The sequence below is a fragment of the Salvelinus alpinus genome, chromosome 22 (genome assembly GCF_045679555.1).
Source record: "Salvelinus alpinus chromosome 22, SLU_Salpinus.1, whole genome shotgun sequence".
NCBI classification, from domain to species: domain Eukaryota; kingdom Metazoa; phylum Chordata; class Actinopteri; order Salmoniformes; family Salmonidae; genus Salvelinus; species Salvelinus alpinus.
Genome location: NC_092107.1, coordinates 28,940,589 through 29,084,767, shown reverse-complemented (window position 1 = coordinate 29,084,767; position 144,179 = coordinate 28,940,589). Strand labels below are relative to the sequence as shown.

Genomic DNA, 144,179 nt, shown 5'->3' with positions numbered 1-144,179 from the left:
CTGACACTCTTGTGCTGATAGCTTATTTTGTACAATGTTTTGCTCTACATATCCCATACAAGTAGAAGAACATAATCAACAAATAAATCAATATCCCTGCAGATGACGTTCGTAAGCAGTGGATTTGACACGTGGGGTCTCGTGCCCTGCGATGTGTGTCAGTGCCATCCCACTGTAGCTCCTAGGGTCTAGAGAGCACTGACTTGGCTACTGACTCTCCTTGTTGAAATACTGTGCTACTCAAATCAAATAAAAGTTTATTTGTCACGTGCGCCGAATACAACAGGTGTAGGTAGACCTTACAGTGAAATGCTTACTTACAGGCTCTAACCAATAGTGTATAAAAGGTGTTAGGTGAACAATAGGTAAGTAAAGAAATAAAACAACAGTAAAAAGACATGCTATATACAGTAGCGAGGCTATAAAAGTAGCGAGGCTACATACAGACACAGGTTAGTCAGGCTGACTGCGGTAGTATGTACATGTAGATATGGTTAAAGTGACTATGCATATAGGATGAACAGAGAGTAGCGGTAGCATAAAAGAGGGGTTGGCGGGTGGCGGGACACATTGCAGATAGCCCGGTTAGCCAATGTGCGGGAGCACTGGTTGTTCGGCCCAATAGAGGTAGTATGTACATGAATGTATAGTTAAAGTGACTATGCATATATGATAAACAGAGAGTAGCAGCAGCGGAAAAAGAGGGGTTGGGGGGGGCCCACAATCCAAATAGTCCGGGTAGCCATTTGATTACCTGTTCAGGAGTCTTATGGCTTGGGGGTAAAAACTGTTGAGAAGCCTTTTTGTCCTAGACTTGGCACTCCGGTACCGCTTGCCATGTGGTAGTAGAGAGAACAGTCTATGACTGGGGTGGCTGGGGTCTTTGACAATTTTTAGAGCCTTCCTCTGACAGCGCCTGGTGTAGAGGTCCTGGATGGCTGGCAGCTTAGCCCCAGTGATGTACTGGGCCGTACGCACTACCCTCTGTAGTGCCTTGAGGTCAGAGGCCGAGCAATTGCCGTACCAGGCAGTGATGCAACCGGTCAGGATGCTCTCGATGTTGCAGCTGTAGAACCTTTTGAGGACCTCAGGACCCATGCCAAATTGTTTTAGTTTCCTGAGGGGGAATAGGCTTTGTCGTGCCCTCTTCACGACTGTCTTGGTGTGTTTAGACCATTCCAGTTTGTTGTTGATGTGGACACCAAGGAACTTGAAGCTCTCAACCTGCTCCACTACAGCCCCGTTGATGAGAATGGGGGCATGCTCAGTCCTCCTTTTCCTGTTGTCCATAATCATCTCCTTAGTCTTGGTTATGTTGAGGGATAGGTTGTTATTCTGGCACCACCCGGCCCGGCCAGGTCTTTGACCTTCTACCTATAGGCTGTCTCTTCGTTGTCTGTGATCAGGCCTACCACTGTTGTGTCGTCTGCAAACTTAATGATGGTGTTGGAGTCGTGCCTGGCCACGCAGTCGTGGGTGAACAGGGAGTACGGGAGGGGACTGAGCACGCACCCCTGTGGAGCTCCAGGGTTGAGGATCAGCGTGGCAGATGTGTTGCTACCTACCCTCACCACCTGGGGGTGGCCCGTCAGGAAGTCCAGGATCCAGTTGCAGAGTGTTTAGTCCCAGGATCCTTAGCTTAGTGATGAGCTTTGAAGGTACTATGGTGTTGAACGCTGAGCTGTAGTCAATGAATAGCATTCTCACATAAGTGTTCCTTTTGTCCAGGTGGGAAAGGGCAGTGTGGAGTGCAATAGAGATTGCATCATCTGTGGATCTGTTTGGGCGGTATGCAAATTGGAGTGGGTCTAGGGTTTCTGGGATAATGGTGCTGATGTGAGCCATTACCAACCTTTCAAAGCACTTCATGGCTACAAACGTGAGTGCTACGGTCTGTAGTCATTTAGGCACGTTGCCTTTGTGTTCTTGGGCACAGGGACTATGGTGGTCTGCTTGAAACATGTTGGTATTACAGACTCAATCAGGGACATGTTGAAAATGTCAGTGAAGACACCTGCCAGTTGGTCAGCACATGACCGGAGCACAGGTCTTGGTAATCCGTCTGGCCCCGCAGCCTTGTGTATGTTGACCTGTTTAAAGGTCTTACTCACGACGGCTACGGAGAGCGTGATCACACAGTCGTCCGGAACAGCTGATGCTCTCATGCATGCCTCAGTGTTGCTTGCCTCAAAGCGAGCATATAAGTGATATAGCTCGTCTGGTAGGCTCGTGTCACTGGGCAGCTGTGCTTCCCTTTGTAGTCTGTAATAGTTTGCAAGCCCTGCCACATAAGACGATTGTCGGAGCCGGTGTAGTATGATTCAATCTTAGCCCTGTATTGACGCTTTGCCTGTTTCATGGTCGTCGCAGGGCATAGCAGGATTTCTTGTAAGCTTCCGGGTTCGAGTCCCACACCTTGAAAGCGGCAGCTCTACTCTTTAGCTCAGTGCGAATGTTGCCTGTAATCCATGGCTTCTGGTTGGAGTATGTACGTACAGTCACTGTGGGGACGACGTCCCCGATGCACTTATTGATAAAGCCAGTGACTGATGTGGTGTACTCCTCAATGCCATCGGAAGAATCCCGGAACATGTTCCAGTCTTTGATAGCAAAACAGTCCCGTAGTTTAGCATCTGCTTCATCTGACCACTTTTTTATAGACTGAGTCACTGGTGCCTCCTGCTTTCATTTTTGCTTGTAAGCAGGAATCAGGAGGATAGAGTTGTGGTCGGATTTACCAAATGGAGGGCGAGGGAGGGCGAGGGAGAGCTTTGTACGCGTCTCTGTGTGTGGAGTACAGGTGATCTAGAATTTTTTTCCCTCTGGTTGCACATTTAACATGTTGATAGAGATTTGGTAGAACTGATTTAAGTTTCCCTGCATTAAAGTCTCCGGCCACTAGGAGCGCCGCATCTGGGTGAGTGGTTTCCTTATACAGCTGACTGAGTGTGGTCTTAGTGCCAGCATCTGTCTGTGGTGGTAAATAAACAGCCACAAAAAGTATAGCTGAAAACTCTCTAGGCAAGTAGTCTGGCCTGCAATTTATCACAACATACTCTATATCAGGCAAGCAAAATCCATCTTACCGGAGTGTGCTGTTCTATCTTGCCGGTGCAGCATATATCCCGCTAGCTGAATATCCATACTGCTACTAACTGTGTTGTATGGCTGTTACTGTATGTACTGTATATGTGTCATACCTCTAATTTACTGCGGCATGTACAGCATAGGCACATAATTGACCCATACATGTAGAAGCAACACATGGCCATATCAGTCTCCATTCCTGGAGGAAGGAGTAACCGGAATTTCTTTACATCTTATGATGATACCGCATGAGAAACAGATCACAAGACAAACCTCAAGCAATACACATACCTATAACATGAAACATACCCATTACAATGTTTGTTTTTTAGGTTCAAACGCACTAGCGAATGATATATATCTCCCCTAAAAGAACATTGACCTTCTATTTCTTTAACTTCCAAGGCACTGACACTGCTTGAGTGCATGCTTTCAAAAACATTTTTTTTAAATGTAGATTTACAACGTCACTTGTTCTCTAAGGCTCTGTAGCTTCACCTGTCAGACTGGACTCTGCTGATCATATCAGCCCAAATGCTGCTGGGGGTCATCACTCTTATCACACACTCATTGAGAGGTCATTGAAGACATTGTTTCCTTCCTGCCTGGGTTTATAGCACGCTGCTTAAAAAGTAATTTAGGCCTACGAGGTACAAGGTGCTTGTTTTGAGCCTTCCCAACAGTTAGCTGCTTTGGCTTACGTGGTGTAAATGGCTATGCACACTACAGGAGGTTGGTGGTACCTTAATTGTGGAGGACGGCCTCGTAGTAATGGCTGGAGTGGAATGGTATCAAATTGAATTTTATCCAATCCAGACATTATTATGAGCCGTCCTCCACTCAGCAGCTGATGCACTCATTTAGCGATAGCATTTCCAACGTTTAACCTTTAAGCTGCTGTCATAGGCGTAGCTTGACTTTTCAGTTTGGGGGTGCTAATTTGGAGCGATTTTGTAGAGGCCTACAATGTAGAATGCCTTGTTGGTCAAATAATCAATTTGAACGAGAAATGTCCATGTCCAGGTTTGTGTCATGCAAAGGTGTTTTTACGTTTGTTTCCTGCACTGACATGGTGAAAGCGATGTGTTTTCCCCATTGCAACGCTAAAGTAAAAGGCAGAGAGTTATTGTTGGTGGAAAAAAAGTTGTTTAGGAGAGAATTACAACATTGCCCTTTTCTTGTTCTGCAATTAGGACGTAATTTCTAGGTTTCTTAAACACAGGTCTGCACACTCTGACATGGTGTTCTCTCTATAATTTGAAATTAGTTGTAAAAGCCATAACCTTTCCATGCTAATCATAGGTTGGGTTTTGGAAAAGGTGGGTGGGTCACAACCAGACAATTCCAGTCAGAGCTTTCCCTAAAGAACTGTGAAGAGTAACTGTTTTGCCCATGTCTTCATATCTTATCAATTCATCCTCATGACAATATGACCTTCTGAGTCACCATGACTTCAATGTTAGACTATACCCTCTCACATGTCTTTCCCTTGGTTTGATTGCAGACACGGCTCCTCTCAAGATGGTCCTCTAAGATCTGAGGGGAGGGATAAAAACATATGAAACGTTCAAAAATCATCCTTGTAAATTAAACTATATATCTGCTGCATATATGCCATATTTGCATTTTTTATCAACATAATTTTCATCCATAATTTCTCCCTAACTTTTAATGTCATCAGCCATCACTAGTTTGATGTCCTTTTAGCAGAATGATCCCAGGAGAATCTGAAGCATCTACTTGGTTAGCCACATCCTGGACTGACTGAGAGTCCGTTGGATGAGAGGAAATAAGAGGGAGGATGTACGACCTGTACAGGTAGAGTGTCTGATGAACAAGTCGGAGATAATGCAATACTAGCTGAGGACTGATCCTGGGAACTGAAGCTCAGTGTTTTGGCAGGACTGGCTCTCTGGAGTCTGAGAGAACACAGTGGGAACTCTTGCAGTAGCCTAACCTTGTGAAGTTGTGGTGCCATTTGAAGCTTGTCTAATTATACTAATTCTACATTCTACATCTCTTGTCTCTTCTTAGTGTACAACAACAACTGTTTATAAAAAATAAAAATAAACGTGAAGCTTGTGTAGCCATAGTGCCCTTGGCTTTGACCAAAGCTTGCCTTTTGACCGTTAAAAAGAGGTATGCAAGACACTTCACCTTGATTGTTCCACCTAAAATCATGGCATTATATATGCCCTCTAAACCAATTGAGATTGCCAATTCAAGTGGACTCCAATCAAACGATGGTCAATCAAGTGTTTTATTTTTCACAAGGGGTTAGAATGAGCATTGTCAGCATAGTTACCGGAGCTGCTGCCCCAAGCCATCTTAAATTCTAAGCAAACTAGCAGACAGAGCCAGTGTTTAATGCTCTGCACCAACGTCTCCATTCCCTCCTCCACCTGTGGGGTGTTCATTTGCTCCGTCAGAAATTGGAAGCATCTAATTCCTCCGTCAGCACGTCACACCCTTCATCTGTAATTACAGCACCAGGTAGTCCAGCACTGTCTTTGATTAATTTGTAGCGGAAAGGATTTGGGGCTAGCACAGCACAGTGTGCTGAGTCATAGCCTATTGTCCTACAGGTGTAGGATCTTAATTTGAGCCAGTTTGCTACAGCAGGAAAATAATCCTGCGTCAATAGGACATTTTATTTTTTATGTGGATTATAATTAATGGAAAAAAAATTCGGGGTTGATACATTTTTCGTAAGGAGAAATCAAGTCGGAAATGTCAAAGTGGAAATTACAATTTTCAGAAGCCTTTTTAAACCTCAAATACACTACATGTTTTAAATGTCCTGCTTTGCAGAAACGTTATCCTCCAACAGGGTGATCAATTTAAGATCCTACATCTGTATAGTGCACAAACAGGCTTCCTCAGAGGCCTGAGATTTACAGCAGAGCTTGACAGATTTATGGTCCGAACACAAAAAGCTTTGACTGTAGTTTGGAACATCCCTTGGCCCAGTGTTTCTGACAGATGACAAGACACCAGCAATTATCTGTCGCCATGAATAAATCAAGAACTTTACTTCACACCCATCCACATAACCATTTTGAAAGGCAGGCCGGCATGAGCAACCTGCTCAAGATTTCTTTCTGCTCTGAGATTTGTAAATTACAGATACATACACTATTTCTTCTTGGGTAATTTGAGATAATAAGTAAGCAGAGTGACTTGGGGTCCAGTTTTCTGACTGGGGAGTTGCAAGGGAGGTTGTTGAATCTTCACACTCCTATGAGAAGGTTTAGACTAATATTTGTAATCTAGCAATGATATAAAAACAGTTTTCAATGAAGACATTTAGTACTGCTACTATTGTTTTAATTAAAGTGTCAAATCAATGAAAACATAATTGTGCCCTTTAAAACGGAGTGCGACAGCAACGCTTATAACATATTTATACTCTTGTCATTGAGAATATGGACATAATGTATCTGGAAAGTGAGATGTTATTTTTACTCTTTGTTATTCCATGGGCTTCACTTAAGATGTTGTTAAATAGGGGGAGTCCAACTGGGTGTGATGGAAATAAAGTCAGCATAGCAGCCAGGTAGTCTGGGGCCCCCTGGCCCTTTGTCCCTGCAGCTGTCAACCTGTAGAGGTGGAGGACCCTGTTGGTACACGCTCTCCCCCATCCAGCTCCAACCCTCTGCCTTCATACACTGGCAGAGCTGCTTGGCCTTTAGGAGGTCAGTGATGTCATATTTGGACAGGATCTTTACCCTGTGGAGGTAGCTGGTGGAGGTGGATCCCCTCTTCTAACCTCCCCTCCCTCCCTGTTCCGCCTCCTCAACCAGACTGACTCACCCACCAGGGGCTGTCTGTCTGCATGCAGGACTCTACCTGTGGGAAGAGAGAGTAAGTCGATGGCACAGGGCTGAGTCACACACACACACAGATGCACACACACACCAATAAAGGTCTCTGTGCTCCATAAAAAATAAAGTTATTCTATGCAATACTATACATGAAATGATTGATGGTCCCAAAGGACTGAGTTTAGAACCTACTACTGTAAATGCAGTATCTACAGCACTTCAGCATCAATCCCCTGTCATCGTCAGTCATTCATTCATGTCAATGGGAGATTTGTGCGAACATTTGTAACGCTCGAAGATCTGAAGTTAGGATTCGGTCGTCAGTGAGTGCCCGTTAAAACTGTCTGTCTGACTATCATCAGGTTAGATGACACATCAGTCTGTGTACATACAGAGCCAAGTCGTCATCACTGTGAGCTGTATTGTTGTCTTTCTGTTGAATCTGTTTCCATGGTGAGAACATGCAGCAAACATTCCCATCTGCCAAGAAAAGAATGCAAACAAAGATAAAGATCTGAGAGATATTAGATAAATAAGAGTATTGCTTCATTTCAAAGATGACAGGACCTTCTAATTACATGCAACAGACAAAAAAGTGATATCTGGCTGGCCAAAGCCTTAACATTGAACAAATGACTTACCTTTACAGTGTACTGTTTTAGAGGTGGCCTCCTGTGCCAGGGCTTTCAAAGAGACAGCCATGCATTCCAGCAGAGTGGAATATGAGCTGTTAATAACACAAACCTTCCACTGACATGAGAGTCTGTCATCAATACACAAGGAGAGTTAAATCACTAGTGTCCCACTGGTATTGTTATGAGTGAAGCACTACGCTCAAGGCAAACTGGCCTACAGTAGCTACAGTGAGGGAAAAAAGTATTTGATCCCCTGCTGATTTTGTACGTTTGCCCACTGACAAAGAAATGATCAGTCTATAATTTTAATGGTAGGTTTATTTGAACAGTGAGAGACAGAATAACAAAAAAAAAATCCAGAAAAAAGCATGTAAAAAATGTTATAAATTGATTTGCATTTTAATGAGGGAAATAAGTATTTGACTCCTCTGCAAAACATGACTTAGTACTTGGTGGCAAAACCCTTGTTGGCAATCAAAGAGGTCAGACGTTTCTTGTCGTTGGCCACCAAGTTTGCACACATCTCAGGAGGGATTTTGTCCCACTCCTCTTTGCAGATCTTCTCCAAGTCATTAAGGTTTCGAGGCTGACGTTTGGCAACTCGAACCTTCAGCTCCCTCCACAGATTTTCTATGGGATTAAGGTCTGGAGACTGGCTAGGCCACTCCAGGACCTTAATGTGCTTCTTCTTGAGCCACTCCTTTGTTGCCTTGGCCGTGTGTTTTGGGTCATTGTCATGCTGGAATACCCATCCACGACCCATTTTCAATGCCCTGGCTGAAGGCAGGAGGTTCTCACCCAAGATTTGACGGTACATGGCCCCGTCCATTGTCCCTTTGATGCGGTGAAGTTGTCCTGTCCCCCCAGCAGAAAAACACCCCCAAAGCATAATGTTTCCACCTCCATGTTTGACGGTGGGGATGGTGTTCTTGGTGTCATAGGCAGCATTCCTCCTCCTCCAAACACGGCGAGTTGAGTTGATGCCAAAGAGCTCCATTTTGGTCTCATCTGACCACAACACTTTCACCCAGTTGTCCTCTGAATCATTCAGATGTTCATTGGCAAACTTCAGACGGGCATGTATATGTGCTTTCTTGAGCAGGGGGACCTTGCGGGCGCTGCAGGATTTCAGTCCTTCACGGCGTAGTGTGTTACCAATTGTTTTCTTGGTGACTATGGTCCCAGCTGCCTTGAGTTCATTGACAAGATCCTCCTGTGTAGTTCTGGGCTGATTCCTCACTGTTCTCATGATCATTGCAACTCCACGAAGTGAGATCTTGCATGGAGCCACAGGGCGAGGGAGATTGACAGTTCTTTTGTGTTTCTTCCATTTGCGAATAATCGCACCAACTGTTGTCACCTTCTCACCAAGCTGCTTGGTGATGGTCTTGTAGCCCATTCCAGCCTTGTGTAGGTCTACAATCTTGTCCCTGACATCCTTGGAGAGCTCTTTGGTCTTGGCCATGGTGGAGTTTGGAATCTGATTGATTGATTGCTTCTGTGGACAGGTGTCTTTTATACAGGTAACAAGCTGAGATTAGGAGCACTCCCTTAAAGAGTGTGCTCCTAATCTCAGCTCGTTACCTGTATAAAGGACACCTGGGAGCCAGAAATCTTTCTGATTGAGAGGGGGTCAAATACTTATTTCCCTCATTAAAATGCAAATCAATTTATAAAATTTTTGACATGCGTCTTTCTGGATTTTTTGTTGTTATTCTGTCTCTCACTGTTCAAATAAACCTACCATTAAAATGATAGACTGATCATTTCTTTGTCAGTGGGTGTCACGCCCTGTGATTTGGGTGGGCATTCTATGTTCATTTTCTATGTTTTGCATTTCTTTGTGTTTAGCCGGGTGTGGTTCTCAATCAGAGGCAGCTGTCTATCGTTGTCTCTGATTGAGAACCATACTTAGGTAGCTTTTCCCCACCGATGCTTTGTGGGTAGATGTTTTGTGTTTCTGCACCTGACAGAACTGTTTCGGTTTTGTTCATTCTCTTTGTTGTTTTGTATTTTAGTGTTCAGTTTTATTAATAAATCATGAACACTTACCACGCTGCGCTTTGGTCCACTCATTCTTCAACAGACGATCGTGACAGTGGGCAAATGTACAAAATCAGCAGGGGATCAAGTACTTTTTTCCCTCACTGTATGTTCCAGCATTGCACATCCCTCATCTAGCATTATCCATTCAAGCGCTCTACAATTAAAACCCTGCAGCTTTTCACTGAAGAACACTATAAGAACCCTGATGTGATTTATGTGATTTATGCTTTCACTGATACCATGACAAAAGCTTGTCTTTGTCGGAACTACAGCAAGATCCTCTGACGACATGACATGCCCTGTAGTTTACCCCTGTAGTGGGTCAGGAATGTTGGCCCTGTCTGCCCCATCTACAGTGCTGTGAAAAAGTATTTGCCCCCTTTCTGATTTTCTCTATTTTTCATACTGAATGTTATCAGATCTTCAACCAAACCTAAAATTAGATAAAGGGAACCTGAGGTTACAAATAACAACAACAAAAAAGTTAATTATTTTATTTAGTTAACAAAGTTTTGCAACACCCAATTCCCCTGTGTGAAAAAGTAATTGCTCCCTTAAACTCAATAACTGGTTGTGCCACCTTTAGCTGCAATGACTCCAACCAAATGCTTCCTGTAGTTGTTGATCAGTCTCCCACATCACTGTGGAGGAATTTTGGCCCACTCTGCATACAGAAATGCTTTCAGTCAGCAATATTTGTTGGTTTATTGGTTGCACAGTCAACTTAGTGTATGTAAACTTCTGACCCACTGGAACTGTGATACAGTGAAATTATAAGTGAAATTATCTGTTTGTAAACAATTGTTGAAAAAATTACTTGTGTCATGCACAAAGTAAATGTCCTAACCGACCTGCCAAAACTATAGTTTGTTAACAAGATATTTGTGGAGTGGTTGAAAAACGAGTTTTAAACTTCTTACGGCCCTCGACAACATCCGCTGAAAAGGCAGAGCGCGAAATTCAAAAATATTTTTGGGAAATATTTAACTTTCATACATTCACAAGTGCAATACACCAAATTAAAGCTTAACTTCTTGTTAATCTACCCATCGTGTCCGATTTCAAGAAGGCTTTACAGCGAAAGCACACCATATGATTATGTTAGGTCAGAGCTTAGTCACAAAAAAACATACAGCCATTTTCCAGCCAAAGATAGGAGTCACAAAAAGCAGAAATAGAGATAAAATGTATCACTAACCTTTGATGATCTTCATCAGATGGCACTCATAGGACTTCATTTTACACAATACATGTATGTTTTGTTCAATAAAGTTCATATTTATATCCAAAAATCTCAGTTTACATTGGCGCGTTACGTTCAGTAATGTTGTGCCTCGAAAACATCCGTCGAATTTGCAGAGAGCCACATCAATTTACAGAAATACTCACCCCCCCCAAAAAAATAAAAATAAATAAAAAATAAAATAAAAAAATAATAATAATAATAAAATACTCATCATACACTTTGATAAAAGATACAAGTGTTATGCACAGAATTAAAAATATACTTCTCCTTAATGCAACCGCTGTGTCAGATTTCAAAAAAGCTTTACGGAAAAAGCACACCATGCAATAATCTGAGTACAGCGCTCAGACAAAAAAACAAGCCATACAGATACCCGCCATGTTGTGGAGTCAGTAAAAGTCAGAAATAGCGTTATAAATATTCACTTACCTTTGATGGCCCCGTCCATTGTCCCTTTGATGCGGTGAAGTTGTCCTGTCCCCCCAGCAGGGGGGGGTACTGTCACGCCCTGGCCTTAGTATTCTTTGTTTTCTGTTTTTTAGTTAGGTCAGGGTGTGACATGGGGAATGTATGTGTTTTTGTAGTGTCTAGTGTAGTTGTCTAGTTATGTCTATGGCTGCCTAGATTGGTTCTCAATTAGAGGCAGCTGTGGTTCATTGTCTCTGATTGAGAGCCATATTTAAGGCAGTCATAGGCATTGGGGTTTTGTGGGTAATTGTCTATGTTGCATGTTTGCACTTAGTCTTTGATAGCTTCACGTTCGTCTGTTTGTTGTTTTGTTTCGTTGTCCTTCTTCTAATAAAGAGAAGATGTATTTTCCACACGCTGCGCCTTGGTCCTCTCTCTCTCCCATTGACGATCGTGACAGAATTACCCACCAGAATCGGACCAAGCGGCGTGTCAAGCGGCAACAGGACCCACCTACACAGGATTTCTGGACATGGGAGGACGAATTGGATGGTAAGGGACCTTGGGCCCAACCAGGAGAATATCGCCGCCCCAAAGCTGAGCTGGAGGCAGCGAAAGCAGAGAGGCGGCGATATGAGGAGGCAGCACGGAAGCAAGGCTGGAAGCCCGCGAGTACAACCCAAAATTTTCTTGGGGGGGGGCTAAAAGGGAGTGTGGCGAAGTCAGGTAGGAGACCTGCGCATACTCCCTGTACTTACGTGGAGAGCGAGAGTACGGGCAGACACCGTGTTACGCAGTAGAGCGCATGGTGTCTCCTGTACGCGTGCATAGCCCGGTTCGGTACATTCCAGCTCCACGTATCGGGCCGGGCTAGATTGAGCGTTGAGCCGGATGTCATGAAGCCGGCCCAACGCATCTGGCCACCAGTGCGTCTCCTCGGGCCGGCTTACATGGCACCAGCCTTACGCATGGTGTCCCCGGTTCGCCTACATAGCCCGGTGCGGGTTATTCCACCTCCCCGCACTGGTCGGGCGACGGGGAGCATACAACCAGGTAAGGTTGGGCAGGCTCAGTGCTCAAGGGAGCCAGTACGCCTGCACGGTCCGGTATTTCCGGCGCCACCTCCCCGCCCCAGCCCAGTACCACCAGTGCCTACACCACGCATCAGGCTTCCAGTGCGTCTCCAGAGCCCTGTTCCTCCTCCACGCACTCTCCCTGTGGTGCGTGTCTCCAGTCCAGTGCCTCCAGTTCCGGTACCACGCACCAGGCCTATAGTACGCCTTGAGAGTCCAGTGTGCCCTGTTGCTGCTCCCCGCACTAGCCTGAAGGTGCGTGTCCTTAGCCCGGTACCTCCAGTTCCGGCACCACGCACCAGGCCTATAGTGCGTCTCAGCCGGCCAGAGTCTGCCGTCTGCCCAGCGGTGCCTGAACTGCCCGTCTGCCCAGCGGCGCCTGAACTGCCCGTCTGCCCAACGCCGTCTGAACTGTCCGTCTGCCAAGCGCCGCATGAACTGCCCGTCTGGACTGAGCCTTCAAAGCCGCCCGTCTGCCATGAGCCTGCAAAGCCGCCCGTCTGCCATGAGCCTTCAGAGCCGCCCGCCAAACAGGAGCCGCTTGAGCCTTCCGCCAGACAGGAGCCGCTAGAGCCTTCCGCCAGACAGGAGCCGCCAAAGCCTTCCGCCAGACAGGATCAGCCAGAGCCTTCCGCCAGACAGGATCAGCCAGAGCCTTCCGCCAGACAGGATCAGCCCGAGCCTTCCGCCAGACAGGATCAGCCAGAGCCTTCCGCCAGACAGGATCAGCCAGAGCCGTCCGTCAGCCATGACCAGCCAGAGCCGTCAGCCAGCCATGACCAGCCAGAGCCGTCAGCCAGCCATGACCAGCCAGAGCCGTCAGCCAGCCATGACCAGCCAGAGCCGTCAGCCAGCCATGACCAGCCAGAGCCGTCAGCCAGCCATGACCAGCCAGACCGTCAGCCAGCCATGACCAGCCAGAGCCGTCAGCCAGCCATGACCAGCCAGAGCCGTCAGCCAGTCCGGAGCTGCCGTCCCTCAGTCCGGAGCTGCCGTCCCTCAGTCCGGAGCTGCCGTCCCTCAGTCCGGAGCTGCCGCCCCTCAGTCCGGAGCTGCCCCTCATTCCGGTGTTGCCCCTCAGTCCGGTGCTGCCCCCTAATCCAGTGGGGTTAATTTGGAGGGTGGCCATTTGGAGGAGGCTACCAAAGCGGGTATTGACAATGGTGGAGTGGGGGCCACGTCCCGCACCCGAGCCGCCGCCATGATGGGGCCCACCCCGGACCCTCCCCTTTCTATGTCAGTTTGTGCGGTCGGAGTCCGCACCTTTGGGGGGGGGGTACTGTCACGCCCTGGCCTTAGTATTCTTTGTTTTCTTTATGTTTTTTAGTTAGGTCAGGGTGTGACATGGGGAATGTATGTGTTTTTGTAGTGTCTAGTGTAGTTGTCTAGTTATGTCTATGGCTGCCTAGATTGGTTCTCAATTAGAGGCAGCTGTGGTTCATTGTCTCTGATTGAGAGCCATATTTAAGGCAGTCATAGGCATTGGGGTTTTGTGGGTAATTGTCTGTGTCTATGTTGCATGTTTGCACTTAGTCTTTGATAGCTTCACGTTCGTCTGTTTGTTGTTTTGTTTCGTTGTCCTTCTTCTAATAAAGAGAAGATGTATTTTCCACACGCTGCGCCTTGGTCCTCTCTCTCTCCCATTGACGATCGTGACAGTCACATGATCTGTCACATGATCTCAGTATATATACACCTGTTCTAAAAGGCCCCAGAGTCTAAGCAAGGGGTGCCACCAAGCACTATGAAGACCAAGGAGCTCGCCAAACAGGTCAGGGACAAAGTTGTGGAGAAGTACAGATCAGGGTTGGGTTACAAAAACATCCGAAACTTTGAACATCCCACAGAGCACCATTAAATTAATTATTTAAAAAATTGAAAGAATATGGCACCACAACAAACCTGCCAAGAGAGGGCCACTCACCAAAACTCACGGACCAGGTAAGGAGGGCGTTAATCAGAGAGGCAACAAAGAGACCAAAGATAACCCTGAAGGAGCTGCAAGAGATTGGAGTATCTGTCCATAGGACCACTTTAAGCCATACACTCCACAGAGCTGGGCTTTACGGAAGAGTGTCCAGAAAAAAAGCCATTGCTTCAAGAAAAAAATAAGCAAACATGTTTGGTGTTCACCAAAAGGCATATGGGAGACTCCCCAAACATATGGAAGAAGGTACTCTGGTCAGATGAGACTAAAATTTAGCTTTTTGGCCATCAAGGAAAACACAATGTCTGGTGCAAACCCAACACCTCTCATCACCCCGTGAACATCATCCCCACAGTGAAGCATGGGGGTGGCAGCAACATGTTGTGGGAATGTTTTTCATCGGCAGAGACTGGGAAACTGGTCAAAATTGAAGGAATGATGGATTGCGCTAAATACAGGGAAATTCTTGAGGCAAACCTGTTTCAGTCTTCCAGAGATTTGAGACTGTGACGGAGGTTCATCTCCAAGCAGGACAATGACCCTAAGCATACTGCTAAAGCAACACTCGATTGGTTTAAGGGGAAACATGTAAATGTCTTGGAATGGCTCAATCCAATTGAGAATCTGTGGTATGACTTAAAGATTGCTGTACACCAGCGGAACCCATCCAACTTGAAGGAGCGGGAGCAGATTTGCCTTGAAGAATGGGAAAAAATCCCAGTGGCTAGATGTGCCAAGTTTATAGAGACATACCCCAAGAGACTTGTAGCTGTAAAAGGTGACTCTACAAAGTATTGACTTTGGGGGGGTGAATAGTTAAGCACGCTCAAGTTCTTTTTTTTGGTCTTATTTCTTGTTTGTTTCACATGAAAAATATTTTGCATCTTCAAAGTGGTAGGCATGTTGTATAAATCAAATGATACAACCCCCCCCAAAAATATATTTTAATTCCAGGTTGTAAGGCAACAAAATAGGAAAAATACCAAGTAGGTGAATACTTTCGCAAGCCACTATAGTTGTGCTTTATGTCCTTCCAAATTCACTGGAAAAATGTGCCTCTACATGCAGACCCGCCCATTGGAAAAAAGACAACATAAATAATAAAGAAATGTTAAAGAAATATTTTCACAATTTCTCCACCCTCAACATGACAAGAATAGGGCCACAGAGTAGGGCGACGCTTTGAAGTCACATTCCAGCCTGCCTCACACCATAATTACACACAGTAGTCATTATGGCCTCAAACACTTACATGGCGGTCAAGGTTAAGGGGCCAGGGGCTCCTTGTTCTCTTCTCACACAGAAACTTAGGAGACTTGTCCCTCTGAAGGGGGTTCTATGTACAGTAGACAATGGGACAACCCTGAGACAATATGCAGTTGACATCCTGCAATTAAAACTACAAAAACATGTGACCTCTGAATAAACTAATCTCTAATCAAATTGCTAGAATTGCATGTAGCAAAAATACAATTTGCTCTAGAGAAATAAAGAGTTTATTTTTGAGATATTCCTTTACAGATGATTTCATCCTAGCGATGCTCCTGTCCCCCATTATGTGAATATTTTGGTGTTTGCTATCATGGCATAAGATCACTTGAAATTACAGATGACTTGAAATAATAAGTGTTGGAATTAATGTGGTTCTTGTACACACAAAAAGTACACAAATCGTGTAAATCATTCCTTGTAAGGGAAGTGTGTCTTCAAGTACAAGCTCTGCAAAACCTTGACTGCCCTCCAGTGGTTACCTTGGAAAAAAACAAATCTACCACTAATAGAGTTTAAAAGGTAGTCACAATGATTGAAGCAAGAAACATTAAACTATCAATTTGTTTGCTATGATAATACTATATTATGCACAGACCTTTGTGGTATCTGTGTATTTCAAACACACAGTAGTTGCAAAGTTCCTTTCCTCATACACATGTAATACACAGAATGCAGGAAGTCTTTTGACAGGAAATAACACACAGCACAACACTGTAACAGTTTGCTCTCGCTGCAACCTCTGTTTATTTGCCTGTTCTGTTCAACTAAGGGCAAAGTACATGACACAGGAGCTATATTGCTTGTTAATATCAACATTTCATAGCGGTTACTGGAGGAGATGAGGACATCCTTTAGTTTATAGTATTTTGTAGCTGCTACAAAACAGGGGTGAGTCTTTAAAAGTGAAAGTAAACTGCTTCCTTAAGGCATTACAAAAGAGGGAGAGAAGTGTGACAGAGAGAAAATGGCCTCCAGATTGTCTCTCCCAGAAGAGGATCTTTCCTGTCCTGTATGCTTAAACACCTTCAGTGATCCTGTCATCTTATTATGTAGCCACAGCTTCTGTAAAGCCTGTCTGCAGTAGTGCTGTAGACAGAGACTATTGCAGGAATGTCCAGTTTGTAGGGAAGTATTTTCAATGGGTAATCCTTCCTGTAACCGGGCTCTAAAGTACCTGTGTGAGGCTGTCTTAAAGGAAATAAGTCAGAGAGCTTCAGGAGGGTCTGGGGTTCTCTGCAGTCTGCATAGTGAGAAATTCAAGCTCTTCTGTTTGGAGGATAAAGAGCTCATCTGTTTGGTGTGTCGTGATTCAAGGAAGCATAAAAAGCATGCCTGCATCCCCATACAGAAAGCTGTACAGGAACATAAGGTTGGATAGATTGTTTTTCCGGGTAAGTTTGTGGAAACAAACTATTGCAGTAGCTGTTTCTATGTGGATAATTTTGAACATTTAGCAACAGTGTGGTACTTTACAATAGTTGTTGTTCCCTTAGATTAGAACAGAGTTGACAATAAAGAACACAAACTAGCCAAAATGCATACATTGTTGTTGCATCAAATCTTAAATGTCATACCTTAATATGTTTTGCTGTATTATCACAAGTGAGTTTGACTCCCTTAAAGAGCCTCAGTTTATCCTTAAGAGGGTTCAATGCAGTCTTGAGTTTAACCTGAAAAGAAAGCAACATGGTATTCACAAACTTGACCTGTATGTTACTGTATGGGATTGCTGTGTAGGAAAGATTTGTTTATGAGTAAAAAAAGAAAAAGATTAGACAAGCCCTAGAAGATCATGCCCTACAGGAAGACTGAGGTGAAGCAATTTTGATTGGATGCCACAAGGGAGGAAATAGTATGAATAATGACAGAAAGAACCAGCAAGTTAAATTGGTAACAGAGAGAATTATAACAGGAGAGATACAGTATGTCTGAGATATTCCTTGCACTCTCTCCAGATCCAAGCCCAGGATACAGAGAGGCAGATTAAGGGGCAGTTTAAAAAGCTGTACCTGTTTTTGCAAGAGGAAGATAGATAGATAGATGCATTGAGAATGGAAGAGGTGCGGAAGAGTCAGGTGATGAAACAAGATAACAGAGATGAGCAGAGAGATATCATCACTTTCATACACAATCAAAGCCACCGAACAACAGCTGAGCATTGAAGACATCTCATTCTTGCAGGTACAGTAAACAGCTGATCGTATGAGTAGATATTGTATATAGTGATTATTATTTACTGATTATTTTATTGGTAAGACTGATTTTCACCTGCTTTATTGTTCCTCTTCAGAACTACAATGCCACAGAGACCAGGTAAATGGTCTTCCTCCTTTCTCCCTCCTCTCTGTGGTTCTATACCAAAACCACAGCAGTACTAACTCCTGAATGTTCTTCCAGAGCCAAGCAAACACTGCCAGATCCAAAGAGGGTTTCAGGAGCGCTGATAGACGTGGCCAAACACCTGGGAAACCTGCAGTTAAGAGTCAGGGAGAAGATGAAAGGGATGGTCCAATACTGTAAATACTGTAACGACCCTGGGTTTATAAACGCGGAAATCGATTGCGCAATTGTTGATAGAATAACCATCATGTCGAGGTAAATGTGCGGTCACGCGATGCTATGTTGTGTGGTCCTTCCAGTGCGACTTGGAAAAGCATGCACAGTTTAGGCTACGGGATGATGAAAGTACACAGTGATGACCTTGATGCTGCTTTCCAATAAAAATGTAGGGTATTATTTGTATGCTAGTGACATAATGATCTTGCTTTCATCCATCTCATCATATAGCCTATATGTCCAGTGTACGCTTTATCAGCGAACTGTTGTCTAAAGAGCATGTGCGAAAACCAGATTGGGCAAGTTTGCCATTTATCGCGACAGTTTGTGGCAAAACTATCGGTAGAGTGGAAAATACAATGGTAACACATTAAACTCGTGTTTTTTATTCAGTATATGACGTAAGCACAAAAGTGTTTTTGATGTGCAGGTCATAACGCACAGCCTTTGAACCGCAACAAAGTCAGGGGGCGTTCCTCTGCCCAGGTGTTGTTGATGGATGCCAAATCTTACAACAGCTGGATAGGTATTGTAAGTATCAGCTAACCATATCATATGTTATAGCAATCTGTAAGCCGATAAAATGGTCCATGACGTAGTTCGCAACCATAGGTTAATGCATGAAACATCTGAACGCGGGACGCGACCTCGGTCTGGTGCAGAATATGTGAGAGGAGCGGAGCAAGGAGTGATTTTGTAATTTTTTATAATTATAATATTCGCATGAAAATCTGTCGCAAATTGAATGGAAAAGTAATGTTTTGCAGCAAAAAACAACAGTAGGTTTCGTCTGCGCCTTGTTCTTAGTCCAAGGACTGTATCAGTCAAATTCATATTAAATCTAGTAGTGACCCCCATACTGTTAAATTGCATTCTCTATTGCAAAACAATGCTCATATGAATTTAGATATGAGTATCAATGAAACTTGTAGTGAATTTACAGAGTAAATGGTAAAGTTAAATTATCTCTCCTTAGCTCGTGTAATCCTGGATCCCAACACTGCAGACACAGGTCTCATCCTGTCCGAGGATTTGACGAGCATGAGACACTGTGATAAAGCACTACAGCTCCCTGACAACCCAGAGAGGCTTCATGGATGTGTCCTAGGTTCTGGGGGTTATAACTCAGGAACACACAGCTGGGACGTAGAGAATTCTGATGGTTCCTATTGGGCTGTAGGTGTGGCCACAAATAATCCCAAAAGATCTAGTTGGTCTAGATCTAGCAGTATGCCATATAAATCCTATTTGGACTACCTGTGTTAGTCACTTCCTGGAATTTCATCTTGAAGTGAATCACTTTCCCCGAATAATGAGAGTGTATCTGGACTAGGACAAGGGAAAGCTGTCTTTCTTTGACCTTGATGAAAACACAGATACACACAATCACACACACTTTCACACAGACAGTCTTCCCTATACTTCGTCATGATAACACTTTGAGGATCTTTCCAGTGAAGACCACTGTGACAGTGGGAAAACCAGTGGCGACCCGTCCTTCACAGTGTTTTGAGCCCCACCTGTTATTTTTGCATTAATACGTGTAACATATCAGTTTGCAAACAATGTAAAAAAAAAAATGTATTGAGTTAATGGGTCTCTACAAACAGGGTCTCCTTTTTGCTTTCTTGAGTAAGGCAGCTCCAAAATGAAGGTGTTTCAGCCTAGCTCAGTGCTTTCTGTGGTGGAGGAGCAGCCAGCAGAAAATACAGAGCGTAGTGGTTGGTAATCTTGTCTAGTTGCGCCGTGATTGGCTCAGTATTCTGTCACTCATGGGGATACTACGTCACCACAAAATCTACAGGGAGAGCTAGAAAGTTCAAGCCCCCTTAAGTGCTGCCATAGATTTACATTAGAAGTGCCCATCCAAGAAGGCTCAAGGTCACTGGCCACAGATAAAATGATGTCAAATCACGTTATATCTGCCGTAGCTTTGGTTGGACTGATCATGTCAACATCATACCTTCAAAATCAAGCTAGACAAGCAGTCATCATCATGAATCACGTCGACAATCTATTGGCAAATCCTTTTCAATGCTTGTCATATGAAAATAAATTATAGATAAAACGTATCGATGCTCATTGGCCATTGGAAATAAACATTACACAACAAGTTGGAAATCGCAAATTCAACAATGAGTGTTTTGAAGGAATCAGTGGCTAACCGCAAGTGTTGCAAAGCAATCACTATTTTGCTTCCCCTGCTATTCGTTGGAGAGGGTGTGTGGTCCAAGTCTGGGTTTAAGGGTCTCTTTTCCAAGCTTAAAAGGATAAACATTCACACGCAACACAGTAGGCCAGAATATATTGAATACATTGGCCATGTTGTCAATCCAGCATGACTTCTGCCATGTTCAAAACAACTGGAAACTCGGAACTGGGAAATCTCAGACTTCAGTGAGTTCAAGACAACTGGGAACTCAGAAAAAAAACTGGCTCCGACTTGATTTTGTTCACTTACACCAGAAGCGATCAGGACACGCAGGTTGAAATATCAAAACAAACTCTGAAACAATTATATTAATTTGGGGACATGTCAAAAAGTATTAAACATTTATGGCAATTTAGCTAGCTAGCTTACTGTTGCTAGCTAATTTGTCCTGGTATATAAACATTGGGTTGTTATTTTACCAGAAATTCCCCTTGTCCTCAACTCCAACAATTAATCCACAGATAAAACGGTAAACCGAATTTGTTTCTTGTCATCTCTCCTTCTTCCTTAAAAACCTCTTAAGGCTTATTTTTCTTCTTTCGACTTCAACTTTACAGCATTACTACAACCTACTGGAGTGTGGACCTAAGTTCATCTTTCAATCACCAACATGGGTATATGCTCCTAAAAACCAATGAGGAGATGGGAGAGGCCGGACTTGCAGCGCGTTGAGCGTCACAAATAGAACCAATTTCTATTTTAGCGTCTGGCCACGCAGACGCTCGCCCGCGAGCAGTGTGGGTGCAATGATTGAATAACATGTATGTGTAAATTGCAAGCGGTGTGGTCAGCATGTTACACATTATTTTGTGTCCACACAATTGCTCTCAAAATGCTTTTGGCTTTAAGACACAGTTTCCTTCTCTTTTACATAGATATTCACCCCCGTTTGTCAGCCTGTTAGTTTGGTCGGTAGTTGATAAATGAGAATCTAGTCATTCTATTTCTATGCCATGGAGGTCCAGACAATATTTGTATAATATATATTTTTTCATTATTAACCCATCATCTTCGGAGGACACATATTTTGTTTTTTTTACAGCGTTTCTGCTACATATACATACATTTTACATATACATTTTGCAAACACATTTTACATACATGGTACTTTTATATACAGCAATCACATAACAATAATACATTACTGAACATAAATTCCTTAATCCCACCTATCACCATAGATCACCCTTGTTTGGTTTCCATGTGCCATATATTTTTCAGTTGTGCTGTAATGTTTTACATGAATTTTGAACATTTCTAATCATATACAGTTGAAGTCAGAAGTTTACATACACCTTAGCCAAATACATTCAAACTCAGTTTTTCACAATTCCTGACATTTAATCCTAGTAAAAATTCCCTGTTTTAGGTCAGTTAGGATCACCACTTTATTTTAAGAATGTGAAATGTCAGAATAATAGTAGCTTTTATTTCTTTCATCACATTCCCAGTGGGTCAGAAGTGGGTCAGAAGTTTACATACACTCAATTAGTATTTGGTAGCATTGCCTTGAAATTGTTTAACTTGGGTCAAACGTTTTGGGGAGCCTTCCACAAGCTTCCCACAATAAGTTGGGTGAATTTTGGCCCATTCCTCCTGACAGAGCTGGTGTAAGCGAGTCAGGTTTGTAGGCTTCCTTGCTCGCACACGCTTTTTCAGTTCTGCCCACAAATTTTCTATAGGATTGAGGTCAGGGCTTTGTGATGGCCACTCCAATACCTTGGCTTTGTTGTCCTTAAGCCATTTTACCACAACTTTGGAAGTATGCTTGGGGTCATTGTCCATTTCGAAGACCCATTTGCGACCAAGCTTTAACTTCATGACTGATATCTTGAGATGTTGCTTCAATATATCCACATAATTTTCCTTCCACATGAGCCATCTATTTTGTGAAGTGCACCAGGCCCTCCTGCAGCAAAGCACCCCCACAACATGATGCTGCCACCCTCGTGCTTCACGGTTGGGATGGTGTTCTTCGGCTTGCATGCCTCCCCCTTTTTCCTCCAAACATAACGATGGTCATTATGGCCAAACAGTTCTATTTTTGTTTCATCAGACCAGAGGACATTTCTCCAAAAAGTGCGATCTTTGTCCCATGTGCAGTTGCAAACCGTAGTCTGGCTTTTTTAATAGCGGTTTTGGAGCAGTGGCTTCTTCCTTGCTGAGCGGCCTTTCAGGTTATGCCGATATAGGACTCGTTTTACTGTGGATATAGATACTTTTAAATTAACTTCCACTTATTTAAGTTTATCTAAGTCTTAAGGAACTATATTGAGCCATTACATCACTTCCTGTTTCACTAGGGTATAAAAATGAGGTAACACGCATGCAATATCCCTTTGTCATCCAACACCATGAAGAAAACAAAAGAACTGGCAGTTCAAAAGAGACAGATGGTTGTAGACCTTCTTAAATCTGGTAATGGCTACAAGAAGATCCACAAACAATTGAATGCACCACTGAGCACTGTCAGGACAATTGTTTAAAAATTCAAAAGATATGGAACAGTTGAAAACCTCACGGGTAGAGGACGCAAATGCATTTTGCCCCCCAGGATAGGGAGGAGGATCGTGAGAGAAGCAACAAAATCCCCAAGAATCACTGTGAAAGAAGTGGAGGCCTTGGTGGCGTCTTGGGATCACCAGGTTTCAAAAAGCACCATCAGACGCCACCTCCACAACCACAGGCTCTTTGGAAGGGTTCCCAGAAGAAAACATCCTAAAGATTCATTCTATACATCGTTTGAAATGTTTCTACGGTCTGTAACAGAACTATTGGACTTTGTCTGGACGTAGTGCTCGCGCCTCATGAAGATGGATTACTGGGCTGAACGCGCTAACAACAAGGAGGAATTTTGACATAAATTATGAACTTTATCGAACAAATCAAACATTTATTATGGAACTGGGATTCCTGGGAGTGCATTCTGATGAAGATCATCAAAGTTAAGTGAATATTTATAATGCTATTTCTGACTAATGTTGACTCCAACATGGCGGATATTTCTTTGGCTGATTTTGTCGTCTGAGCTCTGTACTCAGATTATTGCATGGTGTGCTTTTTCCGTAAAGTTTTTTTGAAATCTGACACAGCGGTTGCATTAACCTCTACTTCATCACCATCCCTGATCCGGGAGCATCCTCATCAGTAAAAAGCTGACTAGCATAGCCTAGCATAGCACCACAAGTAAATACTAGCATATAAATATCATGAAATCACAAGTCCAATACAGCAAATGAAAGATACACATCTTGTGAATCCAGCCATAATTTCCGATTTTTAAAATGTTTTACAGCGAAAACACAATATGTATTTCTATTAGCTAACCACAATAGCAAAAGACTCAACCGCATATTTTCACCATTTTTTTACCGCATAGGTAGCTATCACAAAACCGACCAAATAGAGATATAATTAGTCACTAACCAAGAAACAACTTCATCAGATGACAGTCTTATAACATGTTATACAATAAATCTATGTTTTGTTCGAAAATGTGCATATTTGAGGTATAAATCATAGTTTTACATAGCCGCTACAATCACAAATAGCACTGAAGCAGCCAGAATAATTACAGAGAGCAACGTGAAATACCTAAATACTCATCATAAAACATTTATGAAAAATACATGGTGTACAGCAAATTAAAGATAAACATCTTGTGAATCCATCCAATATTTCAGATTTTTTAAGTGTTTTACAGCGAAAACACAATATAGCATTATATTAGCTTACCACAATAGTCAAACACACAACCACATTTATTCACCGCATAGATAGCATTTGCAAAAACCAGCAAAAGATATAAAATTAATCACTAACCTTGACCAACTTCATCAGATGACAGTCTTATAACATCATGTTACACAATACACTTATGTTTTCTTCGAAAATGTGCATATTTTGAGCTGCAAACCGTGGTTATACGTTGTGAATATGTAGCATCGATTCACCAAATTATCCGGAGATATTTTGGACAGTCACCTAATCTGACCAAAGAACTCATCTTAAACTTTACTAAAAAATACATGTTGGACAGCAAATGAAAGATACACTAGTTCTTAATGCAATCGCCGTGTTAGATTTAAAAAAATAACTTTACCATAACAAACAGCTTACGTTATAGCGAGACAGCGCCCGCAAAATGGGCGGAAAATAGGACTAAACATTTTCCACAGAAATACGAAATAACATCATAAATGGTTCCTACTTTTGCTGAGCTTCCATCAGAATCTTGTACAAGGAGTCCTTTATCCAGAATAAATCGTTGTTTGGTTTTAAAATGTCCTCTTCTCCTGTCGAATTAGCAACCTTAGCTAGCCAAGTGGCGCGAAGATGTCCATCTTCACCTAACGCAGAGAACGGAAAACTCCAAAACTCCCGATAAACGTTGAATAATCTGATAAAACTATATTGAAAAAACATACTTTACGATGATATTATCACATGTATCAAATAAAATCAAAGCCGGAGATATTAGCCGTCTATACCGAACGCTTTTCAGAAGCCAATGCTGATGTCCTTCCCGCGCCTTGGTAGACAAAGGAAATTGTGGTCACGTCATTCCAAGAGCTCTTGTTCGACCTCAGATCAAGCTAGACACCCCATTCCACCTCCCACTGCCTGTTGACATCTAGTGGAAGGCGTATGAAGTGCATGTATATCCATAGATTTCAAGCAATTGAATAGGAAGGCCCTGGAACAGAGCCTCGAATTCAGATTTTTCACTTCCTGTCAGGAAGTTTGCTGCAAAATGAGTTCTGTTTTACTCACAGATATAATTCAAACGGTTTTAGAAACTTGAGAGTGTTTTCTATCCAATAGTAATAATAATATGCATATTGTACGATCTAGAATAGAGTACGAGGCAGTTTAATTTGGGCACGATTTTTTACAAAGTGGAAACAGCGCCCCCATATTGACAAGAAGTTTTTAAGGAGAAGTCTATCTTTAATTCTGTGAATAACACTTGTATCTTTTATCAATGTTTATTATGAGTATTCCTGTGAATTGATGTGGCTCTCTGAAAAATCACCGGATGTTTTGGAAGCAAAACATTACTGAACGTAACGCGCCAATGTAAACTGAGATTTTTGGATATAAATATGCACTTTATCGAACAAAACATACATGTATTGTGTAACATGATGTCCTATGAGTGTCATCTGATGAAGATCATCAAAGGTTAGTGATAAATTTGATCTATATTTCTGCTTTTTGTGACTCCTATCTTTGGCTGTAAAAATGGCGGTGTGTGTTTTTGTGACTTGGCTCTGACCTAACATAATCATATGTTGTGCTTTCGCTGTAAAGCCTTTTTGAAATTGGACACGATGGGTAGATTAACAAGAAGTTTATTTCATTTGGTGTATTGCACTTGTTAATGTGTGAAAGTTACATATTTCTAAAAAATATTTTTGAATTTCCCGCGCTGCCTTTTCAGCGGAATGTTGTCGAGGGGTTCCGCTAGCGGAACTGGCAATAAGAAGTTACAGTATTTCTCACGTTGGTATTTTGAGCTTATTTCTATAATTATATTGTTTATATTTTTTTAAGTATTGTTTGTGCATTACCAGTCAGGGGTGCCAGTAATTTTGCAGCCCAATGTAAATGGCAGACAAACAAGTTCCCTACCTTCTCCCGCTTCCACTTGCCTCCTCCATTTTTGTGGTAATGCTGCAATCAGTTGGTTATAAGTTTGGATTGAGCAGACATTCCTTTTATAACTGGATATGTGACATAACTCTACCGTTTCTATTCATAATATTATTAATAAATATAATACCATTGGGGGGAAAAAATCCATAAAGAAGTTGTTTTAATTAATCAGTATATTTGAGTTAAACCATAATATTTCTTGTAATATTTGTTCTATCTTTTCTGGAGGATAAAACTGAAATTCTAACCAGCTTTGTATGGCTTGTTTAAGAAAGGGAAATGCTTTAAACAAAATTTCATTTTCAATAAGTCGTGTAAAGGCAAGAAGGCAATTTTTTAACAAAGGATGAACCTTTCTTAATAATCTACTAGAGAACCATTTTGGGTTTAAGTATAATTTAGGTATGACTGAAGCTTTTAGTGAGAGGTTTAAGCTTTAATATTTAATAATTTCAGCCCCCCAAACTCATTTTCATTATATAAATAGGCACGTTTAATTTTGTATTGCTAAGCATTCCAAATAAAATGAAATATTTGCTCATATGATTTAAAAAACGAGTTGTCTGGAGTAGGCAGCGCCATTAGTAAGTAAGTAAACTGTGATAGGACCAAAGAGTTAGTCAATGTGATTTGTCCAGAAATAGACAAGTATTTACCTCTCCGTGGTTGCAGAATATTATCTATTTTTGCAAACGTTCTATTGAAATTGATTGCGGTACGTTCATTTATATTTTTTGAGTTATGAATACCAACTATGTCTACTTCAATATCCGCCCATTTTATTGGTAAACTACAAGGTAGTGTAAACACTGTGTCTTTTAACGAGCCAATACGTAATTTGGTATACTTGTTATAATTAGGTTTTAGTCCAGAGAGCCTAGAAAAGTGATCAAGATCTTCAATGAGACTGAGCAGGGATCCAGATTGCGGACTTATGAAGAAACTTGAGTCATCAGCATACATTAACACTTTTGATTTGATCCCCTGGATTTCTAACCCCTTGATGTTCTTTTGGATCTAATTTGAATAGCTAGCATTTCAATTGCCATAATAAGTAGATATGGAGACAATGGACAGCCTTGTTTTACTCTTCTTAAAAGCTCAATACTGTCACGCCATAGAGAGGCTTTTATTCTCTATTTTGGTTAGGCCAGGGCGTGACTAGGGTGGGCATTCTAGTTTCTTTATTTCTATGTTTGTGTGGTTCGCAATAAGAGGCAGCTGTCTATCGTTGTCTCTGATTGGGGATCATATATAAGTTGTCCTTTTCCGTTGGGTTTTGTGGGTAGTTAGTTTCTATTAAGTGTGTGCACCTGACATAACTGTTTATTTTATTTTTTTTCACTTTGTTCGAGTGTTTTTTGAGAAATAAAATATCATGAACACTTACCACGCTGCGCTTTGATCCATGCCTTCCGACGAGAGACGTTACAAATACTTTCTGAGAAGTGACTATTATTTACTCTTTTACACCTGGGGTTGCTGTACATAACTTTAACCCATTGTATAAGAGATTCACCGAAATTAATGTAATCCAGGCATTTATATATAAATTCCAGTCGTACTTTATCAAACGCCTTTTAAAAATCTGCTATGAAGACCAGGCCTGGTATCTTTGATGTTTCATAATGTTCAATTGGTTCAAGTAATTGCCCTATATTATCTCCAATATATCGTACATGTAAAAAACCTGTCTGATCAGGATGAACAATATCTGATAAAACCTTTTTAATCTATATGCTAGGCATTTCGGCAGGATTTTTGCATCACAACATTGAAGTGTAAGAGGCCTTCAGTTTTTTAAATGGACTGGATCTTTATACTCACCATCTGGGTCCTGTTTCAGTAGTAATATAATCAGACCTTCTTGTTGAGCACCTGAAAGTCTACCATTTTTATAGGAGTAATAAAAACATGCTAATAATGGATCTTTGAGTACAAAAAAAGGTCTGATATACCTCTACTGGCATACCATCCAGCCCTGTTTTAAGCCCAGACTGAAAATATTTAATTGTCTCAAAAAGTTCCTCCACTGTAAATTGGCCTTCACACAGGTCTTTCTGTAAATGTGTTAATTTTACTTTATTATTATTAGGAAAGAAATCCTTACAGTTAACATCATTCAGTGGAAATGGAGGGGATTGATATGAAAATATATGCTTACATTTTTTTGCTTCCTTTTTCAAAATATCATTTGTTGAGTCATGGATAACTCCATTTGTAACTAGTTTCTGTAAATTATTTTTGGTAGTATTTCTATGTTGAAGATTCAAGAAAAATGTAGTGCATTTTTAACAATTTTCCATCCAATTCGCTTTATTCTTGTAATAAATTACACTTGACCGTTCTTGAGTAAGTACTTCCAATTATTTAAGTTTTTCCTCTAACCTATTTTGTCCCTCTATAGTAAAGTACCATTACCATCTACCTGTGCTGTTATTTCCTCTATTTACTTTATTAGTCTCATCTCTTTTGACCTAAACTGATTTTGTTTTAATGATGAGTGTTGTATTGAATGTCCTCTAAAAGTGCATTTAAAAGTGCCTCATACAATAAGGTGATCTGCTGTACCGACACTACCGGTCAAAAGTTTTAGAACACCTACTCATTCAAGGGTTTTTCTTTATTTTTCCTATTTTCTACATTGTAGAATAATAGTGAAGACATCAAAACTATGAAATAACACATATGGAATCATGTAGTAACCAAAACAGTGTTAAACAAATCAAAATATATTTTACATTTGAGATTGTTTAAATATCCACCCTTTGCCTTGATGACAGCTTTGCACACTCTTGGCAGTCTCTCAACCAGCTTCATGAGGTAGTCACCTGGAATGCATTTCAATTAACAGGTGTGCCTTGTTAAAAATTAATTTGTGGAATTTCCTTCCTTAATGCGTTTGAGCCAATCAGTTGTGTTGTGACAAGGTAAGGGGGTATACAGAAGATAGCCCTATTTGGTAAAAGACCAAGTCCATATTATGGCAAGAACAGCTCAAATAAGCAACGAGAAACAACAGTCCATCATTTCTTTAACTTCTTAGGTATAGGCCCCTTTTTTCTCTATTTACTGTCTGAATGACGTGCCCAAAGTAAACTGCCTGTAGCTCAGGCCCTGAAGCCAGGATATGCATATAATTGATACCATTGGAAAGAAAACACTTTGAAGTTTGTAGAAATGTTAAAATAATGTAGGAGAATATAACACAATTGATATGGTAGGAGAAAATCCAAAGAAAACCAACCGGAGTCTTTTTTTGGAGAGAGACCATCCTCTTACAAATGCAAGAGAAAGGTCATATTGTAAATTAGCTCCCTGAATGCAGTTCCTATGGCTTCCACAGGGTGTCAGTAGTCTGTGTTCAAGGTGTCAGGCTTGTAACTTCAAAAACGAATAAGAAATAACAGTTTAAGTAGGAGGACACAGTCTTGGAAATTTGTGTTTGAGCGTGCCTTGAAGAAATTATGCACCTGCTAAAATCGAGAAAAAAATATATATATACACTGCTCAAAAAAATTAAGGGAACACTTAAACAACACAATGTAACTCCAAGTCAATCACACTTCTGTGAAATCAAACTGTCCACTTAGGAAGCAACACTGATTGACAATAAATTTCACATGCTGTTGTGCAAATGGAATAGACAAAAGGTGGAAATTATAGGCAATTAGCAAGACACCCCCAATAAAGGAGTGGTTCTGCAGGTGGAGACCACAGACCACTTCTCAGTTCCTATGCTTCCTGGCTGATGTTTTGGTCACTTTTGAATGCTGGCGGTGCTTTCACTCTAGTGGTAGCATGAGACGGAGTCTACAACCCACACAAGTGGCTCAGGTAGTGCAGCTCATCCAGGATGGCACATCAATGCGAGCTGTGGCAAGAAGGTTTGCTGTGTCTGTCAGCGTAGTGTCCAGAGCATGGAGGCGCTACCAGGAGACAGGCCAGTACATCAGGAGACGTGGAGGAGGCCGTAGGAGGGCAGCAACCCAGCAGCAGGACCACTACCTCTGCCTTTGTGCAAAGAGGAGCACTGCCAGAGCCCTGCAAAATGACCTCCAGCAGGCCACAAATGTGCAGACACAATGTGCCATGTGTCTGCTCAAACGGTCAGAAACAGACTCCATGACGGTGGTATGAGGGCCCGACGTCCACAGGTGGGGGTTGTGCTTACAGCCCAACACCGTGCAGGACGTTTGGCATTTGCCAGAGAACACCAAGATTGGCAAATTCGCCACTGGCGCCCTGTGCTCTTCACAGATGAAAGCAGGTTCACACTGAGCACATGAGCACATGTGACAGACGTGACAGAGTCTGGAGACGCCATGGAGAATGTTCTGCTGCCTGCAACATCCTCCAGCATGACCGGTTTGGCGGTGGGTCAGTCATGGTGTGGGGTGGCATTTCTTTGTGGGGCCGCACAGCCCTCCATGTGCTCGCCAGAGGTAGCCTGACTGCCATTAGGTACCGAGATGAGATCCTCAGACCCCTTGTGAGACCATATGCTGACACATGCACATTTGTGGCCTGCTGGAGGTCATTTTGCAGGGCTCTGGCAGTGCTCCACCTTGCACTGGAGGTCTGTGGTCACCACCTGCAGAACCACTCCTTTATTGGGGGTGTCTTGCTAATTGCCTATAATTTCCACCTTTTGTCTATTCCATTTGCACAACAGCATGTGAAATTTATTGTCAATCAGTGTTGCTTCCTAAGTGGACAGTTTGATTTCACAGAAGTGTGATTGACTTGGAGTTACATTGTGTTGTTTAAGTGTTCCCTTTATTTTTTTGAGCAGTGTATTATAGTTTGATTACATTTTAGGGTATCTGAGGAGTAAATAGAAACATTTTATGACTTGTTGAAACATAGTTTAGGGGTATATTTTTGGATTCCTTTCTCTGCAAGTTGAACAAGTGGATTACTCAAATCACGCTAACTAAACTGACTTTTTGGGATATAAAGAAGGATTTATCTAACAAAATGACACTACATGTTATAGCTGGGACCCTTTGAATGACAAATCAGAGGAAGATTTTCAAAAAGTGAATATTTCATCATTATATGTGAATGTATGAAACCTGTGCCGGTGGAAAAATATTTTGATGTGGGGCACCATCCTCAAACAATCGCATGGCATGTTTTCGCTGTAATACCTACTGTAAATCAGACAGTGCAGTTAGATTAACAAGAATAAAAGCTTTCAGCCGATAAAAGACAGTTTTCTGTTATTGATCGACCAGTAAAAAAGCATTTTGAATGCTGTAGATATATTTTTCCATTGTCAGATATGTAATGCTGTGTATTGCATAATAAAATCGGTCTATTTTTGTCTGGTCATTGTCGCATCTCTGATGTTGATCTGCTATTTCACTTCCTTACCAAAAGAATGTCTGACTGCATACAAATAATTTCCACAAGGTTTTATTAATACAAATGTGGAACATTATTTCCCTTATTTTCATCTCCTGTTAAGTTCTACAATTTCCAGCATGTTAGTCTCCAGGAGACACCGACAGCAAGAGGAAACAATAGAAAATAAAGCATCACATTTTGCATTAAAGTGACAGATTACAGAGGTAGTACCTCATCTCTATATTCAGTCAACATTCTGCACACATCTTTCTCTTCAGACATCTGTCCTCTTTCTGCTCACTGATACACTCATTATATTGGTAAAGGGGGGTGTTGAGCAATGCCTCAAAACACACATACCACCTCCTTGTCTAGCAACTGTAGGTGCACGCTCACAGCATGTGTAGAATCTATTAGGTCCACTAGTATTATTCTATACATTTCTGGCTGTGTAGGTCTCTTGATCCATTCAAACCTCAGATTTGCCAAACAACCACTAATATGGAAATTAATGATTCGGACTGATTTCATTTAAGGGACAGTTATAAAGATTTAATTGAGTGTGCTGCTGTAAGTCATTTAAATAACAAGAATACAGGTACTTTCAGCAAATGAGCTGTAATTTTTAATAGATTGTTAAAATTCTTACCATAACTACAGCAGGAAAAGAAAAGTGAGGAACAAACTAACATAACTTAATACAAGACAGCATGAACAGTCGAGACATGGCACAACTTGCCGGCGGAGACATACTTGACTAAGCAGATGCAATTCCAATGTTGTTGTTATAAAAAGCACCCTGTATTTTGTGTTGACCCTTGACCATGTTTGTGAAGATACACATCATGCATGCGCACACACACACACACACACAGGCTACTTGTCTGTCATAACAGAAGACAGCAGTCCTTGAACTGGGTTTTTCAGTATGTTCTAATACATTGGTCGCTGATGTCTTCTAAATACACTGTAGTATTATTTTAATACCCAATGCAATTGTCAGAGATTAATGATTGTTTTCCAATATGTTCATTGCAATTAAAAGGGACAAAAAAAAGGAATTAAGGTGCCATAAATTAGCCATTATCAAAATAAAAATATTTATTTTCACATTAACCCTGACAAACAGAATGTTCAAAAGATGTCCCCTGGCTTACTTTGGCCACATTAATGATCAACATTGCCAAACTACTTTTGGCAATAACTATATATTAGGTCATAAACAGGCTGTCCTATTTAAAAATTGCAGTGATTGTTAGGAGCCAAAGAGTTAGCTGGGATAAATAGACATTTCAATTGAGTTATTTAATACATTTTATGCTTTAATTCTATAGATTTAAAGTGCTGATCAGTCAATGTAAGCTAATTAAATTCACGTATGGGTACTCGGGAGAGAGAAATCTTCTAACAGTCTCAGAAAGGAGCAGCTTAACCTGGTCAAAGAGGCCAAGAATTCCTTTCCTTATGAATTTAACAATTCTCCTCTGGAGGTGAAACAGACTTGAGATGTCAGTCCTAAGTTTGAGCTAAATCCTGCATTGATGTCAATAGGAGACTTGTAACATGAACATTTGCATATTTCTGGTTAAAATACTGCCCTGCATGAATCTCATTCTAAAGCATTACTACAGTAAAAAAGTGAACACTGCCTAAGCGCCTATTCTGTGCAAAAACCAAAAATAAAATAAAAGACTGCCCAGAACTTTTAAACAAAATCTTTAAATAAAAGGTATGCAAATATGGGGCATTCATTTGAGCATTGAGATGGTAAGTAGAGGTAGCATGTAAAGCATAAACTGTAATTATAAGCTGGCTGATTAACAGAAAATGAAAAGATAAGAAAAAAAAGTATAGCCTCTGCGCAGTGTTGGTAATCACCACATCATGAGGACCCCCCCCCCCAAAAAAAATAGAGTCCAGTATGAACAGAGCCCAAAGACTTGACACCGTACCTTGAGACACAACAAAACACCAAACAGACTAGGCCTCGATGGGAGAGGGATACATGATTTGAGCCTTGAACACAAATAAGTTCCATCCATCTATCCACCCAATGACCTGGGATTTCTAATTAGTGTAATTCAGTTAACATGGGAACCAACCCCTCCATAATCCAAAATTAAAACATTTGCTTTACATGGGCTTACAAAAGCCTACCAATGATATTTGGTTTCATCTAAACTAGAATTCGAGCAGAAAACCCCATCTTCCCACATCTAGAAGGCAACCATTCTAAAAGGTTCCAAGTCTTTCCCATTTGTTTCAGTCTGAATACAAAATTAGGCATCTGTGATACCTTACAGTTCAAATGTGAACATTTTGAATTCCTGTCTTCCATGACAGGCTAAGAGAGGAGGGGCCATCTCTCTCCAGTATCCTGTGATTCCAAAGATGGGGCGGGAATGCAGAGGTGGTGACTGATTATCACCACATGATGTCCTCTACAAGCCTGTCTCTGAACATGGAAATTGAGGGAGAAATGTAGCAGTCACTCTTGTGGACACATTTCCCGTCAAAAAGCTTGTTCCCCCATTGTTCAACCATCCTGTAATCTCCCGAATGACAGCATCCCTGTAAGAGGCTCAGTGTGGTCTGTCTGTGGTGCTGCTGTACTGTGTCCCCTCTACGGCACAAGCTGCTCACATCAAAGGAGTCCTGCAACGTGAATCTAAGATAGGAGAGGGAGCAGTTCCTCCAGGGCACCGTTTCATGAGGCAGCAGCCAGGAGAGGGTGTAGCGCTCAGTCATGACTTAACTGAACAGGCCCATCCTTGGACTGATCATAGAACACAACTCCTTTTGAATCTAGAAGGAGGGAAGTAGGACAAGTCACATTTGCTTAGCCAAGACATACTATACCAATATAAAAGATGAGGCTTTTTGGGTTCTCTACAATTATACGGCAGGAATTACTAACTTACCTTGTTTTTGTAAATTCTGAATATATTCAATTTCTGTAAAGATATAAAAACAACGCATTTAGTAGTGTGAGAGATTCCTAATACAGTAGTATTACATGCACCATTCTCTTTCTGTTCTAAGGACCAGCCATAGCAGGTCAATTATTTAACTTTGTGAATGAACGTTGAATGGAACAGTTAGCTACCTTTAGTGTGATAAATAACAGCAGCTTTTAGATCGAACGCCCCCCAGCAAGATCCTGGGTCGCAACCCTTGGGGTGGCTGGGCTCCTTGGCCAGAACAGACACAGGTTGAGCAGGGGAGGCAAGAGGCAGCTCAGTACCAGGGTGCTTAAAAGCGGAGGACATTATGGCACCTCTACTCCCAGCCTCACCCCTCAGAGGGTATGGGCCAGGGGCTTGGCCTCCCAGCCCAGCATCAGGGCCTGATTTCCCAACACTGCTAGGGGCTTGGGAGATAGTAAGTCTGTCCTGCTCGTACGCCTTTGGGAAGAGGGGTTTATCGGGTCTCAGAGTGGAGGTAGCAGAGACTTGTAGAGGCAAAGCTGCAGGGCCGCCTCCCTGAAAGGTGATCTCCACGATCTGGCCTTTCCGGGCTGGCTGCCCCACTACTGGCTGCCCCACCCCAGGCCCTCCACTGGGCTCGTTGATGAACGACAGTCCCCACTGGTTCTGGAAAATGTCCACCAGAGTTTTGGGATTTGTCTTAGCGGCAGGTGAGTCCACTTGGCAGGCGCTGAAGAGGGCCGGTTGCATATTTGAAGTGCCCAGGGGATGAACAAGGAGACTGGCCTTTCTCAGTTCTCTAGTAGTCATGGAGGGGGTGCCTGACATATCAGTACCGTTGCTGGACAAGGATGCTTCGTTTTCCCACTTACAGGCAGAGGAGACAGGCATTGGGGCAGTGCAAACAGTAGAGGTAAAAAGGGGCACAGGGAGAGGGCAGCTATCCCCCTCTCCAGATAGGGGTCCATTGGTGAAGCTAGGGGAGGTGATGGTTTTGACAGCAGACATGGGGACTTGGGAGAGTCTGGTGGGCACCTGGGATTGGGGAGGTAAGGAGTCACCTGTAGCTTGGACTGCTGCTTTGTTTAGATTCTCTTTCACTTTACTTGCATAACTAATCTTGGGCACCGTCTTGGCACTACTATTGTCCACAGGAAAGACAGGGGGTGGTTTAAAGAGGGTCCATGAATCCTCTTTTTTGGAGGTAAGCTTGGCTTTGCCCAGCCTGTCTTCGAGCTTTTTAACAGAGCCTGCTGCAGCCTTTTCCTCAGAAGTCCTACACTGTAGTTCACCAGCCTGATCCACAGGTGGGACACCTTTGATGGAGGTGGGAGACAGAGAGCCTGCAGCTGTTTTTGCAGCCTCTGGAGTGTGAGGCTCCATCTCGTGTTTGTTAGGGACCATAACTGCCTGTAGAACAGCCTTCTCCTGCCCAGCAGTCACACTCTCCTCAGCCATTGCACTCCGCTGAGCCCAGCGTTTCTTGGGAGTGATGTATCCACTCTCAGAACCCCTGCCACCACTGTCTGGTCCAGGCTTGCTGGGGTAGCCGTTAGCATACAGACCAGGGTTGAGGAGCACAACGCCATTTGGTAAAGCAATGGACTTGCTCTTGCTATCACATGTTTTCAACTCTGAAGGCGTGTCATTTTTGCAGTTCATACTGTTCTTAAAATGGCTATTGCTACTGCCTTTTGTGTGAATGGCGAGGAGCTTCCCAGGAGGTTTTGGTTTCAAGTTAGAAGTTTCAAGTTGCCTGCTGCTCGAGTAATGAAGGGCAGCCACAGGAATAGGGGTAGAAGGGGTGTCCTCTCGCTCCACTGGGGTTCCATTTATTTTTCCATTACCTGATGACATGACAAGAAAACAACTACAATCACACACACTGTAATTGCATAGACTATGCCTAGATTTGTTTAACTAGCTTCACCCAACTGAATACACGCCTGTTTTTTTTGCCCTCTCACATGACAAGATACATGTCATTGCCAATGCTAGCCAGCAGATCCGACCCACTTGCTTACAGCTGTACTAGGGTCGGACAACATTTCGGTGTATAATTAGACACCAAGGAGTCGGCACAAGATATGGCTCAGAAAACGTACCCCAATTCAGGATGAAAAACGCCTTGTACTCTGAATTGTCCCATTATCCCAACTCTTACGCCAACAAGATTAAATGACTGCAAAAAACGAACAGCTGTTCAACCTTCTCTGTGTAATAGTTGGGATAATGGGACAACTAAGTAAAACGCATTTCTCATCCCTGGATTGAGGTACGTTTTCTGAGCCCTATCTTGTGCCGGCTCCTTGGTGTCTTAATATACAGAGGAATACTTTCGGACCCTAGTACAGCTGTAAGCAGGTGGGTCAAATCTGCTGGCTATGCCAATGCCAGAGTAGACTCGAGTTAGTGACACGCGCAACAGGCCCAAAAATAACGATAGCTTTTCGCTAGCTAACGATTACTATTTATATGTTAACACTCAGACCATAACTATTACAATTACAGAAATAAACCATTTCTGTCGGACCGGGACAAAAAGTATACGCTGTGTACCGTAACTAGTTAATAGTTAACTAGCAAACGTTTAGCGGAACATTCCAGAGAAGCCGGTTCGTGTTGAGATAGTTACATTCACAAAGGATAACGTTTGCAAAAGTGCCACTCAGCTGATTAACGTTAGTTTCACGTAATTACATCGGACTTGTTGGCTGGTACGTTTCTTAAAATAATTTATGGCTGGCACTGCTGCTAACTGACTAGCTAGTTAACTAAATGGCTGGTTATTAGCCAGTGAACAAGGTCAATGTCCCGCGAATCATGTCGCGTTAGCTAGCTAACGGCTAGCCAACGTTCACTAACCGTACCAATCTTTAGCTACTGTTAGCTAACTAACCACGAACAAGACACTCCCTAACAACGTTCTCTAAAAAGCCCCTAATTAGCCAACGAGCTAGCTCATGTTTGATATAATAGCTAGCTAGTCACCTAGCAGTAAGCTGGCTAGTGAATGCTCAAAAGTTTGTTGCTAATAGATTATGGAGGGACATTCGGACCCGTTTTCTCCGTCTGCGCTTCCTCGTACTGGTGTTGATCATCTTCTACCCATGCGTTCCGTGGACCGGGGCGACTCTCGTCTACATGCTTCAAACATCCCTCAGACACCCGTCCATCGTGCCGGTCATCCATTGAAGTGTAATGCAAATCGACGAAGGCTGCCTCCCCTAGTAAGCTAACTAGCTAGCCAGTGGCATAGAGGAAACATTCGGCCTGCCCAATCAACGCCCATGACTTCATTTCGTGAATGCCGTTGGGCTTGTTCGAGTCGATCAATTTTCTCAAGTCAGTCACCATCATAGGTCACCGTCTTTCAGTGTGTTGCATTAGGTTTAACAATTATATGACTTGCGCCTACATGTTTTTACAAAATTCATGTGATCAAATGTCATGACGTTTTGGCTGCGTTTTAAACACATAAAATACATACCCTCCCCACTTACCCTTGCCTTATGCCCTTGGGGGAATCCCCACGGCCATCTTTGTCGTTGGTCCAAATGATTAGCCAAGAAAGGGAGACGTAAGCCCCACAGCCCTCGTTTTTGGTAGAGTTTGAGAGTGTTCGATTATGTTCACTCCAGGGCCTGAAACGCCCAATTTTTATTTAAGTAGGCAAGTCAGTTAAGAACAAATTAATATTTATAAATGGCGGCCTACACCAGCCTAACCCAGACGACGCTGGGCCAATTGTGTGCCACCCTATGGGACTCCCAATCACAGCTGGAAACGAACCAGGGTCTGTAGGGATGCCTCTAGCACTGAGATGCAGTGCCTTAGACCGCTGCGCCACAATTCAATTCGCAATGATTGTACATCCACTAAGAAAAGTCCACAAAAACATAAAGTAAACATTGATATGGAGAAGTCAACATACAAGTATAAGTAAATAAGTAAAAACAATGGTGCTACTAATGCACATGACGGCTCAAACACGTCTCGTAAAAGTAATTATGTTTTTGTTTGGTTTGCCTTTGAAAATATTAGCTTGCGCTTACAACTTTCCCTGACACCACACTTATACATTGTAATTTTCGATTTACCTGATATGGTCGGATAGCTAATATCCGATGTGTTGTCTTCTAGCCAAGATATGAAATGCAATCATAATTGACTGTAGCACACACAACAACTACCGGTGGTTCCATTATAACTGAAAACACAACCATGGGACGGACAAGTGACACATTTCCGGGCAAGAGCGGCCCATTTTAAAAATAATTAATTCTTCCCTCGCCCTGCAAGTGTCAACTTGTCAGTCGTCATCAGAAGTGTCCACTTAATTTGAGGGGAGAGGGTGTGTCTTTTGACATTTTTTGGAAGCCCTTGACTGCAAGTTTCTCTTTCCCAACTTCATCTTATCATAAGGATGTTTTTGTTTGACCCACGCGAACGTGACCAAAGACATGACAAACAGGAACCAACTTTTTCCTGCGATTCATTTATACGGTGGATACATACAAATGCATGTGATATTTGATGCTCTCTTTCACTGATTGATTGTACAATCTACACAATTATGATTTCAGTTTGTGAGTGTGTGTTATGGGGTTTGGAACACGTTTATTTCAACATTATAAAGAACAACTTTTTTAAACAATGGCAAAACTGCCATATTGATCTAGCCTTGCTGTTGGAAAACCATATACTGTAAATGTCCGACTGTCGGGTGTGCTAGATGCACCTCCTTCGATTACACTCGACTTTCGTCTAGTTGTTGCTTTGCAGCACGAGCTGCCCAAGTGAGGTTGCAAGTTGTGGTTTGAAGCATAGAAGAAAACAAATGATCTATGTAAAAACCAATCATTATTCACATAACATTACTGGAAGTGCCTGCCCCAATGTGTAGCAACTCAATATTAGGAAGGTGTTCCTGATGTTTGGTATGCTATTGCAATATATCTGATTGGTAATCTGTTAACTTTCCCCTGAGCTACATCATATTATTTTTTTACCATCATTAAAGTCAAAGATGGTTTGAAAATTATGTGGGGAAGTCTTCGCCTCTTCCTCTTTGGTGAAGTGAATGGAGCTAGAGGACGACAGTAAATATATGTCAAATATAGGGGTTGCTGTTGAGACTATAGTAGTAGACCATTGCAAACTGTCCGGGTATACTTCAAAATATTTCAGAGCCCTTCACTTGTTCCACATTTTGTTACCTTACAGCCTTATTCTAAAATTGATTTAATAAAAATACCCCATAATGACAAAGCAAAACAGGTTTTTAGAAATGTTTGCAAATGTACAGTACCAGTCAAAAGTTTGGACACCTACTCATTCAAGGGTTTTTCTTTATTTTTACTATTTTCTACACATACGGAATCATGTAGTAACCCAAAAAGTGTTAAACAAATCAAAATAGATTCTTCAAAGTAGCCACCCTTTGCCTTGATGACAGCTTTGCACACTCTTGGCATTCTCTCTACCAGCTTCACCTGGAATGCTTTCCCAACAGTCTTGAAGGAGTTCCCAGTACTTCTTGGCTGCTTTTCCTTCACTCTGCGGTCCAACTCATCCTAAACCATCTCAATTGGGTTGAGGTCGGTTGATTGTTGAGGCCAGGTCATCTGATGCAGCACTCCATCAATGTCCTTCTTGGTCAAATAGCCCTTACACAGACTGGAGGTGTGTTGGGTCATTGTCCAGTTGAAAAACAAATGATAGTCCCACTAAATGCAAACCAGATGGGATGGCGTATCACTGCAGAATGCTGTGGTAGCCATGCTGGTTAAGTGTGCCTTGAATTCTAAATAAATCATTGACAGTGTCAGCAGCAAAGCACCATCACACTTCCTCCTTCATGCTTCACGGTGGGAACCACAGTTGCGGAGATCATCCATTCACCTACTCTGCATCTCATAAAGACACGTCGGTTGGAACCAAAAATCTCACATTTGGACTCATCAGACCAAAGGACAGATTGGTGTCCTTTCGTAGTGATTTATTTGCAGCAATTCCACCACGAAGGCCTGATTCACACAGTCTCCGTTGATGTGTCTGTTACTTGAACTCTGTCAAGCATTTATTTGGGCTGCAATTTCTGAGGCTGGTAACTCTAATGAACTTATCCTCTGCAGCAGAGGTAACTCTGGGTCTTCCTTTCCTGTGGCGGTCCTCATGAGAGCCAGTTTCATCATGGCGCTTGATGGTTTTCCGGATTGATTGGCCTTCATTGACTGGCCTTCATGGACTGTCATTTCTCTTTGCTAATTTGAGCTGTTCTTGCCATAATATGGACTTGGTCTTTTACCAAATAGGGTTATCTTCTCTATACCACCCCTACCTTGTCACAACACAACTGATTGCCTAAAACATTAAGAAGGAAAGAAATTCTACAAATTAAATTAACAAGACACACATGTTAATTGAAATGCATTCCAGATGACTACCTAATAAAGCTGGTTGAGAGAATGCCAAGAGTGTGCAGATTTGTCATCAATGCAAAGGTTGGCTACTTTGAAGAATCTCAAATATAAAATATATTTAGATTTACTTGACACTTTCGGTTACTACATGATTTCATATGTGTTATTTCATATTGTTGATGTCTTCACTATTATTCTACAATGAAGAAAATAGTAAAACGAAAGAAAAACCCTTGAAGGAGTAGGTGTGTCCAAACTTTTGACTGGTACTGTACATAAAAAAACAAAAACAGAAATACCTTATTTACATAACTTTTCAGATACTTTGCTATGAGACTTGAAATTGAGCTCAGGTGCATCCTGTTTCCATTTATCATCCTTGAGATGTTTCTACAACTTTATTGTAGCCCACCTGTGGTAACTTTTGATTGAACATGATTTGGAAAGGCACATACCTGTCTATATAAGGTCCCACTGTTGACAGTGCATGTCAGAGCAAAAACCAAGCCATGAGATAGGAATTGTCCAGAGAGGTCTGAGACAGGATTCTGTCGAGGCACAGATCTGGGGAAGGGTACAAAAAAATGTCTGCAGCGTTGAAGGTCCAAGAACCCAATGGTCACTCTGACAGCTTCGGAGTTCCTCTGTGGAGATGGGAGAACCTTCCAGAAGGAAAACCATCACTGCAGCACTCCATCAATCAGGCCTTTATGGTAGAGTGGCCAGACTGAAGCCACCCCAGTAAAAGGCACATGACAGCCTGCTTGGAGTTTGCCAAAAGGCACCTAAAGGACTCTCAGACCGTGAAACAAGATTCTCTGGACTGATGAAACCAAGATTGAACTCTTTGACCTGAATGCCAAGCATCACGTCTGAAGAAAACCAGGCACCGCTCATCACCTGGCCAATACCATCCCTACGGTGAAGCATGGTGGTGGCAGCATCATGCTGTGGGGATGTTTTTCAGCGGCAGGGACTGGGAGACTAGTCAGGATCGAGGGAAAGATGAACGGAGCAAAGTACAGAGAGATCCTTGATGAAAACCTGCTCCAGGACACTCATCTTCCAACAGGACAATGACCCTAAGCACACTGCCAAGACAACGCAGGAGTGGCTTTGGGACAAGTTTTTAAATGTCCTTGAGTTGCCCAGCCAGAGGCCGGACTTAAACCCGATCGAACATCTCTGGAGAGACCTGAAAATAGCGTGCAGCGACGCTCCCCATCCAACCTGACAGAGCTTGGATCTGCAAAGAGGAATGGGAGAAAGTCAAATACAGGTGTGCCAAGCTTGTAGCGTTATACCCAAGAAGACTCAAGGCTTTTAGAATAAATCCGTAACGTAATAAAATGTGGAAAAATTTAAGGGCTCTGAAATACATTCCGAATGCACTGTTTATCCGGACTGTTTGCAATGGTCTGCTACTGTAGTCTCAACAGCAACCCCTATATTTAAGGACATATATTTACCGTCGTCCTCTAGAAAGCATAGAGTTAGAGGACTTATCTTTGTTTCTGTGCCATTATGGTGTCTGTGACAGTCCCATTGAGGTTATCTTAATTTTATCGTATTTGTTTTACCCCCCAATTACAAACTTGTCTCATCGCTGCAACTCCCCAACGGGCTCGGGAAAGGTGAAGGTTGAGTCATGCGTCCTCCAAAATCTGCTTAATAACACCCATCTGCTTAACCGGAGGAGGAAACACCGATCAGCTGATGACCGAAGTCAGCCTGTCCAGCACAAGGAGTCGCTAGAGCGCAATGAGCCAAGTAAAGCCTGGTATCGAACCCGGGTCTGTAGTGATGCCTCAAGCACTGAAATGCAGTGCCTTAGACTGCTGCGCCACTCGGGAGGCCTTTTCTAGAGTATTTAATCCAATCTCTTCAACTGCACAAGTCTAATACCGCCACTGGGTTTTGCTAGGTGTTGTTCTTATCCCAAGGACTTCATTCAGAACAAATAGGCACTATAGATACCGGTAGGTACTTTAGATCTCCCTAAATGTTGTCCCAGGAGGCATCTAATGGGACTATGGCATCACTGACACGCCATCCATCCCACTTTTGACACAAATGTATTGAATTGGGACTCAAACTCGGGTCCCTGCTACTGTCCTCCCCACAAAGTTGCAAGGTGTTAAACACCTAAAGTCACTACTGCTAATACATGGAGCATTCCACCGGTCACATATATACCATAGTTTCCGGGGTTCAATCTCACAAGTCCTACTTTCTTTCCAGGACACATGTTTGACGGCCTCAGGTACTATGCCTCTTCTGACCTCAGTATTGCGAAGAGTGGAGGAGAGTAAATGTGGTAAGTGAATTGTCTGGATATTACGTACCCAGAATAATGTAATAAATCTAACCTACCAGTAGGTGGGGGGAAAGATACTGAAACAACGCAATAGTGTAAAGCTGCCGCCATCTTTCAAAAACGGAGTTATAGCAAAGATTTTTTTATAACTAAATCAAGATAGATCACAGTCTGTCATTTTAAATGGAAACAAATGAGTCATAGTGGGAAGAACAAGCAAGGAGGTGGGCAGAGGCAAGCACGAGCTAGCGAGATCCTTTTGTCACGTTCTAGCCGGCATTTGCATATTTCCGTTAGGGAACGCCCACTCTGAAGTGCGCGTGTGCAATAACTAAATTCGCCTTTGCACTCCGTCTCAACAAAGCAAAGGGTAAAGTCTACAAAACTTAGTCCATTCTGTTCATGACATATTGTAGTTTTGGGAACAGAAAAAGGTATTGAGATAAAATGCTTAATCGATGAGAAATTTTGCAGAATTTCGGCCAAAATCTATCTCGTTCCATCTTCTCCCTCTGCCGGCCACTGAGATTCCTCTCACTACCATAATTGGTCGTGAGTGAAAACGCCAAGCGAATGCTTCACATTTATACATCTGGTGAAATATCTGTCTCATTGTTCTAGCTGGGATTATAGGGTGACAAGAAAGTGGGAGATTAACCTATACACTACCCATAGCTCAACATGATTTTCCTGATTTTAAAAATGGAGACTGAGGCAGAAACCGGGGCATGGACTGGCAAGCTGTTCCATGATGAAGGGGCTCTGAACAGGACAAGACCCTGCCCTCCAGCTGTGCTTTTAGATATTCTCAGGATGATTTAGGTCAATGTGTGGTGATTAAAGCGTGCATGTTTGTTTATATTGTTTGAGCATGTCCTTGAGTACTGACTGTTAAGTGGGAGCCTATAAATGTAGGTTATGCAGCTTGCAAATCCCATTTATGAGAATGAGTATAAATCATGTTTTTTAAAGACTGATATTTTAGAATGCGCTCAATGTTGTTATATTAGTTATTTTTATATCCACAAATAAAATATTTTGCATAAGTCTAGGGAAATGTACTGATTTGTGTGTCTGCTTTGGAGAACATGTTGATCTCAATATAAAATAATGTCTGCCGCTGATTTGTTAGTCAAATTGTAAGGACGGACGCTGGCGATGAGAAGCAGGTACAGGGAGTTGAACATTTAATGAGCGGACATGGAGCAGCGTCAGAACAGGGGGAACAAAACGACATGATGACAATATGCTGAAGCGGGGAGCAGAGCTGGTGAACAAACAGATATAGGGGAGGTAATGATGGCAGGTGATTGAGTCCAGGTGAGTCCAAATGATCGCTGATGCGCGTGACGAGGGAAGCAGATGTGCGTAATGATGGTGGCAGGAGTGCGAAGTGCTGGACAGCCTGGCGCCCTCGAGCACCAGGGAGGGAGAGCGGAGCAGGTGTGACACAAATGAGGTTAGTGATGTTATGCAAACCATTCACACCCATAATCTGCATTTTATATGTAAATCCCTTTGAAGTTTAATTTAGCAAGAAATTCCATCCTTTTTCTTTTCACAGGTGTCTGTTTTAATAACTTTGAATTCACCCACACCTTTTAAATGCATACACAATGAATTCTCTCTGAATTTAACACTCCCCCAAATTATTGTTAAGATTGCCCCTTTAAAGTTCCTTAGCTGATGATACTCTTCATATTGTAAATGTTAATATTTACTTTATGTACATTGCACAAATGATGGATGTTTTTCTTCACATTTATCTAGGAAGCTCAAGCTATAGATAGCCAATAGTCTACCGTGGCCTTACAATTTTTGTATCTCAAAAGTATAGCATACTATCCTACTATAAAACATTCAGTGGCCGATGCTTCTGCTCATGCTAGTACTCCACGCATCAGGAGAGAGTGCTCTGAAATGCATTAGTGATGAATGGATCAATGTCCCAGACTCCCAGAGCTTGCGGCCGAGATAGCCTTCTCTTCTGAGAACCTTTAAATGATAAAAAGTTGAGCAGTAAAGATATGGACTGTAGTCAGACGTCAGCAAAGCTTGTCCACATACAGATATGGAGTCACACCTCAGCAAATATTTTCCACATACAGCCTGCTCTTAATGAGCATCCACCATTTCCCCACTTTCCATAAAAATTCACGTTCAGTGTGGCACTGACTGACTTGTCTAATAAATGAAATGGGCGACAGGGGAGCTTCTGATTTTCCAGTGTGATAGATTTTGTCATAATTTGGCCGCGTTTTATATCTAATTTCCTCTCCTGTGAATTCTCTTAAGAAAGCGAGCTTCTAAAAACAGACTCGGACGGAAATGACCTGCTGCTTTAAATAGACCTGCCTTCCACAGAGAGAGACAGAGAGAAGACAGGGGAATGGTGAAACTCTGCCATTGCACCCCATTAACTCTGAAAGTAATGCTGGTAGAAGTCTTCATAGCAATGCACATATTTTACTTTGTAGTATATAGGATTTTATAATGCCATATCTTGTTTATTGATATACCGGTCTGCGATCGGCAAGTAGCCTAGCGGTTAACAAGAGCATTCGAATCCCCTGGCTGACTAGGTGAAAAATATGCCAATGTGTCCTAGAGCAAGGCACTTAACCCTCATTGCTCCTGTAAGTCGCTAAATGTAAGTGCTAAATGACGTAAATGTAAATGGTTCTTAATTTGACCAGTTTTGTTGCAGGAGTATAAAAATATGAGAATTTCTAATGGGAAATTTGTTTTGATAGGCTACAGGAAGCTATAGTTTGGGTGTAGCCTACGTCTGCATTTCAGATACACTTGTATGTCATAGTGGAGACCAATATCTTTTCTGTGTAACTAAAGCTACAGTTGAAGTCGGAAGTTTACATACACCTTAGCCAAATACATTTAAACTCATTATTTCACAATTCCTGACATTTAATCCTAGGAAAGATTCCCTGTCTTAGTTCAGTTAGGATCACCACTTTATTTTAAGAATGTGAAATGTCAGAATAATAGTAGAGAGAATGATTTAATTCAGCTTTTATTTCTTTCATCACATTCCCAGCGGGTCAGAATTTTACATACACTCAATTAGTATTTGGTAGCATTGCCTTGAAATTGTTTAACTTGGGTCAAACGTTTCAGGTAGCCTTCCACAAGCTTCCCACAATAAGTTGGGTGAATTTTGGCCCATTCCTCCTGACAGAGCTGGTGTAACTGAGTCAGGTTTGTAGGCCTCCTTGCTCGCACACGCTTTTTCAGTTCTGCCCACAAATCTTCTGTAGGATTGAGGTCAGGGCTTTGTGATGGCCACTCCAATACCTTGACTTTGTTGTCCTTAAGCCATTTTGCCACAACTTTGGAAGTATGCTTGGGGTCATTGTCCATTTGGAAGACCCATTTGCGACCAAGCTTTACTTCCTGACTGATGTCTTCAGAAGTTGCTTCAATATATCCACATAATTTTCCTTCCATGATGTCATCTATTTTGTGAAGTGTACCAATCCCTCCTGCAGCAAAGCACCCCCACAACATGACGCTGACACCCCCGTGCTTCACGGTTGGGATGGTGTACTTCGGCTTGCATGCCTCCCCCTTTTTCCTCCAACATCATTATGGCCAAACAGTCATTATGGCCAAACAGTTCTATTTTTGTTTCATCAGACCAGAGGACATTTCTCCAAAAAGTACAATCTTTGTCCCCATGTCACGCCCTGACCTTAGAGATCCTTTTTATGTCTCTATTTTGGTTTGGTCAGGGCGTGAGTTGGGGTTGGCATTCTATGTTTTGTGTTCTATGTTTTCTATTTCTGTGTGTTTGGCCGGGTGTGGTTCTCAATCAGAGGCAGCTGTCTATCGTTGTCTCTGATTGAGAACCATACTTAGGTAGCCTTTTCCCACCTGTGTTTTGTGGGTAGTTGTTTTCTGTTTTGTGTCTGCACCAGACAGAACTGTTTCGGTTTCATTCGTTCTCTTTGTTGTTTTTGTTGTTCAGTTTTATGAATAAATCATGAACACTTACCACGCTGCGCTTTGGTCCACTTCTTCATGCAACGATGGCTGTTACACCCCATGTGCAGTTGCAAACCGTAGTCTGGCTTTTTTTATGGCGGTTTTGGAGCAGTGGCTTCTTCCTTGCTGAGCGGCCTTTCAGGTTATGTCGATATAGGACTCGTTATACTGTGGATATAGATACTTTTGTACCTGTTTCCTCCAGCATCTTCACAAGGTCCTTTGCTGTTGATCCGGGATTGATTTGCAATTTTCACACCAAAGTACGTTCATCTCTAGGAGACAGAACGTGTCTCCTTCCTGAGCGGTATGGCGGCTGCGTGGTCCCATGGTGTTTGTACTTGCGTACTATTGTTTGTACAGATGAACGTGGTACCTTCAGGTGTTTGGAAATTGCTCCCAAGGATGAACCAGACTTGTAGAGGTCTACATTCTTTTTTTTTTAGGTCTTGGCTGATATCTTTTGATTTTCCCATAATGTCAAGCAAAGAGGCACTGAGTTTGAAGGTAGGCCTTGAAATACATCCACAGGTACACCTCCAATTGACTCAAATGATGTCAATTAGCCTATCAGAAGCTTCTAAAGACATGACATAATTTTCTGGAATTTTCCAAGCTGTTTAAAGGCACAGTCAACTTAGTGTATGTAAACTTCTAACCCACTGGAATTGTGATACAGTGAATTATAAATGAAATAATCTGTCTGTAAACAATTGTTGGAAAAATGACTTGTGTCATGCACGAAGTAGATGTCCTAACCGACTTGCCAAAACTATAGTTTGTAAACAAGAAATTTGTGGAGTGGTTGAAAAACGAGTTTTAATGACTCCAACCTAAGTGTATGTAAACTTACGACTTCAACTGTATATAAAACGATGGTTGTTGATGTGTATTGCGGCATTTCAGATACATTTTTGTACATTTGAATGTCGCAGTAGTAGGACCTACAGTAGTGGGACATTTAGTCTGTCTGGTGCTTTCGCATTTGAGCGAGTGAGAGAATTTATGTAAATCAAGAGGCTCATTTGAATTTCGGCACAGGAAAATTCTTAGCAACAACTGAGTGATCAAATTAAGATACGGCATCTGTACAGGTCCTTTTTTTAGAAAGTACAGTATATCAATTTTCACAATTGTAACTTTTTGGCACAGCTGTGTGTTGTAAGTCTAAATGAGAGCAGCATTACCTAATGCCGAAAGACAGCATTAATATAACTGAAAGTTGATTTATTGATTTATTGGAGTGGTCAACAATGAGGCATATTTGTGTCTCCTTTTGCCATCCTTTCCAATATTTCATTTTTATCATGATATGTGTGCTGCTGACCATCTGTTTTCTGCTCCAATTACAAACAATCCCAGGCACATTCCCCCCAGCATTCCTGTGCTGTGAACCCCAACCCCTCCGCTCCTGTGCCTCCTGCAGCACTGTCTGTCCATGTTGAAAACTAATTGGGTGGTTGCTCCCCATTAGAGTCCTCATAGCTGGGTCATTCAGCTCTGCTGTAGAGGACAGAGGACATCCCCACAGTAAAAATATAGCTGGAGACTGATTTTCAATAATTATGTAATACTTTTCTCATGTGAGTTCAGGTTTAGAAAATCAAAGAATTCTATATCTTAATTGGGCCCAGCCAGACATAGAGGCCCTGTATTGAGGTGAGACATACTGAACGACTGAGCTTCATTTGCAATAGGCCTATTGACACTCTAGCCACGTAAACAAACCTAAATCTATAATTGCTAACTCTCCGGGTTGCTATGTTCTCGGTTTTTAGATTATTTTCCCGGTGTCCATAAAATGAAGTTAATGAATAATCTGGGTGGAACATCCTTGTAGGGTATTTTTCTGTCAGAGGGATTATCCAGTCTTGAGAGGGAGCATATAGTAAGTCTACACCCACCCGAGAGAGAGAGACAGAGAGAGAGAGACTACTCCCCAGACACAGAGAGAGACTACTCCCCAGACACAGAGAGACTATAGCAAGCCTACTCCCCAGATACAGAGAGAGAAAGACTATAGTAAGCCTACTCCCCAGACACAGAGAGAGAGAGAGACTATAGTAAACCTACTCCCCAGACACACAGAGAGAGAGACTATAGTAAACCTACTCCCCAGACACACAGAGAGAGAGACTATAGTAAACCTACTCCCCAGACACAGAGAGAGAGACTATAGTAAACCTACTCCCCAGACACAGAGAGAGAGAGACTATAGATAACCTACTCCCCAGACACAGAGAGAGAGAGAGACAGACTATAGTAAACCTACTCCCCAGACACAGAGAGAGAGACAATAGTAAACCTACTCCCCAGACACAGAGAGAGAGACTATAGTAAACCTACTCCCCAGAGAGAGAGAGAGAGAGAGAGAGAGAGAGAGACTATAGTAAGCCTACTCCCCAGACACAGAGAGAGAGACTATAGTAAGCCAACTCCCCAGACACAGAGAGAGAGAGACTATAGTAAACACCTACTCCCCAGACACAGAGAGAGAGAGACTATAGTAAGCCTACTCCCCAGACACAGAGAGAGAGAGACTATAGTAAGCCTACTCCCCAGACACAGAGAGAGAGACTATAGTAAGCCTACTCCCCAGACACAGAGAGAGAGAGAGAGAGACTATAGTAAGTCTACTCCCCAGACACAGAGAGAGAGAGACTATAGTAAGCCTACTCCCCAGACAGAGAGAGAGAGAGACTATAGTAAGCCTACTCCCAGACACAGAGAGAGAGACTATAGTAAGCCTACTCCCCAGACACAGAGAGAGAGAGACTATAGTAAGCCTACTCCCAGACACAGAGAGAGAGACTATAGTAAGCCTACTCCCCAGACACAGAGAGAGAGACTATAGTAAGCCTTGTCCCAAGACACAGAGAGAGAGAGACTATAGTAAACCTACTCCCCAGACACACAGAGAGAGACTATAGTAAACCTACTCCCCAGACACAGAGAGAGAGAGAGAGACTATAGTAAACCTACTCCCCAGACACAGAGAGAGAGAGACTATAGTAAACCTACTCCCCAGACACACAGAGAGAGAGAGAGACTATAGTAAACCTACTCCACAGAGAGAGAGACTATAGTAAACCTACTCCCCAGACACAGAGAGAGAGAGAGAGACAATAGTAAATCTACTCCCCAGACACAGAGAGAGAGAGACTATAAGAAACCTACTCCCCAGACACAGAGAAAGACTATAGTAAACCTACTCCCCAGACACAGAGAGAGAGAGAGACTATAGGAAACCTACTCCCCAGACACAGAGAGAGAGAGAGAGAGAGACTATAGTAAACCTACTCCCCAGACACACAGAGAGAAAAGAGAGAGACAATAGTAAACCTACTCCCCAAACACAGAGAGAGAGAGACTATAGTAAACCTACACCCGAGACACAGAGAGAGAGGTACTATAGTAAACCTACTCCCCAGACACAGACAGAGAGAGAGAGAGAGAGACTATAGTAAACCTACTCCCCAGACAGAGAGAGAGAGAGAGACTATAGTAAGCCTACTCCCCAGACACAGAGAGAGAGACTATAGTAAACCTACTCCCCAGACACAGAGAGACAGAGACAATAGTAAACACCTACTCCCCAGACACAGAGAGAGGGACACTATAGTAAACCTACTCCGCAGACACAGAGAGAGAGACTATAGTACGCCTACTCCCCAGACACAGAGAGAGAGAGAGAGAGAGAGAGAGAGAGAGAGACTATAGTAAACCTACTCCCCAGACACACAGAGAGAGACTATAGTACGCCTACTCCCAAGACACAGAGAGAGAGAGAGACTATAGTAAACCTACTCCCCAGACACAGAGAGAGAGACTATAGTACGCCTACTCCCCAGACACAGAGAGAGAGAGACTATAGTAAACATACTCCCCAGACACAGAGAGAGAGAGAGAGACTATAGTAAGCCTACTCCCCAGACACATATAGAGAGAGAGATACTATGGTAAACCTACTCCACAGACACAGAGAGAGAGAGACTATAGTAAACACTATAGTAAACCTACTCCCCAGACACAGAGAAAAAGAGAGACTATAGATAACCTCCTCCCCAGACACAGAGTAAAAGAGAGACAGACCATAGTAAACCTACTCCCCAGACACATAGAGAGAGAGACTATAGTAAACCTACTCCCCAGACACAGAGAGAGAGAGACTATAGTAAACCTACTCCCCAGACACAGAGAGAGAGAGACTATAGTAAACCTTCTCCCCAGACAGAGAGAGAGAGAGAGAGAGAGACTATAGTAAACCTTCTCCCCAGACAGAGAGAGAGAGAGAGAGACTAGTAAGCCTATTCCCCAGACACAGAGAGAGAGAGACTATAGTAAGCCTACTCCCCAGACACACAGAGAGAGAGAGACTATAGTAAGCCTACTCCCCAGACACAGAGAGAGAGAGAGACTATAGTAAACCTACTCCCCAGACACACAGAGAGAGAGACTATAGTAAACCTACTCCCCAGACACAGAGAGAGAGAGACTATAGTAAACCTACTCCCCAGACACAGAGAGAGAGACTATAGTAAACCTACTCCCCAGACACAGAGAGAGAGAGACTATAGATAACCTACTCCCCAGACACAGAGAGAGAGAGAGACAGACTATAGTAAACCTACTCCCCAGACACAGAGAGAGAGACAATAGTAAACCTACTCCCCAGACACAGAGAGAGAGACTATAGTAAACCTACTCCCCAGAGAGAGAGAGAGAGAGAGAGACTATAGTAAACACCTACTCCCCAGACACAGAGAGAGAGAGACTATAGTAAGCCTACTCCCCAGACACAGAGAGAGAGAGACTATAGTAAGCCTACTCCCCAGACACAGAGAGAGAGACTATAGTAAGCCTACTCCCCAGACACAGAGAGAGAGAGACTATAGTAAGCCTACTCCCCAGACACAGAGAGAGAGACTATAGTAAGCCTTGTCCCCAGACACAGAGAGAGAGAGAGACTATAGTAAGTCTACTCCCCAGACACAGAGAGAGAGAGAGAGAGACTATAGTAAGTCTACTCCCCAGACACAGAGAGAGAGAGACTATAGTAAGCCTACTCCCCAGACACAGAGAGAGAGACTATAGTAAGCCAACTCCCCAGACACAGAGAGAGAGAGACTATAGTAAACACCTACTCCCCAGACACAGAGAGAGAGAGACTATAGTAAGCCTACTCCCCAGACACAGAGAGAGAGAGACTATAGTAAGCCTACTCCCCAGCCACAGAGAGAGAGACTATAGTAAGCCTACTCCCCAGACACAGAGAGAGAGAGACTATAGTAAGCCTACTCCCCAGACACAGAGAGAGAGACTATAGTAAGCCTACTCCCAGACACAGAGAGAGAGAGACTATAGTAAGCCTACTCCCCAGACACAGAGAGAGAGACTATAGTAAGCCTTGTCCCAAGACACAGAGAGAGAGACTATAGTAAACCTACTCCCCAGACACACAGAGAGAGACTATAGTAAACCTACTCCCCAGACACAGAGAGAGAGAGAGAGACTATAGTAAACCTACTCCCCAGACACAGAGAGAGAGAGAGAGAGACTATAGTAAACCTACTCCCCAGACACACAGAGAGAGAGAGAGACTATAGTAAACCTACTCCACAGAGAGAGAGACTATAGTAAACCTACTCCCCAGACACAGAGAGAGAGAGAGAGACAATAGTAAACCTACTCCCCAGACACAGAGAGAGAGAGACTATAAGAAACCTACTCCCCAGACACAGAGAAAGACTATAGTAAACCTACTCCCCAGACACAGAGAGAGAGAGAGACTATAGGAAACCTACTCCCCAGACACAGAGAGAGAGAGAGAGACTATAGTAAACCTACTCCCCAGACACACAGAGAGAAAAGAGAGAGACAATAGTAAACCTACTCCCCAAACACAGAGAGAGAGAGACTATAGTAAACCTACACCCGAGACACAGAGAGAGAGGTACTATAGTAAACCTACTCCCTAGACACAGACAGAGAGAGAGAGAGAGAGAGACTATAGTAAACCTACTCCCCAGACAGAGAGAGAGAGAGAGACTATAGTAAGCCTACTCCCCAGACACAGAGAGAGGGACACTATAGTAAACCTACTCCGCAGACACAGAGAGAGAGACTATAGTACGCCTACTCCCCAGACACAGAGAGAGAGAGAGAGAGAGAGACTATAGTAAACCTACTCCCCAGACACACAGAGAAAGACTATAGTACGCCTACTCCCAAGACACAGAGAGAGAGAGAGACTATAGTAAACCTACTCCCCAGACACAGAGAGAGAGACTATAGTACGCCTACTCCCCAGACACAGAGAGAGAGAGACTATAGTAAACATACTCCCCAGACACAGAGAGAGAGAGAGAGACTATAGTAAGCTTACTCCCCAGACACATATAGAGAGAGAGATACTATGGTAAACCTACTCCACAGACACAGAGAGAGAGAGACTATAGTAAACACTATAGTAAACCTACTCCCCAGACACAGAGAAAAAGAGAGACTATAGATAACCTCCTCCCCAGACACAGAGTAAAAGAGAGACAGACCATAGTAAACCTACTCCCCAGACACATAGAGAGAGAGACTATAGTAAACCTACTCCCCAGACACAGAGAGAGAGAGACTATAGTAAACCTACTCCCCAGACACAGAGAGAGAGAGACTATAGTAAACCTTCTCCCCAGACAGAGAGAGAGAGAGAGAGAGAGACTATAGTAAACCTTCTCCCCAGACAGAGAGAGAGAGAGAGAGACTATAGTAAGCCTACTCCCCAGACACAGAGAGAGAGAGACTATAGTAAGCCTACTCCCCAGACACACAGAGAGATAGAGACTATAGTAAGCCTACTCCCCAGACACAGAGAGAGAGAGAGAGAGAGAGACTATAGTAAGCCTACTCCCCAGACACAGAGAGAGAGACTATAGTAAGCCTACTCCCCAGACACAGAGGGAGAGAGACTATAGTAAACCTACTCCCCAGACACAGAGAGAGAGAGACTATAGTAAACCTACTCCCCAGACACAGAGAGAGAGACTATAGTAAGCCTACTCCCCAGAAACAGAGAGAGACTATAGTTATAGCCATGGGAAGTATTTTGGGGGTAGGGGTGCTGCGATTTTGTATTTATTTATTGATATTGTTTTGTCAGGGTTGTCATGGACAAATTTGTTTTGTGTGACTGTCATTTTGACGTGCAATACTGTTAGTAAGAGTCTATAATCACAACATGTAGGCTATGAAATAATGAATGATTTTTTGGGGCGTATGCATAGATAGCATATAGGCTAGGCTACTGAATGCCGTTTACATAGCCCTTGCTATATATGAAGAGACTAAGGAGTTATTGGTTACATCCCATGTCTATCACTGTCCGTAAAAGAGGACGTTCTTGTTGAGAGGATAATGATTGGGTCGCGCTCCTCGCGTAATCTTTATGAGCAACTGGAGCCCGTGTTCTCCATTCGGGTTCAACTGTTACATTCATATTTCACTGCAACCTACAAGTCTAGATCTCCACAATGGCGATAGTTTCTAGTGTAACAGGCTTTGACTTTTGTGGTAATTCCTCGGTTGCTATCTGGATCCAACTGATTGGCTGAACAACATAAAAAACGTCAGACACGTCTTTTGATTGGACATCCTTCCATCACTGACTGGTCGGGGTCTCTGGCTGTGCTTGTTTCTTCTTAGGTCCGGGCAGCACCATCCGGCTTGAGGGAGTCAACACTGGCAGCTTGTTTTCTAAATACAAGGGACTTTTCTGATATTTTTTGTTTTTATCCATATTTTCCTTTAATGGATGTATGTGTGTGCTGCGTAAGGAGATAGTGTGCGGAACAAACTGAACACACTGGATCCAATGGGGAAAATAAGTTGACTGTGCTGTCGGAAGAATTTGTTTTTCTCGTTCCAGGAAAAAAAGATAGCTAATTTTACCAACATGATTTGGATTTCTGGAGTCTGGGGTTACGGGAATTGTGACATCTGAGGGAGGACAACGGTCCATATCCCATTTCTACAAGACGGCAACGTTGTATCACACCTCTCGTTCGCGTTCTCGCTTTGATTGGGTATATTTGTTCTCGCAGTCTACTGCTACATAATATGGAAATTGTTGTTATATGCGGAGCATTTGAAGTATCCCATACTGTTCTTGCAACGCGGAATACAAGTGGCTATCAAGCTAACAACTGTAGCTTGACCTAAAAGCCGAATAACTTCTGCAAATTGCATGCAGCAAAGGCTGTGGGAACAACAGCGGTGGTGGACCAGACAATATGGAAAACTTGAGTACATTTGAAAGATGAATGCTGTGCTATTTCCCATGTGATACATATCGGTTTCTCTTTTCATATCAATTAGGGGAAATTGACTGAGTTTCGTCAGTGGAGAGGGGGCCGCCACTTCCAACATGAGGGAGATCTAGGGCCGCGGATAATTTATTTATTGTGGGGGGTGCGGGTTATTTTCTGTCGCATTTTTATTTAACATTTTTTACAAGGTGCACAGCATTTACATATTAATTATTGTTACAGTTTAGTAGCGTATCTGCTGTCAGTGCATGCGGAAATTACATGACAATAAGTAGGTCAGATCCGTGTAATGATGAGGCTGTTAGGTAGAGTGAGGTTGCTCTCAGAATTATAGCTGACATGTTTATTTAATTCAAACCGTTTCAAGAGTTTTTGATTTTGTGCATCGGGTCACAACCAAATGATCAGTTAAACACCATCTGCCCAATCCCATAGCATATCTTCACCTGGGATATTATTTTCGCGTAAAATAAACGGCCAATTTTCACCCATATTTCCCTCCTTTTCCTTTCTTTTTGATTGTTATTGAGTGAATGGCTCTGTGCGGAACAACGGCAGCCAATGCCGCAAAAATGATGGCTGCATACAACGGTGGCGCCTCGGCAGTTGCTGCCCATCACCCGCACCATCACCACCAACTACCGCATCTTCCACCTCCCCATCTCCACCACCATCACCACCCGGGCCAACATCACTTGCAACACCCTGGCTCTGCCGCCGCTGTTCACCCTGTACAACAGCACGCTTCTACAGCAGCAGCGGCTGCCGCTGCCGCGGTAATGTTGAACCCGAGCCAGCAGCAACCATACTTTCCCTCGCCAGCTCCTGGACAAGCCCCCGGTCCGGCAGCGGCAGCGGCACCTGCCCAAGTTCAAGCTGCGGCTGCCAAAGCTCACCACCACCATCAACACTCACACCACTTACAGCCGCAGTTGGACATAGAGCCCGACAGACCTATCGGCTATGGAGCTTTTGGGGTGGTCTGGTAAGTGTTACAAATATGTTTACCTCCCTGCTGGATTAGTCTAAGAATGTGTGATGCCGTGCGTTCTCAATAAACTGGCCGTGTGCACGTGTACTGACCTTGTTTAGTAGGCTACAAAGTTCGATATGAATCAATATGTAGGCCTATGTTGTGATTATGTCAGTAACAATTAGTTATTCAACATTTTGGTTTTCCATGAGGTGGAAGCACAGGCCAAAAATCTTCAGAAGTGAGACCTAACTCACCTCCCCTATCTCTGGCAATCCTCAAAACGGAGTTCTCTTTATGTACTGTAGGAGTTTATGAAGCCTATTTATTTTCTAAAGTTGAGGTGCAAAATGTGAGTGTAAAGGTGGGGGTTTAAATGGATTTTGATACACAGCTCTCTGCTCCAGGGATCTGTCCTGGGGGTAACATCCACAGACTTAACTGATAAACTGTTTTTAAGATTTGGGATTAGGCTTTCATCTGTTTCTGGGCTCTCTTCAAGGGGCCAGGGCTCCCAACCTGGCCATGTTCAAGTGCCTTAGTTTTGGAAATAGATTAGTTTGCCTATATTACCACATTGCACTCTTCACTTCTTTGAAGTACAGAGCACATGTGAATTCTGGTGGGCCTTGAAGTTGCTACCTGTGCAAAACATTGTTATTACTACTACAGTATTACAGTAGCACTGTTATCACTCAGCAAATGTCATGTGTGTCTCCGAACATGTCAGTGTTCAGTCATCTCTCACCTCAGTCAAACTCTACCTGCCTTTTTCTTTTCTCCCCTCTAAAAACAACCCATACACATCCTTAAGCTACCCCTTCTGTTTTGCACATTTCAAGGGGCCATATAAGGTGATTCCATGCCAGTGGGAGTGGAAAATAATTTTGGGATCCAAGATTGTTCTGGCAATTCTCACATAAAAATGTTTGACATGCTTTTAACGTTTGAATAATGATGAAAGTGGCCATTTTAGGCCCTTTTTAGACCTATACGTGCCTCCGGTAAGACCTTATGACCCGTGAATCATACATGATACAGACAACGTCTAGTGTCATTATACTCCTTATAGTGTGCTTTAACATATGGATCATGTCTAGATTCTGAAATACACATTTCCACATAAATTTATTAAACATTATTAATATGAATATCTCAAAACAACCATTTTTGATTTTGTTCATTTTAAAACCTATTGTTTGGAACAGTATACTCTACGAGTACATCACATTTCCAGAGTGGGCTCTGCCAATTCTGATCAATGAGCACCACCAACACAGTGAATGGTAAATGTATTTAAAGGGAACTCTCTTCTGGTGATTTGCAGAATGTGCAATCCTAAGGGATGGTTGTGATTGGTTAATGATCTATAATGTCAATTTCTATCTATAAAATGGGTCATATCATTAAAAGTACCAGAGAACCCACTCTGGAAATTGTATGTGTTTTGAAGAGTATATTGTTCCAAATAATGTCTAAAAAATAAGCTAAATCAAAAAGGGGAGTTTTCAGATACCGTACTCATATTAATAGTTTTAATGTTGAATAATTGAATGTAAACATGTGTATTTCAGAATCTAGACATAATCCATATGTTAGAGCACACTATAATTATACTAAGATGTTGTCTGTATCATGTATGGTTCACGGATCATACGTTCTTACAGGAGGCATGTACACTGAGTGTACAAAACACCTTCCTAATATTTAGTTACACCCCGTTTTACCCTCAGAACAGCCTCAATTTGTTGGGGCATGGACTCTACAATGTGTCAAGTGTTCCACAGGGATGCTGGCCCATGTTGACTCCAATGCTTCCCACAGTTGTGTCAAGTTGGCTGGATGTCCTTTGGGTGGTGGACCATTCTTGATACATTCTTGAAACTGTTGAGCTTGAAAAACCCAGCAGCATTGTAGTTCTTGAGACACTCAAACCGGTGCACCTGGCTCCTACTACCATACCCTGTCCAAAGGCACTTAAATCTTTTGGCTTGCCCATTCACCCTCTGAATGGCACACATACACAATCCAAATTGTCTCAAGGATTTAAAATCTTTCTTTAACTTGTCTCATCCCCATCATCTACACTGATTGAAGTGGATTTAACTAGTGACATCAGTAAGGGATCATAGCTTTTACCTGGTCAGTCTATGTCATGGAAAGAACAGGCGTTCCTAATGTTTTGTACACTCAGTGTATATGTCTAAAAAGGGCCAATTTCAACATGATTTTAAAAATAAAATGTGTGGTACAAATGTAAAAAGCATTTCAAACATCCTTCCTCCAAATTAAGTTTCTATGTGAGAATTGCCTGAATAATCTGAGATACCGAAAAATATTTTCTTCTGGCATGGAATCGTCCTATAGGTATTTAAGCAATATGTTGTTGGCCACCTAGTCTTCCAATGGCCTTAGAGAACCTTTCACCCTATTGCTTACTCTCATCAGATCTGAAAACAATAAAGTGATAAAGGGACTGGGCATATACAGTATTTCTGGCTAGGTTTATGTTTGGAGTCGCAGGGTGAGGATGTCTGCTTGTTGTATTTTTTTTGCTGCGCACACCATTGGTCAGGGTCACCATCTTCCTCCTTCTCCTTTTCCTGCTCCTCCTCTTCCGTGCATCCCCAGCAACTCCAGACCCACCCCGCTACGACTGCCTCTGTAATCTTAGCCTGACCTTTCCTCAAAATCACTTCCTGTTGCTCATTGTCTGATTTTAATCTGCACCGCTGCTGCCCACCTGGATATTTATAGCTCTGCACTCACTGAAGGCACAGAGGTTTTCAGGAGCTTGCCCCTCCCTCCCAGAGACCCATCCAGCTGAGCTCTCTAGGCCTCTCATTTGAAAAACAAACTTCCACTTAGACTCAGTCCAATGTGGTTTCAGTACTAAATATGAATCTTGAAAATACAGCTTCAGAATGAGGAGGGTGTTTTCAAAGCTTGATGTGAGGTTTAATTTGAACAGGCAAACGTCAGCAATTTAATGGTTTTCTATTGGTTAAATTCCAATTGTTAATGAATCGTTGCACTATGACAGGTTTCTAGCCAGGTGTTCAAGGAATGGTAGTGTTTATTTACGTTTTATTTGTCCTAAAAATCTATAGAAACGGACTATATAGGCTGCATGTGAGCAGACCAACACCAGTGCTGGCCTGGCAGGCACATGATCGGGGATATCCCGAAGCAGTGGTGGCTCCCTTCAACACCATGTTAGAAGTCTGGCTCATGTTGTGGAATTAGTTAAAGGCATAAGTAACTGCATGGCTATCCATTCCAGACCAGTGCCAAAATACAGGGCAGGAAACCTGCAGAGTGGGGCTATTAGTTATCAGTGGACCATCTCTCTCGGAGTGCCCTCCAGTGCAGTAAGTGCTCAGCGACGCGTGCAGCTGTGAAACGTGGAGTAAATTGGCTTTGCCCTGGCATAGAGAGCTTGTGTCATGTGCTCGACTGCATACAGTCCAGATGGAATTTGGCTTCTCAGGTTAAATTTGAATTCCTTTGGCTATCTCTCATTAACTGTACGCTTAAGCCAAGGGCTCTAAAACTAACAGCACATAGCAGTGTAGCTACTCCCCTCCTACGGGCAAGGAGGGTATTTTGTCTTGCATTGAGTGTTTATCCATTATTTAGGTTATTCATGTCATGACTCATGCATGTTGCAAACTTCAAGTCTTTTGGCCAAACATGATCATTACTTTCATGAATTCTAAAGTCATGAAAATACTTATAGATGGTTTATAAATGTCATGGAAATATCAGTAATGAAAAACAATGATTCATATGGGCGGATGCAGAAATTTGATTTAGAAAAACAACATAAAGGTTATCAGCAACACATGATGGAGAGTCAAATCTCTTTTCCAATAGTTGTCCTGTAGATTTGGAAGCAAAGAATCTTAGTTACATAATGGTTGGGAATGATTATTTGTGGTGGGAGAGGTTGTTAGTGTAAAGTGGGGCCGGGCCGACTTCACGAAGATGATCAGTAAAATCTTTATTTCGAAATAAATTTCAAACTCATTCACTGCCTGTGTTCTTTTGACTCTAGAAAAGGGAAAACATTTTTTTAAACATTTTTTTTTATTCCTTTGGAAATCAAAATCCCAGTAGTTATCAACCACCTTTCTTTCACCCATCCTGTGTTTATAGATCAGTGTACAAAAGTAGATTAGGATAGCAGCCTATAAAACAACACCTGTTGAGAAGCTAGCTCCACTCTGATTATGTCTCTGTCTGCTCCAGGAGTGTACTGGACCCAGCTGATCTCTCTCTCCACTTCTCAACCAAACTTTACTCTAAAGTCCTACGGGTATTTGTTGTTATCAAAGCGATTACAAAACGATACAATTTGCTTCTGTGAATAACACAGTTGTAAGGAGCATTAGACATTGGTAACCCGTAACATTTAGAATAAAATCATGTTTTTGACTGTAAACAAAGGACAGTAGAGCTTTTAGAACATGTCTATCTTCGCATTTTGTGCAGGAGGTGCTGTTTGTTAGGAATGTCCTTTGTCGTTTCATTGCTTATTAATGCAAGAGACTGTTGTTTGCTTAGCAATGTTTCTGTAATGTTTCCTTTCGGTTACTGGCCCAACGCTCTAACCACTATGCTACCTGCCGCACCATGGGCCTTCCTGTGCTGTTTCAGAAAGTTGCAGGGAAATATCTAACCACTGAAGCATTGTGTTCATGTCTTGTGATTAACTTGAGCAAATTTTAGGTTCAATACATTTAGTTGACTTCCTACTAAGTTTAATACCTTTTGAATATTGTTGAATTCCATTTTAATGTCTGGATTCTCTAAATCAGTCCTTGTTCTCCACAATGCAGATTTTATAGGGCCCTATGTTTCCAAATGCATTTTCTGGCACACAACCTTATTTAGAATTGAGCATTACAAGGTAAGGAAACCAATGTGTAATTTGTGTGAACTATCCCTTTAAGTAGTTGGTTTCCATGCTGTGGTTTGATCCTTGTGTGGGATGTGTTTGTGTGGTCACAGAGAGACGAGTGGGGGTTGAGGTGTTAAGAGTAGCCCCATTCGCCTAATAGCCCTCTCACACACATACATACATACCAATAAACCAGAAGGATTATATATATATATATATATATATATATCTATCCTTCTAGTTTATTGGTTGAAAAGAGGCTGGTTGTTCTCGATTGGCCTCTACATGTTTGTGACCTGATCTTCTTTATTCCAGTAGTTTTTTAAAGGGTCAAGATGTGAGGAAAAGTTCAGGTGTGTGTGTGTGTGTGTGTGTGTTACTGTGTGTTTTTCTCTTTCCTTACCCAGTGTCAGACTCATTGGCCTCTGTGACCTGCAGTGAGATGTTGATCAAACACTGGTCAGATCACTCTCCCAGAAGTCTTTGCAGGGCAGGTGATATAGGTTTAACCTACAAACGCTGTTGAATGAGTTTAAGAGAAGCATTAGGAGGTGAATGACAATCAATGAAGGATTAAGGATGACATCAGTTCATTTAACTATTTAATTGTTAACCTTCAGGTACAATACCTGGGTATATAAGAGACTTTAAGTATATCAAAATATTAGAACAACAAACTAATACATTATTGAAAACCTTCTTACATCAACCTTTAAGAGAAAGCTAGTCTTGCCTGCATTTAGTTATTTCATAGTAAAGCCACCTTATTCAGGACACACTGTGTAGCCAGTCTCTGACTGGGCTTCTGGTAATCCACACGTTATCCAACGTCGCTGATTCCAGGGCTGACATGGAGTGCTGCGTTTACAGTGACCTTTGACCTTCTGTTACTCACAATGACCCTTGCACAGCACACCACCATACCTGCAGCTCAATATCAACTTTAAAGTTCACCAACACAGCATCATCATTTCAAAGGTTGTGTATATTGTGTTGTGTCCTAGTCAAAAGCAAAACACCCCTTTCCCCTTACCGATTACCTACGTTAGCCATTGACTTGCCAGCCTCATTCATTGTAATGTCTTTGTTTTTTGGGATAATTATGAAGCCTGTAGACTGGCTGCCTGAGGCTTGTAGTACCTTGAGCATGAAAGGCTCCCAGACAGCCTGTTCTCTCTACAGTAGCAGCAGCCGTGGCAGTCAGAAGCAGCTCTGAAGAGGCCTGCGTTTGGCAGATGGACAGACTGAGAACAGTGGCAAGCGCAGGACTTACCTTTTGAAGTACTGCTGGGATGGATGGAGGGAAATACTGTTATGGATGTATGCTTGTTTAACCCTACAGTCACCTGCGGCTGGCAGCATCCCATACCTCGTTGACCCTGTCCACAGCTCCACACTTCATAACAGCAATCAACAGCTGTTTCAGAATGTTCCTAGTAGGGCAGAGGGGGTCCAGATTGCGGTGGTCATGTAACTAGGTGGTTTGGCTTCTATAAACATGCTGCTCAAATTTAAAAACAACTCTCCATGTTTGTTTGCTTAGTTTAGCAGATATTGGCTGAGAAACGGACAAAGAGAAAGAAGCCTCACAACCGAGAGAACACACTGTCTGATGTCAGTTGTCGTGTGTGAATGTTTTGTAATCGGCGCAATTGGTCGGCCCTAGATTGCATTTTTTTTTTAAATGTAATTGTTGAGGATGAGGCAGGACTCAAATGAATGTTAAAATACAAAATCAGAGAGAGTCTCTAGCTTTGCTAAAGCAGGGATGACAAATACTTGACACAATGTCCCTCTCATCCTGGGAAAATTCACATGTTAATTAAAAATGCACTGCCAAAGACGACATCTTGATTTAAAGGCCTGGCACTTAACACATTCCTCATGTTTATTTTTAGCTTCTCTAGTAGTTGCTGCATTTGGTTGCGAGCACATTTCCCATCGGCCTCCTCAGGACTCCTATGCTGAGAATAGGGATCTAGGGATTCATATTTACCTGCAAATCAACTGTTCTTACTGGTTTGTTACAGACAGAAAGTCCTCCGTGCCCCATATGGCCCTCTTGTAGTCACTCTAGACTCTTCCACACATAAACCTGTCTTCACATTAGAGGTCGACCGATTATGATTTTTCAACGCCGATACCGATTATTGGAGGACCAAAAAAGCGGATACCGATTAATCGGCCGATTAAAAAAAAATATATATATATATATTATTTTATTATTTATTTATTTGTAATAATGACAATTACAACAATACTGAATGAACACTTATTTAACTTAATATAATACATCAATCAAATCAATTTAGCCTCAAATAAATAATGAAACATGTTCAATTTGGTTTAAATAATGCAAAAACAAAGTGTTGGAGAAGAAAGTAAAAGTGCAATATGTGCCATGTAAAAAAGCTATTGTTTAAGTTCCTTGCTCAGAACATGAGAACATATGAAAGCTGGTGGTTCCTTCAAACATGAGTCTTCAATATTCCTTCAGAGCCGTCCTCCTGACTGACGGACGGCTTTGAAGGCTCAGGACAGACGGGCGGCTCAGATGGCGCTGGGCAGACGGGCGGCTCAGATGGCGCTGGGCAGACGGGCGGCTCAGATGGCGCTGGGCAGACGGGCGGCTCAGATGGCGCTGGGCAGACGGGCAGCTCAGACGGCGCTGGGCAGACAGGCAGCTCAGACGGCGCTGGGCTGCGCTGGGCAGACGGGCAGCGCAGGCGGCGCTGGGCAGACAGCAGATTCTGGCCTGCTGAGGCGCACAGTAAGCCTGGTGCGTGGTGCCGGAACTGGTGGTACCGGGCTAAGGACACGCACCTCAAGGCTAGTGCGGGGAGCAGCAACAGGACGTACAGGAGGCTTGGTGCGTGTGTTGGCACTGGTGGTAATGGGCTGGGGCGAGGAGGTGGCACCGGATAGACCGGACCGTGAAGGCGTACTGGAGCTCTTGAGCACCCAACCTTACCTGGTTGAATGCTCCCCGTAGCCAGGCCAGTGCGGCGAGGTGTAATAGCCCGCACTGGGCTGTGCTGGCGAACCGGGGACACCATGCGTAAGGCTGGTGCCATGTACGCCGGCCCGAGGAGACGCACTGGAGACCAGATGCGTTGAGCCGGCTTCATGGCACCTGGCTCGATGCCCACTTTAGCCCGGCCGATATGAGGAGCTGGGATGTACCGCACCGGGCTATGTACAGGAGACACCGTGCGCTCTTCCGCATAACACGGTGTCTGCCCGTACTCCCGCTCTCCACGGTAAGCACGAGGAGTTGGTGCAGGTTTCCTACCTGACTTTGCCACACTCCCCGAGAGCCCCCCCCCCCCCCCAAGACATTTTTGGGACTGCCTCTCTGGCTTCCAGCCGCGCTTCCGTGCTGCCTCCTCATACCACCGCCTCTCGGCTTTAGCTGCCTCCAGCTCTTCACGAGGGCGGCAATATTTTCCAGGTTGTGCCCAGGGTCCTCCGCCGTCCAGAATTTCCTCCCAATTCCAATAGTCCTGTGATCGCTGCTGCTGCCTTGTATCACGCTGCTTGGTCAGATCTTGGTGGGTGATTCTGTCACGATTGTCGTAACATTGTGGAAGAGAGGAGGACCAAGGCGCAGCGTGATATCAATACATCTTATTTTATTTGAAGACGAAAACGAAACGAAGAACACTGACAAACTATACAAAACAACAAACGACCGTGAAGCTATAAAACGAAAGTGCAGACACAAGCAACTAACGTAAAGACATAGACAATCACCCACGAACTACCTAATGAATATGGCTGCCTAAATATGGTTCCCAATCAGAGACAACGATAGACAGCTGTCTCTAATTGAGAACCAATCTAGGCAACCATAGACATACATACACCTAGACTGAACACTGCCCCATAAACATACAAAAAACCCTAGACAATACAAAACACATACATCCCCCATGTCACACCCTGACCTAACTAAAATAATAAAGAAAACAAAGATAACTAAGGCCAGGGTGTGACAATTGCGAAGAGCTGCTGGTAAACGCACGAAAGTACTGTTTGAATGAATGCTTACGAGCCTGCTGCTGCCTACCACCGCTCAGTCAGACTGCTCTATCAAATATCAAATCATAGACTTAATTATAACATAATAACACACAGAAATACGAGCCTTAGGTCATTATTATGGTCAAATCCGGAAACTATAATTTAGAAAATAAAACGTTTATTCTTTCAGTGAAATATGGAACCGTTCCGTATTTTATCTAACGGGTGGCATCCAAGTCTAAATATTCCTTTTAGATTGCACAACCTTCAAAATGTCATAATTATGTAAAATTCTGGCAAATTAGTTCGCAATGAGCCAGGCGGCCCAAACTTTTGCATATACCCTGACTCTGCGTGCAATGAACGCAAGAGAAGTGACACAATTTCCCTAGTTTAATATTGCCTGCTAACATGATTATCTTTTAACTAAATATGCAGGTTTAAAAATATATACTTCTGTGTATTGATTTTAAGAAAGGCATTGATGTTTATGGTTAGGTACATTCGTGCAACGATTATGCTTTTTTCGCAAATGCGCTTTTGTTAAATCATTCCCCGTTTGGCGAAGTTGGCTGTCTTTGTTAGGAAGAAATAGTCTTCACAGTTCGCAACGAGCCAGGCGGCCCAAACTGCTGCATATACCCTGACTCTGTTGCACAGAACGCAAGAGAATTGACACAATTTCCCTAGTTAAAAGAAATTCATGTTAGCAGGCAATATTAACTAAATATGTAGGTTTAAAAATATATACTTGTGTATTGATTTTAAGAAAGGCGTTGATGTTTATGGTTAGGTACACATTGGTGCAACGAGAGTGCTTTTTTCGCGAATGCGCTTGTTAAATCACCCGTTTGGCGAAGTAGGCTATGATTCAATGATAAATTAACAGGCACCGCATCGATTATATGCAACGCAGGACAAGCTAGATCTACTAGTAATATCATCAACCATGTGTAGTTAACCAGTGATTATGTTAAGATTGATTGTTTTTTATAAGATAAGTTTAATGCTAGCTAGCACCTTACCTTGGCTCCTTGCTGCACTCGCATAACAGGTAGTCAGCCTGACACTCTGTCTCCTCGTGGAGTGCAATGTAATCGGCCATGATCGGTGTCCAAAAATGCCGATTACAGATTGTTGTGACAACTTGAAATCGGCCCTAATTAATCGGCCATTCCGATTAATCGGTCGACCTCTACTTCACATACAGCAAGACATACCACCTGTGGTCAGCTCTGCTGACCAGCTGGCGTGACTCAGTGTTTGGTTGACACTTGTGGAATTGCCATGGAGGGCCAGGAATGCCCACGACTAACGTGCCAGCTTTGCCCAGTGTGCTCTGTGATCCATGCATGCTAGAGCTAAAGTAATACTTATATCCCTGGATATTGGCCCACTGGACAGAGGGAGAGGTAGAGACTTTGCTGATTACAGCATCCTGAGGAAATGTGGGAGATGGGCAGATAAGGCCATCAATTTAGAAGGCTATGAGGAACAGGAAGAGAGAAAAGGGGAGGGCAAGGGGAGCCTTGCGTCTAAGGGTGTTTTCACATATAGTCCTCTTTTAATAACTAATCTCAGTCCTCTTTTAAAGTGAACTCTGGGGTGAAAAAAAGCTAAATAACTCAGTTCTCTTTGTATTCACACTACCCTTGCCTTTGAATGAGGACTCATCTCTTTTGCCAGTTCACTTTAAGAAAATGTTGCCCGACTCCTCTTTCTATTCACATTACTATGTTTACATAATTCAGGACAAGTCATACCATTTAGGAAGCTAGTATATTGCATTTAGTTAAAAAGATAATACATAATTATAATCCAAATATAATATTTACATGTAAATATTACTTGTAACAGGATAAATAGCAGAAAACTGCAGATTGAATAATGCCATAATTGAAAAGTACACTCAATGTAGGCTATTGCACCTTTAAGAGCTTGCACTGATTTTGTACCCCTTATGATGTGATTCTCACCAAATATGTTGTCGTTTTCTCACATTATTTAAACCCCACAATCAAATAAATAGCTGATGACGCTCCTTCGTAGCCTATAGATCACATGTCGGAAACAAATAATCTAAACATCGTGTCAGTAAAAACCTTATTTTTTTTGAATTTCTGTGCATCCTTGACAGTCGCTACTCAATGTCCAAAAACAGCACATGTTTTTATGCCAACCTGCCTGCGCATCTTCTCTCGTTTGTGGCACCAATGCTAAGGGTTATGGCAAGGAAACAGTGTTGCAGTAGGCTAGTGTGTGGTGCTGGAATAATGGCAAGCGATCCTGGAGAGCTTTGTGTTCACGTAGCACTAAAAAAGGTAAATCGGACTGCGGACATCAAGCAAATCAAACTCAGACCACCTCTTAGCGAGGCCTCAGTTCAGTTCGCTTCAGGGGCTGTTTTGACCAGAGTTCCTTTTGGAGTGTTCACACTGCACAAAAAAATTAAGGTAACTGCACGAAGTTCACAGAAATTGTCTGAAAGCACCTTAAATTACCAAAACTTTCTAACCCCCTTTTCCATAAACACACACACTGCACATGTTTTTTTCCTGTCCTCTCAGAGCAGAGAGGGCAGTTGTCTATGAAGATAAAGATGTTTGCATGCATTCTCAGTAGAACCTCCCTCTAGACCCCTACGTGACCGCGTTTGATTGCCTCTCTGTCAGGGAGCAGGAAAACCATGTGTTGTCGTCCTCCATTACTGTTCCCGCTTCTACCACTACAGTCCCTCCCGGGGCGGCACGTACCAATTTTTTAAAGCATTATCTGGCTCCATAAGTGGCTCAATACAGGAGACGGTGCAAATATAGTCATTCATTTAAGTGTTTAAAAAAAAAAAAAAAGTATTGAATCTGAATGAAGCTCTAAACAATTCTGCTCAATTCTCTGTAGCAATAGGCCACATTAGCTAGTATTTGTCAATTGAGACCAACTGGCAGTTAATAATGTCCACTGTACTAGTGAAGTTCTATTATACTTGAAATGCCAGTTGGGCAATACTTCCTGCATATGAGTTGTATGCTCATTGAACTTTGTTGCTTTTATGGATTTTGTCTTGTTGCTTTTTGTTCTATGTTGCTCTGTCTGTTTGCTACGTCTTGCTTATCCTATGTTGCTCTGCGTGTGCTCACTGCTCAAGGATTGTCTATATTGTAATTGTTTTTAATAACCTGCTCAGGGACTGCGGTTGACAATTAGCCGGCTGGCTAAAACCGTCACTTTTACTGAAACGTTGATTAATGTGCACTGTCCCTGTAAAAATCAAATAAACTAACTCAATAATAGCTTTTTATTGACACATTGAAAGACGAATGGGTAACATCTGGGCTTGAAATTGTTATTATAAGTGTGCAGTAATATTGTAGTATTAACATATTGTTATACAGTACTTTAGTAATTGCATTTTTGTTACAACAGGAACAGTGACTGCTACTTATACCATTTGCATAACTTAAATTACTGTAGCTTATGTTGCGATGACAGTCAAAAAATCACTAGCATAACATTTGCTAATAATATGGTACTTTAAAATGCATTTATTAACTGGTGTTTCCAAAAATTTGCGTGACAAATTCTATCCTCTCTATGTTCAGTTGGCAAAGTAAATTAATTCAAATTGTAATGCTTTATGTGATTTAAAGTCGAATTTTCCTACTTTAAATTGCCTCTTGAAACTAATGGTGATGCAGTAAAGTGCATGTGGATATTTCAGAGGAAGGCAACACTTCCCACAAATCAAGAAGGGGGAGTTTTTCCTAGCCTGAATGGCCTAGACCAATCAGAACTGCGGATATCAGAGAATCGGGTGTCCTTTGAGAATCTATTCAACTGTTGAATGTGTTTTGGCAGGATGGTCCCAAAACCAGGGGACCAGGGGACCATGTTCAAAACAAGTGAATTTCACTAACATGTTATCCCCAGCATAGTACTCAGTGCATCTTTCTCCCCAAAAAATAAAATAAATCAATCAGGATTTCAGACTGTAATCCTGAACCCTTTCCTCTACTGTTGATAAACCATGGCGAACCATCCAATGGTTTGATGTAGTTTCCTTTCACCTAATCTGCAAGGTAGCCAGGGGCCAGAGGTTTTGACACAGATGCAGCAGTTGGCTAGCATTTACTGTGACTTGTTTTCCGTAGAGTGGGAAAGCTTTTTTTCTGGGTGGCTAGCCTGAGATGTAAGGGGTGGCTTGGCTTGTGGGTGGTAAGGGGGGACCTTGGGTGTGTCTGTGCTGCTGTAGGCCGTGCTATCTGTGTGTAACACCTTCCTCTTGGCACAGTCCAGGCTGCCACTCACCACCACCTGCTGACGTCAAGTAAAGGGCTGCCCTGGAGAGATCACACAGTGAACTGCATGGACCGGTATCTCGCTCTCAATTAGCACGGCTAACTTTCAGTTAGTGTGTGTGTGTTCCCTCCACAGCTTCTTCACCCAGGTTTTTGCTGACTTGGGGTCTCTGCAACTAACACAATAATCAATCATGTCCATCAGAGCAGCAGCTGCACTGGATGTAATTGTTCCTTTTCTGCCATTAATGTTGATTTTGTTTTCCTTGTAGTGGGCATAGTTTTTCTCGTGGCTGCTACCTAGTTTCTTTCAGCATTACTGACAAGCTTATGTCCTTCCTAGCCAGCCAAGCACATCCCTCTCCCAATGATCCTCCTTTGTTAGGCGGCAACCATATGGTTGGCTCCCTGATCCTATTTGAAAGGGTTTACCATGGGGGGTAGTGTGTGTGTGTGTAGCTGGCTGAGAGGGCTGCTCTCTGCTAATGACCCAGGATTGCCCTTCTGCACCTGGCTGTACTGAGCCTCTGCCTTATAGGGCCTAGGCTGGTTGAGCCCCAGTGGCCCTTGCTAGCTAGAGAGCAGGACTGACCCCGGGGGCACAGACAGCTTTGTAACCCCACCACAATACCATGCAGTACAGTTAATGGGGCCTCTTATTCCTACAGGACCAAGAACCTCTTCTGTGTCAGAGAGCAGGTAAAGAAGGCAGGAGAAGCCAGCTGAATGTACTGTGCTGGGTGTGTAGCAGTACACTATCTGAATGTACTGTGCTGGGTGTGTAGCAGTACACTAACAGAACAGAGGGAAGAGGCAGGCGCTCAAACCTCTGTGTCTACAGGGAACTACACAAGTGTCTGTTGTGTTTTCTTCCTCTATTGTACTTTGAAGAGAGATGAAATAAAATATTTGATTTCTGTTGGAAGAGAAAAGACGCGGATATAGAGAATCATCCACTTTACAGACGCACACACACACTTTGCAGCATACAGGCAGGCTGGCGCTCCACTGTGTGCCTGTGTTTTTGACTGTGTGAGCCAGGAGGGACACGAGTTGTGCTATAAACCATTATCTGCCATCTTTCCCCTGGGCCTCCACTGTCTATGGCTGATTGATCCTGACATAGCTGCTGCGATGCGCTGTGTGTGTGTGTGTGTGTGTGTGTTAAAATGTGTGCACTGGTATCTGCATTTATTATTCTGTGATTATTTGTGCGTCAGTGTGTGTGAATGTATAAGAGTGTGTAGTTGTGTTCAATATTCTGTGTGTGTGTCCCCAACTGGGGACATTTTGTTAGTCCCCACAAGGTCAAATTCTATTTTTAGGGGATTTAGGGTTAGAATTAGGGTTAGGAGCTAGGGTTAGGGTTACGTTAAGAGTATGGGTTAGGTTTAGGTTTAGGGGTTAGGGAAATTAGGATTTTGAATGGGACTGAATTGTGTGTCCCCACAAGGTTAGCTGTACAAAACTGTGTGTGTGTGTATAGCCCCTGTTCTTTAGTGTTTCGTGCCTGGAGGGGTTTGCTAATATTAGCCTGTACGATCATTAACATTTCTAATTAAGACAATTCCATTATTTTTGGGATGAACAAGGGGATGATGTCACAGGCATTTGATTTATTAGAAGGTGAGCGAGGCAACAGTGGGAGAATGGCAACAAAAACATGAGAGAGTTTACCTCAGTCCTCTCACTTGAACATCTAATCCAATTACATAACAAAATGCCCTCAGTCCATTTCAAGCCTCTCAAATTCAAGTGGCTTCTTTGGGACTGTGATAGCATGAACACATCAATTTGTCAACGGAAATGAACTGACCTTGTTTAACACCCAGCAAATGGGAACCCAATGTGGCATAAGATGGCTGCCATACGCATTGTATGGTGCTTTAAATCAATCGTCATCCAATCAACCTGGATCCCATCATTGAAAAGAGCCAGGGACCCTGTCAACTGGTCAAAAGATGAAACCAAGCTAACATTTATAACATGCTGCTTGTCCAAGGGAAAATAAATACCTTGAGACTGGTGTTCAAACATGTTTGTCATGAATATGGGTCATGGGTGTTGTGAGGGGAAGTCCAGTAACGAGCAGTGAGACACTGTAGATGTTGATCGAGCTGTCCATCAGAACAGCTGTCAGTATAGTTGTCCCAGCTTAGGGAAAACACGACATCCAATCAGTCATTTTCTGTTTTGAAACAGCAGTTGGTGTCACCCCTTAGCAATGTAAAAACAAATGTGGCAAAGCAAATTTCAGGTCTTGTGAGTGGGCACTTTATTTTGCGAGCATTCTGCGCGACTTCTGGCACGCATTATTAACTGTGAACACTGAGGCTGTACTCACTTTGTTACAGTTTCAGACAGTGGTCAATAGGCTATTGTGGCTATTTAAGCATAATGTAGGCCTAACAGAGTGACCTATCAACAAAACCAATGAAGCAAATTCCATAACATTTCCACATGGATACAGTGCATTTGGAAAGTATTCAGACCCTTGACTTTTTCAAAAAATATATACATTACAATGTTATTCTAAAATTCATTAAATAGTTTTGGGTTTTTTCCCTTATCAATCTACACACAATACCCCATAATGACAAAGCAAAAACTGTTTTTTAGAAATGTTTTAAATGTAAAAAAATAAAAAATATATCGAAATTACATAAGTATTCAGACCCTTTACTCAGTACATTGTTGAAGCACCTTTGGCAGCGATTACAGGGTATGACACGACAAGCTTTGCACACCTGTATTTGGGGAATTTTTCTCTGCAGATCCTCTCAAGCTCTTTCAGGTTGGACAGCATGATGCTGCCACCACCATGCTTCATCGTAGGGATGGGGCCAGGTTTCCTCTAGATGTGAGGCTTGGCGTTCAGGCCAAAGAGTTCATTCTTGGTTTCATCAGACCAGAAAATCTTGTTTCTCATGGTCTAAGATGCCTTTTAGGAATCTCCAAGTGGGCTGTCATGTGCCTTTTTACTGAGGAGTGGCATCCGTCTGGCCACTCTATCATAAAAGCTTGATTTGGTGGAGTGCTGCAGAGATGGTTGTCCTTGTGGAAGGTTCTCCCATCTCGACAGAGGAACTCTGGAGCTCTGTCAAAGGGACCATCTGGTTTTTTGCCACATCCCTAACGAAAGCTCTTTCCCCCCGATTGCTCAGTTTGGCCAGGCGGCCTGCTCTAGGACGAGTCTTGGGGGTTCCAAACTTCTTTCATTTAAGAATGATGGAGGCCACTGTGTTCTTGGGGACCTTCAATGCTGCAGAAATGTTTTTGTACCCTTGCCCAGATCTGTGCCTCGACACAATCCTGTCTCGGAGCTCTATTTTTATTTAATCCATTTTAGAATAAGGCTGTAACGTAACAAAATGTGGAAGAAGTAAAGGGGTCTGAATACTTAACGAATACACTGTACAATATGTACAAGTTTTGTGCTCTTGTAGGAAGCAATCACTCCCACATTGCTGACCAAAATTAGCTTTAAACTGGGTACTAACTGACTAACTAGTAAAGAATATCAACAAATGTGCACATGCGGCAACACACAACTCTGGTTAGTGATCTCTGTGAAATAGAATAATAGAATAAAAGCCAATTTATGGTTGGTCCTTTAATGCGGTTCTGAGGCTCCGTACGGGGGGCGAGTGACACAATCGCGGAGTCTCCGGAGGTCTGCGGAGGCCAAATCAAGCTCTGTACGAAGATGCCGTGTGCCTTCCAAATTTTATAATAATGCGGAGAGCTCCATATAACTCTATAGGTCCGCACTGACATGATCTGTTGACTGTAGGTGGGGGCGGTACGTCCTGTATAAACACAAACTCCCTTCCTTGATAACTTCCTTCACAACAGCGCTGCTCCGCGAAACGCAAGAAGTATAAATGCCCTGACTTCTGCAGAGGCGGCATCACAGTAAATGCTGCACCGCCAATGCAGATGCTGGATGGACCAAGCTGCTAGCACATCCCGACGCGCTCCTCAGCCTACAACAAAATCACCAACTCAGTCTTGAAGTGAGATTTGGTTTGTTGCGTTGAAAGGGACTGTTATGTTGATTCGATACCAATTTCCACAGTAGAGGTAAAATATGATCTGTTTAAAGCCTGAAAGATGGTGTACATTTTAGAGAAATTCAGTCTTGTGCGTCTGCGCGGGCTGGCAATTCTTCTGCATAGCATGCAGTTTAGAGGGAATATTTCTCCCTAGTACAGTGGAAGATTCATATGTATGAAAATTCTTTAAGAACTAGTCAGTTGTATAATGCCTCTCGCGGTGATAACTCAGCTGCTTTAATAAGAGAGAGAGGGCTTTTTGTTTAGCACATATTTGCAGCACATACAGTACCAATTGTACCACGTCCACTTGCAATCCCCCCTGCCATCCCTTACCACCATGCCTTCCAGGCTAGCCCAGGCCAGAGCAGCCATGCATCCTCACTGATAGAGGCAGAGCTAATATGAATTAGGCAGGGGATTGGAGGCCTTTTATAATATGTAATTGCTGTGTGCTATCAACCACCCCTGATCCATCTCCAACACTCTAGTGCTGCTAACATGCTCAAACAACCACCATAAAGATTAAAGGCTACTGCCTGGAACACAGTAATAAAGTTCTGAGGCTTGACAGACACAGCCCATTTCTTCTACTGACCCCACATAAACACACACAAGCATGCACACACACACGTACACTACCGGTCAAAAGTTTTAGAACACCTACTCATTGAAGGGTTTTTCTTTATTTTTGCTATTTTCTAGATTGTAGAATAATAGTGAAGACATTAAAACTATGAAATAACACATATGGAATCATGTAGTAACCAAAAAAAGTGTTAAACAAATCAAAATATATATTTTTTAAATAGCCACCCGTTGCCTTGATGACAGCTTTAGCCCACTCTTGGCATACTCTCAACCAGCTTCACCTGGAATGCTTTTCCAACAGTCTTGAAGGAGTTCCCACATGCTGAGCACTTGTTGGCTGCTTTTCCTTCACTCTGCGTTCCAGCTCATCCCAAACCATCTCATTTTTGTTGAGGTCGGGGGATTGTAGGTGTTCTAAAACTTTTGAACGGTATTGTACGCTCACAGCTCTTCCTGGAATAGCGCTGTAACATGGTATGTTGCCATTGCCAGTAAGACATTTTACCTTTCAACTCTTGGAGGGAATATAATGGTTTGTCTGTGTGAAAGTTTTACATTACACAAGTCCATAATGGAGTAGAATAGCATGTAGGTTTGAAGGCATGTTCCTGCTACCGAACAACCAAACTCCCTTCCATCTCATATAGCGCAAGTGAACAGAAAACCTGGTTTAAAAAAACGAATTAAGCAACACCTCACGGCACACTTTTATTATTATTTTTGTATTTAGTCATGGCTCTCTGGGATCTTGATGGCTAACGTTAGCAGCTTAGCTAGGTTAGCGGCTCGTCCGTTCTAACAGTTAAGTGGGATTCCGGGACAAGAAATAGCGGTCCTAACTGTTAAAAGCTAACTGCGTCGTGGAGTCCATGCAAAAACAAGTTCGGTATTTATGTTTAAACAAAAGATTGGTTAGGTTTTAGGTAAAATAACAAACGGAGTGTATTCAGCTGCACACTCTGACGTCAGGACCAAAACAAGCATGCACGCCTTTCCTATGTACTTCTCAGTAGTTGGTATTCAGACTTACCTTATGGAGGCGTATAAGGATCTACTTGTTGTGCCACACCCTGATCTATTTCACCTGTCGTTGTGCTCGTCTCCACCACCCACCAGGTGTCTCCCATCTCCCCTCATTATCCCCTGTGTATTTATACCGGTGTTCTGTTTGTCTGTTGCCAGTTCGTTTTGTCCGTCAAGCCTACCAGCGTTTTTCCCCTTGCTGCTGTCTATTTCTGTAATTCCTGTTTTCCCAGTTTTTATCATTCTGCCTGCCCTGAGCCTGCCTGCCGTTCTGTACCTTGTCACACCGCCCTGGATTATTTACCTCTGCCTGCCCTGACCCTGAGACTGCCTGCCGTTAGGTACCTTTTGACTCTGATCTGGATTACTGACCTCTGCCTGCCCTTGACCTGTCGGTTTGCCTGCACCTGTTCTAGTAATAAACTTTTGTTACTTCGACGCTCTCTGCATCTGGGTATTCCCTAAAACATGATAGTACAAACTGGCCCTGACTGACCCAGCAGACTCAGACCAGTTCCATAATGGTGTTTTCCTGCAAGGAGCCACCATTGAATGTCACAAGGAGTTACTGCAATGTCTTATGGCGGGACTCCATACCCTGGCAGAACGCCATGACCAGGCGTTCGAGACTTTGCTAGAGCAATTATGCAGATTCCCCACTGGGCAGCGGGTCACACCCGCAATCTCCCAACCTACCCCATTGTCCTGAGAACACTGCTTCCCTCTTCCGGAGCGCTACGCTGGAAATTCCGGAACCTGCCAGGCTTTTCTCTCCCAGTGCTCCCTCATTTTCGAGCTGCACCCTTCTTCGTTCCCCTCAGACCGCTCAAGGATAGCGTACGTCATAACGCTGATGTCCGGGAGGGCACTCGACTGGACTACGGTTGTGTGGTGGCAATTGTCCGCCGTCTGCCTCAGTCTAGAGGAGTTAGTTGCGGAAGTTTGGAAGGTGTGTAATTCTCCGTTGTCCGGGAGAGAGGCTGCTCGTAAGCTGCTCCAGCTATGTCAAAACTCATATAGTGTTGCAGACTACACATTGGATTTTTCCCACGTTGGCGGCTGAGAGTGCCTGGAACCCGGAAGCTTTGTTTGACATGTTCCTTCACGGATTATTGGAGGTGGTCAAAGATGAGCTTGCAGCCTGGGAGCTGCCCATGGACCTTGACTCCCTCATAGCCTTGACCATCCGGATCGATGGGCTGCTTCGAGAACGTACGAGGGAGAGGTAATCTGTGCCATGTTGCCCTCAATTCCCACCTCGCCTCCGAAGAATCCTGGAGACTCCCGAAGTTTACATGTCCGAGTGAACCCGACGTCACCCGACCTTCGGAGTCCAGGCACCTGGGCAGGACTAGATTGACTCAGGCTGAGCGCTTACGCCGACTCCACACCCAGACCTGTCTGTATTGTGGAGCTACGGGACATTTCATAGCTACCTGCCCATTTAAAATACCAGGCTCATCAAGAAGGGGTGCGTACTCTGGTGGGCCTTATGGATAACTTTTCCTCTCCCCTTACTCGCACCCCTTTCCATGCCATCCTGCTGTGGGGGAACCAGTCAAAATGTCTCTGGTTACTCATTGACTCTGGGGCCCGATGAGAGTTTTTTGGACGCTATCCTGGCGTCCGAGCTGGGCATCTCCACTCAGCCCATCTCCATTCCCATGGACGTTAGAGCTCTGGACGGGCGCTCTATAGGCCGGGTCACTCACAATACCACTCCCATCAACCTACAAGTGTCAGGGAACCACAGCGAGGCAATCCAATTAATGCTGATTAAGTCTCCTCAGGTTCCCGTGATATTGGGATTTTCTTGGCTCCAAGCAACATAATCCCATCATTGACTGGACTGCTGGTGCCATTATGGGCCCAGATAACCGGATGTCTGTGCCTGATGGTGTCCGCTCCTCGGTTCTGGAGTGGGCCCACTCCTCCAGGCTTGCCTGCCACCCAGGCTCCCGTCGGACCCTGGCCTTTGTGCGACAATGCTTTTGGTGGCCAATCATGGTCCCGGATGTCTCCGCGTTCATCGCTGCCTGCATGGTCTGTGTGCAGAACAAGACTCCTCGGCAAGCGCCGGCTGGTCTTCTTCAACCACTGCCTGTCCCTCACCGTCCCTGGTCTCACATATCCCTGGACTTTGTCACGGGTCTTCCCCCGTCTGATGGCAACACCACCATGCTGACAGTAGTGGACTGGTTTTCCAAAGCCGCCTACTTCATTCCTCTCCCCAAGCTAACCTCTGCCAAAGAGACGGCCCAGTTCATGGTGCAGCACGTCTTCCGGATCCATGGACTCCCGGTGGACACTGTCTCCGACCAGGGTACTCAGTTCTCGTCCCGGGTTCTGGAAGGCGTTCTGCATGCTCATTGGGTCGTCGGCCAGCCTGTCTTCCGGGTTCCACCCCCAGTCCAACGACCAGCCGGAGCGAGCCAACCAAGACTTGGAAACGACTCTTCGCTGCCTGGTGTCCGCCAACCCCACCACCTGGAGCCAGCAACTAGTGTGGGTCAAATACACCTCACGGGTCTCTCACCCTTTTGAGTGTTCTCTGGCCTATCAGCCCCCGCTCTTCCCTGAGCAAGAGGAAGAGATTGGCATACTGTCGGCCCAGATGTTTGTCCTCTGCTGTCATCGTACCTGGAAGAGAGCCCAGTCAGCCCTTCTCAAGACCACCTCCAGGTATTGACGACAAGCGGCCTGTCACCGGACCCAGGCTCCCCGGTATCAGCTCGGGCAGAGGGTATGGCTGTCCACCCGGGATCTGCCACTCCGGGTGGAGTCCCACAAATTTCTCCCCGGTTTATCGGCCCTTTCCCTATCTCCAAAGTCATTAGCCGCTCTACTGTTCGTCTTCTGTTGCCCCGTACCCTCCATATACATCCCACTTTTCATGTGTCTAAAATCAAACCCATGTCTCACAGACCTTTGTCTCCTCTTTGTTAATTCAAATCACACCATTTTTTGTGTCTCAATCTTTCTAGTGAGATAAACTAAATGGACTACATGATGCAATTGGCATTGACACAAAAATAATCAAGACATGTCGTAGGCCACTCTCTTTCTCACCACAGACATTCAATCATCTTCCTATTCTCTTGCTGTCACCAACTCCTCCCAATCTGATTATCTAGCGAGATTAGACTTTAGAAAGTGACCCGGTGGTGCTGTGATCTGTGTCTCTCTCTCTCTCCCTAAAACAATTTCTTAAAACCTTCTCGCGTCTGTCACTTTTCATCCTCCATGTTCTTCTCTGCCCTGGGCATGTTAAAAATGCTTCCGTTTTGCATCTGTGACTGTAATTACACTTTTTAAGAATAACTATAACACTTTATTTTTAAATAACTAGGTTGTTGACACCTCTGCAGAGCTTTGAAACAAGCAGAGGGAGCGCTATGCTAGCTGTCACCAGATCGTCTCTAAAGCCTTGTTTGAACAGCCGTAGGTTGTTTGACACTAACTCATGCATGGGTGTATGTGAGCACGACCACTACAGTAGGCTGTGCTGAACCTCTTTAAATGCCTTACTATTACGTATATTACTACTGTTTCTGCCAATTTAGCATTGATGTGTTCTTACCCCATAGAGACTAATTCAAAAGTTTAAAAAAAATAACGATTGTGATGTGAACCCAATGGAATATGTTGTTCTACTATAAATTAAACTACTACATTCTATCATCCAGAAATATAATTGAAACCCAAGCTAAACTATGAAAAAGCCATGCACCCCATTTCTGTCTCATAGCTGTTAAGAACTTTGAAGTAGTGCTCCTCAATAAATATCTGATTCGCACAGGCACTTTAGGTTAGATGTGAATAAAAGTGTTAGAGCCAAACTTCTCCAGTGAGGCAAATGGGATTAAGTTAGCAGGCAATGAATGGTTGGCCATAATGTGTCGTCTCTCTCTCCCTGGTGCCATCCCTGCAGCATTCTTCTGTGCAGCACTCTTCTTCATTTGTCAGCTAATTGTTGGATAGGTTGCAAATGGCTATTTGCAGCACAATAACTGTTTCTGGGTATTGTGATTTAGGAGGATAGTCTCTCGTAACAGTCGAGCTGGCCAGCGCTAGCCAGTTTTGGTTCTGGGTTCCCAGATTAGTAAGAGGTAGACGTGGAAGTGTGTCATGTGAACGAGAGGGGCCTCACACGCTGTCCCCACCACCCCTCACTGCTGCCATGCAAGCATATGCTAATTCTTCCCCATACTATTGTTGTGTATTTGGATGTGTAGTTTAATGTGTATATTGTATTTTGATATGTTTTATTCTGCAAAACAGGTCTCATCTGGAATAGAGACCTTGGTCTCAGCATTGACTACCTGTAAAAAGAAAAATAATTAAGTTAACCAGATTCCTGTGGTGAGGTTTGAGCTTTTTAACAGAACAATCAGTCCTTCTAATTAGGCTTGGGAGGTATCCAGATTGTCATATCTTCATACCAACCTTGTGCCATCTCGGGATATTCAGTAATACTGGCACTGAACACAAGAGGAGCTATTTTCAAACCCCACTGAGCCTCTGTAATCTGAAAGTTAGCAATGCTAACAATTACATGTAAAATCCCATAGCGAATGCCAGCTAAATGCTATTGAGCACATTGCGAACATCTCTGACAAACTATTAGCAGGACAGACACCCCCAGCTCATAAAGTTATGCAACGAACAAAAGAATGCTACTCAGTTTTGCTGCACTCACAAAACAAATATTAGACAGCAAGACTCTTAACCCAGAATGGGATTCTCTGCTGTTACCAAGAGAAGCTTGATTTTGCAAGAAGCTAACCACTTAGATAGATAACTACCTACTAATTTAGCAAACCAAATGCACAACTGCAGAGCATTTTGAAAAATGTAGACTGTTCACTTAATAGTTATAAGATGTCTTGCTGGCAAACATTTAGTTGTGAATTCCGTACTGTAACTAGATCACCTGGTGTGTGCTGCACAACAGTGACTTGTTGTGTGCTCATAAACAAACACCACGTGACTGGGGACTACCGGTAAGCATCATAATACAAAATTATGTGACAGGTGAAATGAAGAACGCGATCTGCTTTACCTCCTAACGTATTGCACAAGTTGACTGCAGCTATTTATTTAAAAAGTATCTACAAATATTCAAATGGATAAAAAAATACTTTCAAATAAATAGTTTCATCAGTATTGACGGTATTGAAAAACCATCCCGTGGCTGTTGCCAAATACACCGGTATAAGGTATATACGGTATACCGCCCAAGCCTACTTATGAGTGTGACTCAAACCGACCAAACTCACACGTCCATCCCGGCTGACACCTGGTAACACCTGGTGACCCCCTCTCTGAGACTCCCAGGAGCTAGGCGGTACGTGGAGCAGGCTGGGCCCAACAGGCATGTATGTGTCTACTGTTGTGAAGTTTCCTGAGATGAGGGCCTTGGTCCCTGGGTTGAAGGAGGAGCATGGGTGAGGAGGCCAGGCTTTGTTGCTTAATTAGGGAAATGAAAGAGGCCGGGAAAATGGCTAACTAGATGCCAGTGCCAGCACAGTACTGCCTCTGTGTCCTCTCAGGCTTCACTTTCAAAGGGGCTGCCTTTTGTGGTCCACCTCGCAGTACCAGGCCTGCAGCTACCAGACTCCAAGCCCTAGCCCTGTTTGGTTTATGTGTTGATTCATACCATTTGGGATATATTCTAGCACATACTTATTCTTACAAAAAAGGGGTTGTTTTAAATAAGTGGGCATTGAAATGTTCCAGGCAAAGTTAGCAGTTGCTTTGTTCTGCTTGACTAGGCAGTGTTTCCCCTAGGATTTTTCTCAGCAGCAGTGGCAAAAGGGGGTGAGAACATTTTAGTTTTAAGGCTATTTTCCTGCAACTAATTTTGCCATAGTTTATGCTGTGTTCTTATGCTATCTGAGTGACTCAAATAAAACTAAATCAATGCCTTGATATTTTTTGAATTATCTTTTCTAAATACTTTATATCTGGTTTTAGTCTAAGTTTACACTGAAAACGTTTTACCATCCTGAAAATTATTTTCAAAAAAGTTGTTAATTTGGAGTGGCGGTAACAATTTAGCAGGGGCAGCCCGCCGCTAAATTAATATAGGGTAAACACTGCTTGACGACTCTCAACACTGAACGCAAACTTTAATCTAAATACGTCAGTAATCTAATCTAAATACGTCCGTAATCTAAACTAGAGGTCGACCGATTATGATTTTCCAACGCCGATACCGATTAATCGGATGATTTTTATATACTGTATATATATATTTGTAATGATAACAATTACAACAATACTGAAATAAACAATGAACACTTTTATTTTAAGTTAATATAATACATAAATAAAATCTATTTAGTCACAAATAAATAATGAAACATGTTTAATTTAGTTTAAATAATGTAAAACAGTGTTGGAGAAGAAAATAAAAGTGCAATATGTGCCATGTAACAAAGCTAAGTTCCTTGCTCAGAACATGAGAACATATGAAAGCTGGTGGTTCAATATTCCCAGTTCTTCAATATTCCCAGTTCAGAAGTTTTAGGTTGTAGTTATTATAGGAATTATGACGCGTCGACTATTTCTCTCTATACCATTTGTATTTCATATACCTTTGACTATTGGATGTTTTTATAGGCGCTTTAGTATTGCCAGCCTAATCTCGGGAGTTGATAGGCTTGAAGTCATTAACAGCGCTGTGCCTCAAGCATTGCTAAGAGCTGCTGGCAAAAACAGTAAAGTGCTGTTTAAATGAATGCTTACGAGCCTGCTGCTACCTACCACTGCTCAGTCATACTGCTCTATCAAATATCAAATCATAGACTTACATATAATATAATAAACACAGAAATACAAGCCTATGGTCATTAATATGGTCAAATCCGGAAACTATCATTTAGAAAACTAAACGTTTATTCTTTCAGTGAAATACGGAGCCGTTACGTATTTTATCGAACGGGTGGCAACCCTAAGTCTAAATATTGATGTCACATTGCACAACCTTCAATGTTATGTCATAATTATGTAAAATTCTGGCAAATTATTTACGGTCTTTGTTAGGAAGAAATGCTCTTCACACAGTTCGCAACGAGCCAGGCGGCCCAAACTGTTGCATATACTCTGACTCTGCTTGCACTGAACACAAGAGAAGTGACATAATTTCCCTAGTTAATATTGCCTGCTAACATTTAATTTATTTTAACTAAATATGCAGGTTTAAAAATATATACTTCTGTGTATTGATTTTAAGAAAGGCATTAATGTTTATGGTTAGGTACATTTGTGCAACGATTGTGCTTTTTTTGCGAATGCGCTTTTGTCCTCACCCGTTTGGCGAAGTTGAAGTAGGCTGTGATTCGATGATAAATTAACAGGTACCGCATTGATTATATACAACGCAGGACAAGCTAGTTAACCTAGTAATATCATCAACCATGTGTAGTTAACTAGTGATTGTGAAGATTGATTGTTTTTTATAAGATAAGTTTAATGCTAGCTAGCAACTTACCTTGTCTCCTTGCAGCCACAAGGTCCTTTTGACGCTGCACTCGCATAACAGGTGGTCAGCCTGCCACGCAGTTTCCTTGTCGATTGCAATGTAAATCGGCCATAATCGGCATCCAAAAAGTCTGATTACCGATTTGTTATGAAAACTTCAAATCGGCCCTAATTAATCGGCCATGCCGGGGTTAATTGGTCGACCTCTGATCTAAACTACTGCCTTTATCTGAGTAGCACATTACACAAACAGGCATTTGTTTTGTGATTATTGTGGCTATTGTGGGACTAAACCTGCTATTCTTCTCTTTAATTAAGGTTGGGACAAACTGATCCTGTCTGTAGAGGACGACTGGTACTGTGCTGTTCTCTGTGCTGGTATTATATAGTGTTTGTTGTTGTCACATGTTTGGGGCTGCAGGTAGCCTAGTGGTTAGAGCATTGAGCCAGTAACCGAAAGGTTGCTTGACCAAATCCCCGAGCTGACAAGGTAAATATCTGTCGTTCTGCCCCTGAACAAGGCAGTTAACCCACTGTTCCTAGGGCATCATTGTAAATATGAATTTGTTATTGACTAACTTGCCTACTAGTTAAATAAAAAATAAAAGGTTGCATCACCCCCACAATTGTTACATTAGCTGCTGGAGTTATAAATGTATAAATAAATAAATAAATAAAATTTAAAATGGTATATGATGGTATTTGACGGTATTTTATGTTTTTTATTTAATAAAAGTTCAACATTTGCTTCATGAGTAGTGCGTGACCCTAGCATGACAACACATATATATTCAAAATTATTTCAATGGGTCTTTCTCCATTCTGATTGTTTTATACGGTTCAATTCAACTTCAACCTAAAATTATTTCCGGCATTTCCATCCATTTCTGCATTTCCTGCAATTATTTGAGATCATTTCCACACTGCTACGATATTTTTAACCAAATGTTGCAATTGCGATTTAGATCAAAACACTTGGTTGAACTTTTGGAATCATGGAAATAGAATGTTTATTATAATTCTATAGTTAGAATATAAATAATAGTGGGCACTTTGAATACATTGTTTGACATGATAACGAATGAAAATGCCATGAACGAGTTATTGTGGCAGGCTAGGAACCGTGATGTTCTGTGTTTCCTAGGGGACCATATAATCTTTGGCTACATTAAATCTTTATTCATATAGCCAACATATTCATGCTTCGCCTATTCCTCTTTGATTTAGAAGATACTGCTGTACAAACAACATGCTGATTTCGGCCTCCACCAGCACTGGTACCAGGCTGTATTAGCTAGATACGATTGCTCTGACTCAGTACTTTTATTAGCTAACTAGCGATTAGCATTAGTGGCTTATACGATTTAGCTTAACTTGCTAAGAAAATACAAACTAGCTGTTTGTAGATGTAAGAAACACAAACTAATATTGTAATTATAGAACGCTTGTGGATTTATATGAAGATCAAATTGGAAACAACATCGTTGTCATCAACAGTGTTGCATGTGCTGCATTGACCATGCAGACTGAACGAAAGTGTCTCGTGGTCAAGCAACAACAAATGCGCTCCTTGAGTGACATGGGGTGGGGCTAGGTCTGTGTGGAGTGAGAGAGAGGGAGATGAGAGGGATGACTCAAGTAGCGGAGTAAACAATAAAAATGGACGTTACACACGGCATATCACATTTAACAAACCAAACATTCAAATACCGTTATAGAAGGTAAAGTAAAAACCCAAACCGGTCCATGCATCAATACTGGTATATAGTAAAATACGGTATACCATCCAGCCCTGGTCGTCAGGGCATTGACCTAATACCCACCTGTGGGTATTCTGCAACAATCACCCACCCATGGCCAGTAACAAGTATATGGAAAATGAGGGTGTTTTCATCATAGTGATTAAACTATGCATCTGCTAGGTGGAATGTAAGCAAGAGGCAAAGCTGACGTCCCACTGTTGTCTGCTTTTGATTAATGAGGAGCATGAAACCTCCCAATGTTTGAGTGGTTTGTGGAGTAACTTGTGCCTGTTCTTCTGAGCTGCCCGTGCCTAATGTCCATTGCTCGTATGAGTGTGATGTGTAGCTGTGGACTGCATTGTGGACAGTGACAGGTCAGGTGAGGCCTAACATTGGTTTATTCAGAGAGGTTTTTACCTGTCCCTCCCTTTCTCCTGGCCAGGACACACACAGCAACAATAATAAAAGCATTCCTGTGTTTGTGAAGAGAGAGAGTGCCACTGGTCATGATGAGCATGCAGGCTGGGGGAGAGGCAGGCAGGCAGCTGCGGTCTGTGCTGCTCTATAGGGGAGACAGAGGGCCTAGAAGCCACAGAGTGTTGCTGCTGTGACTGCAGATCCTTCACTAGCTGCCTGAAACACACCATCTATTAATAATAAACAGATGAGATACCTTCCGCCTCCCCCTTTTTTGGATCTAAAATACACCTTCTAAAAAATGCATTATGATGCATTAACCTTGCGGTGGAAAGAAGGCTAGTTCCTGTCAGTAAACTCACCAGACTGCCGTGTGAGGCTAAATATAACATGATTATTGACATTTCAAACATACCTTTGTTTAAATCTTCTAAATATGACACTAGTTTTAGGCTGACCCCATTTTGTCGACTGGTCGATTGTTTGATCATAATTTGTCATGTACAATGTTTGTTTGGTTAACATAATTTCTGTGAATGCATTCAATATATTACTATTACGGCCTTTTACAGTTCTCATTGTCAGAGTGGACACGTTGTTTGCAGAGCGCAAAACCTAGGCTACACTTGTGGTTCATTTCATTTACGAGTTGTCAATTCATTCATTGTTTTGTTTGAAGTGCTCTGTCAATGTTGAGTAAGGACGCGCTGCTGATTACGCATAGAAGTAGATCTAGGTTACCTGGCCTGCGCACAAATGTAGGCGTATGAATGTGCCCATTTGGGGATCTTATAGTATTTCTGATTGGCTTAACTCACCACCACTAATGAGCTGTGAATCCTTCTCAAATAAAAAATGTCTTCACCTCAAACAGCAAGTAAACAGTCTGTTTTTATATCCATTGATCACCAACAGTGACACCAGCAAAGCACCCCAACACCATCACACCTCCTCTATGCTTCACAGTGGGAACCACACATGTGGAGATCATCCGTTCACCTACTATGTGTTTCACAAAGACATGGGGTGGTTGGGACCAAAAATCTCAAATTTGGACTCTATCAGACCAAAGGACAGATTTCCATAGGTCTAATGTTCATTGCTCGTGTTTCTTGGCGCAAGCAAGTCTTTTCTTATTGGTGTCATTTTAGTAGCGATTTGACCACGAAGGCCTGATTCACACAGTCTCCTCTGAACAGTTGATGTTGAGATATGTCTGTTACTTGAACTTTGAAGCATGTTTTTGGCCTTTAATCTGAGATGCAGTTAACTCTAATGAATTTATCCTCTGCAGCAGAGGTAACTCTGGGTCTTCCTTTCCTGTGGAGGTCCTCATGAGAGCCAGTTTCATCATTGCACTTGATGGTTTTTGCGACTGCACTTGAAGAAACTTTCATAGTTCTTGAAATTGACTGAAGTTCATGTCTTAAAGTAATGATGGACTGTCATTTGTCTTTGCTTATTTGAGCTGTTCTTATTATCTTTTACAAAGTAGGGCTATCTTCTGTATACCACCCCTACTTTGTCACAACACAACTGATTGACTCAAAAGCATTAAGAAGGAAATACATTCACTGCTAACAAGGCACACCTGTTAATTGAAATGCATTCCAGGTGACTACTTCATGAAGCTGGTTGAGAGAATGCAAAGATTGTGAAAAGCTGTTATCAAGGCAAAGGGTGGCTACTTTGAAGAATGTCAAATATAACATATTTAGATTTAACACTTATTTTTGGTTACTACATGATTCCATGTGTCATTTCATAGTTTTGATGTCTTCACTATTGTTCCACAATGTAGAAAAGAGTAGAAATAAAGAAAAACCTTGAATGAGCAGGTGTGTTTAAACTTTTGACTGGTACTGTATATCCATTGAGAGTGACAATAGTTCCTCAATGTAGCCTATTTGAAAAATCTTAACCACTCGCGTGAAAAGGGAAAGAAATGTCATGCTTTTATCAGGTGGAAAGGTCATAAAGTAGGCCTACCCGATTTACTTCTTATACCTTGCGCAAATAGCCTACAGCTGTGTCTGTCTGAATCTCACTGGTGTGGGAAACTGAGGGTCCAGAGTATTTTATACAATGTTGCAAGTTTGTTAGAGCAAACTAGGGGCTGGACCAAGTTGATAGTTGATACAATGTTTCAAGTTCCTTGCAGACAGGCCATGCAAAGCCAATGTGATTTATTTTTATCAGGATATTTTGTAACTACCAGCTGCAATGTTTTTATTTGTTGGCTTTATGTAGGCTATATTTACAAAGTTGGCAATGGCAATAGAAGTTACTTTTAGATTTTGTAGAATTTTAATTTAGATATAATTCTTAATAATCACATGACAATGATTGAGATATGAAGACTATATTATAAATGAAATTGTTCCACAAACATGTCCAGATGAAGATCATAATTGGCACGCAGATCGGTAAAAATGGTAAGATATACATTTGGCACTCTAAATGGAAAAGGTTGCTGACCCCCTAGTGTAGCCTATTACCAGCTACTTCGGGAGTGTAATGGCAGAATCTGTGAAGGCCAGCAGCAGCAGGAGGTGGTGGTTCGGGAACAGTTTTTTTTCTTTCTGTTTAAGCTATCTCGATCTCTGGCTCCCTCTTGAGTCATTTGAGTGTCTTAATTATTTAATTCACAGTGTGCTTAAAGCATCAGACAATCTCAGTAGCCTACATGTAGTTGATTTTATTGAAATACATAAGGTGTGTCTGGATATGGAAAAATACATGTTTTAAAATTTCGACCAGTCAATTGGTCGAACCAATATTTTATTTTAGTCGGGGATGGCCCTACTGTAGTTGTCGTAATGTAGCGATGGGACAAGAGGAACTGTGGCACATTAGCTAGTACATTCCCCATAAAGCTGATTCATGAGAGAGCCCAGGCTGGTGTTAAAACCTATATCTCCAAATATATTCTAAACAGGAAACCGAGGAGGTGTGTAGATTACTCCACGGATGTGTGTAGGTTACTACACGGATGTGTGTAGGTTACTACACGGATGTGTGTAGGTTACTCCACGGATGTGTGTAGGTTACTCCACGGAGGTGTGTAGGTTACTCCACGGAGGTGTGTAGGTTACTCCACGGAGGTGTGTAGGTTACTCCACGGAGGTAGGGATATTGCATTAGCAAATTCATGCAGCACAATACCCCCGCGAAAGCAATATGGTACATTTCAAATATTCATAGGTATTGTCCTAAAAATGGCAATTATAAAAACATGTTACGCTCACTAACATGTCCAGTATTGAATTGGATTCTTGCATGATTTGAGCAGTGGATAGCAGGTGGCACAGCACACAGGTCTCAACCACATAGATCAATGTTCTGCCAGAGATGCAGACTGTTTCAGCAGCAGTGTCCGCTGTATGTTGTATTTTTGACAAGATCTGGTTGGTCAGACAGGCTTCAGCCCTGAGTTCTAACTGGGGTTCCCTATGCTCTCTTCTGAACTTGTCGCTGTGAGTCGGTGTGTAGACGGCCGTCCAAGCGAAAAATCGCATCAGGAGCCCCCCCCACGCCTCCGTGTACTCTCCCAGTGATGCCCAGATCAGCAGGTACCCTGTCGACCCACATCAGAAGGCTTGCTGCATCGTATCTGGCTGTACGTTTGAATCAAACCACAATTGATGGATACATTTTTCACTCCTGGCCATTCTGGAAGGAAATAATATGTGGAACCAGCCTTTTCTTCTTAGATTAAACTCTTATGGTTTTAGGGTTTATTTTTTCTGCTCTGTTTGAAGTGGGGGATAATATTATTTTGGAAAAGCGTTTCATCTCTAAAAGGCTTGCTGATTAAAAACTGTGAGGGTCTGCGAGATCCTCAAGGTGGTTACTGCTTCTCATCTCTCGGCCTGGAAGTGTGTGTGTCTGAGTGAGAGGGTTCATGGGTATGTTGGTGAATGTTAGTTACTGTGCGTGGTGCTGTAGTGTACGTAAGTGTGTGTTTGTGACTACGTGCGTGTCTGTGTCCTTTAAGTGAGATGTGGGTTCCAAGGGAGGTCTGGCGTGTCTGACTCACACATGGCTCTCTGCTCTGTCTGCTAATGATCCATCTGCGGCATCAATGCAGGCATGATAAATTAAACAAATACTTCATCCAGTTAACCATTTACCATATTCTCTCTATCAGATCACACTTTCTTCTTGTCTCCACACTTTGTTAATAACTTTTATTACCATTACCTTTGAAACATAATTTGAGTGATTATGTGGATTTATACAGTACCAGTCAAAAGTTTAGACATACCTACTCATTGAAGGGCTTTTCTTTATTTTTACTACATTGTAGAATAATAGTGAAGACATCAAAACTATGAAATAACACATATGGAATCATGTAGTAACAAAGTGTTAAACAAATCAAAATATATTTTAGATTCTTCAAAATAGCCACCATTTGCCTTGATGACAGATTTGCACACGCTTGGCATTGTCTCAACCAGCTTCACCTGGAATGCTTTTCCAACAGTTTTGAAGGAGTTCCCACATATGCTGAGCACTTGTTGGCTGCTTTTCCTTCACTCTGCGGTCTAACTCATCCCAAACCATCTCAATTGGGTTGAGGTCAGGTGATCGTGGAGGCCAGGTCATCTGATGCAGCACTCTATCACTCTACTTCTTGGTCAAATGGCCCTTACACAGCCTGGAGGTGTGTTGGGTCATTGTCCTGTTGAAAAACAAATGATAGTCCCACTAAGCGCAAACCAGATGGGATGGCGTATCACTGCAGAATGCTGTGGTAGCCATGCTGGTTAAGTGTGCCTTGAATTCTAAATAAATCACTGACAGTGTCACAAGCAAAGTACCCCTACACCTCCTCCATGCTTCATGGTGGGAACCACACATGTTGAGATCATCCGTTCACCTACTCTGCGTCACAAAGACACAACGGTTGGAACAAAAAAATCGCAAATTTGGACTCATCAGACCAAAGGACAGATTTCCATAGGTCTAATGTCCATTGCTCGTGTTTCTTTGCCCAAGCAAGTCTCTTCTTATTATTGGTGTCCTTTAGTAGTGGTTTCTTTGCAGCAATTTGACCATGAAGGCTTGATTCATGCGGTCTCCTCTGAACAGTTGATGTTGATGTCTCTGTTACTTGAACTCTGAAGCATTTATTTGGGCTGCAATTTCTGAGGCTGGTAACTCGAATGAACTTATCCTCTGCAGCAGAGGTAACTCTGGGTCTTCCATTTCTGTGGTGGTCCTCATGAGAGCTAGTTTCAACATAGCGCTTGATCGTTTTCCAGATTGACTTGCCTTCATGTCTTAAGGTAATGATGGACTGTCGTTTCTCTTTGCTTATTTGAGCTATTCTTGCCATAATATGGACTTGGTCTTTTACCAAATAGGGCTATCTTCTGTATACCAATCCTACCTTGTCACAGCACAACTGATTGGCTCAAAAGCATTTTAACAAGGCACAAATGTTAATTGAAAAACATTCCAGGTGACTACCTCATGAAGCTGGTTGAGAGAATGCCAAGAGTGTGCAAAGGGTGGCTACTTTGAAGAATATCAAATATAACATATATTTTGATTTGTTTAACACTTTTTTTGGTTACTACATGATTCCATGTGTGTTATTTCATAGTTTAGATGTCTTCACTATTATTACACAATGTAGAAAATAGTAAAAATAAAGAAAAACCCTTGAAAGAGTAGTTGTGTCCAAACTTTTTGTTGGTACTGTACATACTTAATTGTGTGTGTGTGTCAAGGGTTCCGGATGTTCTGGGCCATGTTACATTAGATGCATGTTGACAAACTACACAGTGTGCCTCAATGACCACCGTCTCAGTGAAAATAAATGACCTCTATTTCACAACCTTTTTGTTTTCTGCTAATAGGAATTGTAAAATGCTTTGGACTAATCTTCCTCTTAAGGCTGGGGTTAGGTGGTTGTTATGAAGACATTTCCTTAAGGAAAATGTAAATAAATGTTGTTATTTAATACAGGAACACCACTGAATGTGACCTTCCTGGTGTGAGATGTATTTGTATTTCTGGGTTTGCAGTTACTTCACCACTGCTAAGATGATAGTACCTTAGTAGTGTAACCAAATCCCACCTCTGCTTAGATCATAGTACCTTCAGTAGCGTATCCAAAGCAGTGTTTAATCTGAACTGCACTTATTTCTCTCTTAGCACTGTTAATATTGATCATTTCTTAGACTGCTTGTTTTTTCATGCTATGTTTTTCATGTTTTTAATAATTTACTGTATTGCCACTCACTCTGAATATGTGGCTGGGCATCAACTACAGGGCTATGACAGGAGCTTGCTGTGTGCTGTCTGTGAGGGTCTTGTCTCATTCTCTGATCCTCTCCCTCCACTCCAGGTCAGTGACGGACCCCCGGGATGGAAAGCGAGTCGCCCTCAAAAAGATGCCCAACGTCTTCCAGAACCTCGTCTCCTGTAAGAGGGTCTTCCGCGAGCTGAAGATGCTGTGCTTCTTCAAACATGATAACGTGAGTGGATGGCTAGCCTCCCTCCCCTCTCTTGGTTCCTCTTTTTCTCTTCCCCCTGTCACCTCCCACCCTCATCTCTTCCTCTCTGTCCTTTCCTACTCTCTATTCTCTTTCTCTTTACTCTCTCTCTGATCCCTCTCTCCATCCCCTCCCTGCGGATGTGCCTGACCTCCTCTCCTCTCCACAGGTGCTCTCGGCTCTCGACATCCTACAGCCTCCACACATCGACTACTTTGAGGAAATGTATCCTTAAACGATGACACAGTAGCCAGTCTGTGGCCTGTATTCATCAAACCCCTTCCTTCCAGTCTCACAATCGTAGGAGTTTAAAACCACTTCTTACACATATTCCATGCAATTTTGTTTGCAGCTATGTTAGCTATCAGTGAATCTCCCTGGCTGCTGGCTCCTTCCACAGGTTAAAGTGGACAGACTTGTCTGCTGTATATTAAATCTGATCTGTTTACGTTGCGTTGTTTAGATGGGATGTGTTGTGTCATTACTGCTAAGTGGGCTCAGCCCGTATGGAGTCAGTCCAGATCCAGTCTTATGCTACCTGCTGGAAGGCCCCTATCAGATTTAGAAACTCTCTCTCTCTATCGCCTATGACCAGGGAAGTCTATGTTTGTTGGGGTTGTTAAAATGGTGAGATTTTTACTGACCTGTCTCATTGACATTATTTTGCTTCCAGGAGTGACGATTGGGGGCGTGGGAGGAGACCGGAGGAAAGGATCTGAGCTTGCTGATTCAGTGGGAGATAGATGGGTGGGTGATCTACTGGCAGGTGGCATCTACCTCTTTCTCAGTCTTATGTTTTCACTCTTACAGGTGGTTTGGGTGGAGGGGGGTCATTTGGCTGTTTGTTTATCCACTGCTATCCCCCATATTGGTCCTCATCAGTCGACAGCACTATCAGTTGGTATCTTGTGACTGACTGAATACTGTAGCTTTGGAAAAATGAGTTGAGCCTGCTCCCATTCTGCATGTTCAGGGTGAAGGGAAAGGCACAAGCCTCTCACCGACACCTTTTAGTTATCTTTTCCTTGGCGCTCCAGCACATAACTGTCTAATGGTTTATTTTCGGGTGTAGGAGGATGAGGAGGGCGGTAAGGAGGGAGGGAGTGTAAATTGCTGAGATGTCCCATTTAGTTTCCATTCTTTCTAATATTTCCTTTATGGGCTGGAATTGGAGGAATAAGGCTTGATGCTTTCTCTGTAATCTAGCATATCATTTAATCCTACAAATTACACGCTGCTCCCCTGTATTGAACTGGCTCCCGGTCACTCCATATGCTCTTATAAACCCTTCACTACATTTCTTTATTTCTAGTTTAGATCTCTCTAAACCAAGTGGACTTTCTTTAGTTCTGTCTTGGCAGTCTTTCTAGTGAATTATGAGAGAAATTGATCTCTCATTAATAAAGAAACAAAAAGAAACAAAAGCAACAAAACCTTAACTGAGAGATTTATTAACCTCTGTATTTTTAGCTGTTACTCATTCAGCAGAGTGATTATTCCCTTTACTCTTAATTGTGTGACATTCTGCTGCTTTTGGACTCGCTTTAAAGCACACAATGGAAGGCCCTAATTAGTGTACTGTATAGCATCATTTCTCTGTGTGCTTTTTGATACTAGAATAAACAACAACTGGAATATATGCTGTGCTCTCACGTGCATGACAATTTGTGCCTTTGAGAGTGTTGGGGGAGTGGTGGCATATTGAACTCAGACAGCGGTCTATTTGAAGGCAGGGAAACCAGGAATAGGCCATGGAAACAGATATGTCATCTGTGTTTTCTTCCTCTTTATTACACTCTCTCTCTATCCCTCTCTTTCTCTGTCTCTCTTTCTCGCTCGCTCTCTGTGTCTCTCTTTCTCTCTCATTCTCTCTCTGTGCCCCTTTTTCTCCACTTTCCCTTTGCTGATGTAGATTTTCCACTATGAATCCAATTCAATTGTATTTTTCTGTGTTTATATTTTTTCTTTGAGTGAGAAACGACATTCATGTTTTTGTTTAGTAGCGTAACAGTAAAGCTATGAATAAATCAGAGTGTCGTTGGTAGAGTGAGTCCTTCAGGCGTAGTGGTTGGAGCTTGGGCCTCTGTGATATAACTATCCTGTTCTGTGTATATCCTGGGGGGCACACACATATACACACACATCAGTGGCGGTCGGTTCCGTTTCTGTTTAAGATGAGAGGACAATTCTTTTTTTTTCATGAGCATGGCCTTGTTTTTAATACAGCATATTGGATGACTGTCATTCCTATTCCATTCACCCAGTTCAATGTAACAGCGATAGGTTTATATGACTAAAATTTTCTCTATACCCATCATGATGTTGCTAGAACCTAGCCTACAACCTAGATGCACACATGTCGAGAGAAAATTTGAGGTGACAGACAGTAACACATGGACAGACAGTGACACATTCAATACCGCCTTGCACACTCTTGCTTGCATCTAGCTGATCTAGGGTGTAATCATTAGTCCAACAGTTGCAAACAAGAGTTTCTATTGGACAAATTCAGGTATGTTTATCCCCACTTCATTCCGTTTAAGAAATGTTTTTCAACTTAAATCGGAGGAATGAATACACCCCTGATCACCTGTAAACACAGTTCACTTTCATAGCAGCCACGTTGTATTCCTTCTCGCATCTATGTGCTCTCCTCCTCTCACCTTTTTCCTTCGCTTGCGAACTTCAATGCACAGCACATCAGCTGTATGTGACCAGGCAACAATTTTTTTTCTCAAGCCAAACCATATCATAACCGCTACACACAGCCTACATCGTTGTCACCATATCTGCTAAAGTAATGGCATAGTCAACATAGCTAATAGAAATAACGTGTTAGTAAACCCGCTACAATCATGCAGAAACGTTACAGTATACAGTCAGTAGGCGTTTTAGAACTAACACCGGCGGGCCCTGGTGGCAATACATTTGTAAAACCAAACACTTACCTTAACTTGGAAGCTTTTTTTGTGTTGTGTTGGATAGTCATAGCCAGCTAGCTAACATACCATCCCTCTTTTTGAGCAGGGTGTTTGAGTAGGCTAAACTAGCTAACTGCATTTGCTAGCTAAGTAAGTGAAACTGAAAGTGAAAAAAAACAACGAAATGTATTTGTTTTTAAACAGTTCAACTATTGTCTTTCTCTCTCTGAGTAAACAACTCATCACATTTTATGCACTGCAGTGCTAGCTAGCTATAACTTATGCTTTCAGTACTAGATTGATTCATTTGATCCTTTGATTGGATGCACAACATGTCAGTTCATGCTGAAAGAGCTCTGAAAGGTTGGAGGACGTCCTCCTTACTGTGTAAGTCCATGGAAGGGGGTGAGAACCATGAGCTTCCTAAGTTTTGTATTGAAGTCAATGTACTCAGAGGAGGATGGAAGCTAGCTGTCCTCCGGCTCCACCATAGTGCTACCCTACGGAGTCCTGTTGAGGCTACTTGTAGACCTTCATTGCAAACAGTGTGTTTTAATCAATTGTTTGGTGACATGAATATATTTAGTATAGTTATCTAAAAAGGTTAACTTTTTAAATGTTTTACAATTTACATTTTTTATGAAATTCACTGAGGAGCATGGTTGTCCCCTTCCTCCTCTGAGGAGCCTTCACTGACACACACACTACTCTGCTGCTGCTTGCATCCTGCGAAGGAAGAAGGCTGCCATTACGGATGCATGTGTGTGTAGGGGTCAGGGCTAAATACATTTAAAAAATCATTGGTAGCACTGGTGCTCCAAACTTTAAAAAGTTAGGAGCACCACATGAAATTTAGGAGCATCAGAAAATACTATTTATTTATTTATTTAGATACAGCCTATATTGTTGTGCCCTAGAAACTAATATGTAATACTGTAAAGACATTCATTTATTAGAAAAACTAAAATGTTGATATGAATATCTGTCATTGAAATTACAAAGTAATTAGCAGAATATAAGGTTTGTACATTGTGTAAAAGCACCATTTTCCTGTTGAGATGGAGAAGGCGTTAGCTGCTTCCCAATTAAGCGACCTGAGTATGGGCAAGTGGGTGTGTCGAAAAGGTAAGTAGTGGGTGTGTGGAAAGGAGTGGGTGTGTGGAAAGCGCTCTGCTATAGGATGGACGGTGTTGATTAAGCTGTGTTCTTTTTCTTCGGTTTCATTATCAAATTTTTGGGGGGACAAAAATAAACTTAATTTTACTGCTTTTTCTTTTGTTGTTACATGTACATTCTGGACACATTTTACTTCTTTTTTTTTAACGGTAGTTACATTACATCTAGATAGATAGTACTTATGACTGAAAACACAATGTATAATTTATAACTATTATAGAGCATGAGCTTTTAAACCCACCCCTCAGCTACTCTGTCCATCCCACCTATCTCAGTAAACCCACCCCTCAGCTACTCTAGTCCATCCCACCTATCTCCGTAAACCCACCCCACAGCTACTCTGTCCATCCCACCTATCTCAGTAAACCCACCCCTCAGCTACTCTGTCCATCCCACCTATCTCAGTAAACCCACCCCTCAGCTACTCTAGTCCATCCCACCTATCTCCGTAAACCCACCCCACAGCTACTCTGTCCATCCCACCTATCTCCGTAAACCCACCCCACAGCTACTCTGTCCATCCCACCTATCTCAGTAAACCCACCCCTCAGCTACTCTGTCCATCCCACCTATCTCAGTAAACCCACCCCTCAGCTACTCTGTCCATCCCACCTATCTCTGTAAACCCACCCCTCAGCTACTCTGTCCATCCCACCTATCTCCATAAACCCACCCCTCAGCTACTCTGTCCATCACACCTATCTCAGTAAACCCACCCCTCAGCTACTCTGTCCATCCCACCTATCTCCGTAAACCCACCCCTCAGCTACTCTGTCCATCCCACCTATCTCCGTAAACCCACCCCTCAGCAACTCTCTGTCCATCCCACCTATATCCGTAAACCCACCCCTCAGCTACTCTCTGTCCATCCCACCTATATCCGTAAACCCACCCCTCAGCTACTCTAGTCCATCCCACCTATCTCAGTAAACCCACCCCTCAGCAACTCTCTGTCCATCCCACCTATCTCCGTAAACCCACCCCTCAGCTACTCTGTCCATCACACCTATCTCCGTAAACCCACCCCTCAGCTACTCTGTCCATCCCACCTATCTCCGTAAACCCACCCCTCAGCTACTCTAGTCCATCCCACCTATCTCCGTAAACCCACCCCTCAGCTACTTTAGTCCATCCCACCTATCTCAGTAAACCCACCCCTCAGCAACTCTCTGTCCATCCCACCTATCTCAGTAAACCCACCCCTAAGCTACTCTAGTCCATCACACCTATCTCAGTAAACCCACCCCTCAGCAACTCTCTGTCCATCCCACCTATCTCAGTAAACCCACCCCTCAGCTACTCTGTCCATCCCACCTATCTCAGTAAACCCACCCCTCAGCTACTCTGTCCATCCCACCTATCTCCGTAAACCCACCCCTCAGCTACTCTGTCCATCCCACCTATCTCCGTAAACCCACCCCTCAGCTACTCTGTCCATCCCACCTATCTCAGTAAACCCACCCCTCAGCTACTCTGTCCATCCCACCTATCTCAGTAAACCCACCCCTCAGCTACTCTGTCCATCCCACCTATCTCCGTAAACCCACCCCTCAGCTACTCTGTCCATCCCACCTATCTCCGTAAACCCACCCCTCAGCTACTCTGTCCATCCCACCTATCTCAGTAAACCCACCCCTCAGCAACTCTCTGTCCATCCCACCTATCTCAGTAAACCCACCCCTAAGCTACTCTAGTCCATCACACCTATCTCAGTAAACCCACCCCTCAGCTACTCTGTCCATCACACCTATCTCCGTAAACCCACCCCTCAGCTACTCTAGTCCATCCCACCTATATCCGTAAACCCACCCCTCAGCTACTCTAGTCCATCACACCTATATCCGTAAACCCACCCCTCAGCTACTCTAGTCCATCACACCTATCTCCGTAAACCCACCCCTCAGCTACTCTAGGTCATCCCACCTATCTCCGTAAACCCACCCCTCAGCTACTCTAGTCCATCCCACCTATATCCGTAAACCCACCCCTCAGCTACTCTAGTCCATCACACCTATCTCTGTAAACCCACCCCTCAGCTACTCTGTCCATCCCACCTATCTCTGTAAACCCACCCCTCAGCTACTCTAGTCCATCACACCTATCTCTGTAAACCCACCCCTCAGCTACTCTGTCCATCCCACCTATCTCTGTAAACCCACCCCTCAGCTACTCTGTCCATCCCACCTATCTCCGTAAACCCACCCCTCAGCTACTCTAGTCCATCCCACCTATCTCCCTAACCCCACCCCTCAGCTACTCTCTGTCCATCCCACCTATATCCGTAAACCCACCCCTCAGCTACTCTAGTCCATCCCACCTATCTCCCTAACCCCACCCCTCAGCTACTCTAGTCCATCCCACCTATATCCGTAAACCCACCCCTCAGCTACTCTAGTCCATCACACCTATCTCTGTAAACCCACCCCTCAGCTACTCTGTCCATCCCACCTATCTCCGTAAACCCACCCCTCAGCTACTCTAGTCCATCACACCTATCTCCGTAAACCCACCCCTCAGCTACTCTAGTCCATCCCACCTATCTCTGTAAACCCACCCCTCAGCTACTCTAGTCCATCCCACCTATCTCCCTAACCCCACCCCTCAGCTACTCTCAGTCCATCCCACCTATCTCCGTAAACCCACCCCTCAGCTACTCTAGTCCATCACACCTATATCCGTAAACCCACCCCTCAGCTACTCTAGTCCATCACACCTATATCCGTAAACCCACCCCTCAGCTACTCTAGTCCATCACACCTATCTCTGTAAACTGCCCTCTTATAATTTCCATGTGCCATATATTTTTCAACTGTGCTGTGATGTTTCACAGAAATTCTGAACCTGACTAATTGGATGTTTCACAGAAATTCTGAACCTGACTAATTACATAGTATCTACAGATTGTAAGTTAAAGATAAATATTTTTACTAAAAGTATTATTATATTGTTGATTGATTGACTATGGTTTTCCAAATCTCTCAACAGTGCTATTTGTAGGGTTAATTTTAAATAAATGTTGTGATTTATCAGCCATTCCTGAACCTGTGACCAGAAACAAGCTACATAGGGGCAATACCAAAATAAGGGATCTAATGATTCTGTCTCTTCATAGCAAAATCTGCAGGGCTGAGATGGTTGTATGTCCCAAATACTTAACATTCTGGTTATGGCAAGAATTTTGTATAATCATTTCAATTATTATTATTATTATTATGTGTCAGTTCATACACCACGTGCCACAGAATTGGCACATAAAAAATCTCTTGCCAACTATTTTGCCACTTGTATGGTGCCGCGGTCAACATTCTGGTCCTCAAGTTAAACTGGTTGCCAATTTTGGTCAATTAATTAAGGGCACATCTAGATGGCTGTCAATACTAATTATTTCTTATGTAGGCCACGTTAGCTACCGACCGTGATATCTAGTAGGAAGCACTTCAAGTCGGCAGGCCTTCCCGTACAACACCAAGTAACATCACTGAATACGTGCAAGTAGTTTTAGAATGGCCCACAACATGGTTTATGAATGTAAAATGCAGTCCCGGCGATCCACTATAGGAAGACAAAAATCTTGCCCCGGTAATATGGGTCAGATCTTTTGACCTGGTTGGGCTAGAAGCAAACCGTTTTTGCTGTATTAATGGTGCATATCTTTTTGGTGCTTAGAAATAACCAGTGGTGTGAAGTACTTATGTAGTACTTTAAAGTGTTATTACTTAAGTCGTTTTAGGGGTATCTGTACTTTCACTTGAGTCATTTTCTGTTAAGGTATGTTTTACTTTTACTACAGTATGACATGTGAGTACTTTTTCCACCACTGGAAATAACAGTACAGTGAAGCCTTATCATTACAACAATTATTATCAAATCAAATGTATTTGTCACATAAACAACAGGTGTAGACAAACAGGGAGATGCTTATTTACGGCCCTTCCCAACAATGCAGAAAGAAAAATACACTTTACAATTTAGATACATTTAAAATCATTAACATAGACATTACAACTAGGTGAGGTGTTTTATATGTTTTTTAAAGCAAATGTTGCTGTTGCTTGAGTAATTTCAGATGGAAGTGAGTTCCATGTGATCAGGGCTCTATATAATACTGTGTGTTGCCTTGAATTGGTTCTGGATTTGGGGACTGTGAAGAGACTCCTAGCGGCATGTCTGGTAAGGTAAGTATGTCTTTCATACCCTGTATGTAAGTTGATTATACAGACAGTTTGGAAATGTCAATACAATAATATTTCTCACAAAAACAAGATTTGCTGCAGTTAGTCTCTCATCAACCCTCAGACAGGAAACACTGGCATGCATGTTGTTGATGTTAGTTCTGTATGTGCAGTTAATGGCAAGGTGTGCTGCTTCTGTTTTGAACCAGCTGCAGCTTTGCTAGGTCCTTCTTTGCTGCACTTGACCATATTACCGGACAGTAATCAAGATGGGACAAGACCAGAGCTTGAACGACTAGTACAGTTGAATTGTGTAAAAAATACCTAACATTTTTTATAACAGACATACCCCTCCCCATCTTCACAACAACTTTGTCAATATGACTTGGCCATGATAATTGACCATCCAATGTTATACCTAGCAGTTTAGCTTACTCAACTTGCTCAATGGTCACACCATTTCTACACAATTCCAGTTGAGGTTTAGGTTTTAGAGAATGTTTTAAAACAAATACAATGCCTTTAGTTTGAGCTCTATTTATGACCAGTTTATTATTTATCCCCCATTTTTATATTGACTGCAACTCCTTATTTATAATTTCAGTGAGCTCACTGGTTTTGGGTACTGACATGTAGAGTGTGTAATCATCTGCATACATAGTCATTCTACACTGAACAAAAATATAAATTAAACATGCAACAATTTCTAAGATTTTAAGCTTTGTTCTTTGTCATGGTAGCAACGTAGGCTAACGCTGGTACTCAACGCAGTTCCAGCCAGCACAGCTCTCAGGGCCAACGGAAACGGCAACAAACAGCTGGGATTTAAACAGCCACAAGCCCGGAACTACCAGCCGCAAGGGCTAACCGTATCGAGGGCGGTGTTGAAACTGTCAAGGAAACCTGGCTAGCTTCATAGCGAGTAGCTAGGCTAACTGCTTTACCAAGCAGCAGGTTTTTAGGGTTTGGCAGTTTAGTAGTGGTCCCAGAAACTGAGGATAACCACGTCGCGGGATCCACATGAAACAGGTAGGCTAGTAAATATTTGTATTCTCAAGAAAAAACTTTTTCAGAAACTTTCAATAACAACCAAGCTCTCTCTAGTTCCATGTTCAGCATGCGTCAGCCTCTGACATTGTACGTATGCTTAGTGATGTGGACATGAGGAACTTGAAGCTCTCGTCCGGCTCCACTACAGTCCTGTCGATGGGGGTGTGCTCGGCCCTCCGTTTTCTGTAGTCCACGATCAGCTCCGTTGTCTTGCTGACGTTGTGGGAAAGGTCAGTGTCCTGGCACCAGACTGCCAGGTCACTGACCTCCTCCCTAAAGGCTGTCTCATCGTCATTGGTGATCAGGCCTACCACCGTTGTGTCGTCAGCAAACTTAATGATGGGGTTGGGTGAACAGAGAGTACAGGAGGGGACTAGCCACGCACCTGAGAGGCCCCATGTTGAGGATCAGCGCAGCGGATGTGTTGTTTTCTACCCTCACTACCTGGGGACGGCCCGTTAGGAAATCCAGGATCCAGTTGCAGAGGGAGGTTTTCAGTCCCAGGGTCCGGAGCTTAGTGATGAGCTTGGTCGCACAGAAAAATTTGTCACAAATGAAACCAAATTGGTCGTAGTTTAGAGCCCTGGTAGGGGTTGAGGCCGGTAGCTCTGCTAACTTGTAAGCATTTCCTCTGTGGGTTTTGGTGTGCATGCTGTTTTCCTTGGGTGTACTTTTGTAGGGGGTTAGCGTCCCCTCATCTAATTTTCCAGCCTGGTTTGAGAGGTTAACATTTTACCACCTACCAACACCCCTACTAGTCCTGACTAACAACTACTTCACTGTCTTCCACTGAGGGTTATCTCCAGAGTTATCTGAGCCAACGTGTCTCCATATCTTTACCACGGCATTCCTTCTATGTTCATTAGCCCACACATACACACACACATCAAGGAAGGCTAGTGAATTACTGACACAACAACAGGCTGTATATAGCCCTCAATGTGACATGGCATGGGGCTATCACAACCTGCCAAGAGAAAGAGAGAGCACATTCAGGGCAACCACATGCCTGCCTGCTTTTCAGAAGTCTGTTATGGGGAGTTACACATTGTCAGGAAATGACTTGGATATTGAGTCTATTCCACAATCACCATGCTTAGGTCTGGTTGCCCACTGCTCTTTCAATTTCTTAGAATTCCTATAAATACCCCCTCGGAAAATTATATTATCCTGCTAAAATAGAGTCTGGAAATGGGTGGCTAATCTGAATAGGCTCTCTATCTCGGAGTAGTGTGGTGTGTTTGACTCAGGACTGACTGCATCCATGTGTCAGATATAGTGAGTAATTTGCTGTTCCGGAAGTGACTGTACCTATTTTAGTATTAAGGTCTCTGCTGAAGTTGCTTGCGTGCATTTATGAATGAGAGGGAGCGAGAGGTCTGACACCCCTTCTGTCTTTGTGTGTGTGCATCTGTTTGTGCATGCATGTGTGTTTATTAAGCACCCACGGCAGAATACTGTAGGCTGGTGTGTGTGCTCCGTCTTGGTCTGCTCTGTCAGAACAGGAATATGAATGTCATCTCCCCAGATCTACACGCTGGTTATTATGTAGAGGGGGTGTTTTTAATCAAGTAGCACATTAAAGTGAATACACTCTTCTATACAAACACACACAGCCAGGCCTGTGCAGCCTGATAATGATTAAGCTGCTCCTGACACAGGAAGATGTGATGATTACAGCCTGATAATGATTAAGCTGCTCCTGACACAGGAAGACGTGATGATTACAGCCTGATAATGATTAAACTGCTCCTGACACAGGAAGACGTGATGATTACAGCCTGATAATGATTAAACTGCTCCTGACACAGGAAGACGTGATGCTTACAGCCTGATAATGATTCAACTGCTCCTGACACAGGAAGACGTGATGCTTACAGCCTGATAATGATTCAACTGCTACTGACACAGGAAGACGTGATGATTACAGCCTGATAATGATTCAACTGCTCCTGACACAGGAAGACGTGATGATTACAGCCTGATAATGATTAAACTGCTCCTGACACAGGAAGACGTGATGATTACAGCCTGATAATGATTAAACTGCTCCTGACACAGGAAGACGTGATGATTACAGCCTGATAATGATTAAACTGCTCCTGACACAGGAAGACGTGATGCTTACAGCCTGATAATGATTCAACTGCTCCTGACACAGGAAGACGTGATGATTACAGCCTGATAATGATTCAACTGCTCCTGACACAGGAAGACGTGATGATTACAGCCTGATAATGATTAAACTGCTCCTGACACAGGAAGACGTGATGCTTACAGCCTGATGCACGGCAACAATAAGGGAGGGAGGGACACTCACAGGCAATTAGATTAAATGTACATATGGATTTAGGAAGACGTTTCAGGTGCTTTATGAAATGGATGGATGTGCTTGACTTTTCATCATGTAACAAAATTACTCCTCCCAATGCACAGAGCGATATAAACTCAACAAAAAAAGAAATGTCCTCTCACTGTCAACTGCGTTTATTTTCAGCAAACTTAACGTGTAAATATTTGTATGAACATAAGATTCAACAACTGAGACAAACTGAACAAGTTACACAGACATGTGACTAACAAATGGAATAATGTGTCCCTGAAAAAAGGGGGGGTCAAAATCAGAATTAACAGTCAGTATCTGGTGTGGCCACCAGCTGCATTAAGTACTGCAGTGCATCTCCTCCTCATGGACTGCACCAGATTTTCCAGTTCTTGCTGTGAGATGTTACCCCACTCTTCCACCAAGGCACCTGCAAATTCCCGGACATTTCTGGGGGGAATGGCACTAGCCCTCACCCTCCGATCCAACAGGTCCCAGACATACTCAATGGGATTGAGATCCAGGTTCTTCGCTGGCCATGGCAGAACACTGCCATTCCTGTCTTGCAGGAAATCATGCACAGAACGAGCAGTATGGCTGGTGGCATTGTCATGCTGGAGGGTCATGTCAGGATGAGCCTGCAGGAAGGGTACCACATGAAGGAGGAAGAGGTCTTCCCTGTAACACACAGCATTGAGATTGCCTGCAATAACAACAAGCTCAGTCTGATGATGCTGTGACACACCGCCCCAGACCATGATGGACCATCCACCTCCAAATCAATCTCTCTCCAGAGTACAGGCCTTGGTGTAACGCTCATTCCTTTGACGATAAACGCGAATCCGACCATCACCCCTGGTGAGACAAAACCGCGACTCGTCAGTGAAGAGCACTTTTTGCCAGTCCTGTCTGGTCCAGTGACGGTGGGTTTGTGCCCATAGGCAACGTTGTTGCTGGTGATGTCTTGTGAGGACATGCCTTACAACAGGCCTACAAGCCCTCAGTCCAGCCTCTCCCAGCCTATTGCGGACAGTCTGAGCACTGATGGAGGGATTGTGCATTCCTGGTGTAACTCGGGCAGTTGTTGTTGCCATCCTGTACCTGTCCTGCAGGTGTGATGTTCGGATGTACTAATCCTGTGCAGGTGTTACACGTGGTCTGCGACTGCGAGGACGATCAGCTGTCCGTCCTGTCTCGCTGTAGAGCTATCTTAGGCGTCTCACAGTACGGACATTGCAATTTATTGCCCTGGCCACATCTGCAGTCCTCATGCCTCCTTGCAGCATGCCTAAGGCACGTTCACGCAGATGAGCAGGGACCCTGGGCATCTTTCTTTTGGTGTTTTTCAGAGTCAGTAGAAAGGCCTCTTTAGTGTCCTAAGTTTTCATAACTGTGACCTTAATTGCATACCGTCTGTAAGATGTTAGTCTTAACAACCGTTCCACAGGTGCATGTTCATTAATTGTTTATGGTTCATTGAACAAGCATGGGAAACCGTGTTTAAGCCCTTACAATGAAGGTCTGTGAAGTTATTTGGATTTTTACAAATTATCTTTGAAAGACGAGGGTCCTGAAAAAGGGACGCTTCTTTTTTTGTTGAGTTTAGTAGGAGGATGTGTCGTGTGTGTGTGTGTGTGTGTGCTGATTTGAGACTCGCTGACTAGGGAGCCTAGTTCATGTTTCTGAGTCCTGCTACAATATGACCTTTAATGGAGGGAGGGGGGGCTTTACCTCATGTTCCACTGTCATTTAAACAGTGGGGAAAACCACAAGAGGTCTTAAAATGTCTCTTATGTTTCCCCTTACCTCACCTTGCCAAAGTGTGTGTTTACTTTGCCTCTTGCTCCACATCCTCTTTTCTGTGGGTTAGTCATGCAGGGAGGGGGAGGGTTGGCTCCCTGACATACAGCAGACCCCAGGTGCCTCTCTGCCACTTCCCACTTCTTGGATGCGTTGGTTGGCATAGTAACAGGTAACCAGAGCCCTCTGGGAGTGTGTTCAGCGCCAGGTCACATGGTTAAAAGGGGAATGATTGCTCACGGGTGGGCAGGCCAGGGGTGCCATACCCGACACAGACTAACCCAACTAAAGTCCATACACACAATAATACTGGAGCTTCAGTGTAGAAAAATATAACTAGCTACCTCAGTCCACAGGGATCTACCCTTTATATATGTTGCGCACTCCATTCTTATAACAGAAACTGATCCCCAGATTCCAAACCATTCCTCTCTTCACACGTTTTTCTGCTCCATCTCCATCACTCCTCTGAATGACTAGAGGTGTCCAGAGCCCCAGTGGCTGGTGTTCTCGCACTTACTCACTCACCATCAGGACATGCCTTTTTACCCAGAGAAAGAGAGAGCCTTGTTATTGTCACCACAGCAGAGAGAGAGACAACCACCACCGAGCGAGCACAGGCCTCAGAGGAAAGAGTGTAGTTTGCATTTCAGTGGAGGAATCAAGCATGCAGATGATTTGCGTGAGGATAATTATACAGTATTAGAGGCAGGACAAAAGTAATCTGTTCCCTGCCTTGTCACTGATACAATTAAGGGACTCCTTCTGGGCTTTGCTGGGTTATTTCCTGACAATTTTGCAAATTGCATTTGGCAATGAGTTGTTTCATCCATGAATTGTCAGAATTCCCCATTGCGTGGGGTTTTACAAATATTATGGAAAATATATGTTGTCTTTATTAGTCATTGTCACTTTGAGATGACATGGATGCATTGCGAAATGTAATTTGCTCCCAATTGGGCATGGCTTTAAATTTAGATCAATGTAACAAAACATGAATTATTAATACATTTTTAAGGCTAAACCGTGCATGTCTCTTGCTGAAGAAGACATGCACACAGTGTATATATAATATAGAAAATGCTGTCGGTGAGACGCTGAGTGGTAATTAAGCGTTTAGTTTTATCAAGCAGAAAGGAAGCATCTTGAGCTGTGCCGAGGCCAGATAGATGGGTCCTTGGCCCCTGGGCCTCATGTTCACCACTGTGGTGTGGCCGGTTGGCACTTCTCTTCTCCATGTGTGAGAGGCGCTAGCAGAGAGGGGATGGGATCGTAGTATGCAAGGGAGAGGCCTTGTGATAGAGGGAGGGAGTGTGTGTGTGAGGCGAGTGATAAGACAGGGAGGGGTGACGGGTTAAGGCACATGTATATGTAGTAATGTATGTACAGTGCATTCAGAAAGTATTCAGTCCCTTGACTTTTTCCACATTATGTTACGCTACAGTCTTATTCTAAAATCTTATCAATCTACACACAATGCCCCATAATGACAAAGCAAAAACAGGTTTTTAGAAATATCACATTTATATAAGTTTTCAGACCCTTTACTCAGTACTTTGTTTAAGCACATTTAACAGCGATTACAGCCTTGAGTCTTTTGGGGTATGACGCTACAAAAACTTGCCACACCTGTAGTTGGGGAGTTTCTCCCATTCCTCTCTGCGGATCCTCTCAAGCTCTGTCAGGTTGGATGGGGAGCGTCGCTGCACATCTAAATTCAGGTCTCTCCAGAGATGTTAGATCGGGTTCAAGTCCGAGCTCTGGCTGGGCCAGTCAAGGACATTCAGAGATTTTTCCCTGAAGCCACTCCTGCATTGTCTTGGCTGTGTGCTTAGGGTCGCTGTCCTGTTGGAAGGTGAGCGCTCTGGAGCAGGTTTTCATCAAGGTACTTTGCTCCGTTCATCTTTCTCTCGATCCTGACTAGTCTCCAAGTTCCTGCCACTGAAAAACATCCCCACAGCATGATGCTGCCACCACTATACCATAGGGATGGTGCCAGATTTTCTCCAGACGTGACGCTTGGCATTCAGGCCAAAGAGTTCAATCTTGGTTTCATCAGACCAGAGAATCTTATTTCTCATGGTATGAGAGTCCTTTAGGTACCTCTTGGTGAACTCCAAGCAGGCTGTTGTGCCTTTTACTGAAGAGTGGCATACGTCTGGCACTCTACCATAAAGGCCTGATTGGTGGAGTGCTGCAGAGATGGTTGTCCTTCTCCCATCTCCCCAGAGGAACTCTGGAGCTCTGTCAAAGTGACCATCGGGTTCTTGGTCACCTCCCTGACCAAGGCCCTTCTCCCTTGATTGCTTAGTCTGGCCGGGCGGCCAGCTCTAGGAAGAGTCTTGTTGGTTCCAAACTTCCATTTAAGATGGATGGAGGCCACTGTGTTCTTGGGGACCTTCAATGCTGCAGAAATCTTTTGGTACCCTTCCCCAGATCCGTGCCTCGACACAATCCTGTCTCGGAGCTCTACGGACAATTCCTTCTACCTCATGACTTGGTTTTTGTTCTGACATGCACTGTCAACTGTGGGACCTTTTTATATAGACAGGTGTGTGCCTTTCCAAATCATGTCCAATCAATTGAATGTACCGCAGGTGGACTCCAAGTTGTAGAAACATCAAGGATGATCAATGGAAACAGGATGCACCTGAGCTCAATTATTATTTGAATACTTATGTAAATACGGTATTTCAGTTTTTTATTTTTAATACATTTGCTACATTTTCTAAAGAACAGTTTTTGCTTTGTTATTATGGGGCATTGTGTGAAGATTGCTGAGGAACATTTTATATTTTTCCATTTTAGGAAAAGTCTATCGTAACAATGTGGAAAAAGGGAAGGGCTCTGAATACTTACCGAATGCACTGAAATTGTGTATGTCTGTAATGTCTATGTTATTGTTTTAAAATGTATGTAAATTGTAAAGTGTTTTTTTCTTGTTATGTATTTTTCGTTATGTGTCAGACCCCAGGAGGTCTAGCTGTCGCCATTTGGCGTCAGCTAACAAAAAAATGGCTGTAAAAAGAGTGGGAGTTGTTGAGCAGCTGACATGGGTCTGCAGGGAGGCGAGGACCCAACGGAGCACAAGGCACCCAGTGTACTCAGCCTTCTCCAACTGGCTGTGGCTGTGTGTGCGTGTGTTTCAGGCGTGTGTACGAGCGGGTATGTAGCCTCAACCTTCCTGGTGTGGTGTGTGTGCGTGTGTTTCAGGCGTGTGTACGAGCGGGTATGTAGCCTCAACCTTCCTGGTGTGGTGTGTGTGCGTGTGTTTCAGGCGTGTGTACGAGCGGGTATGTAGCCTCAACCTTCCTGGTGTGGTGTGTGTGCGTGTGTTTCAGGCGTGTGTACGAGCGGGTATGTAGCCTCAACCTTCCTGGTGTGGTGTGTGTGCGTGTGTTTCAGGCGTGTGTACGAGCGGGTATGTAGCCTCAACCTTCCTGGTGTGGTGTGTGTGCACTGCCTTTTCTGTTCCTCTTCTGATTTCATGCCACAAGTAGCTTCATTCCATCTTTATTGATGAAGTGTGTGTGTGTGTGTGCGCGCTTTTGTTAGAAGTCCCTCCCTGAGCTGTGGAGGATCGATGAGGCAGTGTCGCACACTCAGCTCTAATCATTCTCACTCTCTCTCTCACACACACACACACACGACAGGGCTGGGCTGGGATGCCTGTGTGCTCTGGGAGTTGGCCTGCCTGCTGACAGTGCTAGATGGCAGGATTAAGTTGTTTCTATCAGAGAGAGGTTTCTATGCACTGTGGTTCAGGTATGCCACATGTAATGTATTATGTGTCTACCCTGCCAGAATGACTGAGGGAGAGCAAAACAGGGCTGCCTGAATGCCTTTCCCAGGAGAGTGTGAAAGAGGCAGAAAGAAAGAAGGAAATAGAGACCCCACCATAGAGGTCTATTAAAACTCACAGCAGGAGCCCATTGTGACAATGGATCGATACCGTACTGCTGCTACATGCAGAGGAATTGGAACAACCTCTGTCAGTAACATCCATTTAGGGTGGCAACATTTTATGTAGGTTAGGATGTAACAGAACAGACACTGTGAATAGTCTTTCCTCGACCCATTCCCACTTACTTCCATTAACCCCTCTTCACTACCTAGCTAGCTCTTCTCTGCAGAATATCTGTGTAGTCTTTGTGGTGTTGTTTTCCTTGACCACTCCTCGTCCAGCTATGTGGTGACAGAACTGATGCAGAGTGACCTCCATAAGATCATCGTGTCACCTCAGCCCCTCAGCTCAGACCACGTCAAAGTGTTTCTCTATCAGATCCTCCGAGGTAAGACCTCTCCGACACGCTCACACACTCCCAGATCACATTGCAAACATTAAAACGTGATATTCACACACATATCAGTTTGAATCGTCATGATAAATAACGGGGTAGGACCTTCACACAAGGAACTGTTATCAAACCGTTCAACTGAATCCTTCCCGGCATGTGTTTTGTCTGTAGGACTGAAGTACCTGCACTCAGCTGGCATCCTACATCGAGACATCAAACCTGGCAACCTCCTGGTCAACAGCAACTGTGTGCTTAAGGTTGATCTACTGTTCTCTACTATCTAACATCTCCATCCTCCTGTGATGATGACATGTATTACTCAACTGAGATCTACAGTATGATATTTATGAGGTCAACTTGGGGTTGGAGTCTGCTCTGTGGAAGTACAGTATCTGAAATGCGCGCACACACACACACACACACACTCCTGACTCCTGCCCTCACTCACTATCTGGCGCCCTGAGTCTCTGTAGCCTGTGTTACTGGGGGTCTAACGCCCCAGTGGGATTTCTACAGTACACGATGCTGGGCTCCTGACACCTAAATCTTCATCCTGGGTTCAAGTAATGGAGGCCCTACCTGGGTTTATTCTACCCTTAGCTCCCCCTCCTCCCTCACAGACAACTGGGAGGGGTGCTAGTCCACGGGTGGGGGAGAGAGAGAGGGAGCGAAAGTGAGGAGAGGGTGGAGGACAGATTGATTCTCTGGCTGACTCTGGAGAACAGATTGTCTCCAGCAGACATTTACTAATTTAGCTCCTAATTCTAATTTCCCAAAAACCTTCCCTACACATTCTGGGCTATTTTCAGACAAACCCATCCCTGCCTGCCTCTGTGATGCTCCCTGCATATGATTGGGTGCTGTCTGCCCATGGTATCGCTGTGTTCCTTCTCTATCAAGTCTGCCATTATTTTAGAGAGGCGGTCATTTAATTTCTGATGATAAACATCCCCTTCCAAACATCTCCCTCAGCAGCATCAGCTACTCAAGCAGTTTGATTCAGTTGTGTACAAGCTGGTGGGGAGCAATCGTCTGAAGTAATGTGACCCGTAGCAGTGCGACACTAATGTGGCTCCCCAATCCTTCACTTCCTGTCATTCTGACCAGAATGTATATTTAGCTAACAGCAACAAGAAGAAATTGGGGAAAAAATAGTTTTTTTTAGCTGTGCTGTCCTAAGCTTTCTTTGGAGGAGGTGAGGGTGGGGGGGACTGAGACAGAAGTGTGTTCCTGTATGGACACCATAGAAGAGGTTGGTAATCAACTTCAGTGAGTGTTTTCATTGGAAAATATAATTAGTGATGTGCCATGCATTTCTGAAAAAGCTGCTCATCCCTTGAAGAGTTTGTGGGGGAAAGAATTTCGGAGCAGCTCGTTAGTCCGTTTATGAACGATCCAAGTACTCCTTTCTTTTATGTCTTTAGACGTATCAGACGACGTTCTCATTCAGTTATGTAACAATTGACTCAGAACAGTCACAGTAAGATGCCAAATAATAAATAGTGTATCTTACAAGAAGCTGCATGCATCTAAACCTTGGGTTAGGTTGGGTTGGGAGGACTAGTCTATTTGTATATTGGTATTGATGGATGTATTAATGTGAACATATTCTCTGCCTTCATCCCTCTCCAGATCTGTGACTTTGGGCTGGCGCGGGTGGAGGAGCTGGACGAGTCTCGTCACATGACTCAGGAGGTGGTGACCCAGTATTACCGCGCGCCAGAGATCCTCATGGGCAGCCACCATTACTCCAACGCCATCGATATTTGGTCTATAGGATGCATCTTCGCCGAGCTACTGGGCCGACGCATCCTGTTCCAGGCACAAAGCCCCATCCAGCAGGTAACCAATACTGTAAACACTGGGGACATGTTGATCTGACATGGAATACTTGCTGATCTAGTATTCAGTGCAGAGCATTTCTGGGCTTATTTTATAAGATAAAAAGGTATTCGCTATCCTTAGTTGTGTTAGTCTGTTGACTTCACTGAAATGTTTTTTTCAGCTTGAGCAGAGCTTTCAGAGATCAAGTTTGTTTTTGAAAACAGAACAGAGTTTCCTTGAACCTTTAGTGTCCGTGTCTCTCCAGACCTTGGGCTCTGATCCTGCCTCGTTTACATCCCTTTCAGAGATTACATGTTGCCTCCCGATTGGCACAGCGGTCTAAGGCACTGTTTTCGCATTGCTAGAGGCGTCACTACAGACCTGGGTTCGATCCCAGGCTGTGTCCCAGCCGACCACGACCGGGAGACCCATGAGGAGGCGCACAATTGGCCCAGTGTCGTCCGGGTTAGGGAAGGGTTTGGCCAGGGGAGCTTTACTTGGCTCATTGCGCTCTAGCGACTTCTTGTGGTGGGCCAGGCACCTGCAGGCTGAATTTAGTCGTCTTTCGAGTCCGTACTGGAGTTGCAGTGATTGGACAAGACTGTAACTGCCAATTTGATATCACGAAATTGGGAAGAAAAAGGGGTAAAAAAAAACTAAATTACAGATGACATGTTGAGTTAGCTGGGGAGGGATGAATGCAGTTTTATGTCTCAGTACACACTACTCCCTTTCACTTCTGATATCGACACAAATGGCTCATGTCTAAAATGACATGTGTTCACAGATACTGTGTGTTCACAATACACTGCAAAATTGCATTCTGGAGCAATAAGTCAGTACACACACAATACATACAGTACAGCTCCCTGGAGTCATTTACTTAGCCTGCCTCTCTCAACTACTTTGCCTTTACTGCATATGTGCCATAGCGTGTGTTTGTGTGTGTGCGTTCGAGCATGCATGTCTCAAGTACAGTAACATGTGCTGCATGGTGTTCTTCTGTGTTGAAGCTGGATCTGATCACGGACCTGCTGGGAACTCCCTCTCTGGAGGCCATGAGGACGGCGTGTGAGGGGGCCAGGGCCCACATCCTCAGAGGACCACACAAACAGGTAGAGACACAGATGAGCGGCGTATGTTAACTGGAGCAGGACAGCAGATGAGTCTCCTGAGCAAGGTTTTCAGAAGTCCTACAAATTACAGGAGTCAGTGATGAATGGTCCTCTTGGAAAGCAAGATGGCGTTTTGTTGTTGTTTTGTTCCACCTCTTTGTTTCATTGACTTTTGTATTAACTCTAGTTATTTGAAGAACATAGGTTTCACCTCTTACTGAGAAAAGATCCAGCTGTTTGTGTGTTTGTTAGGGCTGACCCCAATTAGTCGACTGGTCGATTGTCAAATCAAATCAAATTGTATTAGTCACATACACATGGTTAGCAGATGTTAATGCGAGTGTAGCGAAATGCTTGTGCTTCTAGTTCCGACAATGCAGTAATAACCAACAAGTAATCTAACCTAACAATTCCACAACTACTACCTTATACACACACAAGTGTAAAGGGATAAAGAATATGTACATAAAGATATATGAATGAGTGGTGGTACAGAACGGCATAGGCAAGATGCAGTAGATGGTATAGAGTACGGTATATACATATGAGATGAGTACTGTAGGGTATGTAAACATAAAGTGGCATAGTTTAAAGTGGCTAGTGGTACATGTATTACATAAAGATGGCAAGATGCAGTAGATGATATAGAGTACAGTATATACATATACATATGAGATGGGTAATGTAGGGTATGTAACATTATATTAAGTGGCATTGTTTAAAGTGGCTAGTGGTACATTTTTACATAATTTCCATCAATTCCCATTTTTAAAGTGGCTGGAGTTGAGTCAGTATGTTGGCAGCGGCCGCTAAATGTTAGTGGTGGCTGTTTAACAGTCTGATGGCCTTGAGATAGAAGCTGTTTTTCAGTCTCTCGGTCCCTGCTTTGATGCACCTGTACTGACCTCGCCTTCTGGATGATAGCGGGGTGAACAGGCAGTGGCTTGGGTGGTTGTTGTCCTTGATGATCTTTATGGCCTTCCTGTGACATCGGGTGGTGTAGGTGTCCTGGAGGGCAGGTAGTTTGCCCCCGGTGATGCGTTCTGCAGACCTCACTACCCTCTGGAGAGCCTTACGGTTGTGGGCGGAGCAGTTGCCGTACCAGGCGGTGATACAGCCCGACAGGATGCTCTCGATTGTGCATCTGTAGAAGTTTGTGAGTGCTTTTGGTGACAAGCCGAATTTCTTCAGCCTCCTGAGGTTGAAGAGGCGCTGCTGCGCCTTCTTCACGACGCTGTCTGTGTGGGTGGACCAATTCAGTTTGTCCGTGATGTGTACACCGAGGAACTTAAAACTTTCCACCTTCTCCACTACTGACCCGTCGATGTGGATAGGGGGGTGCTCCCTCTGCTGTTTCCTGAAGTCCACAATCATCTCCTTTGTTTTGTTGACGTTGAGTGTGAGGTTATTTTCCTGACACCACACTCCGAGGGCCCTCACCTCCTCCCTGTAGGCCGTCTCGTCGTTGTTGGTAATCAAGCCTACCACTGTAGTGTCATCCGCAAACTTGATGATTGAGTTGGAGGCGTGCATGGCCACGCAGTCGTGGGTGAACAGGGAGTACAGGAGAGGGCTCAGAACGCACCCTTGTGGGGCCCCAGTGTTGAGGATCAGCGGGGTGGAGATGTTGTTACCTACCCTCACCACCTGGGGGCGGCCCGTCAGGAAGTCCAGGACCCAGTTGCACAGGGCGGGGTCGAGACCCAGGGTCTCGAGCTTGATGACGAGTTTGGAGGGTACTATGGTGTTAAATGCTGAGCTGTAATCGATGAACAGCATTCTCACATGGGTATTCCTCTTGTCCAGATGGGTTAGGGCAGTGTGCAGTGTGGTTGCGATTGCGATTGCGTCGTCTGTGGACCTATTGGGTCGGTAAGCAAATTGGAGTGGGTCTAGGGTGTCCGGTAGGGTGGAGGTGATATGGTCCTTGACTAGTCTCTCAAAGCACTTCATGATGACGGAAGTGAGTGCTACGGGGCGGTAGTCGTTTAGCTCAGTTACCTTAGCTTTCTTGGGAACAGGAACAATGGTGGCCCTCTTGAAGCATGTGGGAACAGCAGACTGGGATAAGGATTGATTGAATATGTCCGTAAACACACCAGCCAGCTGGTCTGCGCATGCTCTGAGGACGCGGCTGGGAATGCCGTCTGGGCCTGCAGCCTTGCGAGGATTAACACGTTTAAATGTTTTACTCACCTCGGCTGCAGTGAAGGAGAGCCCGCAGGTTTTGGTAGGGGGCCGTGTCAGTGGCACTGTATTGTCCTCAAAGCGGGCAAAAAAGTTGTTTAGCCTGTCTGGGAGCAAGACATCCTGGTCCGCGACGGGGCTGGTTTTCTTTTTGTAATCCGTGATTGACTGTAGACCCTGCCACATACCTCTTGTGTCTGAGCTGTTGAATTGCGACTCGATTTTGTCTCCGTACTGGGACTTAGCCTGTTTGATTGCCTTGCGGAGAGAATAGCTACACTGTTTGTATTCGGTCATGCTTCCGGTCACCTTGCCCTGGTTAAAAGCAGTGGTTCGCGCTTTCAGTTTCACGCGAATGCTGCCGTCAATCCACGGTTTCTGGTTTGGGAATGTTTTAATCGTTGCTGTGGGTACGACATCGTCAATGCACTTCCTAATGAACTCGCTCACCGAATCAGCATATTCGTCAATATTGTTGTTGGACGCAATGCGGAACATATTCCAATCCGCGTGATCGAAGCAGTCTTGAAGCGTGGAATCAGATTGGTCGGACCAGCGTTGAACAGACCTGAGCGCGGGAGCTTGTTGTTTTAGTTTCTGTTTGTAGGCTGGAATCAACAAAATGGAGTCGTGGTCAGCTTTTCCGAAAGGGGGGCGGGGGAGGGCCTTATATGCGTCGCGGAAATTAGTATAACAATGATCTAGGGTTTTTCCAGCCCTGGTAGCACAATCGATATGCTGATAGAATTTAGGGAGTTTTGTTTTTAGATTAGCCTTGTTAAAATCCCCAGCTACGATGAATGCAGCCTCAGGGTGTGTGGTTTCCAGTTTACAAAGAGTCAGATAAAGTTCGTTCAGGGCCATCGATGTGTCTGCTTGGGGGGGAATATATACGGCTGTGATTATGATTGAAGAGAATTCCCTTGGTAGATAATGCGGTCGACATTTTATTGTGAGGAGTTCTAGATCAGGTGAACAGAATGACTTGAGTTCCTGTGTGTTGTTATGATGATCACACCACGTCTCGTTAATCATAAGGCATACCCCCCCGCCCCTCTTCTTACCAGAAAGATGTTTGTTTCTGTCGGCGCGATGCATGAAGAAACCAGCTGGCTGCACCGACTCCGTTAGCGTCTCTTGAGTTAGCCATGTTTCCGTGAAGCAGAGCACGTTGCAATCCCTGATGTCTCTCTGGAATGCTACCCGTGCTCGGATTTCATCAACCTTATTGTCAAGAGACTGGACATTGGCGAGTAGTATGCTAGGGAGTGGAGCGCGATGTGCCCGTCTCCGAAGCCTGGCCAGGAGACCGCCTCGTTTGCCCCTTTTACGGCGTCGCACAGGGTCGCCGGCTGGGATCAGATCCATTGTATTGGGTGGAAGGCAAAACACTGGATCCGTTTCGGGAAAGTCATATTCCTGGTAGGAACGATGATGAGTTGACGTTAATCGTATATTCAGTAGTTCCTCCCGACTGTATGTAATGAAACCTAAGATTACCTGGGGTACCGATGTAAGAAATAACACATAAAAAAACAAAATACTGCATATTTTCCAAGGAACGCGAAGCGAGGCGGCCATCTCGTTTAAACGCCGGATTGTTTGGTTGATAGGCTGTTGTTCGACCAATATTTTGTTAGTCGAGCAGTAGCAACTGTATGTATGTACAGTTGAAGTCGGAAGTTTACATACACCTTAGCCAAATACATTTAAACTCAGTTTTTCACAATTCCTGACATTTAATCCTAGTAAAAATTCCCTGTTTTAGGGCAGTTAGGATCACCACTTTATTTTAAGAATGTGAAATGTCAGAATAATAGGAGAGAATGATTTATTTCAGCTTTTATTTCTTTCATCACATTCCAAGTGGGTCAGAAGTTTACAAACACTGAATTAATATTTGGTAGCATTGCCTTTAAATTGTGCAACTTGGGTCAAACATTTCGGGTAGCCTTCTACAAGCTTCCCACAATAAGTTGGGGGAATTTTGGCCCATTCCTCCTGACAGAGCTGGTGTAACTGAGTCAGGTTTGTAGGCCTCCTTGCTCGCACACGCTTTGTCAGTTCTGCCCAGAAATTTTCTACAGGATTGAGGTCGGGGCTTTGTGATGGCCACTCCAATACCTTGACTTTGTTGTCCTTAAGCCATTTTGCCACAACTTTGGAAGTATGCTTGGGGTCATTGTCCATTTCGAAGACCCATTTGCGACCAAGCTTTAACTTCCTGACTGATGTCTTGAGATGTTGCTTCAATATATCCACATAATTTTCCGTCCTCATGATGCCATCTATTTTGTGAAGTGTACCATCCAGCAAAGCACCCCCACAACATGATGTTGCCATCCCCGTGCTTCACGGTTGGGATGGTGTTCTTTGGCTTGCAAGCCTCCCCCTTTTTCCTCCAAACATAACAATGGTCATTATGGCCAAACAATTCTATTTTTGTTTCATCAGACCAGAGGACATTTCTCCAAAAAGTACGATATTTGTCCCCATGTGCATTTGCAAATCGTAGTCTGGCTTTTTCATGGCGGATTTAGAGCAGTGGCTTCTTCCTTGCTGAGCGGCCTTTCAGGTTTTTTTTATTTAATTTTTTTATTTATCCGTTATTTTACCAGGTAAGTTGACTGAGAACACATTCTCATTTGCAGCAACGACCTGGGGAATAGTTACAGGGGAGAGGAGGGGGATGAATGAGCCAATTGTAAACTGGGGATTATTAGGTGACCGTGATGGTTGAGGGCCAGATTGGGATTTTAGGTTATGTCGATATAGGACTCGTTTTACTGTGGATATATACTTTTGTACCTGTTTCCTCCAGCATCTTCAAGGTCCTTTGCTGTTGTTCTGGGATTGATTTGCACTTTTCGCACCAAAGTATGTTCATCTCTAAGAGAACGCGTCTCCTTTCTGAGCGGTATGCCGGCTGCGTGGTCCCATGGTGTATATACTTGCGTACTATTGTTTGTACAGATGAACGAGGTACCTTCAGGCGTTTGGAAATTGGGCTCCCAAGGATGAACCAGAATTGTGGAGGTCTACAATTTTTCTGATTTGCTGATTTGTTTTGATTTTCCCATGATGTCAAGCAAAGAGGCACTCAGTTTGAAGGTAGGCCTTGAAATACATCTACAGGTACACCTCCAATTGACTAAAATGATGTCAATTAGCCTATCAGAATCTTCTAGAGCATGACATAATTTTCTGGAATTTTCCAAGCTGTTTAAAGGCACAGTCAACTTAGTGTATGTAAACTTCTGACCCACTGGAATTGTGATACAGTGAATTATAAGTGAAATAATCTGTCTGTAAACAGTTGTTGGAAAAATGACTTGTGTCATGCACAAAGTAGATGTCCTAACCGACTTGCCAAAACTATAGTTTGTTTACAAGAAACTTGTGGAGTGGTTGAAAACAAGTTTTAATGACTCCAACCTGTGTGTGTGTGTGTGTATATATATATATGTATATGTATATATATATGTATATGTATATATATATATATATATACATATATATGTGTGTGTATATATATTTATATATATATATATATATATATATATACACACACATATATATTTATATACACATACACACATATATACACATATATATATACACATATATTTATATACACATACACACATATACACACATATATATACACACACATATATACACACATATACATACGTATATATTAATATATATATACACATATGTATATGTGTGTATATATATATATATATATATATATATGTGTATATATATATATATATAGTACCATTCAAAAGTTTAGACACACCTACTCATTGATGGGTTTCTTTATTTTTACTATTTTCTACATTGTAGAATAATAGTGAAGACATCAAAACTATGAGATAACACATATTGAGTCATGTAGTAACAAAGTGTTAAACAAATCAAAATAGATTCTTCGAAGTAGGCACCCTTTGCCTTGATGACAGCTTTCTACACTCTTGGCATACTCTCAACCAGCTTCACCTGGAATGCTTTTCCAACAGTCTTGGAGATCCCACATATGCTGAGCACTTGTTGGCTGCTTTTCCTTCACTCTGCGGTCCAACTCATCCCAAACCATCTCAATTTGGTTGAGGTCAGGGGATTGTGGAGGCCAGGTCATCTGATGCCGCACTCCATCACACTCCTTCTTGGTCAAATAGCCCTTACACAGCCTGAAGGTGTGTTGGGTCATTGTCCTGTTGAAAAACAAATGATAGTCCCACTAAACGCAAACCAGATCGGATGGCGTATCGCTGCAGAATACTGTGGTAGAAATGCTTTGCTGGTGATACTGTAGGTGATTTACGGTGGGAACCACACATGCGGAGATCATCCGTTCATCTACTCTGCATCTCACAAAGACATGGCGGTTGGAACCAAAAATCTCATCAAACCAAAGGACAGATTTCCACCAGTCTAATGTCCATTGCTCATGTTTCTTGGTCCAAGCAAGTCTCTTCTTCTTATTGGTGTCCTTTAGTATAGTGGTTTATTTGCAACAATTCAACCATAATGGCCTTATTCATGCAGTCTCCTCTAAACAGTTGATGTTGAGATGTGTCTGTTACTTGAACTTTGTGAAACATTTATTTGGGCTGCAATAACTGAGGTGCAGTCAACTCTAAATTTTCCGTATTGACTGACCTTCATGTCTTAAAGTAATGATGCTTATTTGAGCTGTTCTTGCCATAATACGGACTTGGTCTTTTACCAAATAGGGCTATCTTCTGTATACCAACCCTACCTTGTCACAACACAACTTATTGGCTCAAACGCATTAAGAAGGAAAGAAATTCCACAAATTAACTTTTAACAAGGCACACCTGTTAATTGAAATGCATTCCAGGTAGGACTACCTCATGAAGCTGGTTGAGAGAATACCTAGAGTGTGCAAAGCTGTCATCAAGGCAAAGGGTGGCTACTTTGAAGAATATAACATCTATTTTGATTTGTTTAACACTTTTTTGGTTACTACATTATTCCATATGTGTTATTTCATAGTTTTGATGTCTTCACTATTATTCTACAATGTAGAAAATAGTAAAAATTAAGAAAAACTGAAAAAATATTCTGTATGAGGATCAGGAGCTCAGGGTGGCGCAGCGGTCTAAGGCACTGTAGGCTGTGTCACAACCGGCCGCGACCGGGAGACCCATAGGGCGGTGCACAATTGACCCAGCATCGTCTGGGTTAGGGTAGGGTTTGGCTGGGGGGGCTCATCGCATTCTAGCGACTTCTTGTGACGGGCCGGGCACCTGCAGGCTGACTCTGGTTGTCAGTTGAACAGTGTTTCCTCCGACACATTGGTGCGGCTGGCTTCCGGGTTAAGCGGGCGGGTGTTAAGAAGCGCGGGTAGGCTGGACGCATGACTCAACCTTCGCCTCTCCCGAGCCCATTGGGGAGTTGCAGAAATGAGACAAGATCGCAATTGGATATCACGAAATTGGGGAGAAAAAGGGGGCAAAATACACAAAAAATAATGATAAAAATTAAGAGGAACACTAGCTCAAACAGTAGAACATTTGAGGTGTCTGTACTCAGCTCTGTTGAGCTCCTGCCCAAGTCAAGCACTGCTTCTTATCCCTTTCGCAAGTAGCCTACAGCTGTGTCTGTCCCAAGCTCACTGGCGCGGGAAATTCTGAGGGCCATGAATATTTTATCCAATGCTACAAGTTCGCTAGCGCAAGCTTCTGGCTGGACCCAAGTTAATAGTTGATACAATGATTCAAGTTCATTGCAGACAAGCCATGCTTAGCCAATCTGATTTATAGGATATTTATTTTTATCAAGATATTTTCTACCCGCAGGCTGCAGTTTTAATTTGTTGGCTTTGTGTAGGCTATTTTTACATAGTTGGCAATGGGAATAGAAGTTACTTTTTAGGTTTGTATCATTTTCATTTAGATAGTATTTTGATTAACCACATGACAATGATTTTGAGATATGAAGACGTTATTATGAATAAATGAAACTGTTCCACGAAAATGTGCATATGAAAACCATAACGAGCACGCAGATCAGTAGAAATGGTGAAATAAATTGCCATTCCACATGAGAAAGGTTGCCGACTCCTCATGTAGCCTATTACCGGCAACTTCAGGAGAGTAATGGCAGAATCTGTGAAAGCCAGCAGGAGCGGGAGGAGAATGGTTGGTTCAGGTGAAGTTTTTTTTCTTCTGGTTATCTAGATATCTGGCTCTCTCTTGTGTTTTATTTCAACAGTCAGCTTAAAGTATCAGACAAGCTCAATGCGTATATAGTTGATTTTATTAAAACACATATGGTGTGTCTATATATGGAAAGATACACGTTTAAACATTACGACCAATCAATTGGTTGAAAGAACAGATTACTTTCGGTCACCAAGATTTGTCTTGTCGGGGACAGCCCTGGTGTGTGTGTGTCTGTGTGTGTGTGAGTGAGTGATCCTACAGTCCTCTGGAGCTCATGTCTTCATTACTAAGGCTTGACAGATTTGTGTAAGTGGGTCGGGTCTCTGTGAATGGAATGACATAGCCAGTAACCAGCCAATGGTTGATTGGTATTGGGGGTGTGTTCTGTGCATCTTCCATGTCTGATTTGGGCAGATGGTATCCTGCAGGGAACAGGAACTGCAGAGCAAGCACTGTGTCTTTGCCCCCTGCCTCCCATCAACCCACAAGCCATGCCACTCTTATACCTCCTTGCCATCTCCCTACCCTGTGTCGTGTGTGTGTGCATGCACACTGCACACGGCCACCACCCACCCCCACCATCACTGTAAGCAAACGCTGACATTTGGATGACCTTGTCACTCGACGCTCCCTCCCATGTGTGTGTCTCCTGCAGGCTAGGCAATGCGTGGAGCAGGATGTTTTAATCATGTCTATCGACTGACGTTTAGATTACAGACCTGGGGCCGGTAGGGACAGCATAGGGAGAGGAGGGAGGGGTAGTGGAGTGATGGGGGATGTGGGTGTATGGGTTGGAGGATGGTGGTGGGGTCCGAGCCAAAAGGGATCATGTTTCCTGCCACCAGTGTAGTCCCAGGACACATTGTGCCATCATGCGGTTGAGGTGGGAGGGAGGAGGCCTTGACGGTAGTCTGAAAAAGTGTATGACGCTCACAGAAATGCAGTGGTAGGAAATATATTAACATCTGGGGTTAATCTTACACCCCCAACAACCATGCTGGTCCTCTACCTGCAGGCTGGCTGTTCATCTGAACCCCCTCTCCCTGATTCTCACAATTCTATATGTATTGCGATTCGATACTGTGTATTTATTACGATTTGATGTTGCAAAAATATTGCTCACCATATGTCTGCTGCAGAGTGACGAGAGAGTCATGAAAACAAATTGGCTCTCTATTTAAAAGAATATGGAGAACAAGCTTTGAGTTTTGGTGGAGGTACAGCAAACTAGCACAAAAATAATATTGTGATATTGTCAAAACAATATGATACAGTATATCATCAAAAATAATATACTGATATGTAACTATGGATTTCCCCCCATCACTACCAACCATGCTCTACCTGCAGGGTGGCTGTTCAGTGGCTGATTTGCATCTTTCTGTGGATGATTATTCACATTCAGTACATAACATCTCTGTCAAAGCCCTGGTTTTAGCTGTTCCTTCAGATGCAAGTTCAAAGCTTACAAGATGCAGCCAGAGGTCAACACACACTTGAAGGTTTTTTGGAGAGTTTGGGGAGCTACGTATTCACGTAAGAGGACAGGCTCTTTGTGAAGACAAGAGAGGTGGAGAGAATGAAGCATCACAGAGAGCCCCTGTCCTCTTCTCATCCCCCCCATTCTTTTCCCTCTGGAGGAGGTGAAGGACCTGCGAGAGGAGGATGAGAGGGCACAGGAGAGAGGAGACGGTGAGAGGTTGACCAAGGAGCTTTGAAGAGGGAAGAAGGGGTTTCTTTTTACGCAATGGGTGTCTGGGGTTTTGGAGCTTGGGAGGGAAGAATGGGGGGAAGAGAGAAGTGAAACATGGCAGGAGGAGGAGCGAGTGCCATTTTTAAAGACAAGGTTTTCCGAGCTGCATCAGCGACGTCATTATATCTGTTTATTCTCCCAGACAGCGAGAACGTCCACAGAGAAGTACAGGCACTCGGGCTGCTTCTGACTAACCTAATGTAGATTTCTCTCCTTCTCACTAACCTAATGTAGATTTCTCTCCTTCTCACTAACCTAATGTAGATTTCTCTCCTTCTCACTAACGTAATGTAGAAATAACCTAATGTAGAACTAACCTAATGTAGATGTCTCTCCTTCTCACTAACCTAATGTAGATGTCTCTCCTTCTCACTAACCTAATGTAGAACTAACCTAATGTAGAACTAACCTAATGTAGATGTATCTCCTTCTCACTAACCTAATGTAGAACTAACCTAATGTAGATTCCTCTCCTCTTCTTCTCACTAACCTAATGTAGATTTCTCTCCTCTTATTCTCACTAACCTAATGTAGAACTAACCTAATGTAGATTCCTCTCCTTCTCACTAACCTAATGTAGATTTCTCTCCTCTCCTTCTCACTAACCTAATGTAGATTCCTGTAGTTGCCAGAAGCTGCTACTCACACACTTCACTCTGCTGCTGGAGCACACACAACACACACAGAATCCAAATAAACCCGCCTTCCCCTTTCTCCAAATCTTTGTACAGAACTGTCTGATATGGCGTTGACATGCTGGTTGAACCCTAGTCTCTGGCTGTTTGTTCAAGTAATTTCCTACATCTTTATCGGCCCATCCCATTTTTCACCAGTCTCATCTCTTAGCTCCAGGAGGCTAGCTAGCTAGCGTTAGCAGCAGGTTTACATGAGTAAACAGTGGAATCACATCCACTTGTCCACACCACCATGCATCCCCAGGTGCAACTCTTCCTTTCACAGTGCCCTGCTGTAGCCTGGGAAAGCTTTGTTGTTGTATGGCAGAGTGATGTACAACTTGTTTGTCGTGCTCTGGGCTGAGGGATGGGGGCAGAGAGAGAGGGCAATGTTTGAGGGGAGGGTGTGGGAGAGGGATGCAACTTTCCCTGGCTGCCCCTGGTGTAAAATAGCACATACACAGCCTGGAGGTGTATTGGGTCATTGTCCTGTTGAAAAACAAATGATAGTCCCACAAAGCCCAAACCAGATGGGATGGTTGTCACGTTCCTGACCTTATTTCCTTTGTTTAGTCTTGTTTAGTTGGTCAGGACGTGAGCTGGGTGGGCATTCTATGTTATGTGTTTCTATGTTTGGTTTAGGGTTGTCAACTAGCCTGATATGGTTCTCAATCAGGGGCAGGTGTTTTAGGTTTCCTCTGATTGGGAACCATATTTAGGTAGGCTGTTCTCACTGTTTGTTTGTGGGTGATTGTTCCTGTTCATTGCGTTCTTCGTTGTCTGTATGTTCACATGTTCAGGTCTGTAGCGTCGTTAGTTTCATTTTCTGTTTTGTTCGTGTTAAGTGTTTCCAATAAATATGGAAACATACCACGCTGCGCTTTGGTCCTCCTCTCTTACATTTACATTTAAGTCATTTAGCAGACGCTCTTATCCAGAGCGACTTACAAATTGTAAAGTTCATACATATTTATCCTGGTCCCCCCGTGGGGAATGAACCCACAACCCTGGCGTTGCAAGCGCCATGCTCTACCAACTGAGCCACACGGGACCACACTCTTAGCCACACTCTTCCACCTAACGACGAGCGTTACAATGGTGTATCGCTGCAGAATGCTGTGGTAGCCATGCTGGTTAAGTGTGCCTTGAATTCTAAATAAATCACAGATAGTGTCACCAGCAAAGCACCCCACAACATAACACCACCTCCTCCATGCTTTACAGTGGGAAATACACATGCAGAGATCATCCGTTCACCCACACCGCGCCTCACAAAGACACGGCGGTTGGAACCAAAAATCTCTAGAGACCAAAGGACAGATTTCCACCAGTCTAATGTCCATTGCTCGTGTTTCTTGGCCCCAGAAAGTCTCTTATTATTATTGGTGTCCTTTAGTAGTGGTCTCTTTGCAGCAATTTGACCATGAAGGCCTGATTCACACAGTCTCCTCTGAACAGTTGATGTTGAGATGTGTCTGTTACTTGAACTCTGAAGCATTTATTTGGGCTGCAATATCTGAGGCTGGTAACTCTAATGAACTTATCCTCTGCAGCAGAGGTAACTCTGGGTCTTCCATTCCTGTGGCGGTCCTCATGAGAGCCAGTTTCATCATAGCGCTTGATGGTTTTTGCGACTGCACTTAAAAGAAACTTTCAAAGTTCTTGAAATTTTCCGTATTGACTGATCTTCATGTCTTAAAGTAATGATGGACTGTCGTTTCTCTTTGCTTATTTGAGCTGTTCTTGCCATAATATGGACTTGATCTTTTACCGAATAGGGCTATCTTCTGTATACCCCCTACCTTGTCACAGCACAACTGATTGTCTCAAACGCATTAAGAAGGAAAGAAATTCCACAAATTAACTTTTAACAAGGCACACCTGTTAATTGAAATGCATTCCAGGTGACTACCTCATGAAGCTGGTTGAGTGAATGCCAAGAGTGTGCAAAGCTGTCATCAAGGCAAAGGGTGGCTATTTAATAGGGCTAGGTGTCCCGTCAGCGGGAAATTGGAGGGCACGCAATTCAAATAAATAATCGTAATATTAAACATTTATGAACATACATAACATACAAGTATCTTATATCGGTTAAAAGCTTAAATTCTTGTTAATCTAACTGCATTGTCCGATTTCAAGTAGGCTTTACAGCGAAAGCATACCATGCGATTGTTTGAGGACGGCGCCCCACATCAACATTTTTCAACCAGCACGGGCTTCATAAAATCACAAATAGCGATTAAATAAATCACTTACTTCTGAAAATCTTCCTCTGTTTGCAATCCCAAGAGTCCCAGCTACATCATGAATGGTCGTTATTTTAGATAAAATCTTTCTTTATATCCCAAAATGTCAGTTTAGTTGGCGCCATCGATTTCAGTAATCCACTCGTTCAACATGCAGACAAAGGAATCCAAAAAGCTGCAGCTAAACTTTGTTCAAACAAGTCAAACTACGTTTCTATTTAATCCTCAGGTACCCTAAAATGTAAATAAACTATAATATTTAATACGGAAAGAAGTATGTTAAATAGAAATGTAAAATTAGCAGGCGCACGTCCTCTTTGTCGCACGTAAACAAACTGATTTTCCACTGAGACGCTTTGTATAAAAACTCAAAATTCTTACTCGTTTTGGAAGAAACAAGCCTGAAACCTTGAACAAAGACTGTTGACATCTAGTGGAAGCCATAGGAATTGCAATCTGGGAGCTAGAATTGCATAGGGCCCATAGCTTTCCATTATAAGAGCCTGGGACCTCAAAAACAAAAATCTGGTTTGTGTAGTACCATATCAATTGTGCTATGGTCTCATACATTATTTCAACATTTCTACAAACTTCAGAGTATTTTCTATCCAATGCTACCAATTATATGCATATCCTGGCTTCTGAGCCTGAGTAACAGGCAGTTTACTTTGGACACGTCTGTCAGACTGAAATTCAGGAAAATAGACCCTAGCCCTAAGAAGATTTATAAAGAATTAAAAAATATACACTGCTTAAAAAAATAAAGGGAACACTAAAATAACACATCCTAGATCTGAATGAATGAAATATTCTTATTAAATACTTTTTTCTTTACATAGTTGAATGTGCTGACAACAAAATCACACAAAAACGATCAATGGAAATCAAATGTATCAACCCATGGAGGTCTGGATTTGGAGTCACACTCAAAATTAAAGTGGAAAACCACACTACAGGCTGATCCAACTTTGATGTAATGTCCTTAAAACAAGTCAAAATGAGGCTCAGTAGTGTGTGTGGCCTCCACGTGCCTGTATGACCTCCCTACAACGCCTGGGCATGCTCCTGATGAGGTGGCGGATGGTCTCCTGAGGGATCTCCTCCCAGACCTGGACTAAAGCATCCGCCAACTCCTGGACAGTCTGTGGTGCAACGTGGCGTTGGTGGATGGAGCGAGACATGATGTCCCAGATGTGCTCAATTGGATTCAGGTCTGGGGAACGGGCAGGCCAGTCCATAGCATCAATGCCTTCCTCTTGCAGGAACTGCTGACACACTCCAGCCACATGAGGTCTAGCATTGTCTTGCATTAGGAGGAACAACCCCCACCTGTGGACGTCGGGCCCTCATACCACCCTCATGGAGTCTGTTTCTGACCGTTTGAGCAGACACATGCACATTTGTGGCCTGCTGGAGGTCATTTTTCAGGGCTCTGGCAGTGCTCCTCCTGCTCCTCCTTGCACAAAGGCGGAGGTAGTGCTCCTGCTGCTGGGTTGTTGCCCTCCTACGGCCTCCTCCACGTCTCCTGATGTACTGGCCTGTCTCCTGGTAGCGCCTCCATGCTCTGGACACTACGCCGACAGACACAGCAAACCTTCTTGCCACAGCTCGCATTGATGTGCCATCCTGGATGAGCTGCACTACCTGAGCCACTTGTGTGGGTTGTAGACTCCGTCTCATGCTACCACTAGAGTGAAAGCACCGCCAGCATTCAAAAGTGACCAAAACATTAGCCAGGAAGCATAGGAACTGAGAAGTGGTCTGTGGTCACCACCTGCAGAACCACTCCTTTATTGGGGGTGTCTTGCTAATTGCCTATAATTTCCACCTGTTGTCTATTCCATTTGCACAACAGCATGTGAAATGTATTGTCAATCAGTGTTGCTTCCTAAGTGGACAGTTTGATTTCACAGAAGTGTGATTGACTTGGAGTTACATTGTGTTGTTTAAGTGTTCCCTTTATTTTTTTGAGCAGTGTATATATATTTTGATTTGTTTAACACTTTTTTGGTTAATACATGATTCCATATGTGTTATTTCATAGTTTTTATGTCTTTAATTTTATACTACGATGTAAAAAATTGTATAAGTAAAGAAAAACCCTTGAGTAAGTAGGTGTTCTAAAACTTTTGACCGGTAGTGTGTCTTCATACTGTACTGTCTTTGGGCATAGTGTGTGTTTTTTGTGTGTTGGGGGGGTTGAGGAGAAGATGGCATGCAGGGGGGGTAGGGGTCACATGGGTTTCACCACACAGGAAGCTCATCTATGTCGTACTGAGTAAAGTCCCTAGTGCTAAGGCTAGAAAAGAGAGCAGAGCTAAACCAACCTGGAGCCTCTTTCTCTCTCTTCTCATAAGTCAGAAAGGGATCGCTGGCTTACTGTTCGACGTGCAGGTGTCCACATACTTTTGGTCATGAAGTGTATCATGTAAGTAGATAGATAGATAGATAAATAGATAGATAAATGCATCTATATCTCTATGTTGTCTTTAAAAAAATGTTGTCTCTTCCTTCACAGTGTTTGACACAGTGTGAGTTTCTGAGTGATGTCTAGTCTGAAACAGCGCCATGGCCATTACATCACCAATCAGTGTCTTTTCCTGAGTCATTGTTTGTTTCATTTTGTGGTGCCCCGGGCGGCATTATGGGGCCAGGACAGGGAGTGGGACAGGGGTCCAGTCCAGCCTCACCTCCCTCTCTCTCCTGCCCTCCTCCCCCTTCATCTGTCTAGAACTCCATCCCCTGCTAATCCCAGACTAATGCCTACTAATGCTACTGTGCACCTCCACGCTCTCTCTCTCAGCCCAGCATCATGCCCCAATGCGCTGCCACCATGGCAACACATACACACACACACACTGATGTAACACACACACACTGATGGAACACACACAAACAAAGCACAGAGTTAATAGGTGAAAATTCTACTTCCGGTAACGGAGAACTTGGGTCCACTTTTAATTATCACTGGAGTTGTCATACATTGCAATCAACTTTGCCCAATGGAGCATAGACACACTCGCACGCATGCACACATACACCCACACCACACACACTATGCAGCCTTGGAAAAAAGGTGAACATTTCATGTCCATTGTCCTGAGGATGCAGCTTTAAAAGCCTCACCTCCCTCTCTTCTCTCCTCTGCTCTGCTCCCCCTGCCCTCTCCTCTGCTCCCTCTCTCCTCTGCTCTCCTCCCCTTCTGCTCTGCTCTGCTCCCTCCCCCTCTCCTCCCCTTCTCCTCTCCTCCCCCTCTGCTCTCCTCCCCCTCTGCTCTGCTCCCCTCTCCTCTGCTCTCCTCCCCCTCTGCTCTGCTCCCTCTCTCCTCTGCTCTCCTCACCTTCTCCTCTGCTCTGCTCCCCTCCCCCTCTCCTCCCCTTCTCCTCTCCTCCTCTCCTCCCCCTCTGCTCTGCTCCCCCTCTGCTCTCCTCCCCATCTGCTCTGCTCCCCTCTCCTCTGCTCTGCTCCCCCTCTGCTCTGCTCCCCTCTGCTCTCCTCCCCCTCTCCTCTGCTCTGCTCCCCTCTCCTCTGCTCTGCTCCCCTCTCCTCTGCTCTCCTCCCCCTCGCCTCTGCTCCCCTTCTCTTTCTCCTCTGCTTCTCCGCTCCTTATCTTATCCGTCACCTCTCCTCCTCCTCCTCTTCTCCTCCTCTCCTGAAACACATCGGAGAGAGAAGTGTGTGTTGTAACAGAAAGTGATTTCCTGGAGAGTGTGAATCACCAGTTGGGGCTTGCACCTGCAAAACCTAAACAGGGAAAACAGGTGATTACCAGTGGACTTTTTCAATCAACTTTGTTGAGTTTGAGAGAGAGAGAGATGGGGCAGGAAAGATAATTAGAGTGTAAAAATAACTTTTGGGTCCACCTACTCTTAGAGATAAGCACACAGCGGGGCTATTATTTGAAGGATCCCTTTTGTGGCAGCGTGGAAGACCATTGGAAGTGAAGGAGAGATTTGTAAAATCGTTGGCTGTGGCTGGCTTTGATGCCACAGATAAGATCTGCTGTAGGACTCAATTCAATTGAATCCACATTGCAATATGTATGCAGTAGCCCTTGACTGCTGTACAAAAACTGTACTACCATCTACACTGCCTTCACAGGTAGATGCTTCTTCTGAATGTCAAAAATGTCATGTTGAATGTACAGTTCATGATATCATCATCCAAGCTGTTTTCACAATTTTGAAAATCCTCATGTAATAAAAACAAGGCCAGCATTGAAATAGCTTTATTTGGTTAAGTTGACTGTGCGTGTAACTATTTGACTGACTGTATGTAATTTCCTGTCTCTGCAGCCATCCCTTCCTGTCCTGTACACCCTGTCCAGCCAGGCTACCCACGAAGCTGTTCACCTCCTGTGCAGGATGCTTGTGTTCGATCCGGTGAGTAGTGTGTGTGTGTGTGTGTGTGTGTTGTCATGTTTAGCTGTACTTGTGAGGACCAGAAGCCTCCCCTAGAATACTAAACAAACCAAAATGTGACCAACTGTGGACATTTTGTTAGTTCCCACAAGGAAAAAGGCTATTTCTAGGGGGGTTAGTAGTTAGGTTTAGTGTTAAGGTTAGGTTTTGGGGTTAGGGTTAGGGAAAATTGGATTTTGAATGGGAATCAATTGTGTGTCCCGACAAACTTTGGTAAACGAGAGAGAGAGTGTGTGTGCCTGTTGGGAAACAGATCATTATACTCCACAGTAATAGGATGCCATTTCTGCCTAACCAAAGAAAATAAACAAAAATAATATCCTCATTACAAGTAATGGTTCAAAGGCTAAATGACCTATAGATTGGACACCATATCTAGAGATGTAAAAAAGACTACTCAAGAGTTTTGGCTCCTGCTTACAGACGGAAGCAGCTTTTTGGCTTTCTGTCTAAATAACATATCTTATTTTCCTAAAACGTACAAGTATACCTTATGGTACGAAGACAGTTTTTGCATCATTTCTGTACAGTCAACTACACTACACATTGGAAAGATATGAATTCAACATCCTGAACAAAGGGAACGTGTGGAAGGTGGTGGTAACCCTAAACACCACTGTCACTGACTAATCAACAACCCAGCTTTCGATTGAATGACGTTGGCTTCAATGGCAGGCTTTCACCTCTGGCCAGTGGCCAATCCAGAAAGATGAACAGCTAGGGTGTAAGACTGTTCCCCCAGTGCATATGTCTCCAAGTCCAACCCCTAAAGAGCACTGCCTTGACCTTACTGCCCTGCAACAACATCCTCCTATCATGAGTTAGGTTGACGAGTTGACGCTTATTCACTGTCTTATGCAACAAAGGGAGGTTGATTAACTATGCCATCTTCTCTCCCCGACCCACACGTTTACTTATTCATGCACTTAGGAGATGATTAAAACCAAACAATGTTGCATGCTTGTCCTACATCCATTGTGTGTGTGTGTGTGTGTGTGTGTGTGTGTGTGTGTGTGTGTGTGTGTGTGTGTGTGCAGAAGCCCTACTAGCAGCTAGCGTTGACAGAACACATGCGGTGGTGTTTATTGGCATCTCCTGACTGACTGGGGAAATAAGATGTGCGCTGTAATGATTCTGAGGCTCTGTCACTAACAGATTAGGAGGAATCTGACATATGGTAATGATGGTGGCCAAATACATTGAGTTATCGAGGCCTACTGTGTACAGGGTTGTCACATTGAGATCTGTAATGTGGAAATAAGCCAACCTTTCTTTTCGGGTGTCTTTTTCCAGACCAGAGGGCAGTATTTCTCCCCTCTCGTTTCAATCTGGCACATCTAAGTGGGATATTGCTGACTAGTCAGATGGTTATTCAGTTGAGGCTGATTTGGTTTGATTCCAAGGTCCACTTTTAATATGGGGTGTCCTCGAAAGAGAGCGAATGTGCAGTAGACTGCTGTTTGAGAGCCAGCAAATGGTTTATCAAACAGACCATTTGATTTGGAGGGATTTCATAGTCCTGTATGTATTCCATCAGTGTGTGTGTAGTCTGTATACATCAGTGTGTGTTTGGCCCTCCCCCAGTCTAAACGGATCTCAGCAAAGGATGCCCTGGCCCACCCCTACCTGGACGAGGGCAGACTGAGGTACCACACCTGTATGTGCAAGTGCTGCTACACCACCTCCTCTGGCCGCATCTACACCAGCGACTTCGAGCCCGTCACCAACCCCAAGTTCGACGACGGCTTCGAGAAGAATCTGACCTCCGTCAGACAGGTCAAAGGTGAGTCTGTCGACCAACCAGCAGAGGGCAAAGTTGTACTATGGGAATTAGCCCTTTCAAGTTTTGTTGTTTGATTATTTTATCCTCTGTTTTAGGCCTATCGATCTCATCCGTTTTTATCCCCTTCATGTTACTGGGTTCTGTTTTTCCACTGGGTTTGCAAAGAGAGGCAGCTTTAGCTAAAGCTAATTAGTTTCAATGGGTGATAGATAGACATCCATCCATTGCATACACGGTGAAAGTCTTAACCTAGTATTGTGATTATTGTGAAACCGGCAGCTTTACAGACGCCTGAGGTCCTAATTGAATCCAATCAACCCTGAGACCATGTGCAGATCATGCCTCTGTGTGTTAAGGCGTTCGCGTGCTTCCCAGACGAAACCGTTCAGAAGGGTTCGTGCATATATTATGATGACATTTTGTCATTTTTTTTGTTAGTTTAGACTTCGTGAATTATTTTTTTCAGCTGTTCAGGCACCACATTGTTTTTCTCGAAAGTAGCCGAAGTCTACGCCCCTTCGTTGGTGATTGGTCAATAGTAGGGATTCTTCAATGAGACGACTCGTTTTCATGCACATTGTAAAATCACACGCCTAAATTCTCCTCTGCAAAAAGTCAACATTTATGACAGATTTCTTGAGTTATCTTGTACTGAACAAAAATATAAACGCAACATGTGAAGTGTTGGTCTCATGTTTCATGAGCTGAAGTAAAAGATCCCAGACATTTTCCATATGCACGAAAAGCTTATTTCTCTCAAATTTTGTGCAAAAATTTGTTTACATCCCTGTTAGTGAACATTTCTCCTTTGCCAAGATAATCCATCCACCTGACAGGTGTGGCATACCAAGAAGCTGTTTAAACAGCATGATCATTACATAGGGGGAGACCCAGATCAGTGGTGGCCTGTTCTGTTAGCAGGTATTAGTGAGGTTGTCTTCTAAAAGCAGGCTTACTCTGGTGGAGGGTCGAAATAAACCTGGCCTTTCTCCCTCCTCCTTCTCTCCCTTATTCTCTCTTCCTCCTCCTCCTTCTCCCCACCCCCTTCTCTTCCCTCCCTCCTACTCCTCTTCCTCCCCACCCCCATTCTTCTGGACACTGGACTCTAGTGCACCACTTTAGTTGCTAGCCTTTAGAGGCCTTTGGTGTGTGCACATGTACTGTACACACAAATGTGCATGCTCATACTGGTAAAAATGGCTGAAATGTTAAGATGATTTGTCATCAATTGTGTAATGCAATCACAGTTTCCTCCTCTGCAGCAAAAGACAGATGGTTGGAGTTTGCAGGAATGACAAAACATAGCTCAATACATCTGAAACCTTAGTGCAGGTGCCAGATATCCTGGAGTAGGCCTGTGACAAAAACAAAGAAGAATGAATAGCATTTTACTTTTACTTCAGATATTGTACTCTCTGGTACTTATTTCAACTATTTACTTCGTCCTAAGTGGTATCTACACAACAACGCTTGTTTTAATGAACCCCAATGAAGCAAAATAATCAGATCATTATAATGCAACTACCATTTCACCACGTGATTTCTAAATACAGTTGTATTTAGAAATCGCCCCGGCCCCGTGCTAAATACAGTCAGAAGTTTACATACACTTAGGTTGGTGTCATTAAAACTTGTTTTTCAACCACTCCACAAATTTCTTGTTAACAAAATATAGTTTTGGTAAGTCGGTTAGGACATCTACTTTGTGCATGACACAATTGTTAACATTATTTCACTTATCATTCACTGTATCACAATTCCAGTGGGTCAGAAGTTTACACTAAGTTGACTGTACCTTTAAACAGCTTGGAAATTTTCAGAAAATGATGTCATGGCTTTAGAAGCTTCTGATAGGCTAGTTGACATAATTTGAGTCAATTGGAGGTGTACCTGTGGATGTATTTCAAGGCCTACCTTCAAACTCAGTGCCTCTGCTTGACATCATGGGAAAATCAGAAGAAATCAGCCAAGACCTCAGAAAAAGATTGTAGACCTTCACAAGTCTGGTTCATCCTTGGGAGCAATTTCCAAACTCCTGAAGGTACCACGTTCATCTGTACAAACAATAGTACGCAAGTATAAACACCATGGGACCACGCAGCCGTCATACTGCTCAGGAAGGAGACGCGTTCTGTCTCCTAGAGATGAACGTACTTTGGTTCGAAAAGTGCAAATCAATCCCAGAACAACAGCAAAGGACCTTGTGAAGATGCTGGAGGAAACAGGTAGAAAAGTATCTATATCCACAGTAAAACAAGTCCTATATTGACATAACCTGAAAGGCCACTCAGCAAGGAAGAAGCCACTGCTCCAAAACCGCCATTAAAAATGCCAGACTACGGTTTGCAACTGCACATGGGGGCAAAGATCGTCCTTTTAAAAAATGTAAAAGATTTTGTTTTAATATACCCCCTTTTTCTCCCCAATTTCGTGGTATCCAATTGTTAGTAGTTACTGTCTTGTCTCATCGCTACAACTCCCACACGGACTCGGGAGAGGTGAAGGTCGAGAGCCATGCGTCCCCCGAAACACAACCCAACCAAGCCGCACTGCTTCTTAACACAGCGCGCATCCAACCCGGAAGCCAGCCGCACCAATGTGGCGGAGGAAACACCGTACACCTAGTGACCTGGTTAGCGTGCACTGCGCCCAGCCCGCCACAGGAGTCGCTAGTGCGCGATGAGACAAGGATATCCCTGCCGGCCAAACCCTCCCTAACCCGGACGTTGCTGGGCCAAATTGTGCGCCGCCCCATGGGCCTCCTGGTCGCGGCCAGCTGCGACAGAGCCTGGGCTCAAATCCAGAGTCTCTGGTGGCACAGCTAACACTGCGATGCAGTGCCTTAGACCGCTGCGCCACCCGGGAGGCCCAAAAGATCGTACTTTTTGGAGAAATGTCCTCTGGTCTGATGAAACAAAAATAGAACTGTTTGGCCATAATGACCATCGTTATGTTTGGAGGAAAAAGGGGGAAGCTTGCAAGCTGAAGAACACCATCCCAACCGTGAAGCATGGGGGTGGTAGCATCATGTTGTGGGGGTGCTTTGCTGCAGGAGGGAATGGTACACTTCACAAAATAGATGACATCATGGAAGGAAAATTATGTGGATATATTGAAGCAACATCTGAAGACATCAGTCAGGAAGTAAAGCTTGGTCGCAAATGGGTCTTCCAAATGGACAATGACCCCAAGCATATTTCCAAAGTTGTGGCAAAATGGCTTAAGGACAACAAATTCAAGGTATTGGAGTGGCCATCACAAAGCCCTGACCACAATCCTACAGAAGATTTGTGGGCAGAACTGAAAAAGCGTGTGTGAGCAAGGAGGCCTACAAACCTGACTCAGTTACACCAGCTCTGTCAGGAGGAATGTGCCAAAATTCCCCCAACTTATTGTGGGAAGCTTGTGGAAGGCTACCTGAAACGTTTGACCCAAGGTAAACAATTTCAAGGCAATGCTACCAAATACTAATTGAGTGTATGTAAACTTCTGACCCACTGGGAATGTGGTGAAAGAAATAAAAGCTGAAATAAATCATTCTCTCTACTATTCTGACATTTCACGTTCTTAAAATAAAGTGGTGATCCTAACTGACCTAAGACAGGGAATTTTTACTTGGATTAAAAGTCAGGAATTGTGAAAAACTGAGTTTAAATGTATTTGGCTAAGGTGTATGTAAACTTCCGACTTCAACTGTACATACCATGTGTTGGTAAGTGAAAATCCACACTTCAAAATAGATCTTTACGAAATTAAAACACAAGCCCTAAATACAGTACAACACAGTAAGTTAGCCCCGGTTAAAAAGCTTACTTTGAAACTTGGTGTAACTAAAGAATGTGTTCGGTCCAGCTCCCTGAGTCTGACTCTGTCTCTGTCTTCCACAGAGATCATTCACCAGTTCATCCTGGAACAGCAGAAGGGGAACAGAGTGCCGCTCTGCATCAACCCCCAGTCAGCCGCTTTCAAAAGCTTTATCAGGTAAGACCAGAGGCCTCTGCCGGTGGATACCACCAGATTCTTCATTGTTTGGATTTTTGTACTTAAGCTACAGTAGTTTGAAAGCTAGCCACTCCTTAGAAACTTGATAGCTTGATAGATGACATTGACCCTACTTGACCTGGTCCTGTGAGCATGTCCGCTTACCTTCCCTTACCATAATCTACCTGCCACACCTTGATACCTGTGTCCTTCTGTGTCACAATGAGAACAGTAACAATCCATTGCAGTGGCCAGCTTTCCTCACTGTCAACCAATAAAAGTCTATTTCTCCTTGCAGTTTGTTTTTACCGGCCTAAAACATCTGATTTGTGAGTTTTCCTCCTACCTCCAGCCTGCCAGCCAACATGCTGAGAGTTAATGTGAAGGATTTGGTGCAATAGTTAAAAGCTTTTTCTGCAGGTCCTCTGCAGTAGATGCATGCTGCTCATTAAACAGAAAGTGGTGGTGCGGCAGTGCCAGTGACTGACCATATCTTTCCATCTCTCCCTGTCCCCTCATCTATTTCTGTCTCCTCTTTTGTTCTTTCTTTCACTCGTCTCCCTCAATGCTTCTCTCTCTCCCATCTCTCCCTGACAGTTCCACTGTGGCCCAGCCTTCTGAGATGCCCCCGTCCCCCCTGGTGTGGGAATAGCTGCTGTCTGTGCCACGCCCCGGCCCCGCGCTGGACTACTGAGGACAACAACAAGAAACCCCAACCTGCGTAGCATTTCACTGGAGTCTAGGACTAGCAATGTCCACTGTGTGTGTACTGTAATACTAACTATGACGTTTTAAAATGAACCCAACCAACCACTGCTGACTGGGTTATGGAGGGACTTTTACAGTGTGCTATGTATGCAAGTGTATACCCACACTGCTCTGTAGATGCAAAGCCACAAATGAATGCACACACACATGTGCATACAAACATTGTGCAGAGCTGGTATAAGGGCCAACCTCGTGGGTTTGAAAGTATGTGTGTAAAACCAGGGATGAGACAGTATGCTGCAGAGAGTCCTCGTAGTCTCTGCCTGCATTCCCAGAGGGCAACGCACAGCTCCCGTCCACTTCCATACATGCATAGTCATCACTTATTTATTAAAGGAGGGAGACGCGTTCCGGAAAGGGTGTTCTTTTTATATATAGCACAGGATTTAAGACACTACCTGCTCACGCTAGTTAACCCCCCCTCCCTCAGAAATCATAATGTTCAATTAGAGATAATGCTTTTTATTTATTTGTGGTGTACTGTTAAACAGTTTAGTCAGAGGGTTTCATTGTTTGTTTTGTCAAAAAGAAATCCTGCTCTATTGCTGTTTGTTCTATGCCTGCTGTCCCCCGGGTTAGAAGTCAGTATTTGTGAAGAGATGTGTGTGCTCTGCATGCCACTTGGTTGCGATACGTATGGCGAGAATACGTACACCCCACCCGGCACACACACTCTCATGACTAACCCAAATATGGTGCTGTGTCAGTATTAGCTGGGTAAAATCTGGTAACCCTGGAATGTGGTTGCATCAAAGAATAGGCTATTAGTGGGAAAGAAACGCCACTGAGAGCTGAAGATATCCTCCGCTCTGGGTACAGTAACATGACGGGGGACAGAGAGAAGGTAGTTTAGGGTACATATTGACATTGTGGTATTCAGCGCAGATTTTGTGCTACAGGAACAAGAAGGCCATTTTGGGGTGGTACTTGGTCGTTGCGTTTTCTCTCTGGAGACTCTTAGAGACCGATTTCAAGTAATATGCTGTTAAACGTACTGTACCATATGAACAGGCATGTTAAGAGTGTAAGGGATACAGTCATTCACTGGTTCCCCTGCCATGTCTTCTGAATCTATAGTCCTACCATACACTGTCCATGTTCTGTCAACACATACCTAGTTAAAGACAGACAAGCAAAATAATACGAAGATCAGCCAAACCAAAATTATTTAATTATTCTAAAGAGAAAGCGAAACCAAGATTTAAATAAATAAATAGATGTTTGATGATACGGGGATGCTGCCATTTCTGGAAGATGTTGATTTATTCCATAGGGTCCCAACAAGTGGGATGTGTGCGTGTTACTTATACGTGTGTCCTGTCACGTGCAAATTAATATGTTTAACTAACTACAGTGAGTTGCTTTGGTGAGGGGGTGTCACCTTATAAAGGGAATGGCGTCAAAGAGATAGATATTCCCATCAATGAATAAGGTCAATGAATAATTGACCCAGTAATATTAGGTCTACTTTAAGCCTCACTCCCCATAGCGATGTTTCATGTCACCCACATTTGCACCTACGCCAATAAAATAAACTCGCAGAAGAAAACTATTTAATATATTTTTAGATTATTATTTTCTATTTCTTTCAGTCAATGTTCAATGGCATGATCCATGGAATATGATATGTCAATAGGTGAAAAACAAATAGATTTCAAACCAAATCTACAATGGAGGAAAAGAATCAGTAAATGAAAACTCAAAACAATACTGCTGTATAGGTGTATTAGCCTGCAAATATTTAGGGCTGTGCATTTTATTTTATTTTTGAGACTTGCATATAAATGTATTTATTTTTTATGTTTTCCCCTGTACACGAGTGTGTAGAAGACATAAATAATCCAAAACAAACATGATTCAGAAAACAAATGAAAAAACACAAAAAACCAATTATGTTAATTGTGTCTTGTGTGTACTGCAGAGCTGTGGATATATTGAAGTAGAAGGCTTTTTTCTTATTATTATTTCTACCTTAGAGAAACACTTTACTATTGTGTGTATATGTATATAAAGAATTACAATGTTGCTCTCTACCTCTTGAGCTCTATTACTTGGTTTGTTTACCTCCACAAATGTATCATTTCATGTGGAGAATTAAAAATAAAACTTGAATGTCCCTTACAGCTTTTATATATATAAAAAAACAGCTAGTTTTCTTTTTCACTCATTTGAAAAACATTTTTTAATTTGCCAGAGGTAGGATTCATCATGTCATTGTATTAAAATACCCTATCAATAGCCAAGCAATTCCAGACTGTTAGTTGACGTTGAGTCATATATTTGATAGGCTATGACCCTCCCCGTCTCCCTGTGTAATATCTGTGTGAAGAGATTTTGTGTTGAAATGAAGTACAAAAACCCACTGATACTAATTTTCGATATATAATAACAAAGCAGACAGAAATATGATGGTGGTGCTGTGAGAGAGACTAACTTGAACTCTGCAACTGATATTTGGGCAAAATTTGGATAGGTACTACTTGTGCTGTCACACATTTTATAAGACATTTGAAGTTTATACTCAGAGGTAATGTAATTTGAATACAATTTACGATAAATATATCTATAAAGCTCTGCTTACAAGGACCTTAAAGCCAATGTGAAGTTGAGACCGCAAATGACTCCTCGGATGTGCTCAAGTGTGTGTTGGGGAAAATGTCCGGTCTCTAAAAGTGTAGATTTGAAGTACAGTGGTGAAACTCATTAAATGTGACCTTTTAAAGAACTTCAGTGCTGTGGCTCTTGTTATTCTATTTCCTACTTCAGTATAGACCTAGACTGTTATGTAGATCATGTATTATACATAATGTCTGATTTCATCCTGGTTGATTGTGTTGTCTCGTGTTGATCAGTTGGTAAGCATTGATCTTGCAAGGCCAAGGTTGTAGGTTCAACTTACTACTTACTGTAAGTTGCTTTGGATAAGAGCATCTGCTAAATGACCAAAATGTAAAATTGTGTGATTATTTCATGAGTTTTACTGCCACCCACTGGAGGACATTAGCTTAAACAGTCTAAGCAATTCCAAAACTTGTGATCACACTGGTATACAATCAAATCACACATTGCTTTCACATTGGATTTGACCCTTTTATGTTCCATTGAGGGCAAGTGTATATCAATATAGACAGAATCTCAATTATTGTCCATATGATAGGTGCTCTGTGCAAGTCCAACCTCAACACACCTTATTGTGCCAAGTCTAGGACAAAAAGGCTTCTCAACAGTTTTTACCCCCAAGCCAGTTTTTACCCTCCTGAACAGGTAACCAAATGGTTACCTGGACTATTTGCATTGTGTGCCCCCCCATACCCCTCTTTTACGCTGCTGCTACTCTCTGTTTATCATATATGCATAGTCACTTTAACCATATCTACATGTACATACTGCCTCAATAAGTCTGACTAACCAGTGTCTGTACATAGCCTTGCTACTGTTATTTTCAAATGTCTTTTTACTGTTGTTTTATTTCTGTACTTACCTACAGACACACACACACCTTTTTTTCGCACTGTTGGTTAGAGCCTGTAAGTAAGCATTTCACTGTAAGGTCTACACCTGTTGTATTCGGCGCACGTGACAAATACACTTTGATTTGAAACTTTGATTTGATGGTGACTGTCATGCCATGGTTAGCATCTACATCAATTCAATTATTTATGTCCTTTCTGGAGTACACTTCATCCGGGTTAAGGTAGGGTTTGGCTGAGCTAGGCAGTCATTGTAAATAAGAATTTGTTCTTAATTAACTGACTTGCCTAGTTAAATAAAGGTTAAATTAATCTAAATAAATGAAAAATGTTTACCTGTATCCTGTAAAAAGTTATGATGGTTTAAACATAGTGTGCTCTGTACAACATCAAGCACGACTTGACAAGTTTTCCCCTTTTTATTCCCACAGCAAATTACGTCTCCAGTATGGCCATTATAAACATGACCCTTTTAATATGATAATAATTGGACAATTTAAAAATTTTAATTTGTAAAAAAGATTTGTTAATGGATTTAATTAATGTAAATCTGTTTGTTTTTTATAAGAAAGTATCTGTTCTAAAAACTTGAAAATATCTTAAAGAAAGCATATTAGCAAGTAGTTCAATATGCAAAAATATATATATTTAATGGACACTCAGCGTCCGTGACATTGTTTTTAACCTCTGTTACTGATAACAGAGTTATATGTTCTCAACATAAGAATGTGAGCAGTTTTAATCTTTTATGTTTCTGCAAATGCTTTTACATCCGGCAGGTCTACACAAGGTGAACTCAACACAAAATAATTAAGCTTGTGTTAAGATCAAGCTTGCAGGGAACATTGCTAAGCCCAGAAGCCGCATTCCTCTCTGGACCTCCTCGTCATGTCTCCCCCACAGATATCTCCTCTCTCTTGTCACCTTTCAATTTGACAGGTGGAGCACTACCCCTTCGTGATTGACATCACTTCAAACCAATGACACTGGGAAAAGCCATGTGCTAACGGAGTCACAATCCCACTATAAAAAAGGGCATATCTTTTTTATAATCAGTGCCAAATCTTAATGCTATATATATTTAGGTATTTGTTAGTCCTTTAATTCAATACTAACAACTAATAGTTCAAATATATCTCCAATGCTAATATTAGATGTGTAAAATGATAACAAAGCAGACAGAAATATGGATGGTGGTGCTGTGAGAGAGGCGGACTAACTTGGACTCTACAACTGATATTGGGCAGGTACTTTGGATAGGTACTCTGCTACTACTTTAAATCTAATTTTACATGCTTGCATTAGTTAGTTGATATGGAATATAGTTCTATGTAGTCATGGATCTATGTAGTACTGTGTGCCTCCCATAGTCTGTTCTGGACTTGGGGACTGTGAAGAGACCTCTTGTAGCATGTTTTGTGGGGTATGCATGGGTGTCCGAGCTGTGTGCCAGTAGTTTAGACAGACAGCTCGGTGCATTCAACATGTCAATACCTCTCATAAATAAAAGTACTGATGAAGTCAATCTCTCCTCCACTTTCAGCCAGGAGAGATTGACATGCATATTATTAATATTAGCTCTCTGTGTACATCCAAGTGCCAGCTGTGCTGTCCTGTTCTGAGCCAATTGCAATTTTCCTAAGTCCTTTTTTGTGGCACCTGACCACATGACTGAACAGTAGTCAAGGTGCGACAAAACTAGGGCCTGTAGGACCTGCCTTGTTGATAGTGTTGTTAAGAATGCAGAGCATCGCTTTATTATAGACAGACTTCTCCCCATCTTATTAGCTACTACTGCACCAAAATGTTTTGACCATGACAGTTTACAATCTAACTCCAAGTAGTTAGTCATCTCAACTTGCTCAATTTCCACATTATTTATTACAAGATTTAGTTGAGGTTTAGGGTTTAGTGAGTGTTTTGTTCCAAATACAATGCTTTAAGTTTTAGAAATATTTAGGGCTAACATATTCCTTTCCACCCACTTTGAAACTAACTGCAGCTCTTTGAGTGTTGCAGAAATTTCAGTCGCTGTAGAGGCTGACGTGTATAGTGTTGAGTCATCTGCATGCATAGAAACTCTGGCTTTACTCAAAGTCAGTGGCATGTCATTAGTAAAAATTGAAAAAAGCAAGGGGCCTAAACAGCTACCCTAGGAAATTCCTGATTCTAACTGGATTATATTTGATAAGCTCCATTAAAGAACACCCTCTGTGTTCTGTTAGAGAAGTAACTCTTTCTCCACATTATAGCAGGGGGTGTAAAGCCATAACACATATGTTTTATTTGAGCCAGTAAAGGGGCTTTACTATTCTTGGGTAGCGGAATGACTTTAGCTTGCCTCCAGGCCTGAGGGCACACACTGTCTAGTAGGCTTAAATTGAAGATGTGGCAAATAGGAGTGGCAATATCGTCCGCTATTATCCTCAGTAATTTTCCATCTAAATTGTCAGACCCTGGTGGCTTGTCATTGTTGATAAACAACAATACTTTCTTCACCTCTTCCACACTTCCACATAATTAGTAACTTGATTATGCCATTCTCAGTGCAAATTTAGACAAAATAAAAAGACCTAGCTAGCTAAGACAAAGTCAAACAGTTCCTTTAAAAATTGTAATTCATTTTCTTAAATCGTGTTTGTCCGTTTCCACAGGGGCAATTCGAGTTCTAGCCAATGATCATCAGCCCCTCTCATTTAAGTGACAGCAAGCAAGAGGCTTTTCCAGCTTTATCCAATGAGGTTGCAGGGCGGGTCCAACAGCTCAGTGGACACAGCAGAGGTATTCAGACCCTATGACTTTTTTTTCTCACATTTTGTTATACTTGGATGTGTAGTGTCAGCGTTTGTTGCTGGCATGTCACCCCTAAGTTTGTTTATCTTGCCAATGAAAAAGTCATTAAAGTAGTTTGCAATATCAGTGGGCTTTGTGATGAATGAGCCATCTGATTCAATGAATGAAGGAGCCGAGTTGGCTTTTTTCCCCAAATTTTAATTTATGGTGCCCCAAAGCTTTTAACTATCATTCATTATATAATTATATTTGTTTCATAGTGTAGTTTCTTTTTATTTAGTTTAGTCACATGATTTCTTCATTTGCAGTACGTTTGCCAATCAGTTGGGCTGCCAGACTTAATTGCCATACCTTTTGCCTCATCCCTTTCAACCATACAATTTTTCAATTCCTCATCAATCCAAGGGGATTGAACAGCTTTTACAGTCATTTTCATAATGGGTGCGTGTTTATTAATAACTGGAATAAGTAGTTTCATAAATGAGTCAAGTGCAGCATCTGGTTGCTCCTCATTACACACCACAAACCAGCAAATATTCTTTACATCATCAACATATGAATCACTACAAAACTTATTGTACGACCTCTTATACACTATATTAGGCCCAGCCTTTGGAACTTTAGTTTTCCTAGATATGGCTATTATATTGTGATCACTACATCCTATGGATTTGGATACTGCTTTAAAGCAAATATCTGCAGCGTTAGTAAAAATGGGATCAATACATGTAGATGATTTAATTCCTGTGCTGTTTGTATCTACCCTGGTAGGTTGACTGACAACCTGATCCAACCTGATCCAGTTTTTCCTGAGTGGGCAGCTTGATGATAGCCAGTCAATATTTAAATCACCCTGAAAATATACTTCTCTATTGATGTCACATACATTATCAAGCATTTCACACATATTATCCAGAAACTGACTGTTAGCACTTGGTGGTCTATAGCAGCTTACCACAAGAATGGGCCTTAGGTGAGGCAGATGAACCTGAAGCCATATTACTTCAACAGTATTTAACATGAGATCGTCTCTAAGCTTTACAGGAATGTGGTTCGGAATATAGACTCCTCGGATGTGCTCGTGTGCGTTAGAAAAAATGTCAGTTCTTTCGAAAAGTATAGAATTGAAGTACAGTGGTGAAAGTCATTAAATGTGACTTTTAAAGAACGTCAGTGCCAGTCACAGTGAGTGGATAAAAACACTGGGGAACCAAGACAGAAAAAAATTGCCAAATTACAACTTGTGCTGTGATAATTGCGTTGTTTATTCTATAACCTGTTAGTTCATACGCCTTGTGACCGTGATGTATATAGGCCTAAGGCCGAGACAATATGACAGTGGCAGAATAAATTCAACCGCACCTTTCTTTCATAATGAAACTGGAGAGTAACCGCTGTCAGGTGAAGTCCACAAAGCATATTTCATATAACCAACAGTTACATGGTCAAGCGGCAGGTAGCCTAGTGGTTAGAGGGTAGGGCTTGTAACTGGAAGGTTGTTGGATCGAATCCCAGAGCTGACAAGGTCAAAATTGGTTGTACTGCCCCTGAGCAAGGCAGTTAACATACCATTACCCAGGTGCTGAAGCTGTGGATGTTGTTTAAGGCAGCCCCCTGCATTCTCTAATTCAGAGAAGTTGGATTAAATGCAGAAGATACATTCAGTTGGACAACTGACTAGTTATCCTCCCTTTCCTAAATGTTTCTGACATTTTTGGCCTACTAAACAACTATTGATTTAGAACCACGGAGAGTTACCGCAAGTCCCAAAGAAAACAGGAGCTGCCTCCACTATTCCAGCACCATTTTAACATCATCAAATCACCTATGTTTGGTCTACTAGTGACAACTAAAAGATACCACAAACAATTTAGTCCAATCGACAGAAGCTAAATATGATGTGGCTGTCAATGGTTCTGATTTGTG

At 43.1% G+C, this 144,179-nt stretch overlaps 2 protein-coding genes and 1 long non-coding RNA gene across 6 annotated transcripts; 2 read left to right on the top strand and 1 right to left on the bottom strand.

The window, feature by feature from the left end:
- Positions 1-16,198: 16,198 nt before the first annotated feature.
- On the top strand, positions 16,199-18,449 carry LOC139549377 (uncharacterized). The gene is made up of 4 exons (XR_011669874.1): positions 16,199-16,406; positions 17,474-17,699; positions 17,809-17,831; positions 17,916-18,449. It is a non-coding gene; the product is annotated as an uncharacterized lncRNA (long non-coding RNA).
- Positions 18,450-31,895: 13,446 nt separating this feature from the next.
- On the bottom strand, positions 31,896-38,465 carry nufip2 (nuclear FMR1 interacting protein 2). Of its 4 annotated transcripts, XM_071359824.1 has the most exons (5): positions 38,324-38,438; positions 37,727-37,867; positions 34,403-36,070; positions 34,218-34,250; positions 31,896-34,101 (listed from the first exon to the last, which is right to left on the bottom strand). In XM_071359824.1, exons 3-5 carry the CDS (start codon positions 35,883-35,885, stop codon positions 34,037-34,039), a joined length of 1,581 nt encoding a protein of 526 aa, XP_071215925.1. In that variant the 5' UTR covers positions 35,886-36,070; positions 37,727-37,867; positions 38,324-38,438; the 3' UTR covers positions 31,896-34,036. The 4 variants fall into 4 exon arrangements, with proteins under 4 accessions (XP_071215925.1, XP_071215926.1, XP_071215924.1 ...); XM_071359825.1 differs by lacking the exon at positions 37,727-37,867 and having other exon boundaries at positions 38,324-38,465; XM_071359823.1 differs by lacking the exons at positions 37,727-37,867; positions 38,324-38,438 and adding an exon at positions 37,283-37,662.
- Positions 38,466-54,641: 16,176 nt separating this feature from the next.
- nlk2 (nemo-like kinase, type 2) lies at positions 54,642-138,715 on the top strand. Its single transcript, XM_071359822.1, has 11 exons — positions 54,642-56,270; positions 91,154-91,283; positions 91,471-91,526; positions 108,929-109,035; positions 109,213-109,298; positions 110,674-110,883; positions 111,879-111,980; positions 129,333-129,419; positions 131,043-131,241; positions 135,129-135,222; positions 135,820-138,715. Exons 1-11 carry the CDS (start codon positions 55,819-55,821, stop codon positions 135,872-135,874), a joined length of 1,578 nt encoding a protein of 525 aa, XP_071215923.1. The 5' UTR covers positions 54,642-55,818; the 3' UTR covers positions 135,875-138,715.
- Positions 138,716-144,179: the final 5,464 nt, after the last annotated feature.

Coding starts and splice junctions, on each gene's coding strand:
- nufip2 (XM_071359823.1), bottom strand. CDS start 37,415: ATGGATGACCGGCACGATGGACGGGTGTCTGAGGGATGTTTGAAGCAT. Junction 34,251..34,402: donor TGTTATTTATCACACTAAAG/GTAGCTAACTGT, acceptor ATATCTTTACAG/AAATTGAATATATTCAGAAT. Junction 34,102..34,217: donor TCAGAATTTACAAAAACAAG/GTAAGTTAGTAA, acceptor CCCTCCTTCTAG/ATTCAAAAGGAGTTGTGTTC.
- nlk2 (XM_071359822.1), top strand. CDS start 55,819: ATGGCTCTGTGCGGAACAACGGCAGCCAATGCCGCAAAAATGATGGCT. Junction 129,420..131,042: donor GGATGCTTGTGTTCGATCCG/GTGAGTAGTGTG, acceptor GCCCTCCCCCAG/TCTAAACGGATCTCAGCAAA. Junction 135,223..135,819: donor GCTTTCAAAAGCTTTATCAG/GTAAGACCAGAG, acceptor TCTCCCTGACAG/TTCCACTGTGGCCCAGCCTT.